The following is a 136,674-nucleotide window of genomic DNA, read 5'->3' as shown; positions in this document are numbered from 1 at the left end:
TGGAAGTATTAGTTTTGGAGCTTCTGCAATCACTCGTTGATTTGACCTCTCCCTATTTTCAGGCACCAGCCAGAGTTCCCAGTCTGTCCAGTCAGGATTGGTACGTCACTCTCCTGCCCGAGCTTCCGTCGTCAGCCAGTCCTCGTCGTACCGCTACAGCAGCAGCCGCCACTCCTCCCTGCGGACCTCCACCACAGGCCTGGAGCCCTGCCGACGCTCCTCCACCAGCCAGCTGTCTCTGCGTACGCTCCCCACCTCCCTGCAGCTCCGGCTGGGCTCCACCTCCGACCCAGCTGGCCCCTCTTCTTCCCTCTCCAGCCACAGCATCCCTCCGTGTAAACGACACACGCTGGTGGGCCTCCTGGGCAACGACGGCCTGTGCAGCACCGTGACTGATCCCCTCAGCCAGCATCATCATCCTCACCACCATCCACAGCAGCACAACCCCACCCACGCCACCGTGCGCAGGGATGACATTTCCTATAGAGTGCAGGTCTGTGGGAAGGACACTGTCGGTTAACTTACATCATCAGAGGGGAAGCTTCTTGTTTTGCCTCCGTGAGCAAATTCATGAATTCAAATTCATGAAAGATGGCTGCAGCGGTACGTCTGTTCGCTCTGCCAAGAATCTTATTTCCACGGGTGTTCTGCTCCTCAGATCGTGGACGTCGGTCAGGTGCTGGAGAACATCAATTTGTCGAAGCGGAAGGAGCTGCAGTGGCCCGACGATGCGATGAGACACAAAGCAGGACGGACCTGCTGGAGGGACTGGAGCCCTCTAGAGGGCATGGAAGGACACGTAAGTCTAAAAACAGCTTTATCTCATCCAGCCAATCTATGCTTATCTTCATTTGGAGCTTGTCTCCCACACTCTGACCTCCTTTTCAGTTAATATGATGCGTCTGTGATTGACTTATCCTGAACTTTGGCCTCATAACTCTTCCTGTGATGTATTTCCCTCTCTGTCGCCATCTACAGGTGATTCACCGGTGGGTGCCTTGTAGCCGTGACCCAGGCAGTCGCTCCCATATCGACAAGACCATCCTGCTGGTACAGGTGGAAGACAAGATAGTGCCCATTATAGAGACTGGGGTCATTGAGTTGGGTGCAGAGGTCTGAGACAAGCTCGCACACACACACATCTACACACGCTCATGTGAAGACCAAGAAGCCAGATGTCCCTGGCCTTTGGCAGGACACGGAAGCCTGAAGACATACAGGAAGTGGGAGCTCTCCCCCCTCCCCTGTTCTTTATCAATGAAGGGGGAAAGGAAGCCAGGGAAAAGTGCAAGCAGAGGCAGAGAATGCGCTCATCTGACGCCTTTCAGTGGGTCAACAGACATCTGCAGTATCTGCCTTGCTTTAAGTCTCAGTAATGCTGCACGACATTCGAACCCTCCTGACCTTTACTTCTTGCTACTGCTGATTCATTTCTATGCATTTCATTGGCTGTTTTGTTAACGTGACAGAATTGAGTGTAAAGGAGTGTGTGGGTTTTTACTGTGCGCGTGACTGTTTTTGATTGTCTTGAAATCATTTTTGCCAAAATGAGCCTGGTTTGGAAATATCTGCCATGGTTTCACACATGTCAAAGTTTCTTTTTTGCTTAAAGTTTGCTGCCATTACCGAAGAGAAGGTAGAGAGGTCAGACACTCGACGGTGCTTCGCTACAACAAAGTCCTCTGTTCAATTGTCATCATTCCGTTTGGTTTACTTTAATTTCTTTGCATATAGACGGAAAACTTTGCACTAAAATTTGTGTTTATATTAATTTACAGTGATGCACTACATTCTTTATTAACGCTTTTATTTATTACAGACTCTGAATGGCCATGGTTACAGATGCCTTGGGAAAGAATAATGCAATTGCAGTTTCTCTTTTATGTTAATTTCATTTCAGCATTATCTGTTTGATAAACTTGAAACAAATTTTTACTGTATATGAGTATATCCGTATATATATATTTACATATATATAAAATGTCAATGTACAGTATAAAAGATTCTGCTTTCAATATTTATTTACAGTGATTATTGTATCTACAATTTGTTACATCCTCTTTTTCATTTGGGACAAGGAGTCGATGTATTAAGGACCATCAGTTTAAAAAAAAAAAAAGATGCCGAATTTTTTGACAGACTGTTTCACTATTTAACTTAACTCTTTTTCTATATGGAGGAATAAAAGTTCGATTTATTTCTGACATCGTGAGACTGCCTTTATTGTTGTAATTCACTGTTCAAGTGTTTTTATATTGTCAGTATAAATGAGCGTGCACGGCTAAAAGTATGAAGAATGCATCTGGGGAAATCCAGGTTATCAGGTGTGATCAGCAGGTGGTTTGGGTTTTTACAGTTCACATGATGCTTTAGGAGACAAAAACATCTGACATGGTTTATTCTACTGTCACAAGTTACATGATTACATAAAACAACCTGATAAACTAATGTGTCACATTAGGCTTGAAGTGAAGTGAAAGATTACTGATTTAATTAGTTAAATTAAGCGTTAAAACAAACTTTGCGAAGAACAAAATTGTTTTGTCAACAGTCGATATTGATACCGTGTTGGTACACCTATAACTCAATAATAGTTTAATCTTTAGAAAGCCGACGTGATTGTTTGAGGTCAAAGTAAGTAGCTCTCACTTACAGAGTCAATATGTTTCTAAAAAAACAGTCCAAAAACCAGGAAAGAAAATTATTCTGGCTAAAAAAAAAAAAAAAAACAGACGATAAATACAATAAAAAAAAGCACACCAGAAAAATCGAAAAAAAAAATTAAACAAGCATAAAAAGCAATTACTCTGGAACACACACAAAAAAGAATTAAGCTAAAAAAAACAAACCAAAAAATAGGTTACTGAAAAAAACCGGATTTAAAAAAAATAAATATCAATACACTTCTGTCCTGATCCACCTTAGACCTCGTTAAATCCAGTTTTCACTTTTCAGCACAAAAACGAGGTCGTGCGCGTGGTGTCCGCTGTCCAATCACAGCGCTGTTTATTTCAAGATTCCGCCCCTGCTGCCCTGTGATTGGTCGCTCACAGACCTACTCCAGTCACTTTTTTCAAAGTCGCAGTATAAACTTTGACTCCTGCTAGATATTAATGTGGCCTTTTCACCGCTGTTTGTCTTAGACACTGCGCAAAAAAGAAGGTAAATACGTATTTAATTTGTTGTTGAAAGGGTTTTGGTTATACTTCGAAAATCCTGTGATATTCTTTTTCGTCGTAAGCTACCAATTCCTGACAACGTCCATTATCATGTGACGAGCCAGGTGGTCATGTGGTCTATTTTTGTTTAGCAGTCGTTTGCGTACTTTTCAACAGTGAAAATAACCAGAAGTGTCGGACGGAGATATGTGTAAGTCAGCGTTGTTGGTCCTGCTCGGGGTGAGTCTCGGGCTGGTAAAGTCGTTTCCCTCCCAGGAGCCGGACGGTGGAAAACACTGGGTGGTGATCGTAGCCGGGTCCAATAGCTGGTATAACTACAGGCACCAGGTGAGGAGAAGCGTCACTAAAGTGTTCATCCAGACTGTTAAAATGCACCACTGACCCCAGTTTTTGTCTTTTTCTTTAAGGCTGATGCATGTCATGCGTACCAGATTGTCCACAAGAATGGGATCCCAGATGAACAGATTGTGGTTATGATGTACGATGACTTGGCACAGAATGATATGTAAGTTGGTATATTTTATTTTGCTTGTGTGCATCATATCTTTAATTCTCCCTCAACCATCCACCATCGGTCTTTTTCAAGTTCATAAAAGATGCAAGCACGTCTGTCTGCGAGCGTTGTAGGTGAAAATGAGACGGGTGTCATCAGCAGATCTGAGAAGACTGTAGGGTTTCATACACACACACACACACACACAGATGCTTGTATGTGTGGAATGTGCACTGGCAGCGGGTGCTATTACATTAAGAGCACATTAGGGAAACCTGCAGAGAGGAGTCACGAGGAACTGGTTGTAGTGTGTGTCTATAACGTTTCCCTCAGTTTAGAAAGTTGCCTTCAAGTTCATAGAGCAAAGCGGGAGTTGCTGTTCTTTCATTGTTATAGTTCTCCTAATTAATGAGAACTCAGCTGCTAATCGGTAATCAATAATGACAGTGGGATTCTTACAACGTCCATCGGTAATTCAATGATAATTAAATGTGCATTTGTTATAACGCAATAAGAAGTACCGGTAAGTGATGTGTCCACATTTTTCTTTGCTGACACGGTCAAAAGTGGTGCTTTCAGTAATGTGTGTTTTGGATCCGTTTAACCGCTTTTGCTCAGTATCTCCACGAGATCTTGTTGCTGCAGTGATTCATCTGCTTTATTGTTTTGTCAGCCATCTTCATTTCCTTCTTTATTATTTTTTCTAGGAACCCCACCCCTGGGATACTGATAAACAGGCCAAACGGCTCTGATGTGTATAGAGGTGTTCCCAAAGACTACACTGGAGATGTGGGTTTTGTTTTTTTGTTTTTATTAAAAACCATTCAAACAGATGGTTTAAAGCAGAGTTTGTGACTTCTGATTGGGGGTTTCCTGCAGAATGTGACCCCGCAAAAGTTCCTGGCAGTGCTGAAGGGTGATAAAGCGAAAGCCAAAGGAAAAGTGATCAACAGGTGAGCTGATTGCCATAATTGTCCTGCTGGATACATTGAGGGGTCTGTTTGCACCTTTGCTCTCTTTGTCTTGGCAGCGGCCCCAACGATCACGTGTTTGTGTACTTCACTGACCACGGTGCACCTGGTATTCTGGCATTTCCCAATGATGATGTGAGCACTTTTTTGCTTCCTGGTAGTGATTATGTGTCTCTTAAACTATTTGGAACTGCTTTTAATAGATAAGAATCTATGAAACAAGTCATGTATTTTCATTGTCACTTCCTGTTCTAAGATGTGCATTTACGGTAATGTCATGTGAACACTCCGTCACGGTGGGACATTTTGAAAGTTCTGTAAACTATTTAAACAATGAAATAATGAAACAAAGCTAAAAAATATCAATGAGACTATGGAAAGAGATTGTTTCTATTATTCAACACTCTGTGCTCACCATTTATAAACTTTCAGTTATAATTATGAAGTTTCAATTAATTTAAATAAAAACTGGCACGTTCCCTGTTGATTCAGGTGCTCCTTATCAGTATTAATAATTAACCATTAAAAGTGTAAACACGTCTATTTTGTTAGCATGTTAAATTCATAGGCCAGGGAGCTTGTGAAATACTTAGATGTCAAATAAAATATATTAAATTATGTAGAATTCAGAAGAGTTTCACATTTCAGCAGGATGCATTTGCTTGATTTCAATTGGTTCAACTTTCTTCCATATTTTCATGCAGCTTGCAGTTAAAGACCTCCAAGACACCATTCAGTACATGCACAAGAATAAAAAATATAAAAGGGTGAGTAGCTGCTAGACTGTATCAGGTGACTATATCACCGGAATCTATCAGGTGATATAGTCACTGTGCATAATAACATAAAGCCTGTGACTGCCTATTGACTGCGACCTTCCACAGATGGTGTTCTACATTGAGGCCTGTGAATCCGGGTCAATGATGGAAAACTTGCCCAGTGACATCGATGGTGAGTTACTTGAAACAAATCAAGAAAAATAAAAGGTAACAAAGCTGTAAGTGTAATTGGTTTCCTAGTCCAGAACAACCCAACGTGGACTGCACCTTCTATTTCTGGAACACATTCCCTCTGGGCTGGCTGTACCTTTGAAAGATACCCATCACAGGTGTAACATGTGTTTTTCAGTGTACGCCACCACCGCAGCCAACTCCCACGAGTCGTCTTATGCCTGTTATTACGACGAAAAGAGAGACACATACCTGGGAGACTGGTACAGCGTCAACTGGATGGAGGACTCTGATGTGGTGAGCGGCTTATTTTATGCAAAGTTCTTAAATCCTATTATCAATTACTAAAATGTTTTTTAGACAAAATACCAAGGAAGCAGTTTAGTTGTTGGACTGATTGTGTCTCTCCTGTTTGTAGGAGGATCTAAATAAAGAGACTCTGCTGAAGCAGTTTAAGATCGTGAAGTCGCGCACAAATACAAGTCACGTCATGCAGTACGGAAACAAGGTGAGAGGGTGCGGAAAGTTGGAAACTGACTCATGCTCGTTCATCAAATTAGTCAGGGTAGATGTTATCAGATACAGTGGAACCATTCCAGACACCATCCCAACGTTAATCAGTATTAAAGACAAGTAGTTTTACCACTTTATCTGCAGGGGTCAGAGCAGGTTTACAGTTTGAAACAGGAGAAATGGCTGCTCATAGATTACTCACACCAGAGTTTTACTAAACCTGTGCTGAACTCTTGTTTTTCACCTGTGGATCAGAGGTGTGAGGGGGATCCCTGCTGGATTAACTTTGTTTCTTTTTGCAGACAATGGCTCACATGAAGGTCATGGAGTTCCAGGGTAACCCCAAGGCAAACACGCCACCCTCTCCTCCAATGAGCCTGCCACCAGTCACCAACCTGGACCTGACGCCCGGCCCTGACGTTCCTCTGGCCATCCTCAAGAGGAAGATGATGGCCACCAATGACCTCAAGGTTTCGCGAGAATTACTGGAGGAGATCAACAGACACCTTAAGGTAGGATCTAAAAGAATGTTCTACAACTGTGGGCAGCAGCTCCACGATTCTGGGTCTCAGCATATGGGACTATTTGTTCTCAGGTCAGGCAGGTACTGGCCGACAACATGTACAGAGTGGTCCAGAAGGTGACCGGTGACACGCTGAAGACGGTACAAGTTCTGAATGAACAAGCCGACCTGACCCAACACGAGTGTTACCAGGCTGCAGTCAACCATTACAAGCACAACTGCTTCAACTGGCACAAACAGGAGGTAGATCTGAGATATAGGCGATAGACTCGTGGCGGGAAGTTTGATGACGGGAAGCAACATGCACACCACAAGTCTGGTTCTGCTTTAGAAGAGTTAAAGCAAACATTCACATTCCATCCTGTTGTCTTCTTTATGTTGAATGTCGCAGCGTCACACCAAGACAAATTCCTAGCTTGTGTAATACTGTGTATTACATGAACAATGGCAATAAATCTGATTCAATTCAATCAACCACTGATTAATGGTAGAACCGGGACATCACATTTTGCCTTTGTTTTTTTTCTACATGCGATTATGTACTTAATATTATAAAATAAATTCTGTGGCAACAATTCTAACATATGATCTTTGATTTCAGTATGAATATGCACTGAGACATCTTTACGCTCTGCTCAACCTGTGTGAAAGAGGATATCCTGCTGGCAGGTATGGTCTGCTTTCTCATTTGTGTGTTATGTTTTTTTATAGCACCACTGGCTGTATGTCCATCCGCGTTATATATAGAATAACTGTTGTTTTCTGTTCAGTTTACCTGAAACCAGAAGCTTATTGCCCTTTGTTTTTTTTTCCCTCTGTAGCATCCAAGTTGCGATGGATTCTGTGTGTCCTTACAATTTCTGAGAAGATCTGTCTGCATCCAGACCTGTATGGCTGCCTAAGAAGGTGGAGCTGCTCTATGTTCTGCTTAACAATCACTTGTGAAGTGGATGTCACTACTATCAAGACAATGACACTGTTAGACTTTCTGATTTTACTGAGAATTATCCCAACTTTTTCCTTTTAATGAATTGCACTGTTGCTGTGGAGTTCACATTGATATTCTTCTACAATGATGGGGTTTTATTTTTTTTTAAAAGATGAAAGATGTCCCCAGGTAAAAAACAATTATTAATCTTCACTCTGGGTTGGATTTATGTGTGAAAGTTCTGGCCTCAGTGAATGTTTGACATATAAAGAATATAGCATTAATTATTGACTGTTTTTATTTTGAAATAAATTTTTTAAAGTGAAAAAAGACTCCTGTTGGTTTTGCAGTGTGTTCATTTATAGGTTCAGATTTCAGAAGTATCAATCTGAAGTTATTTTATGTTCAATTGCTACACCTAGTGGTATCACCCTGGTTAAACTTGTTGCCTTGGTTTCGGTGGGTTGGTCAGGTTGATAATTGGCGCCTGCGGTCAATTCAAAAGGAATTAAGGTACACAAAATTTTAAAAGTTAATTAATATTAGTTATTAGTTGTTGGGTGATAATCCTGTCAGCTGTTTTAGGTACTTTTAAAGTGGTAATCCTAGCCAGAAGACCGTACCAATATCAAAACTGGAAGGAAGTAAAGTGGAAGCACTTTGATTAATATTTAATTGGGGAAATGTAGATCACTAAACACAAATAATGTGCTCACTGGAATTAAGATTTATTTACTTAAATTGAGTAGTCTAGGGTAGATTTACGGTTCCTCGATTTCTAAACAGGCAAAATGTTCCGTCACCCAACAGCACGGAGGGGGAGGGGCGTGTAAACGGTACCGCCCCTTCTCAAAACGGGAAGACAACACGAACGATCTGGTCGAGCTAAATCTCCCAGCAAATTGATCTTTGCGGCCACTACATCGACCAGACGAACGAAACTCTTTAATCCCAGTCACCTGTATTTGCGCTGTTATTTCCTAGTGCATCCTAGATTTGAAAAATCACCATAACCAAGATAGTTTTTGGTCGCCACACTAGCCTGTGGGCTAACTGAAACATTGGGGCGGGTAAAGAGTTTCTCCCAGCTGGTTTGGTTGCGCAAAACAGGTAGAAATCTGCTCGTTTTCAACACACCTCAACATTTCACCATGGGATCCAGAGCCTCGACGTTACTGCGAGAAGAGGAAATCGAAGAAATTAAGAAGGAGACTGGTTGTAAGTCGACTTTCACCTTAATTATACGACGAAGACGTATTTGCGTTATTTACACAGACTGTTGCAGAAAGTGTTGTTCGCAGGAGGTTGTGCTTACACGTTTTGCGTTTGTGTTGCACCGTTTGGGTAGCGTTTTTGACTGGTGGTTGCATAATAAAGTCCATTACGTTCAAATCTAATTTTGACATTGAACCTGTTATCTGGTAATCTGATGAAATCTTTGGTGTCTTCCCTATAGTCTCCCACAGCCAGATAACTCGTCTGTACAGTCGCTTCACCAGCCTCGATAAAGGTGAAAATGGAACTCTCAGGTAAACGATGGCACAGCTTTTAGTTTGATCACCAGCACATGGAAACGCGAACAGAAATAATGATTTTCTACTTGTGCGTTTTCCTCTCTGATTTTAGATAATGCTACTTATACTTTACTTACTGCTATGCTATCTGACTGAGAACATGACTTCTGATAACTGGGGGAGGCTTTTCTGTGGTTTGTGATTAACTGACACATCCAACCACATTCTGCAAAGAACAAACAATAAGTGAAGACATAAGTAATCTTTAACAGTTGCCAGAACTTCATTTGGACGCTTGGTGTAACAACAAAGGATTTGTCCACTAGTTTTTGAGAAGTGGATTAAAAAACATTCCTCTTCTGATTTTGATGTTTGGAGTGTGTTTACACACAACAAGCTCTCGGGTCTACATGTTCTTGCTCCAGTGCCTTTAGTCACAGCTCAGACGGACAGGGACATTCTGGTTACCTCAAGGTGACTCTACTGTTTGTTAGTGGCCACAACACAGTTTTCAACTTGTATTTTCAGATTTACAAATAAGTGATTGCCATGCACTTTTCTATTCACCTGCTTCTGATGTCACAAGTGTTTCTAAGGAATGTTGTCACATGAGCTATGTTTGGTGTCATGTCTTTGTAAAAATTGGTCATAGTCTTGAGATCTGCGGTAATTTGTCAAAATAGTTTCACATTTGCTTTAATTTAATTTGGCTTCTCTTTTTTTGGTCCTGCAGTCGGGAAGATTTTCAGAGGATCCCAGAGTTGGCCATAAATCCGCTGGGAGACAGAATTATCAATGCTTTCTTTCCTGAGGGGTGAGCTACACTTGTTACTTCTGATCTTTTAAATCCATATTTGTGTGAATCACCAGAAACACACAAGCTCCTGAGAACTTTCCTGTATTCAGATGTTTTATCCAGATGCATCACTTGCTTTATTAAATTTGAGAACACACTCAAAAAGCTTAAAATTTGGTGAAATTAGATTAAGTTACAATGAGTGTCGGTGTAATCTGAGCAGCCAGCAAATGATCATCCCTTGTTTTTCAGCTTTGATCAGGTCTTTGAGGTGTATTCAGGTTACACTGTTTTTATTGTAGTGAGGACCAGGTGAACTTCAGGGGCTTCATGCGGACCTTGGCTCACTTCAGGCCGATTGAGGACAACGAGAAGAACAAGAATGCTGCCACTAGCGAGCCGCTCAACAGCAGGACAAACAAGCTGCTGTGTGAGTGTGAAACCAGTCTCCTTCATATTCATAGGACTTCATCTTGAGTGTTAATTTAACTTAACTTTAATTTATTTTCCAGTCGCATTCCGCCTGTATGACCTGGACAGGGATGACAAAATCTCTCGGGATGAACTGCTGCAGGTGAGTGGACTCGTGAAATCTACGATTAGACGTCACTTAACAGTTGAATCAACCGATGATGACAAATAATTTAATTACCTCTTATTGGGTTTGTGGTAATTATTCAGAGATCAGATTTATTGACGAGAAACCTTGGTAGCGAATTGACTTCTGCTTCAGTATTTCTCCTCAGGCTGATCTGCTAATTTTTGTCCTCTGTTATTTGTGGTTAGTCCTTGAACCACAGTTTTGCCAGCATCATGTGCCCTGTAACTGCTATAAGCTCAGGCTTAACGGCTCATGTTTATCGGAAAACACAGTTTGTAAAGCCAGGGCATTTTCCAGCAACTGTTTCCTGTTGGTAATTAGTAACTTGGTATCCGTTTATTCCAGGTTTTGCGCATGATGGTTGGTGTAAACATTTCGGATGACCAGCTGGGAAGCATTGCCGACAGGACCATACAGGAAGCCGACACAAACGGAGATAATTCCATTTCCTTCACTGAATTTGTTAAGGCAGGTTTCCTGGCATTCCCTCTTTAGATAAGATAAGACTACAAATGGAGAGTTCCCAGATGTGAAGGACAATCAAATCTGTAATGTGTTCAAGGAAGTTATAATTCATTGAGTAATATTAAGTATAATACTCATCCTATTTTTACCTCTATCGTACAGGGAAATATAATTTGATGTATAAAAGGTCTGATATTGCTGCAGGGAGCTTGTGTAGAAAAAAACCTCTCATACACTTTTTTAGTTTCCAAGGAAACACGATAAGTGACAACTGAACACAAATACACACACACTAGTTTATCAGTGTAATGCAATAAAAACATCAATGTTTTATTTCTTTAAACTAGCTGTGTTTTGTTTCAGGTGTTGGAGAAAGTGGACGTGGAACAGAAAATGAGCATCCGATTTCTTCACTGAGCTTCTTTTTACACTCATCCAACACAACCTCATTCAGTTTGTCAGCCAGCTGCTGTGGGCCACACTACCGAACACACTGCTCTGTAAACAAAGGGAAAAGTCACGTGCCTTGAGTTGTATGCAGTGTAGTTGTCTACGTCTACGTAGTTTATCAGTGAGATGGTATTTATTAGAAACGGGTCAAGTTGGTACCGCTGTTCCAATTAAACATTAAAGGTAGTTGATAGAGGTACAACCGTTTTGTCACTACAACAACAGGAATTTTAAGCATACTTGTGCAGTTCAATGTGTCCATATAGATCTGCAGTGGGTCAAGCTTCAGAACAGTGTGTGTCCTGCTTGCAGAAACTTAGAACTTGATTTTAAAGGTGAGGCTGAACACGTCAGAGCGGCCAAACGGTCCCATTGGCCCTCAATGCAAAGCGTGCCATGTTCCAAAGCTTTTGCCACAGCCTTAATTCTCATTGGTTATTCTGTGACCTGTAAACAGGATCTGTAGGCGTGTTTGTGTATATTTTCCTCAGATGGGTAACTAAGTGCTGCCGATGGTTGTGGTTGTTCGACTTAAACCAAAGTATCTTTGACTGTGTTTCAACGCTAACAACCACGGATCAGCAGCTGGATCACAGAAATCACTGATTGTTCATTCATTTTATGCAAAAATGCTTCCACTGTTGCTCTCTGCTCTAAAGGTTTCTGACTGAGGACAGTGAGAGAGCAGTTGGAGTCTCAATAAAAACACTGTTCTATTAGCACCCCTCCTCTGTAGGTGACAGAAATATGTTTGTAGATTTCTATGCTGCTTCATGTGTGTTCTTCATGTTCTTTTCCTGGAGCTCTAGATGCTAAAGAGAATCAGTTGTGTTTTAAAATGTATTTTCTCTACAAACTCATGCACACAAACTGAATATCTTTTCATCTCAATGTGAGTTTGTTAAATTATTTTAAAAGGACACCTTCAAGCAGAGCAATCTTTTCATGAATGATCATTTATCATCAGTCAGATGTGATTGTGTTACTTGGATGTTTCATGAATTTTATTTGAATAAATCTCAGTGCCATGCTTCAATTTTTGGCATTTGTTCTTTGTTAACCTTGGAATTAGATCCATTAGATAATCAGCATGAAATAACTAGTTATGTTTTCTTACATGATATGTGACACAAGTGAGTCCTTTCCACGCATATATTTGAACTGTTAGACGAGTGAATGTTTTATGTAACGATATAAAAGCTCTTTTACCAAAAGCAGTCGTACTTAAACATTTTTAAAACATTTTTACTGGACGGTGAGGTTGTGCACTTTTAAGGCGGCGGTTTTACACCAACTACGCAGCGACGTTAAAGGCAACAAACAGCTGATTGATTAACAAAGATTAGAACTTCTTCCGGGGCGGGCCCTGCTTTTGATTGACAGATATCCGGCCCAATCGCTGCCGCTGGCTCGCGGCGCTTGTAGCAGAGCGAAAATGGCGTAGAGCGAAGGGAGTGCGGAGAGGAGGACGAGGAGACTTTCTCCTCTCCGAGGTGGAGGGAACGGGGCCAGGGGCTTTGGGGGTGCCTTCTTGTAATTCTCTCTCGCCGACTCCGATCCCCACCTGTCAACAGCCCGGTAATATGTCGACTTTGACTCACATAATAGCTCCACCGTAAGAGGAAACCCACCTGGCTTTTGTTTACGAGCGGCTGCGGCTCTGATCGGAGCGGAGATGCCTCCGCATGTTTTCGGATCAACGCCAAGGTCAGTGGATCTATCTCACCTGTACGCATTTTGGTGACATATTTCACTCCCGTGATTACACGATATAATGGAATCGCGATAGCGCAATCAAGTAATTTTAAAAAAATGGGGAAAACTAGTTTGCGCACTTGAGACGGTGTGTGTTACATTCAGAAGCAGTTTTGTTCCCAAGTGTTCTGTAGCTTCTCCTTGATTCTACTCTGTGTAATCATTTCCATTCCAGGACGGGGTTTCCTGTCTTTATACCGAGGCTGCACCAAAAACCAGATCACTTCCACAGCTTTCCACCCTGGAGTCTGTGGAGGTGGAGAACCAAGAGCACAGATGACCTCTCTGGGGGTTCTGGGATGCAGGGGCCCTCCCTGCTGTCGTTGCTGGGACACTGGCCCCCTTTGCTCCGGCATCCCTCGCCAATGTCCTGGCCCGTCTCTGCAGCGGGACATCTGTTTTGAAGCACCGGGGTGATTCTACCACGCTCGCTCTCGCTGTTGTTCTGCAGCGAGCTGGCGTTGCCCCAGAGCATCCATCATTTGGGACTCTCAGCCAAACACCGTCGACCTGTTCAGAGGCTAAATGTGAACAAAGCCAGTGAAAATTCTGCACACGTTCAGTAATTCGAACAAACCGCTTCGATTTCAAAACAAAGACACAAGATACTGTAGCAACGATTATTGCCTGTGATTGAGTTCAAATCATCCTTTTTCCTTTTATTAATCTTTTTTTTTCTGCACTACCTCAACATACGTTGAACACAAGTGACAGAGCGATCAGTACAAGTGAGTAGTCGTGAGTAGTCGTTCTGTGTATATCTTGTCTCTAAGGTTTGGTTTTTGAGGCTATTTCCAACATTTTGAGGAAATTCAAAGTGTGGTCCCTCTATGCATCTGTTCTGAAAGCAGGACATAAGATGGGTCAGAAATGACGGGCACAGACTGACTTCCTGCACACCACCATCCTCCATGTTTTGTCTTGCTTAGGCTAAACGTAGACGTCCCTTACATCCTTCTGTTAAGTTGACGCTCCTCCTGCCGAGATGGCAGTTTTTAAGCCTCCCCTCCTTCCTCCTGAGCTGACGGTGACACAGATCTTACCCGAAGGAAACCCTGGTCTCGCTTTTCCAACTTTATTTAGGGTAATGTCCCCACGATCCTTATGAAAACAACATTTACCGGGATTTGTGCAATAATTGATCCTAACTGTCATGTTGTTGACCAAACTGTACATTGTATAAACAAGTGACAAGTTGTTTGAAAGCAACAAAATCACCAATGTCTTCCATTAAGATATGTATAGACTCATGTGCATTAGCTTGTTTAGCAGGACTGTGGTGCCAACATTATAGTAGCCATGCATGACCAGTAGTGACGCTTGCTTCATCAAGTGTAATGAAACGGTTTTCTAGACTTTCTTCAGCGCCCAAGAATTCCATCCAGATTGGAGGTGATAACACTTTTATACATACAATTAGGCAAATGTCGCCCTTAAAATGTTAAATCTTGTCTCGTTTCACCAGTTTGGGCGCAGAACCAGTTGCATGATGATTAAAAAACAAGCATGGTGTAATCCTTTATTTGTATGGCTGTGTGTGCAGAGACGAGCGCTTCGTTAGAGAACTGCTCCTTAAACGGGCGCATTAAACCCCCCCCCCCCCCCCCCCCCCAAAAAAAAAAAAATCCCTAAAACAAATCTAAGCTGCGACAATGTCAGAAAACGTATCGCTGAGATCACGGGATTCCATTTTCACTGATAATTCTGATCTTATCACGACTTTGTGTTTGTACATAATACCTCATAGTCCTGGGAATCAGAGCGTTATATCTATATACATATATAAATATAGACGTATTCTAATCCATAAAATTGTATTTGATTAGAGTTTTAGAAGCAATAACCTACAATAATGCATGAGTTTAGTGCCAGGGTATAGGTGTTAAGAGTCTGTAATATTGTGAAAAGGACTTCCCTCTTCTCTTCTTTGCCTACTGTAGCTCTCTGTTAGTCACTTTTTTGGTGGGGAGTCGTATATATTTGGGGTTTGAATATAGTTTGCTTCCCACAAAACCCGTAGCAACGTAGCAGCACACATCAACACTTTGACTTCCCCCGGTAGAAACACCAAAATGAGGATCTAAACCAATCGATTGGTACATGGGAGATGCTTTAGAGTTCACTTCCTGTAGCGTTCTTTTGTGCTTATTTTTGTTCCGCAACAGCCGAACTTCCTTTACAAACATGCACCGTGTAATTCTGTGGCTGCAGAGACCAGAACTGGACGGACTCGATACTTGTTTGGAAGCACTTTCTGTGTACTGACTTGCACCGTCGTCATCTCCATCTCGTCCGGAACCCTGTGTTCTTAGAAATAAAACACCCTGTAATGCTTTCTGTGGGGACTGATCACCTTTTACAAGTACACGTCTCGCGACTTGAATATATGGGTTCAAAAAATATGCATGACCTAGAATAACGAATGATTTGTATTGCATGCAATAATCCAACTTTGTAATGTGAATGAGTGTAATTAGGCTAATCAAACGTCCACGTCAGGTGTCGTGTTGGGGATGGATTTTTGAGCAACAAGCATGTTGAAGTAGCTTTGATCATCAGCTGTGGTTTTTACCGAGTAAACTGCACCAAAAATAACCTTTTAGAGGGAGACTTTTCAATATTTTGTGCTCTTGCTCTCTAATGTGACCGTGCTAACACAGTGCAGCTCACACACAACTCAATCTTTGTTCTCATGAGAAGAAACTAAATCTTAAGTAAGCTGATTAATGACATTGTTGATCAACTTTTCCATTGAGGTGATGGACTGTGTAGAAACTATGCACTCCAGAGGGAGGAAACTGGCATGCTTATTATGTGTAAGCCTCTTGTCTGGTTTTGTATTAACTGAAAAAAAAAGAATCTGTATCAGAAATTCAGCAATAAAAATGCAGCATGGTGCCAATTAAACAGCTGTGTGTTTGTGATCTGGATCTGGATGGATGAGGGGTTGTGAATAGTACCTTTGAATGTTTGAACCAAGATGCTTTCAGCTTTTAATTATTTAGGGAAACGTGTAAATGTGCCTTGATTCCGAGTTTGCTGAGACATCTGTGCACAAGCCTGGAAATAATTCCTCTAGCTTAGCATAAACTCCAGAATCAGGACTGAAAACCTACCAAATACAACTGCATATGCTTTAATTCTCTCAGAGGAAGAAAGCTCTTGCAACATTGGCTGTAATAGAGAAGAGTTTTACGAGACAGATGAATCTTTTACTCCAAAAAAAAAATCCTGTTGCGGTCAAGTAAAATATAATAAAATTAAATGGAATCCATCTTCTGCAAAAAGGAATATAGAATATTAAAGTATAGTAGTATATTAAAGTGTGGCATTTACAGCGTTAAGGTAAGTGGACAGGAGTCTACTGTACCAAATTATTATGATTCCAGGATTTCGGAATATTTTGTGGTCTAAAAATGATGCAAAGTTACATTATTTGCTATTTTTTTCCCTTTTATTGTTAAAAAAGGAGCACCCACATATACTTAAACTGTATTAAATGTAGCTTTATTAAGGAAAGTTAAATACAGTTGTGTGGCAAGTATAATTTTGAGGTCTCTTTCAAGGAAATGATTTGAAACAGCAAATCTAAGTGAATCCCAGGCTGCCGCCTGTGTCAGTGCCAACAGTCGTGCTATTGAGCACTGTTTAGCCCTGACAACTGAAGGCTCTTGTGAGCGTTTCTGAGAGTTAACAGAAAAATCAGTTAAACCTCAAGAGTTAAAAATGGAGTTGAGGCTCTGAGATGTGAGCTTCTCGTTGAGACAGAGTTCATTCGAGCGTGCGCCGCCCTGTTCATGAGGCGTCTGTAGCAACTGACGCAGGTTCACAGATGTAGGAATGAAATGAAACATGATTCCTAAATATGGAACAAACTCACAGAAATGACTAACTGGGGAAGACCTGGTCCCTGACCATGGAGCCCGTTGGTGCATACGTCACTTTTTGTTTTTGCGGGTTTTGATCCTGCTGACAAGTCTGCTCTCACTGAACGCCAACTGATCCAAGAATTCCCTAAACTCCTGTTTCACCTGCAGCAAAAGGAAAAGAAACAGACTTCTCAGCCAAACAAGAGAAGGAAACAGCAACCAGAAGGAATAAAGATTTTCTGTGACTTTAAAAATGCCAAACAGGGACAGCTGCATGACAGCAGAGTGGGTTGTCATGGATGTTTCATTAGCCAGACGATGAAAAATAACATATTCAGTGACACTTCAAGAGATTATTATTAATCGCACAATGAAACACTGGAGTCATACAAATAATTATGGCCCTTGAAGGTGTGAATTAGATTTGGCTGTCTCACCTCTTCCATGTCCTTTGTCACAGCCTTCAGACTAAACTGCAACGCAGACGCCATCACCATTGAGCTGCTCTTGAGGACGTAACTGCAAAACCAGGAAAAATGATCTGAATCACCAAATGAAACACGAATGTAAATATCCACAAAACTAAATTATGTAAGATCTACTGTAAAAATAAAAAAAAACAGGAGAAAATGGCTGTAGCTGCACCATTAGACAACAATAACACAGCTACTGTTTATGTCGGCCTCTCCAGGCGGCTGCAGAGGCCATTAAGTCAGTGTTCTTGCTGAATACGTTGGGAGACGCAGCGGAACTTACCAACTAATGTTTGCTTTTTTGAGGAGGAAGAGAGAGCGTAGCGTGCTCAGACAGGGTGGAGCGGAGTGAATCACCTTCCCCACAGACGAGCAGCAGCAACCACATTTTAGAGGACTGTAGATGCTGAAAGGGGCACATTCAGAACACATTTAACACTTTTGCTCCTGAGGGCATCAGATTCCCATCCCAGTTTGCCAACATTGAGGATCTTCACATAGCACATAGATTAATAATAATGCAAGACTAAAGTTACCAGTTTCTGTTCTGACCCAATAAGAAGACAAAGCTGTTAATTTTAACCCACCAATTTGCCATTTCCCCCTCTTCCTGTGGCTGCGTCACTGGATCACAGACAACTACATCACCGGTTACCTCTGCAGGGGACAAACAGTGGGTCAGTGTTGGGTTATAAACTAGGAATAGAAGCTTCATAACTCTCAGATTCCAAGAACCTAGCAAAATACACAAAATAGAACACAAAAATGAGATTTCACAAACATTGTACAGTTAGAGGTGCTGCCCATCACAACAAAAATAATCATGTCACAACCCCTTGATACGACCATTAACTTAACTTACTTAGACAGATTATTGAGTCCAAATATTTGGTCTCCCCACAAATGTCGACAGAGTCTCCCAACACGGTGTGACAGTGTTGACAGTGCAGAGTCAGCAGACGCTGGGTCACTTCTCTCGCTTTCATATTGCTGGCACTTTTAATTAAGATACTTCTATTAAATTCCATGTTCATGAGTCGGTGTTGCTGAGGCTAAATTTGGAAATTACTTGTCCCGCCAGGGAGTTTGAATGACGAACAGTCTACTAGCGAGATAGTTCTTCTTCTGTTTATTGGAGCTGATTAAAATGAGCAGACGCGACGCGCTACCGCCACCATGTGGCCAAGTGACTGAGGCGCTGACATAGTATACATGAGCAAGCTTCAAAATAGAAACGAAGTTTGCATCGAGCAATCGCATCAACTCCACAATCAGTCGATGCCAATATCAAAATATTAAACCGGTAGTGTAGTTTTGACCGAATTATTGTGTTTTGAGCAACATGGCGAAGAGATGGCCGCTATACCTATCCATACCATACATTTTCCATAGGTGATGTCTGGGGGTTCTCGCAAATATTCGCGAAGAACCACCCAAATCTATTAAATATTCTTCTAGGAATAAATATCGCACGGAGGAACTGTTTAACCCATCTTCGACCCGATTGGCTGAGGGACACATCCGGTTCCGCAGCAGCCAATCAAAACGCTCCACTAACTCTGTTTTGAATCAGGAGAATTTCAACCGTCCGGCGGCTTTTGTCACACGGTGGGACTACGAGCTTATCCGCTGACTTAAATGAAATCAGTCCAGCAAGCGTCAAATATGGATTTTGACTCCATGAAATACGCAGAGTTACGAAGTCTTGCTAAGGAACTCGGACTTAAAGCCAACAAGAAGGTAATATAATCACAATTTATTCGAAAGGACAATAGAAATGTGACAACGTGACGTTCAATGAAGTAAAGTGTGCTTGATATAACCCTCACAAACCTGGGTTTCTTGTTTGAAAACAGGCCAATGAGCTCCTTGAAGCGATCAAGCAGCATTATCAGCAGGAGGCAGAGGAAAGTCAGGTAAAATGAGCCTGGTCGGTGATGCTCGTCGAGCATTCATCCTGTATTTACTAACGTGTGGTGATTTCCAGCTGCAAGAAAAGGAAGCCGCTGATGTCCTAGAAGACGAAAACGCGAGCAGTGCTCAGAAAAGCACAGAAACCTCTAGCAAGGAAGAGATTTTCAACCCTCCCGTGTTTGTGAACACACGTCGGGGTAAAGCAAACGGTACCAAGAGGAAGATCTCTGATACTTCGATGGCGAACGAGTGCAATGTTCACGGTCCTCCTGCTTCTGCAGAGGTATTGGACGCGTCTCTGCGTAAATTCGGCTTCACCCAACCCTTCAAGGAATGAAGACATGATTTTTCTCTTAGGTTGGCACTGAGGAGGCCGTGTCTGCTGCGTCCTGTGGTGCCAGACGTGGGAAAAAAAGAAGGGTGTCCTCAGCCAAGGACCCAGAAACTGTGTCCACTGGCAGCCACCACCAGCCTGAAATCGGGGATGAATTGGCTGTCATTGCTGATACTGGTCAGTTTATGGCTTTCACAAACATATACCAACAGAATCTGATCGTTGTAAGGTTGCTGTATTACTTGCATGTGTTTAAATATCTGTGCCGTCTTAATCTTTTAATCTAGCTCCAGAAAAAGAATCAAAAATTGCTAAAGCTGGCAAAATTCCTCGTCTCCAAAAGAAAATGGGCACTCCCAGTACGTATCCCTCATTACTTACCAACGCCCCAGTCTTGCTGAAACTTTCAGGCTGTTTTCCCGTTAATGTTACGGAGATTATAATGTAAATATTTCTCTTTTATAGACTTCAAGAAACTCCACGAAGCACATTTTAACAAGATGGAATCCATTGACTCGTACTTCCAACGGAAGACCAAAAATCTGGAGACTTACAGAGGTTCTGCGAAAGATTCAAAAGTAAAGCTTAATTAACATCTTTCAGGAAGAATGAGTCGTCATAAATAAATCTACTCTGAAGCTGATTTTCCTGTTTTTCTTCTCAGAAACCCTCAGAGAAGACCAAACCCCAGCAGCCTAAATGTCAAGAGGCAAGTACCAAAAAATGATGAAACGAATAGTAGCAGAGATCATTTTGAACCGTTTAGAGACAGCAATGCAATGGTTTCCTCCCTTTCATTTAAAAATAAAACGACAGCATGTTAAGATAAAACACAGCATCCTCTAATTCAGGAATGATGTAAAAGTGATGACCTGTTTGTATTTTTCTCTGCAGAGAGCGACTCGTGCCTCCCTGATCAGCCCAGCCCCCAACAGGAGAGCAGCTGAGGAGAAACGCAGAAACACGATGCTGTCGGCCACTAAAGCCCCCCCGAAGCCTGCAGGGAAGGAAGACGCAGCATTCAGGCCTTCCGTCCTTTCCATCCGCAGAATCAACGTGCGGTGAGTCGACCTTTTCTTTTCTGCAGGGCTTCTTGTGTGACATTACCCATATAACACATGATTTTGTTGGTTTGCAGCTTCACTGAAGCTACGCATGATAACGGGAGCAAAAGGTCCATGGTGAAGACGCCAGCACGCATGTCCTCCTGTGTGGCCTCCAGCACCCCCGCTGATAAAGGAAAGGCTAACAGTGTCAAAACTGCAGTTCTTTCTGCCACAAAAACTCCAGGTGCCTTTTTTACTTTTCTTCAGACATTGATAGAAAGACACGCATGAAATATTAAGATGGTCTTCTTCCACTGAATACAAAGGGCCGTTTGTTTTCACTGGAAACACCAGCAACATCACCACCCCCGGGGCACAGAAGCCCAAGTTCGATCTGAAGGCCAGTCTGTCTCGTCCTCTCACTTACAAACCTCATGCAGGTACAAATACAGATATTAATCTTCCTGCCAAGGTGAAATGGCCAATATTGCGACCAAAGAATCTCTAAAATTGTGCCTTTTTTCTTTTAAGGTAAACTGAAACCATTTGGAGACGTTAAAGAGAACACAACAGCAAATAAGTCACTGGTTTCAGTCAGCTCGCATCAGAAAAACTACAAACAGCATCAAACCAAAACAAGGTTTGTCCAAAACTTGGAAAAAGTCGACGCTGAATCCCCCCTGAAACTGTTGGTCTGTCATGGTTGTTTGTGTTTGTTTAGGGAGGACCGCAGAGCTAAACAGATGCAGGACAGGAAGCAGAAGAAGGAGAGTGCGCTCGGAGCGCGGCGAGGCCTGGCCATGATGTAACAATGTGGAGATGTTTGTACAGCCTGTTTGTCCAGTGTAAATATTTTGACTGTTTTCCATTTCTTAGTTGTAGTAGATGCTCTCAAGCTTTTATAATTGTGCTTGAGTTTAAAAACTTTATAGCCATGATGCTTCTAATGTTATCGTGCAGGAAATCAGTGTCTTGTTAATGGAACATTTGTCTTTGCGATATCTGTTTAAAAGTTGTACTTTAAAGTTTGATATGTTTTTCAAGTATGTTTTTATTTTTAACTTTTCAAGCAGCTGATAAAGAGATCGATGGAAAGTATTTCTGTTTGGGGCTCCATTTTTAATGACTCACGTGGTATTTAGTCCATTTCAACTGGTGTGAAAAGTCTTTCTCCTACAGAAATCAAGCCTGCACATCTTGATTTAAAGTAATTCTGACGGTCACCGCAGGACGCTGAGAGCTTTGTTCTACATCATCCTGTAAAGCCTCATGGAAATGCATCTTTACACCTCAGGGTTTCTCTTGTAAGATTCATAAGCGCACTGCTCCGTGTGTGCGTAATCCCTGCAGACTCCGATGAAATCGATCTCCAGTTGGAAAGGGCCGTCGGCTTTATCCCCCAGGGTAAATCCAACAGTGTTGACCTGGAAAATAGGAAAGGTTTACGAGGTTAACCAAACCTGTGGCATTGAATGTCAGTGTGACGCGTCTTTACTCCACCTTGTCCAGCCAGAGCGGATGCTGACTATCTTGCACCCTCCCGCAACTTGAGAGGAAGAACTTGGAGAATGGTATCTGTAAAACAGGCAGGTAACGGCTGAGGAGCGACAGTTGGTGCATGTTGGTTTTTCTCAGATGTGTTGAGCTAACCTTGATCTCCTGCCAGTAGGGCCCGCCTCTGGTGTACATGAAATAACAATAGATGTCGTTTTTCTGGTGAGAGAAGTAGGTTTCCGTCCCAATGTTGATCATCCATGGGCGGCCATCGCCACGCACGCGCAAATGCAGTGTGTTGAATGAGGACCAGTCGTAGTGCTTTTTTCTATTGAAAAAACTCTGAGAGACAAAGGATTTGTGTTCAATTTTGGACCATAGACAAGCATCTGAATTTTAACAGGTGAACAAAAAGCCTGTTAAAAGTGAGGAGGCGACTCTGCAGACTAACCTGCGGTTGCTTCGAGCGCATGGTGCAGTAGCCGCTGTAGCGGGTTTCTCCGTCTCTCGGAGGAGTGGAGTCCAGGTTTCCGGACAGAAAACAGGACTGCCCATTTTTACCCATCCTCAGATTAATCTCGCTTTTGCCTCCGATCTCAAGATCCGAGGACAGGATCCACTGCTCCAGGCTCTCCGGACCCTTGAATTCCCATATGACTCGGTTCTGTTCCAACATGTGTTCAAGGATAGGTTTCCCCTCTGGACCCACCCAGGGGTCAGAAAGCTCCTTTTTTATCAGCATGATGTTATTTTTTAATCCTTCCAAACCCCTGGAGAAGTCAAAGTCGATTTTCTGCCATGGAAACCTATTGTCTATCGGTTCTCCTGGTCGTCTGTATTCTCTAGTCATAGCTCTTCGGGGAACGGTGAGAGAGGGGATGGAGGGGAGGACAGCCTGCTGGTGGCGCTGGATGGAGTTCAGAAGCCTCCCAGAAGGGAGACGTGTGAGTTTTGTCAGGGACATTTCAGCAATGATGTGGAGGTTTCAGTCCTGTAATAAAGGAATAAAAAACATTCTCTAAATAAATGTAATAAATAATAATAATAAATTCTCTGAATTGTTCAGTGCAATTATTAATGGCTCTGGTGGTACAACGAAATCACGCACAAAACGAGTTGAGATTACAAGCCGCACTCGGAATGCAGATAATGTCATAGATAAACTTAAATAACGTTTCAAGTAGGGTAATCTGCATGTACTTACTCTGCTCATGTTGAACCAAATAGATGGCTGATTCATGTCAATGACTTAAATTCTTGTTTTGGATGATTTGAACTGAATCGTGAAAGAGGACATTTCAACGGTGTTAACGCACTCATTCACAGATCCAAGGTTGTCCGGAAACACGAGAGAGGCACGTCGGAAGTAGTGCTGCATTCATGCTCATCCAGGAAATCTAAGTTTACCTATTAAAGAACAGTAGTATGTAGCGGAAATATAAAAATAACTGTGGACCATGAACGCACCTTGAGTGCACCAAAGATTTCTGTCCTGACTGACGCACTAAGAATTGGTGTTTAGTCCTGAAGCTTTGGTGTCTTTGATTGTGATTTAATTTTTTGGTCAAACACTGTGACTACCATAGGTTAAATACAAACAAAAAGTGCGTCTTATTTGTGAGTGTAAAGGCATAATAAGCACGGCTGTAAATAACGTAACACAAGCGCGCATGCGCAGTCTGCTATTGTGTGGTTGACTGCAGAGGAAAGAGAGCTAGCTAGCAGCAACAGTTAGCCGCAAACATTTAGACGACACAGAGGTAGCTGTTAGGTTAGCTGCGCGGCTAATTATGGTGAATGTAAAGAAACGAAAAGGTCGAGTCGTGATTGACTCTGATTCCGAAGACAGTGCAAGCGATGATAATCTAGATCAGGTAGGAGCAGATTTTTACATTGCAGTGTTCTAATTGACCAACCTTTAAATTGTAAACAGTTGAAGATTAAGCTAGCGAATGCTAAGCCCACTGCGTTCGCCTCGCTTGAACAAGCTTAGAGTGGGCCTGTCTTATTTACACTACCTGCTACTTTTCACCTCACCTACACATCATTGTCAAAGTAAAATTATTTTGCCACTTTAATAAAATCTTTCCCAATGATATCCCATTTTGAAAGTCGAATCTGCAAAGCATTGCTTTAGCATGAGCTCCCTAGATGTGCTAACGTAAGGTTACATATGCAGAGTAGGAGAACTCAACGTTTACGCTACGAAAATCCCTCGACAGAGGCCTTTCGTGGGTTCGCAAGCACAAAGAACGGGACATCGGATGTGCATTATGCAGCAATTTCTTGCTAGATGTTTTTGCACCCAGACCTAGCGGGGCAACACTTGATTTAGCTTGAATATTACCCCCTGAATGACGTCATGGGCGCGGAGCTGAAGCTCTATTTCGGTGTTGTCAAACAAGCACTGGCAAGTTTACTGAAGTGCTTTCCTCCCTGACAAGAGAGAAAGTGGTTTAAACGTCCTGCTGCAGTGAATGGTTTCACCGTTAGCCTTTAGTAATTATTAAAAAAAATCTAGTTGAATCAAGACAACAATCAGTAAAACGAGCAGACACCCGTGTGCATTCTTCTCACAGTTTTGATATTTACCTAGTACGCTACATTTAATTTATACCTCACATTCATGCAGGTGGTAGACTCATTGAACTGTTTGGAAGCATGATCTTTTGTTTATGCATACATTTACGCCTTCCTCCAGATTACAAATGTATTTACAGCTCATGTAATCATTCTGGGCATGTAACCTGGTTATATTTTATATTCCTGTCGCATGACTAGGTGCTCTTTCTTCCTATTTCTTGATTTTAGGAGCTCTTGTCTCTGGCAAAGAGGAAAAGGGTTGATGCAGGAGAGCAGGATGAACCTGTCAGCAAACCTGCAGCTTCTACAGACTCCGAGACATCCGACAGTGATGATGAGGTATAACTCAGGTCTTTGAGAAATCACAAAATCATAATCACTATGCATTACTATTTCAGTTTCTTCATTATTTTTATTTAATGAGCTATACTGAGTGTTCCTCTTTCCTGTCTAGTGGACTGTTGGTGGTACCAAAGGTAAAAAGAAGGTCAAGCCGGGGAAAGGGTCTGAGAAGAAGAACGCAACAAAGAAGAAAGTGAACAAAGCAACAGCGTCTGGCAGCTCAGATGGGGACAGCTCAGCAGAGAGCTCAGCACCAGAGGAGGGTATGTATTCAGCTTCTGAGCATCTGGGTCTGAGCAGTTGGCCTTAAAGAATCAGCCCACTTTAATTTGGAAATTATTTTGATGGCTGAGAATATTCACTGCGCTATTTTATGGATGAGAATTTTATGTTGCGGGGACTCGCCATCTTTTATCCTAGTAGGGCTCTGTAGCAGATAATGTGCCATCTGCCATAGTGAGATCACCTTCAGCTCGTCCTTTCTAATGTGTCATTTCAGTATTTTAATGGAATGTGAGTATTTTCACATCCGTCCAATTCATCAGTGTGTGCCATTAAATTGCTCTTCATCTTCAGGTGAGGTGTCGGATTCTGAGAGCAACAGCTCCTCGTCCAGCTCCGACTCGGACTCCTCCGAGGACGAGGTCTTTAAGGACGGTTACGACGACGATCTGATGGGAGACGCAGAGGACAGAGCTCGGCTGGAGCAGATGACAGAGAAGGAAAGAGAGCAAGAACTTTTCAACAGAATTGAGAAGAGAGAGGTTCTCAAAAGACGGTGAATGTTGATGATTAGAGGGGAGATCTCATTTAACTCTTCCTGTGTGTGTAGAATTATAGAACCTCCGCTGTTGTTTGAATAGAAGGTTGTTTGTTTTGGCAGATTCGAGATTAAGAAGAAGCTGAAGACGGCAAAGAAGAAGGAAAAAGAGGAGAAGAAAAGGAAGCAAGAGGAAGAACAAGAAAAAAGGAAACTCTCTCAGGTTCAAGACACGCAAGTGGTGAGTGTGAGGATATTTTAAACATGGAGGGACGAACGAGGATGTTGCAGCCTTCAACATTTCATTACACACTCTCTCTTTCTGTTTACAGGTCATGTCGCACAACAAGGAACGACGGTCCAAGCGTGATGAGAAACTCGACAAGAAATCCCAGGCCATGGAGGAGCTAAAGGCTGAGCGCGAGAAAAAGAAAAACAAAACAGGTCGGTGTGTTTTCCACCCATTTTTGATGGGCTCCGCGCACAAAAGCTGATGCCTCCTCTCTTCGGCGAGCAGCAGAACTTCTGGCCAAACGTCAGCCGCTGAAAACCAGTGAGGTTTACTCCGACGATGAAGAGGAAGAGGAGGAAGATGACGACAAGTCCTCCGTCAAAAGCGACCGGAGCTCCCGTTCGTCCTCGTTTGATGATGATGAGTACGTTTCGTGCCACTTTCATGACGTCACACGTCGCCGTGAGTTATCGATTAAGCCGTGCTGGTGTTCTTCCTACAGGAAAGAAGAGACGGCGCCGAAGTCACAGCCCGTCTCGTTACCGGAAGAGCTCAATAGAATTCGTCTGTCCAGACACAAGCTGGAACGCTGGTGCCACATGCCCTTCTTTGCTAAGACTGTGACTGGCTGCTTCGTGAGGATAGGGATTGGGAACAGCAGCAGTAAACCAGTTTATAGGGTAAGTCTTCGCTCAGCGTGAACCTTTATTCTATTACAGAATCCAAAGTCCACTCTGTGCTCCCTGTCACTGAGATTTGACATGATAAAGTTGCACAGTGGTGATGACGGTGAAGTGACCCATCTTACTTTTTTCACGTCATCAGGTTGCTGAAATTGTCGATGTGGTGGAGACGGCGAAGGTTTACCAGCTGGGGTCGACGCGGACAAACAAGGGATTACAGTTAAGGTGGGTGTTAGAAATCCCATCATTAAAGAACTTTTTCCTCACTTTCCTGTGTCTTATGGCGAATGCGCGCGCGTTTTTCCTCAGGCACGGCGGCGACACACGGGTGTTCCGGCTCGAGTTTGTATCTAATCAAGAATTCGCAGAGAGCGAGTTCATTAAGTGGAAAGAGGCGGTAAGTGTGTTTTAGTGATGTATAATACGAGAAGTGTCATAGAAATGTGCATTAAAGATCAGGTCTGTTATCTTTAGATGATGGTTGCCAGCATGCAAGTTCCCACTCTTGACGAAATCACCAAAAAGGAGCAGACCATTAAAGAGGCTCTCAACTATAAATTTAATGACAAAGACATTGAGGACGTGAGTCTGTTTACCAGGATGTTGTTGGATCACTTTTTGGTTGTTGATGAGGAGAAAACATTTATTTTGTGACTTCATCAACTGCAGATCGTAAAAGAAAAAGACAGATTCAGGAAAGCGCCACCAAATTACGCTATGAAGAAAACACAGTTGCTGAAGGATAAGGTAACGTGGGATGCCTCCGGGTGTCTGCAGCAGCTCTTCACGTGGTCTCTGTCGGTTTTATCGACCATTTTCTTTTGTTGGGGTGAAGGCTATGGCAGAAGAGAGCGGTGACGGTGATCGAGTGAAGGTGATCCAGGATGAGCTGAACGAGCTGGAGGAGAGGGCAGAAGCCCTCGACAGACAGAGGACCAAGAACATCTCTGCCATCAGGTACCAAAGCTGCACTCACACATGTTATTAAAGGCTCTCTGAGCTTGTCTCCTGACTTCAGCTGCTGTAAATAAAAGCATCACAGCCCAGAAAACACCTATGACCATAAATCACGATGAAACTCTTTCTAATTGTTTGGTTTTTTCTTCATGCAGCTACATCAATCAGAGGAACAGAAGCTGGAACATTGTTGAATCTGAGAAAGCTCTTGTAGTGAGTGTGAAATATCCCCTTTCTAAGATATGTTTAATGCACCTCAGTAGCTGGATCATAAGAGTTGTTTGCTTTTTCCACAGGCTGAAGGCCAGAATGCCAAAAACCAACAAATGGACCCTTTTACACGAAGACAGTGCAAACCCACCATGGTGTCTAATGTAAGATTTGTAAAATGGCTTATAACCCTTTCAAAAATCATAAATACAATCACAAATACTGCAGAAATTAACCAAATATCTCATGTTGGTGTTCAGGCCAGAGATCCGTCAGTCCACGCAGCTATTCTCGCTCACTTGAACCAGAAATACGGATCTGGGTCAGGAGCAGATCCGTCAAGTCCAGAGAACAACAAAGTGGTGAGGAGAACAAGCACTAAGAGATACAAAGTTTCCACCTGTATATTTGTATATTTGATCTTTGTTGTGTTTATTTCCACCCAGACAAACGCTAAAGAAAAGGATGTCCCTAAGCCAACCACTGACCTCTCCGAGGACTTATTTAAAGTCCACGACTTTGACGTAAAGATCGACCTACAGGTTCCCAGTGCAGGTGACGATTCTCCCAGTTTGTTTAGAACGTTCTATAAGACGAAGCTGATGGTGAACGTGAACAGTGACACGTCCTTCTGTTTGTGCAGAGGCCAAGTCTCTGTCTGTCAGTTCAAACGCCCTGCCGGTGAAAGACGGCGCCCCTCGACGGTCCCTCAACTTGGAAGACTACAAGAAAAGGAGGGGCCTGATCTGATGCATCTACGCTCTCTTCCAGAATCCACACCACATGTGCGACTGAGAGAGTGAAAGAGAGCGCGTGTGTGTGTGTGTGCGCGCGCGTGTGTGTGTGTGTGTGCGTGTGTGTGTGTGTGTGTGTGAGAGCGAGAGGCCAACTCCCAGAGGAGTGTGAATGTCAATAAAACGGACTGTTGATCTGCACACAGAGGAAATACTTATTGAGCAGCAAATCATTATTCTCCCAGGATTTTTCTCAGTAGAACGTGTCCAGATGGAATTGTTATTTTTTTGTTATTTTTGTGTATTCATACACAAACTCACACTGAGTTGTGTTTTTTTTATGCAGTTATCTCCCTCCCAATTTGGATCCCATTTTTTTGATTTCTGAGAGGATCCGTATGGAACCTTACCTTGAAGGACGCTCTTTTAGAACATACAGTTCGCTGAGACATATTTGTGTCTGGACTGGAAATTTATGGAGCTGACCAGCTTTTCTTCAGCAATTTCCTACTGTAAATCCACCACAAATTTGTGATCCTTTGTTCTTGCTGTCCATCCTTTTTTTTAAGATCTTTCTCTGATTATAGGCGATCACCATATCTGACTCTAACATGTCGCTGGCTTTCTGTGACAAATGTATAAGTCTCTTTTTGAGACGTTGGAACAAAGCAGTCTAAGAGGAATCATTTTCTATGGCAACCCTGGTTCTAAAAGTGATGCTTTGTTTCTGTTATATATTGGTTTATTATTAATGGGATAGATCTCTACTTGAATCCCTGAGTGGATTTTATGTGTTATTGTGTCCATAGTCAGTTCCTGTATTGATGTGGCATGCCATGTAAATATGCATTTTGGAGTGAGTGCAGGGAAAAATAAAGAGGCACTGTTTCATAACATGTCTGGCTGGTTATGTTTATACAGGAAATTCAGATAAGCACAAGATCCGGAAGTTCAGTTGCTGCCACAGCCTCGTGGCAAAAAGGTCTTGAATCCAAACTTTGGGCCTTAATTTGTGGAGGTTGCGGTTACACCACTTGTTGTCTCCCCATTTTTACCTACTAGGTTGTTCAGTCTGGTTCTCAGATACAAAAATATCAGAGGATCTGGTGTGTTTGTAAATGTGACCAATATTAAATGCCAAGCTATGTAGGTCTTTGATATTATATTTAATGACCAAATGCTCTTGCTATTAAAATTTTAAATGTTTTGTTTTCTACATGGTTTTATTATTGGAAACATAGTTTTCTTAATCTCACAATGTACAGTTAAAATGGCCATTGACATTATATATGGGATACCTTATTGGCTCTAAGAGGTATATTTATAATGGAGAGTTTAATTTGTAGGATTTTGTTTGGTAAATGGATGTACACATTGCAAACACGCTACACATTTGTATTGTAGCACTACAGTTTTATGAAGAAAATAAATGTCTGTTTAGATCCTGCTTATATTGACACAAGGAGGCGTTTGTCCATTGAAGGACTGGTTCGTTTTTGGATCAGGCTTCTCTGAAGTCGCTCTGTTTGGGGTCCTCGCGTGCAGCGCTTCCTATTCCACGTATGGAAAAGAGCACCAACATCCTTGTTGACAGATAATGACAGAAAATCTTGTTAAATCAAACGAAATATCCTTTTCGTGTCCGCTACTTGAACTCCGCCGATTGTCCGGCAACTTGAGATATTTTGACATTTGGACGTCTTTTTAAAGGGTGTGTTTAAATAGTCACCTTTTCTAGGCAGCTAACCTATTAGCTTTAGCAGTGTTGAAGTTTATGTTGGTTTATGTTTTCGATATAGGTCAAACCCGATCTTTTATTTATAGTATTCGCGCTAGCTCCGACGCTGCAGCCTTAAAACGCAAACAGTTTAGATTTCGTATTGTCTTTGTGAGCTGTTGGATAGCTTTACGAAATCGCTATGTACTTCGCTATGCTGTAAGCTGTTATTTTTCCAAATTGTATGACTATAATTAACCACACTTGGAAGAAGATTGCATAGCGTTTAATCAGTGATTTTTATATCCTGTATATATTAGACCAAACTGGACCAAACGGCAGAAATTACGCCTTACTTTCTTTGCTTGAGTCATCGTGTTTAGGTACAAAACATTTATCATTCAGACAGTTTATTGTTGTGTTTATGCCCGTAGGATCCACAATGTCTTGGTTTGCTGACTTGGCTGGGAAAGCAGAAGACTTCTTAAATAAAGTGGACCAGGGAGCTGCTACTGCCCTCGCTAAAAATGAAGAAGGATCACCCTATGAAGAAACTGTGAATTCTAAATACAGTATAGAAGGATACACTACAGAGGAAGCTGTGACACAACATGCCCACGGATCCTCTGAAACTGCGCTGAGCTACATCTCTGCAGCAGCTGGCAACATCAAGAAATCCAATGTAACTGTGCTGGCTGGCACTGCCAACATTACCAGCAGACAAGAGGGGATCTCTGATTCTGGCAGTAGTCCCACAAGCTCAGCCAAGGTTTTGTCTGGTTTTGTGCGGCCAAAAAAAGAAAAGGATCTGGATGATGATTTGCTCTTTGACTTTCTAAACAGCTCTGATCCACTTGTCGGCAACAGAGGGGACTCAAAAAGAGAGGGCATAAAAGTGGCAGTTACAAGTACACAAAGTCAAAATGTCACACCCCCTCCGTCGAGCACTCCCCAAGTCATCGCCTCCGTCCCGTCAACACCACCCTCAACTCACGGAATATCTAGAACCTCAAGCATGAGCTCATTGTCTGCTCACAGCATCAAAACAGAGAGCTCTGCTAAAGAGCTGAGTCATGGTACAACACCCTACGTAAACCGTATGTGATCATCTGTCTATACACGTGTAATTGCTTTGAAACCTTATATTGCTGTTGTTTCTTGTTTTTACACAGCTACCACAGACACACCTGAGAGCTCAGATTCTGGCCTGGTTGTCCCTCAGGATAGCGTCAAACAGGAGTCCTCTCCTCCTCCTCTTGCCTCTACAGAGGAGCCACAGAGTCAGATCTTGTCCAGTCTGCGTCTGGAAAATCAGCTGCTGCGCAGTGAAGTTGGCTCTCTCAATGGGGAGATGGCTTCAGTCATCCAAAGAGCAAAGGACTTGCAGGATGGTAAAACTTTAGGCAGCGATAGCCATGCATTTCTGTCTGTCAATTTTCTGTCTCTAGAAATAAATGGGGGTTTGTCTCCTTCAGAATTGAACCAGATGCGTTTGCGTGCGGACAAATGGAATTCTGAGCAGTATCAAACTGACAGGATGTTAAGAGAACTTCGATCACAGGTTGATGACCTGACAGAAGCCCTCTCTGCCAAAGATGGTCAACTTGCAGTGCTGAAAATCAGGCTTGATGAAGCTGATCAGCTGCTTAAGTCACGCAATGCTGCATTAGAAGAGGTGCAGAAAGAGAAGTTGAGGTAAACACCCATGACAACCATTTGAAGGGAAAAGCACTTCAGAATTCTTCCCAAGTCAATTTCCATATTTTTTCCTTATTGGGTTTGTAGAATTATGCAAGATCACACACAGGGGTCCAGCATGCAGTCCCAGGCCCTGGAAACAATACAGGATAGGCTACGAGAGGCTGATTTAGCTCTCAAGAGAGAACAGGACAGCTACCACCAGATGCAGGTGCTCGTAATGTCATACTTCACAGACGAGTCTAGACTGAAGATATAAAAATGATCTGCCTTATTTATCTTGAGTTCTTTTGCAGGGTGAATATAATGTCCGACTCTCCAAAATTGAGTCGGAGAGGCAGACCCTTGCAGAGACGCTGGCTGCAGCTGAGCGGCGAGGCGGGGAGGAGAAAGCGAGGGCCGACGACCTTCAGCTGCAGCTGAAAAGTGCTAAAGCGGTGGCTGAGTCTTCCAAACAGGAATTACAAGACTACAAGAACAAAGCTTCACGCATCCTTCAAGTAACTTGTTTTGTAATGCAGTACAGATTGAAGTTGATAACAATTTTTAAGTTACAAAATTAAAGAAGAGAAACAAATTGCACAATTAACAAATTGGTTGGAAAAGGATTCTGGCATTACTAACATGTAATTTGTCCTTCAGTCCAAAGAGAAATTAATCAACAGTTTGAAAGAGGGATCAGGTCTGGATTCACTGGAGGGCTGCGGCGCCATGACGGTAGAGCTGGAGGATTTGCGTCATGAGAAGGAACTGCAGAAGGAAGAGATCCAAAAGCTTCAGGGGCAGTTGCATACACTTCAAATAGAAATACAGGTAAAATTTTAAGACAAGAAATAAAGAGCGTAGTGACTGAATAATATTTAAAGATGCAGTCTGCTGCTCAAATCTGACTCCTATATTTTTGCTGAAATGCGATGTGTGTCCTGCCCAGGATTTGGAGAATCAGGCCATGACAGAGGTGGAATCGTGGCGGGAACAGCAGCTGCAGTTTGAGGAGCAACTTGCCTCACAGACCAGAGCTAAACAGGAAGCAGAAGTTGAGGTTGAGCGCTGCAAGCAGGTAATGGATAATGAGTGATGGCAGTTGTGCTAAATACATGCATCTGATTTTCTGAAATGCCAAGTGATGCTGACTTGTTCGCTTTATTTTAATCTACAGGAGATACAGTACCTGGAGGAAGATCACCACCGAGCCAAAACTACTCTGCAGAGCAGAGTCAAGGACAGAGAAGATGAAATCCAAAAGCTCAGGAATCAGGTCAGTTGCTTTTTTTTTAAGGTGTAAACATTATATCCTATGGAAAATACTTGAAGATTTACCACTCTGTTGTGGCTTCCAGCTGACAAACAAGACAATTAGCAATAGCCAAACAGAGCTGGAAAACCGTCTCCACCAGCTGACAGAGACGCTGATTCAGAAGCAGACGATGCTGGAGGCGCTGGGAACAGAAAAGAGCTCCCTGGTGTTCCAGCTGGAGCGTCTGGAGCAGCAGCTGAAGAGCGCTCAGGGAGGTCAGAGCGGAGGGTCGGCTATCAACATGACCAACCTGGAAGGACCAGGTAGGTGATGATTAGGAGTCCCTGAACATGAATGTACATGCAGGTGGTAGGCAGAAAGCCTCAGAAATATAGCAAAACACTTAATTATAATTAAGATAAATGAATATTTATGCTGTATGAGTATAAATAAATGACATTTGACATTAAAGTTTAACCTGTGGTGATGATGAGCCACATTTTGTTTTTCAGGAGCACGACAAAGAAACACACCAGTACTGTTCAGTGATCTAGACAGTCCAGGGGTTTATGGCAGAGTACGCAAAGCAGCCAGCACCATCGACCGTTTCAGGTAATATGTTGTGTTTTTTCACCTCCCCTTGTAATGTACATTAATTGATCTTTAATATGCAGCGTGACCAGTGATAAATGGTGGATGTTGTCTTTTTAGCATCCGCTTGGGCATCTTCCTCAGACGGTATCCAATGGCGAGGGTTTTTGTCATTCTGTATATGGTAAATATGACTCATTGACCCTGTTAACCTTTTAAAAGCAATTTATGAGGGGAATAAATGCATTTTAACTTTCTTCTGCAGGCAGTACTCCACTTATGGGTCATGATTGTTCTTCTTACTTACACCCCTGAAATGCATAACACGAATCCTGCTGGAAGATAGAAGGCTTATATTACACAGAGGGATGACATAAGGTCTTTGTTCTACAGCTTCCAATGTAAGAATAAGCTGCTATGTGATGGGATTTGGGTCCTAACCCCAGTTTGCACAGAAATGCTATGAAAAAAAACAAAAAAAAACCTCTTAGCATTGATCTTTATTTTATTTTTTCAACTGGCAACAAATGGCTTCTTTAGAACTTAACATGATTAGATTGATTATTATCATTGGTGTGATGACATTAAATCATACATTCACCTCTGTTGACTGGATGATCATCCTGCCAAAACTCTAAACAGATTGTATAACTATATGTTAAAAAAATCTTTTAATAAACCAAATACAAGGGAAAACACAGTCTGGACGTTTCCTCTATTATCTGCGATGGTGTTAAATGTATTGGTTTTACAGGAAGAAAACTATTGTAGCAGTGTATGAAGACAATACGACAGATCGCTTCCTCTGAACACTGCAGATCAGGCTGGAGCTCAATGTGGGCTGGGTCAAATGTTTGGCCCCGCCCACTAGACAGGCCCGCAAGGAGAAATACGGTAATTAGAAAAGAAGGTAAAGTAGAAGAAGAAAGTTGTTTATGTTTAGAAATATGTGGGTAAGCAAGTCCTTTATATAGTTTTGTGCTATTTTTGTCATTGATAACGGGATATTATAACTGGTAATTCTCTGTATGTGTGATTGGTTGACACACTGTCTTTGGCATTAGTGACTGTAAATATAGTCTGATTTAATGCTTCTTCGTTGAATGTGCAAGCATTTACCATTTGCTTGTTAATTGTGCATAAATACATTTTCTACACCCCACTGTCTTAAAAAGGGTGCTTAAACAACTGTGACATGTTTCTTTTGATGGTGAGGCTTCCGCTAGTCACTGTGCTTTATAGTATTTGGGCATGTATTTGCATGATTTATGCCTATATTTCCTTCTACCTGCCCCCCCTTCCCCCTCTGTCCAGCTGGCCATCATAGGGAGGGTCCCCCCATATGAGCCCGGTCCTGCTCAAGGTTTCTTCCTGTTATAAGGGCCTTTCCTTGTCACTGTTGCTTGTTGGGTGTGTCAGGACCTGGGATTCTGTAAAGCACCTAGAGACAATTTTGATTGTAACAGATGCTATTTAAATAAAGATTATTTGATTTGATTTAGTATTCCTATGATCAGTTAAATTAATAGCTTTATTTACTTGCTACATTTAAAATACACCATTTGTGTTGCAATTTAAAAAGTAGTTTACATTCAGTTTTGCTTGAGTTTTTTTTGTTTTTAGAATAGATTATTTATAACTCGGTACAATTGCTCAGAATGTGAAAGTGCTCTTCTGAAAATGTATTCCAGGATAATATGAATATTATATTAAGCGGTAGTTCTTGACTTCCAGTATGCTCACTACATTGTCCTGGGGCCAAGTGGGATTTTGGTAAGGTATGTGTAAATGGTAACTCTTTAATATTTTTGTATACATATTGACCAGTCCTGCATTTCTTTCTGTAAAGGAAACTACTCAGCAATTAAAATTGCAGGGCAGATAAAGGCATTGAGAATATGACTCACACAATAGCAGGTACATTTGGTTAGGATAGGTGAACTTTATTATTTGCAAGAAGCAATTAGTGTCACATTCAGCAGTACTTACAAATACATAATAGCACGGTGAGTGAAGACATGTCACGTGATGATTACAGCAGTAGCAGGTCAAGCTAATTTTTCTGTCATCTACCTTGAGGGAGCAAATCTGGTATGGTCCTTATTAAAACAGCCACTTTGTCCGTATTACCGTATTGGCCCGAATATAAGACGGCCCTGATTATAAGACGACCCCCTCTTTTTCAGTCTTATTTCAATGCAAAAAACACCGTCTTATATTCGGGCCAATACGGTATTAATAATGACATTTAGTTAAAGTTAAATTGAGCAAATTGGCTATTTCAGAAGTGTGTATCAAACTGGTAGACCTTTACATTATTCAGTGCCCAGGAAGTAGCTCTCGGTTTCAAAAAGGTTGGTGACCCCTGCACTAGACTATATGCAGTCATTTTAAAAATTTTCAATGAACATTCGATCAGTCTGGCCCTCGGCTTGGAGCTACATTTTTTATTTGTCCCTCCGTCCATTTGACTTTCACACCCCTGATTTAAATGAATCAATATGTTTCCATCAGTGGTTAAAAATCCAATGAATGTGATCATCAAAATGCACAAATTCTGTCTTAAATCAGTATCAGCTGTCTTTGTTCATTTAAATATATCGAGCAGTGATCCAGGATTAAATGTTGCTGTTGTCCAAGATGACTGACTGATCCATGATGTGTAACAGATTTCCATTATATCAACGTGAATGTTTGCATTGAAATTTGACAGAAATCTGCAGAATGTAAACTGTATAAAGGTTAACTTTCACAGAAACAGTTGCAGTCTCATTATGGGCTGTAACTGTAGGAGCTGCAGCTTATGTCATTAGAATCTACATGATTCAGTTTATTCATGCTTTTAGTGCTCTTTTGACTGAATTTTACCAGATAAAAATGTACCTTTTCTGCCCCCAATACAAGAGTTCCTCTGTGTTCTAAGAGTTTAAAGAAATGCATTTAAAAAACTTTAAACGAGGCCAGATTTCCTACAAAAGCCTGGTTTGACCAGCAAGTCTGGCTCATCTGAGCTCTTTTTCTGTGATATCTGTCATTTAAGTGCTAAAAAGCTGTTTAAGGTTCGTTTTCCTTCCACTTCTCAATCACCGACGTGTCCAACTTCACAGGACCTGCCCAAAGGTTCCCGTTTCTGTCATCCTCGCAAAAACGGACTAAAAGGACGCTTCTCCGGGTCATCCAGCTCACCTTGTCCAGGCAGCTCACTTTCTCTGTCGGGTAGACGATCTTCCCACAGCGGGCGCACTGAGGGTTCATCCTCGGAACCTCCTCCGCGGTCTCCTCCGCTTCTTTAAAATATAGATATAGTTGCCGTCGCCGGCAGCCGAGCGCCAGAAGTTCCAGCAAACGTTTGACAGCTACTGTCTCAATGTCTCCAGCCCATAGTGTGGATTCTCTATGAGATCAGACAGCAGCTTCACTCCTGAACCCTGCAGCTGGTTCTGACCCAGGTCCAGTTCTCTGAGATGGGAGGGATTGGACCTGAGCGCCGAGGCCAGAGAGTCACAGCTGATCTCTGATAAGCTGCAGCCCCTTAATCTAAATAAAGAAGGGAAACTTTTATAAGGTTATAAGTGAAACCAGTATTAATCTGAAAGGTTAATCAAAGGCATGATCTGTAAATATTTAATTTAGTTACAGGTTAAAAAATGATAGTAATATGTAATTACCACAATTCCAACCTCTCAGGTTTGCACTGTTCCAGAGGAGAATATATATTGTTCTGGCCCTCACTCTTCCCAGGTTCTCCCACCTCTTTCCCTCCCATCTCATCATGGAGATCCATCTCACCTGTGGCTCATCTTTAAAGGCACGACCTGTCTTAGATGACTTCCTGTCTCCCTCACCATCTCCCTCCTCGTTGGCTGGTGTCTACCAGGCACCCTCACCTAGTTTTGTCTAATTTTGGTGACCATCTGTCGGCTTTTTCATTGTCCTTAAATCAATTTATCATGAATAAGTGGTCCCCGTGTGGCCCTCCCTCCTGAAGGAACTGGGCACAACACACACACTCAGAAAGTGTGAGGACCCTCGGATGGAATAATGGACATTTTTGAGAATGGTGTTTACCTCAGAGTTTCCAGTCGGCAGTTTGGAAAGTGGAGAAAACCACAGAGCAGCTTCACTCCTGAATCCTGCAGCTGGTTCCCACTCAGGTCCAGTTCTCTGAGATGGGAGGGATTGGACCTCAGCGCCGAGGCCAGAGAGTCACAGCTGATCTCTGATAAGCTGCAGTAGTTTAATCTGAAAAATGCAGGATAAAGTTATACGGTGCAGGTCTGCATGTTATCTGCGTCAGTACTAAACCTATGTTAGTTCTTAGTTGGGTCGTACCTGAATTCACGATATTACAAGGAATTTTAATGTGGTGCATCACAGCAGTGTTGAGAACAGCCTCACTTCACCATCTTAGCAGTTATATAGGTAGAAAAAGGAAGACTGACCTGAGCGTCTCCAGTTTACAGTTTGGACTCTCCAGTCCAGAACAGAGCCGCTTCACTCCTGAATCCTGCAACGTGTTGAAGCTCAGGTCCAGAACCCTCAGATGGGAGAGGTTGGACTTCAGAGCCGAGGCCACAGAATCACAGCTGGTCTCTGATAAACTGCAGTCCCTTAGGCTAAAATAACAATAATTTTGAGAGAAGACAAATAAAAATCAACATGTACCAGAGCAAAACACAGCTTACAAGCAACAAACCTCTCGTCCTGCACCGGCTTATCTGCCCTATGTTCGTATTTTGGGTTCTGTCAGGTCGGTTGGACAAGATCTACACAGTATGTAAAGTGTGTGTAGGTCAAAATACCTTCCAAGTTTGTGAGACCACATTTCTCAATAGCACTCAACTCTTGTCAGGAGCTGGGACAAAGCGACCCACTCCTGACAGCTTGTGGGCGATGCTGCAGCGACCCTGCAATCCCTACACTCTCTGGTGAAACCAAATCAAAGGTTTTAGACACTGCTGGATGCTGGAAGGGTGGCTATAGTCTGGACGCATCGTTCCCCTGACTGCACATTTCTCCAACAATGATTGGCAGCTGGTGTCACTTGTTCTCCAGATGAGAGAAGGAAAGAGAGCCCCCCCCCACAGTGTGTTTGATTGCCCCACTGCAAGCTCAATGCTGCCAGAAAACATTGCAGGAGCATCAATTCCCCTCAGGGCATCAACAAGGAGCTCAGGAAAAGGTGCAGCTGCCACCTACTAGAGACAAGCACACTGAGCTGAGATTCAAAGCCCTCTCCTCCCAAGAGAAGAGCTTGTTTGTTGGAGGCTCTTCTGGGCGATACCTGGTGCCACAGCTCCAGCTCAGCCCGTCTCTGGAGCTGAGGTGGAGCTTAGCAAGTTTCATGGTTCTCCACCACTTCCTCTCGCTGAGGACCTTCTCAGCTGGTGGTTTCTGCTCCACCTTCCAAGTTGAGCAGGTGATACTTCTGCATTCCTGCCACCAGGGTCTCTGCAGAAAGAGTCTTCTCTACTGTTTTATATTATATTATATAAAATTAGGATTTTTGGCTGATTTTGTTGACTAAGAGCAGCTTTTTCTTTAATAACATAGAAAGATTCGATGAGAAGAGCAAATGTATTATTTTATGAACTACTTCCACTACTACACATACTTCCATATTGTCTTAGATTGCAAGCTGCATTTATTGCATCGTTCATAGAAAGTCATATTTGTGAGGAGAAAAACTCAAATAAGGTCATTTACTTTAGATCATTACAAAAGAAGGAGGCGATGAATAAACAGATTTATATAAAAAATTGTGAAAACGTATGCATGGAAACCTTTTTAAAATGGTTCCATTGTGTAGAATCGGTGTAGAATCAACTTGTTGACTTCTGATTTGGACTCCAATGGAAGTGAGGTGCAACAATTGTGGATGCTGAAAGCTTCAGATCTTCATGAAGGTTTCTGTGGTTGGACTGACCTGCTGCCCCTTTAAGAGGGAGGCAGGTTTGGGCTTCTGGCTGGAATGAAGCCACCTAAGATGAGAATGACTGCAGGCTTTCGGTACCAAGGTTTAACAGGGTGCTCACTTCACACTTGGGCTTTTCTCTTTTTTGGGATGGCTTTTCTCAGTAGAGAAGGGGCATGGCACACTGCAGCAGCTTTCTTTTTGGGTTTGCTAGTTTTCCTTCTGATCTTTAAAAGACAGGTAGAACCATTTTTGATTGGTTTGAATGTTTGGGCGGTTTTGTGGCCAGCCTAAAATAAAACAAGACAAATCTACAACTAATACTTCCTTTCTAGTCATTGATGACCATCCTCACATGGGACAGATTTCCACAACCAATTTAATACTGCAAATCCGTCCTGTGTGGTCTTTTTTCCGAGAACTGTAACACTACGTTTATAACAAAGATCAAACATGGAAACATTTATTGTCTAACTAGTTACACCTGGGAAAGTACTGGATCATCTCTGACTGACCTGAGCGTCTCCAGCTTACAGAGAGGATCCTGGAGAAAACCACAGAGCAGCTTCACTGCTGGATCCTGCAGCTGGTTCTCACTCAGGTCCAGTTCTCTCAGATGGGAGGGATTGGACCTCAGCGCCGAGGCCAGAGAGTCACAGCTGATCTCTGATAAACTGCAGCACCACAACCTGGAAAAGGAATAAATGGGGCAAATAAAAACACATTTCTAAATCTGAAAATGAAGAGAAAAGCAGAAAATGTAAAGAAATTTAGAAAAGACCAACAGAGGCCTCCTGACCTGAGCGTCTCCAGCTTACAGAGAGGATCCTGGAGAAAACCACAGAGCTGCTTCACTGCTGGATCCTGCAGCTGGTTCTGACTCAGCTCCAGAACCCTCAGATGGGAGGGATTGGACCTCAGCACCGAGGCCAGAGAGTCACAGCTGATCTTTGATAAACTGCAGTACCACAGCCTGGAAAAGGAATAAATGGGGCAAATAAAAACACATTTCTAAATATGAAAATGAAGAGAAAAGCAGAAAATGTAAAGAAATTTAGAAAAGACCAACAGAGGCCTCCTGACCTGAGCCTCTCCAGTCTGCAGTTTGGATGCATCATTCCAGAAGACAGTAACTTTACTCCGGCATCTGTCAGGCTTTCGTTCCAGCTTAAGCTCAGCTCCCGTAGATGAGAAGGGTTTGACGTCATTGCTGAGGCCACAACTTCCCAATGACTCTTTGAAAGAACACTATCAGACAGTCTGTTGTGTATGAAACAAAAACAGTGAGTCAAACTTTGGGATTTCTAATCAACTTATCTGAGAATCTACCTAAACAGAAATGTAGCTCATTTCCTGGAAAAGCTAAATTCAACACCGTAGAGCAACAGTTTGAACGAGATCAGGGCATGATCTGAAATGCAACTGAATTATTCTTAACATTTGTCTTATTTTAGAACAGCTCATAATTACTCAATATTTAAAATGATTGTAGCAAATGGTTTAAAGAAACGTGCATCTTTATATCTGTCTATCGGCTCTTTTGACATTTTGCATTTCATCCAATTTGTACGATGGTGCGTCAAGTCTTAATTCAGCGATCCGATCGATGACATCAGAGTCTCTGGTTGCATCGATTGCCCTCAGCTTCTGTTATATCTGCCTGTTTCCCTTCAAATCATTTTCACTGCACCTTTTGTTGCTAGTGATGAAGTTGCCACCTAACGGGTGTGGAAAGGGTCAAACAACTTTGTGGGTCACATAAAGGCTCCAAACGGAACCGCCACAAAGACCTAAAACACCCATTTAAACCAACGAGGCCGGCTGTTTTTACGTTGAACAAATGAAGCAAAATAGTCACGTGTCATTAGTTAAAATGTGTTTTTCTGTCATTTGAATACGATGTATACAAACAAACAAAAGTTATTTAATTACATGACAGTAATTTCATGACAGTAAGTTAACTTGTGGCTCCTATTATTCCTGCCTTATGTTGGTTTGTCTGGATTGAACTTTGAACTTATATCCAGCCAGTGTTGAACATTTCTGGATGAATTGTTGTTTTTTTTAATTTATGGATGCTGCAATGGAGATAAAGAATTGAAGGAATGACCACTGGAGGGGGTATTGCTACCTGACATGATCCACTCGGTTGATTTAAACGCCGATGTCCGGCCCCAGAAATCTTTACTTACTTGGCCTTCCTGCAGTTCCTCACAGCTGGAATCAGGCGACGTCGTCCCTCCTCTGAGGTGTAGTACTGCTGCAGGTCCAGCTCATCCAGAACCTCCTCTGACATCTGCAGCAGGTAGGCCAGAGCTGAACAGTGGATCTCTGACAGTCCCCTCTCTGATTTCTTCAGGACTTCAGGAACTCTTGGATCTCCTGATGGACTGACTGATCCTTCATCTCCATCAGACAGTGGAAGATGTTGATGCTTCTGTCTGGGGAGATTTTATCACTGTTCTCCTCCTTCAGGTTGTTGAGGACCTTCTGGATGGTTTCTGGATGGTTCTCCATCTGATCCAACAGTCCACCCAAGATCCTCTGATTGGACTCCAGAGAGAGACCATGAAGGAAGCGAACAAACAAGTCCAGGTGGCCATTTTTACTTTTGAGAGATTTCATTAGTGCTCTCCTGAGGAAGTCATCAAGAGATGTGACTGGTTCAGAATATTTTAGGAACTTATTTATAACTGCTGTGTTTTTCCTGGTGTAACGGTGGAACATGTAGACGGCAGCCAGAAACTCCTGAATGCTCAGATGAACAAAGCAGTATACTGATTTCTGGAAGATCACACTCTCTCTTCTGAAGATCTCTGTACAAACTCCTGAGTACACCGACACCTCGGAGACGTCCAGTCCACATCGCTTCAGGTCTTCTGAGTAGAACATGATGTTTCCTTTCTCCAGATGTTCAAACGCCAGCCGACCCAACTTCAGAAGGAGTTCTTTATCAGCCTCAGTCAGTTCCTCTGGTCTCTGCTTTCCTCCATACTTCTGCTTCTTCCTCTTTATCTGAACCCTCAGGAAGTGTGAGTAGAGGTCAGTCAAAGTTTTGGGCAGCTCTCCTCTCTGGTCTCTGGTCATCATGTCCTCCAGAACTATAGCAGTGATCCAGCAGAAAATTGGGATCAGACACATGATGTGGAGGCTCCTGGAGGCCTTGATGTGTGAGATGATTCTCTTGGACAGATCTTCATCACTGAACCTCCTCCTGAAGTACTCCTCCTTCTGGGAGTCAGTGAAGCCTCGTACTTCTGTGATCCTGTCAACACACGAGGGAGGAATCTGATAGGCTGCTGCAGGTCTGGAGGTGATCCAGATGAGAGCTGAGGGAAGCAGGTTCCCCTGGATGAGGTTCACCAGGAGCACGTCAACTGACGATACTTGTGTGACATCAGAGATGACCTGATGCTTGTTGAAATCCAGTGAAAATCTGCTTTCATCCAGGCCATCAAAGATGAACAGAAGTTTCCAGACAGTCAGATCCTCTGCTCTGATCTTCTGTAATGTTGGATGGAAAACATGAAGCAGTGAGAGAAGACTGTGCTGCTCATCTCTGATCAAGTTCAGCTCCCTCCATGAGAGCGGAAGCACCAGACTGATGTCTTGGTTCTCCAAACCTTCTGCCCAGTCCAGACTGAACTTCTGCACTGAGAAGGTTTTTCCAACGCCGGCGACACCGTTGGTCAGAACCACTCTGATGTGTCTCTGTTGCTCAGATAAGACTTTGAAGATGTCCTGGCACTTGATTGGAGTGTCCTGAATGTTCTTCTTGGAGGTTCTCTCAAGCTGTCTCACCTCATGTTGTGTGTCCACCTCCTCACTTTGTCCCTCAGTGATGTAGAGCTCAGTGTAGATCTTGTTCATCAGGGTTCCACTTCCTGCTTCATGAGTTCCTTCAGTCACATGTTCACATCTTCTCTTCAGACTGATCTTATGTCCTTCTATCACCTCCTGCAGATCACCTCCTGAAAATAAGTAAACCAATGATTTCCATCTATAATAAATCATCAACACAACTACAAATTCATGACATCACAAGTTCAATTTTATATTGAACACTTTTACTTTGTTTGGGCTTCATTTCAGCATCTCTAGATCTGCTTCCAGATTGTGAACAAGAGGACTCTCCTGGTGGAGCTGACTGGTCCCAGTTTGATAGGATGTGCTCCTCCCTCTCACTATGAAACACATCTCTATTAGTCCTTTGATTTATAGGATGAAAGAACCTGATCAAGACTCAATATTGTTCCAGCATTTATGTCTGAATTCATCGATTATTGTTTCTAATCAACAATATTCACATTAAGTATGTAACTATATGACTGTATGAGGTTTAAGTGTTAAACATCTCCAATAATAAACTCACAACCTGCTGCTGTTAATGTGACTAACAGCTGGCACACAAACACATCATCACGCTTTAGTTTTCTTACATTTGGTCTGAACTTCTGAAGTTTATCACTCCATCTTTGGACATGTCACTCTTCAGGGACACACAGCTGGGCACTGTGGACTCTGCTCTGTCCTCGTCCATCCTGAGGAAACATCAGAAATAGTGATGAGACTGTGATGAAGGTAAATAATCTGTAGAGGTTGGAGTTAAATAATCCCAATTCACTGCATTTTTATCAAACAGGAACATTTCTAATCCATTCTGGATAACAACTGAATCAATAAATCAATTATGTATATGTATCATTTTCATGTTTTCAGAGTTTAAGATGCTTTTTTTAACTGGTCCCTGCAGTGAGAAAAGAACTGGCACCTTTTCCAGCCCCTCATCCTGTAGCACTGAATGTGCTCTAAAGTTCTTTCCAGAGCAAACGTCTCTGCACTTGCAGCAACATGTTGTAGTCATGATCCGTGAGGAGAACCGGATACAGGAAACGCCCCGACTTTGATCCCAAAAAACCAACGGTGGTCCGGCAACGACGGGGACGCTGGTCCATCGGGCCCGACAACACTGGTTTTCCACAGGCCAACATGGTGAAAGGACTGTCTTCAGCTCAGCCAATAAATTATTTGGTGCTACATAAACATACTAGTAAGGACTGTATCGTTATTTAACAACCTAACAGACTGGAAAAAGGGGTTTGGTTTCGAAAATTTTCGGAAAGACTCCATAATCCTTTTATTCTTGATGGTGTAACAGTGGAACATGTAGACGGCAGCCAGAAACTCCTGAATGCTCAGATGAACAAAGCAGTAGACTGATTTCTGGAAGATCACACTCTTTATTAGGGTTTATTAGAACCAGGAGCCTTAAAAATAGACTTTTTAATGAATTTTCATGACATGTGGTGGAACAGTGTGACAGAACAAGCTGCACAGACCTGCCATGTCTTACCCATCCGTATCTAAATGGAGAGCAGTAGCACTCTGCAATGATGGATATTGTTGGGAAACTTTAAAATATATGCCTATGAATTTTTGTGAGATGATGTTAACCCATGTAGGAGAAATTTTCAGTTTTAAAAGATTTACCACACTAAAATTAACATGGGAGTTAATGGGAGCGAACACCTGACATGTTGGTGCATCGTTTCATTTTAAAGAGCTGATGAATTTCATTTTTCACGATAGTAGAGGCTAATACCTACAAAATGATGTTTTGTATGGTTGTGAAATGTTCTAAGGCAGAGTTATGTGGTTCAGAAAACCTTACTTTAAAGGTGAGCCTTGAGGTCCAATACCGAAGTTTATAGGTTCGTCTTTGGACATGTCGCTCTTCATGGACACACAGCTGGACACTACGGACTTTTCGCTCTCTTCCTCTTCCATCACACATTCGCTCATTTTGAGTCTAAATGGTTAAGCAGGAACAGTCTGCTGACACAGAAAATAAGATTAAAGAACATGATTTTCAGGCTAGGTGTGTTGGCAGCATTGGACCCAGCCTCAGGAAAAAAGTGTGTCAATATCTCAGAAGTGATGCATCAAGTTGACACAACCCAACAGAAGTCAAGCAACCCAACATGCTTCTCTGGCATGGAATTGCTGACAAAGCCACTCATCACAGACCAATTTTCCACATTACACCTGCGCCTGGTGCCATCATTTTGGAGGCATTTTGATATTTTTCTTGACCTCTCCAAGATCCACGCGGAAATCTGACACTACATTGTTGAGCTTCGTCTTGGCTCATTTGCACACTAACAGTGACTGGAGGTTGTCAGGAGCATCAACCTGTGAATAGATTACACACAGCAAAGGGCAAAAAAACACCCAATTCTGCTCAGACTAATCTTATCTGACCACATGTACAGGACCAAAACTATGAAAACACGATGGGTTTAGGTTTCGTTTCGTTTTCTTGACTGCTTTATTCAAAACAGAACAAATTTCATAAATCCATAACAACAAATTCATATTCCACAAAGAACCAGTTGTTAAAACAATAAAATGGAGTGCCTTGATCTCTCCCTCTTTACATACTCTCCTTTTTTAAATAAAGCAGGCATGTCCAAACCCAGTCCTCGAGGGCCATAATCCAGACGGGTTTTCTATCCCACTGAATGCATTTTCAGCCTGGTAGGACAGAAAACCCGGATGGATTGTGGCCCTCGAGGACTGGGTTTGGACATGCCTGAAATAAAGGATTGTCCCCCTGGTGGAGGGGCAAAGAAAGGAGGCTAAAACTTTCGCGTTCGTGTCCCTCTTTCGGTGGATTTTTCCACTAACTGCAAATAATATTGTCGACTTATTGTGAGTATTAAAATGTGCTTCCTCAACCTCTAAAATGTTGGCTCAGGGTTAGCGGAAAACGCAGTTAGAGGAAACACGCTGCAAAGTTTGATCATGCGTCACAACATTCCCGTCGACCAGCCGCAATGTGCGTCCGAAATACGCGCACGCTCATTGCGAACACGCAGGTTATTAAGCCGCATCTCGCAGCGGAACATTGATTCGAGACGACAGCAGTGAAAGAACCAAATGCTACCTGAATATTAGAGGTAGTGATGGGACGAGCGACACTGGGGCGTCCGCACTGTGCCGAGAGCTCAAGAGTGAAACCCCGTATCGGTGCGTGTATTGCTTTAAGAAAGAATCACGTGACCCAGTGTGGAATAATTTTGATCTTGTGACTCCAAACAAGGGAAATTTTTCTGATTTTTCTCCTTTGAGCATTGTTTACTGTTATATTCAATTTTTAACGGTGGCGCATTGCACTCACTTTATCAAGTGAATGACCTGTGATACATATGATAGTCAGTGTGACGGCCCGCCCATGTGTTTTGTTTTGTTTACCCAAAGACTGGGTGGTAAGGATGGGCGGATCGATCCCGTGGTATCGATATATCGATACTCACAAGCTACTCCTTCGGTATCGATTTTCTTTTATAAATATCAATACTAACTAAAAAAAAAAAAGTGGGGGTGTATGCATCACTTTCCGCCGTTTTAGATTAGTTACTTAAATTAATATGTGCCGGGACACCCCTATATCTGGCGGCAAAAATGGCCCATGTCACGTGACAGGAGACAGCGAATGAGCATCAACGTGCAACATCGCCCGCCGAGCCGACAGTCAGCAAATGGCAGAGCCGCAATCGTCTTAAAGCAGAAAATGTGAATATGATACTTTTTCTGAACAGCAATCTGAGACTTCACTAAAGTGTGATAACATACCTCAAGTGCACTAAAGGTGTGATGGTGTCAGACATTGTTCTAGTTAATTTTCTCATGGAACAACTGTCTTATGCAGGTTTAAAGGATAAGAAAATCCTAGTAGTCAATTGACCATAATAAATTGTATATAAATGGTCTGTGTTTGTCTTGTGATTTGTCTTAAATGTAATAATATTTTGACTGACAAAAATGGCCAGTAAGAAATGAACGGTATCGGTATCGATATCGATGAAAATACAAGAAAAGGTATCGGTATTGTATCGAATCCCAAAAGTGTGGTATCGCCCACCCTTACTGGGTGGGTCGTCAGTGAGACTGGTTTCACCTGCGAGCTGGGAGGAGCCAGAGGGCATAAAAGGGGCGGTTCGCCTTTGTCTCTCTCTGGCTGGGCTGCTGCCACCATACCTCATGGCCGTCTCATCATTTTGGTTTGGGTTTCTTAATAAGCATATCCAGATAAGTTGATCTTTCTGTGTGCTGATTCCCACCTTTTGTTACAACTTTGAGCCAAGTCGTAACAGTCAGTTAAAAAGCCTTACAGTTGCTTTATTCATTTTATCTCATAACGAGATCCTGGTAAAAAAAATTGTAACTCTGAATTGTAACTCAAATTTGCTATATTTTACATACCAACTCAATTTAGCAAACAAGGAATTCCTTTACCTGCAATCATTTTATAACTACTGCAGGGGTCACTATCGGGTGACCAACACAGTATCAATACAGTGCCGACACAGTTTGTGTAGTGTGTCAATACACTCCTTGAGGTATCATCGTCCCATCACTAATTAGAGGTTTTCCATCAGGGCTCGGTCAGTCAAGATGGAGCCCGAAGTTGAGAACTTTCACTTTCGCTTCTTCTTCCTCTACACGTCACGTGTTTGTGGTTGGATCGCGTCATATTCAGCACAAGCGCCTCTCTTCAGAACAATTTGGTCCACGTTTTAACTGAAATACTGGGAAACAATTGGAGTTCGTCTGACAGATGTTCGTTTTTGGGTGCGGAATCAAACTGTGTCAACTTTTTGATCTATAGGATCCCCTCTGGTTCAAAGTGTCCCCTATAGGATATTGACAGTACTGACCTTTTGGGGGCTGCACACACCTCTTAATGGTGACGGCACCAACGGAGCTGATCCAGTTGTCATCAGCTGGCCAGTCTGACTACAGCTCATTAGGGGAAATTTGCTTCTCTGGAGGAGAAGCTTTCAAAACTTGGCGGGCTGGGGGGAAAATGACTGTAATTTTGAAATCAGCGTGCCAATTTTATTTTTAATCCGAAGAATTAAATAAAAAAACCTCAAAAGGATATTTTCAAATTGTTCCCCAGTGTAACTTCGCCTGAAATTGTGGATTCCAGAATATCACCATTAAATCCATTTAATCACTTAATAGCTGTGGAATTTGAGCCATGAGAAAAATATCTCTCCATCATGATTTCCAGAATTTTTCATCAATATCTGAGATTCTTCGAAAGCTTCGCTGGTGTTGGATTTTTATTGCTTCTGCTTCATTTTCAGGCGCAGTTCTTTTATTTTCAGATCAAATCAAATCATCTTTATTTGTAATGTCTGTTTAGTCAAACTTGCTGCTATGCAGAATCCCAGGGCCTGATCCCTAACAATCAACAGGAAAATCTCCCCTTTAACAGGAAGAAACCTTGAGCAGGACCAGGCTCATATGGGGGGTGGGCTCCTGTTGATGGGGGGAACTTTCTTTTATAGCTATGGATAGAACACCATCTTGTGTTTTAAGAAATTCATTTATACTGTAAACAAATTAAAGTGCAGAGATGTGTGCAGCACAAATTTAGTTTTGACCAACAGTAAAAATTTCTGTTATTTTTCAAACAAATTCTGGTGCTTCAATAAATTTTAATAAAGTTTGCCTATTAAAGCACCAGCGAGAAAGCACCTGCCAGCCTGCGTGCGCCCCCTTGAGGTGAGGCAGAGTACTGTGCTGTGAAATATCGCGAATTGCATTTTATGTTATTGCTATTTTAATAAAAGTAGAGTAGTTTCGTAGGTAATACGAGAAGGATTAAAATGTGGGAAAGTGGAGTGTGGGAACGGATCTGTATGTGAGCGTGTTAGTAAGAAGGAGGACCAAACAATAATGTGATATCTGCTTACTTACTATTTATGTATACTGTATACTGTATATATGTCTTATTTTATTTTATTTATCTTATTCTAGTGTTGTCTTCTTTATGTCGCAGCGTCACACCAAGACAAATTCCTAGCTCGTGTAATACTGTGCATTACATGAACAATGGCAATAAATCTGATTCTGATTCTGCTTAGGTTAGGGTCCTCAGGCCTGTGCACCTGTGCGTAGGCTGAGAACCACTCCAATATGGTCAAAACATGAGCAATGTGACTCGGCGAGCATAAACGTCCTCCTGCCTGTGTGAGAAATGTAGCTGATGCAGTCTGTGTAACTCAGATACGCCTCCTGCTGTGTAATCATGCCTGTTTTAATAAAAGAGACATCGCTGGGGAGGAGGAGGAGAGTCTCCGGGACGACGCGGCAGAGTTCGTGTCTGATTTCGACGGCAACTGCCTGCCTCACCTGCTGACTTTTCTCTGCACTTTATTGGGCGGTCAGCAGGAATAGTTCTCTCACACGTGCATAAAAGACATTACACAGACTGCAGAAAGTCATGGTGAGAGAGTTGCTCTAATCAGAATAATTGGGAATTCACGCAATCTGATTGGCTTTTAGCGGAGGTACCGTAATTTCACGACCACATGGCGCACTTAAGTCTTAAATTTTCTCCAACCTGGACGGGGCGCCTTATACTGCGGTGCGCATTCAGAACTGAAGAAACCTTCTGGACAGAAGGCGAAACGTCTTCAAAAGAGAATAAAAAACCGTCCAGTTGACACAGAAAACTACCTTGGATAACTATGGCCTGGATGATTGAGAATCTACACAGACAAAATCTGTAAATGCTTTTCGACTTGCCTGTTTTCACAAAATTGCTAAATTGCTACATACATTGCTAAATACACGCTAGCATGCATGTTGTAAGCTATCGTACCGGTATGTTTTACCATGCCCGCGCCCTATAATCCGGTGCGCCTGATGTATGTGTTAAATACAGAAATAGCACCCGTAACTGAGGCTGCACCTTTTAATACGGTGCGCCCTATGGTCGCGAAAATACGGTATACAGTATAGAACATAGGGCACATTTGTGCATGATATCACTCCGCGTCTGCGCAACGACAACAACCTCCTATCTTTAATATTGCTGCGCCAACTGGTGGTCTTTTGGGTTGAGGATAACGGTGATCTATATGTACCTATATGTCGCTATAGCGTCATTGGCCTCCACTCCAGCCACTCCTGGTAGTTCCTCAAAAACACTGAGTTTTTAGTGGATGCACAATCTGTTCAAAGTTCTTGCAACAAAAATATAGTCCCTAATTAGGTTGTTTTGTTATCACACGACCCCGTCCCCATTATCTTAAGAGAATATAAAAGAATGAGTGGAGACAGAAGAGATAATGAGACGTTTTTGGCATGTGTCGCTCTTGATTTTGTGTTTATTTTTGCAGTAAACTTAAAGGAGGCCTTTTCATTTTATTGATTCCATTTAAGCTGATATTCCATTCTTGACATCTTAAAATTTACAGTATTCATGGGAGTTTTATTTGGTCATTTTGCTTCTTTTCATTTACTATTTCCCACATTTATTAGTTGTTTTTATTAGATTGCAATAAATCATTTAACATTTAACAGACTGACTAAAGTCAAATGACCTGCGGTTCCCACCGATAGCAGTCATTCTGATGGGTTTTTGCTGGTTGCAGCTGAAATATTCCAATGCTCCATGTCACAGATACAGTAAATACTAAACCCTAAAGATTCTGAAGGCATTATGTAAAATAGTAACGTATACGGTAAGTCTGATTTAGTGGGCTGGCTTAAACGTTTGACCCAGCCTACATTTAGCCACGCCCCGATCCGCACGCTGCAGTCAGGGCTATTTTGATTTGTTGGTCCTCCAGTATCCCACAATGCACCACTGCGGTCCTCCGTGTCCACGTCAAACCTGACAGCCATCGCCGCCGCCGAGCAGCTGATATCATGGCTGCAGTTGAGGTGGCACTTTCTGGACTCTGTGTCGTTTAGCTCGGTTACCTTTGCTGGGAGAAAACCCAACGTTTACTGAAGAGGACGCCGTGAAAAAAAGACCGCTTCGACCTATCGAGTGTGTGTTTCGGATACAAGGTCCGTCGGCTCACTTGACTTAATGAGAATTCCACCGTCGTTAGCAGATTTCGGGAGAACATGAGCTCGTCAGACTGAAAAAACAACTTTTCCCCCGAAGCTCCGAGCGTATTTTAAAATAAGGCAGGTGTCCGATGCGCTTACTGACCGAGGTGAGTCTGTGGGGCCAAAGCTAGGCTAACCTGCTCGCATCAGTCCGGCCCCGCTTTGTTTTGGTGGCGCCCTCCGTAAACATGTCATCGTGGCTCGGTGGACTCGGCTCCGGCCTCGGCCAGTCTCTGGGACAGGTCGGTGGGAGTCTGTCCTCTTTCACAGGACAAATCTCCACCTTTACCAAAGATATGCTACTGGAGGGTGTAGAAGAAGTGGGAGGTAAGTTTGTCCTTATTAAGTTTCTCTCACGGTCACTTTAGTGACAGATGTCTTCATGTTCTTGATGATAAAAGATGTATTTTCCCTGGTTATACTTAATGTAAATATGCTTGGTTTTTGTAAACTTGTAAAAGTCAAAGACGTTAATATTGTAGGAACATAATTCGGTTTATTTAGGAATCCTAACGATAGATGTGTATAGAAACTGATGACTGACGCAGCAAATAACTGAACTGTCTCACTTTATGTGCCAATAATTTTAATCAGATTCAAGCAAATAAAGTAAATAAGTTCCTTTAACGGTGTGTTTATTCCACATAATAAATATAAACAAAAATGAAGATAATTTGGTTGTAAACCTGAATTTTAAATTGGATTTCTACCACAGACCTACTGTCTATTTAGTAAAAGACTTTAGAAACCTAAAGTAAACATGCTGTAAATTTCAGACGTTAAAGGAGCGATAGGCAAGTTTGTGGCCAAAGTGGTATCTCCCCACCAGATTACAGGTTGTCAGGTTGCTGGATCGAGCAGGAACATGTACGTTTGACCGATGTACCGTCTCAGTTCTGGTTCACGTTGCCATCATGGCCGTGCAAATGTTGGAAGGTTTTCCACAGTGTCTCAGCATTACGCCAGCGACCCATCTCGGCTCACGTATTTCTAATGTTCCAATGGCAAATCTCTGTTTTTATTCCTAATAAAATGTATTTCCTGGTCAATCTGATGACCCTCCTGCATACGTGCTAGTGTATTATGAACAGACATCAGTGGCACAAGAGAGCATAGCAAAAAAGTAAACCTCATTTGTTAGTGATATTAGTATTTGAATTTGAAATTAGCATCATTTCATAATGTCTGGTGACATATCAGGACCATTAAAGACTTCTTTAATAGATCTCTTAAATAGATCTCCTTCAATTCCAGTGTTGTAACGTGGGATGGAAGCTGTGGGCTTGGGTGACTAAATCTCTATACCACTAGTCTGTAGCAACTACACAATAAGTGCTAAAACATTGACTCAATGTGAACTTTAGCCTTAGGTCTCCAACTCACAAGTAAAGTTAAAATGCAAAAGTCTGAATTGGGGCACAGTCAGAGGAGAAGCTGCCTGAATATCTGGCCTCCATTACTCCCATATTACTGACATTCCTGGGGATAAGAAAGTGACTTTAAAAGATATTGGCCAGAGGGATTATATTAGGCCTGAATGGATTTGTGAGCTGAGTCCAGCTCTGAGAATCTCTAAAAGCTGCTGAACAATCCATTTGAATGTCACATGAGCAAAGATAAACTGGTCTGAATGAGGATGTATGACTAAGACACAGAATGAGAAAAGTCAACAACTTTAAATGCTGCTGGATTTTATTCTAATGTAGTCTTTACTGTAGAAACACAAATTTAATATCATTTAATTATTCTTGAGCTTTATTACGTGCCCATTCCTGCTAAATTGGAAATCATCATTACCCTTTCGTCCATAAATGCAGATGCTGCTACAGAGCTGCAGGTGTCTAATTCCAGGCTGGCCCAAGTTGAAGCTGCATTTGCTGCTCAGAAATCAGAGGTGAGACACGTCGCACTCAAAGACAGGCACTGAATTGCTGTGAATTATTTGCCTTTTAGCAGGAGAGCATCATACAGTCTCCATAATCCTTTTACCATTAAACCACCACCCTGTTATTTTTCTTAAGAAAACCTCCATCATCTGGCCTAATCCTGCTACATAGTTTTTAAAGCCATTTGGAAATCAAGCCTAATACATAGGATAAAACCAAAGTCATTTTTCAAACATTAGGATGTGTTTCATGTGTTTCTTTATCGTTTTCCGTTGCAGTATGAAAGATTAAAAAAGATCCACGCAGAGCTGGAGGAGAAACTGGAGGCATCAGAGATCCAAATTAAGAGTCAGTCCTCTGAGTACAGAGCCCTCCTGCAACAGAAAGATGTGTGTTATATGTTTATTTATTAGGAATATATATGCAAATCACATCCCAGTTGTAAAAATGAATCTCATTTGCAAAATCTTGCAGGTGGAGATCAGTCACCTGAAGGCTCGACAGGGTGGACTACAGGAGGAAATCCACAAGCTGCAGCATTCGGCTCAGTCAGCTTCCGTCAGTCCCAGTTTGCTGCCTGTCAGTACGACTTCCTCGACCACGTCCTCCTCCTCCACCTTCCTGTCGAGGCCCATAGGGTCCCATCAGGACTTCCACAGGGATGAAATGGACCTCAGCGATGTTCTCTGGTCCCAGCAGCAGATCAACCGGCTGTCGACAGAGGTCACACGTCTGGAGGCAGAGGCGGCTCACTGGAGGAGGATGTCGCAGGTATTTAGGTTTAGGATTAGGAAAAAAAAAAGTTCTGGGAGTTAAAGCCAGAACTTTGTCTGTCCTGGTGGTTGAATTAGCTTAACACAAAGGTAGACACAAAATAACTAGATATGTTGTCCATAAGATAATGTGTCTTAATATTATAAGCCCTAATTTATAACCTGATTGTATCGTATGTATCAAGAGACACGTAATGAGAGAAGGTTTGCAACTTAAGTATCTTAATTATTAAGATTTCTTTAATATCATATTCAGAAAACAAGTCTTTTAAGCTAATTTCTTTTATTTTGACTTGTTTTAGACATCAAGTGCAGGAGCTGGCAACTGTGACCAGGGTGAGATTCTCAAACTTCAAAGAACAATAAAGGTGATTTTTGGTTTTACATCCGTGTGGAAGCTACTGTGATTAGTCCTGCTTAGACACAAAGCTTGACGATATCGCGCTTTTGGCAACAGGAGCTGCGAGAAGACATGGGTCGCGAGGTGGATGAACATCAGCACGAACTGGCTGCTCTGCAGGACGCCCAGCGGCAGAAGATGGCCGACATTTCACGACGTCACAGAGAAGAGTTAGCAGAGTATGAGGAGAGGATTGAAGAGCTGGAGGAGCAGATTCGAAGCGGTTAGTTGAACTATTTAAAAAAACTGAAGCAATCTTTGCTTTAATGGAAATAGTTTTTTTTCTCTAAAACTCAGCTTCATGTGTTTTGTCTCCAGCTGGCGGTCCAGTCACTCCTCCCCCAGATGCCTCAGAGGTTGCTGAACTTCAGAAAACACTAATCTCACTACGGAACACCGCAGATGAGCGGGAGAAGCAGCTGGCTGAGCTTTCAGCCAGTCTGGAGGAGGCAAAGCAGAAAGAGTTGTCACTGCTCCTGGAGAAAGATGAGGTCCAGGAACAGAATGGCGTGCTGCTGGAGAATTACACCCGACTGCAGGCCTCTGTGACAGAGCTTCAGACACGGGTGCAAGAACAGGAAGAGAAATCTCTGCAAAAAGCCCAACTAGACCACGAGATCCAGGAGCTACGGAAATGCCTCGAAGGTATCATTATTGGTTTTGACTGAAATTGAATTCATGTTTTACCGCATGTTTGATTTTCATTTCTATAGAACTCAAATCTCTGTTTTCTAGATTTAGAAAAAGAAAACGCAAGACTGACCAGCCTTTCTTCAGTAAGTGTGAACCCAGTTCTAAATCATTATTATCATCTACAGTTTATGTGTTTGCTGTGTTTTAATGCCTTTAATGACTTTAACAATTGGTGATTAGGCCGAGCCAAAGGAAGAGGTTGAGCATGCGGACATCTTAGAACTGAACACCATTATTGGGAAACTGAGACAAGAAAAAGAAGCCCTGGAACAGGAAAAGGTTTGCAAATGTCTGTGTAATGGAACGTCAAGAGTTTGGTTGATAGCTCTTAATTTATTGTCCTCCTTTTACAGCTAAACCTCCAACAAGAGCTGCAGGTGGCTCAGGAACAGATGGTAAGCAATGATGACGCTGTGCATGATCAGTCAGAGGCCATTGATGACCTGAAAGAAGAGCTGGAGCAGAGACGGAAAGTTCTGAGAAATATTGAAGAGGAACGAGACACACTGATGTCAGAGCTGGAGGAGCTTGATCGACAAAACCAGGAAGCAACACAGGTCTGATTGATCTTCATAAATATTAGCAAATATTCTTTTTATCAGAACATAACTTTAAGCCAAATGCATTTAACTTACTTTTTCTTGCATTTAGCACATGGTTTCTGTAAAAGAGCAGCTCTCTGGTCAGCTAAAAAAGGCAGAGGCAGAAGTACTGAGTCTGACTTCAGACCTTAACACCACTAAAGAAAAGAACGAAGAACTGAGTCAGGAACTGGAGACCCAAAGAGAAAAGGTGAGCCAGAGCGCTTTCACCCTTAACGACCTGCATATGAACAAAAAGCAGTTGGAAGACGCAGCGAAGGAGCTCAAAGATAAACTGAGACAAGCGGCGGAGCAGAACCGGGAGGCACGGCGAGAAATCTCTGAGCTGAAGAAGAATTTGGAGAAGAGGGAGGATGAGCTGTCTCTTGCCAGAGCGCAGCTAGTTCACCAAGTTGAAAAAGGAACTGAAACACAGGAAATTGAAGAGAAATTGGCAGAGAAGGAACGAGAGTTAACAAACCTCAGGAAAGAATTGGATGAGGTGAGGAGTTCTCTTGAGAAGATCGTGTCTGAGGACTATGAGTTAAAGATGGAGAACAGAAATCTGAAGGCAAAGTGTGAGCAGGCCTCGGGTAAAGATGAAGATGTAACCAAGATGAAGGAGAGTCAGGTAGCCCTGAACAGGACACTTCGGGAGAGGGACACCCGAATCGATGCTTTGAGACTGGAGAAGAACCAGCTGGAGGATGAATTGAGGCATACAGAGAGCGCCCTTACAAAACAGGCAAAACAGTACCAGCAGACCATCGAGGACTTGACACGAGCTCGCTCCTTGGATGCTTCTGCTTTACAGACAGAGCACGAGCGGGCCATCCGACTCATCCAGGAGAAGGACCTGGAAATAGGTCAGCTGAAGAGAGACGTGGAGCAACTGGCATCCGACCACAGAGACACTAATGAAATGCTTTCAATCACGGTGGCAGGGCAGAAGCAGCTGACTGATCTTCTACAGGAGAAAGACGCCTTCATGGACACTTTAAAACAAAACGCTTCAGACGTGCAGACGGAGATGGAGAACACAATCGCAGCGAGGACGAAAGAAGTGGAGGCCTTCAGGCAGGTGTTGGATGAGAAGGATAAACAGCTGGGGGTAATGAAAGAGGAGAACAGTCATCTAAAAGAAGAGATCGACCGGGTCAGGGATCAGCAGAGCAAACCTCAAACTCTGGCCGAGCCCAGGACGTTAGACATCATCACGGAGCTGGAGACGGAGATTACCCAGCTCAAGTCTTCCAGGAGCACCATGGACGAGGAGGTCCGGACTCTGCGGAGAAGTGTGGAGGAGCTGCAGGCCTCCCTCCTCCTGTCGCAACAGTCTGTCCAGCTTCAACAAAGTGAGCTTGAACAGGCTAATGCTCGCCATCAGCAGACGACACTCAACTACGACAGGCTGATCCACGTCAAAGATGAGGAGATGTCCCACCTCCAGCAGATGCTGGAGCAGCTCGGTGTGAGTCGAGCCCTCGCAGACTCCTCCCCGCTGCAGGGAGAGGTGATTCTGCAGGAGAAAACCCAGACTCTCAGTCAGGAGATGGGTAATGAAAAATACGACCTGTCTAAAGTAGAAATAGAAAAACTGTTGCGAGGCATTCAGGAGAAAGAGACTGAGATCAGCCAGCTGAACGAGAAGAACCTCTCACTAACCAAACAGCTGGATCAGCTGGTGGTGTCACGTGATGAGGTCGGTAAACTGTCCCAGATGATCATGCAAAAGGATATAGAAATCCAGGCGCTACATGCAAGAGTGTCCATGGGGGAACACAGCCAGGACGTGCTGATCCTGCAGCAGCACCTGCAGGCTTACGCTGTGGAGAGAGAACAAGTTCTTGCTGTGCTGAACGAGAAGACCAGAGAAAACAGCCAGCTTCGCTCCGACCATCACCGGCTCATGGACATGATGGCAGGAAAGGAGGCGTCCCTGCTGAAACTTCAGCAGGAGAACCAGCGCCTCTCCAGCATGAGCGATCCCTCAGGAAGCCAAGAGATGTTCAAGGAGACCATTCAGAACTTGTCCCGCATCATCAGAGAGAAGGACATAGAGATCGATGCATTGACCCAGAAGTGCCAAACCCTCGTGACCGTCCTGCAGAGTTCTGGAGGAGAGTCAACCGCCGGCTCTGGAGGAGTCAGCAGCAACCAGTTTGAGGAGCTGCTACAGGAGAGGGACACTTTGAAGCAGCAGGTGAAGAAGATGGAGGAGTGGAAGCAGCAGGTAATCACCACAGTCAAGAACATGCAGCACGAGTCTGCCCAGCTGCAGGAGGAGCTGATCAACCTGCAGGGTCAGATGTCTGCTGACAGTGACTGTAGCTCCAAGCTGATGGTGGACTACACTCGGCTGATCCAGAGCTACGAGCAGAAGGAAAGGAGACTCGGAAGTCTGAGTCAGGAATTGGCGCAGGTCCAACAGACCATCACTCAGCTTAGGAGCACCAAAGAAGTCCTGTTGGGAAAACTAGACAATGTAGGACAGACGCCCGAATCCATACCATCCCAGTCTGGCGGACCTTCTCTGATGGCCGATCCTGTAGACCAACAGGCCCCACCAACGGGGAACAATGAGGCGCTGCAGGAAGTGATCATGCAGTTGCGGAATCAGTTGGCTGAGAAGGAGAACACAATCAGGACTATTCAGGAGAACAACCACAGGCTCTCCAACTCTGCGTCTGCCTCAGAGTGTGAGCACAGAACTCAGGCTGAGGAGACGTGCAAGGTCAAGGAGAGGTTGGATGCCCTCCAGAAGACTGCAAGGGAGAAAGACCTGCTCATCAAGACAAAGAGCGACCAGCTAAGTCAGATCAGCGAAGCCCTGCGTAACCGTGACAACGACAATGAGGTGCTCAAGCAGGCCGTGACAAACCTGAAAGAGCGTGCTCTTATTCTGGAAATGGACGGGAGGAAGCTGAAGGAGGAGAATGACCTGATCGTCGCACGCTCTCGAGAGAAAGAGTCTGAGTTTAGAGCGCTGCAGGAAACCAACATGCAGGTTTCCCTCCTCCTGAGAGAGAAGGAGTTCGAGCTGAGCGCAATCAGCGAGAAGGCTGCAACTGTCGAGAAGATGCTGAAGGATAGAGAACAGGTCAGCTGACATTAGCTTCTCTTTCCAAATGAAAAATGACTCTAGCATAAAACTGCATATCTTCAGTACAATATCAATGATATATGGTGTGATGCAGGGTAAGTCCGGTGAGCTGAATCAACTCCTGAATGAAATGAAGTCCATGCAGGAGAAAGCTGTGTTGTTCCAGCAGGAGAGAGATCAGGTGATGATGGCTCTCAAGCAGAAACAAATGGAGACCACAGCACTACAAACAGAGGTGAGAGGACACAATGAGTGCGTATCCTCGCATATAGATCCTGACTTTGCTGTTTTCTGACACTATTGGATGTTTACTCCCTTACTGTGCCACTGTCGGTGAGGCTCATGGGTGTTTTTCTTCCCAGCTTCAGCATATGAGGGATAAGGAGCAGCGGCTGAACCTGGAGCTAGAGCGGTTGCGTAACCATCTCTTGGAGATAGAAGATTCATACACGAGAGAAGCCCTCGCTGCCGAGGACAGGGAGACCGAGTTACGCAGGAGGGTGGCGCTGCTGGACAACAAACTGGCAACCTCTTCCAATGCTGTTGAAAATGCCAGGTTAGTCCTGCTTCAATAAATCGTCTTCTAACCTCCATTAAGTGGATTTAAAAACAAAGCGATCTTCATTCATGTAGTGATTAAAGGTTATCTAAGAAATTAAATGAATTTTTCCTGTTTGGGCTTGTAGCCAACAGGCCAGCATGCAGGTGGAGTCTCTGCAGGAGCAGCTGATGGGAGTGATGAAGCAGCGGGACGATGCACTGGCTCATCTCAGAACGTCTCAGGAGCAGGTCAACCAGTACGCAGTGTCACTCTCCAACCTGCAAATGGTGCTAGAGCAGTTCCAACAAGGCGAGTATTGCCGCTTCAGATGATTATTGTAGCAGAGTGCCAGTAAAGTCACTTTTATTCTGTAATGATTTTGGTCTGTTATCAGAGGAGAAAGTCATGTACACCGCAGAACTGGAGAGGCACAAGAAGGAGAAGGAGGAGTGGAAAAGAAAAGCTCAGCGGTTGGAGGACCAAGCTTCAGCCCTTCAGGTGGCTGACCAGAGAACCATTCGGACTCTCATCCACTGAGCAACAGGAGTCGTGGTGATAAACTCTCTCCTCTCTGGCAGATCAACCTTGACGAAGCTAACGCTGCTCTCGATTCGGCTTCTCGCCTCACCGATCAGCTCGACCTAAAGGACGAGCAAATCGAAGTGCTGAAGAATCAAGGTGAGTAGCAGAGCCAGGTTCCTTTGCCTTCCACTGTTTCTCTATTTGCTCCAATGATCAAGGTGTTTTCTTTCCTCTACCGCCCACACACTTTGTTATTCTATCTGTAGGTTTTCCACTGAGTCTATTATTAGTCTGTTCTCTGTGAGCGTGATGCTGGCTTTTATTTAATGATAATACAAACAGGACGGTAACTTTCTGACTGTTTCAGTGGATATGAGACAGGAGATGTTGGAGGAGGCACAGAGGAAGCTCATGAATCTTCTGAACAGCACAGAAGGGAAAATAGACAAGTAAGTGTGTTCCTGCCCCGTTTGCATTATGCTAAAGTGTTTCTTTAAGACTTCATGTTAAAGGGAATTGGGGTCTTTTAAAATGATTAATGGTTGATGCATATTGTCCTTTTTCCAGAGTCTTGATGCGAAACCTGTTTTTGGGATACTTCCATACTCCTAAAAACAAACGTGGCGATGTGTTGAAGCTCATGGGAGGTGTTCTGGGACTGAACAGGGAAGACATTGATAAGGTGAGTTGTATTTCATCCCTGGTGACAGAAGTTTCCCCTTTAGGACTTTTGAGATATTTGTTTAATCCAATTTATTTTGAAGGTGTCGTTGAGAGAGCTAATATCAATGAAGTTTAATCCTCCTTTTTCTTGTGAATTTAAAACAACAGATTTTATCTTTCCTTAAAGTAATAATTCAGCATCTTGCCTTTTTATAGACAGATCTCTTGGTAGAACAGTTACCACTTGCAGCAGTTCATGTTTATTTCTGTTAAGAGAGGAGTGAATCTGAGCAGCATCCTTTAGAAACGAGACTATCTACTGCCAGATGACTGATTATAATGTCTGTTTTCTGCATTAATGCCTTTAATACAACTGTTTTTAATGTGAACATGAATGAGACCTAGAAAGCTTGGGAATAAGCCTAATCAAACCTCATAAAGCATAATTAACTCAGGCCTTGTAGACCTCAATCCAATAATTCCAAAGACTATTACCCAACACTCCTGAAGGCAAACGGATATGGGGGGACGAGCATGACTGAGGTTCCACAACGTAATTTATGTCATTCCATTCATGTCAACGGTGGACAAGTGTCCCAAGAAACCTGCCAACTCTCAGTGGAGACGCTCGGTCCTTCTGCTGCTGCATTCGGTGTTTCCTGCCTGAACTCTAATCCATCCACTAGAGATATGGGAGCCTCACCGCTGACTCCTGATTAAGGAGTGTGAGCGATAGTGAAGGACGAAGCCACTGGTTTGTTTGGGGCTGTCGACAGCCCAGAATTTAGACCAGCGAGGAACACCGAGTATGTTTAGAACCTGCTGGTATCTATGGAGCTTTCAGTCACCGTCTGTTGGCAGATGTTGGAGGAGGACGGACGGCACGGCGTGACTGGATGGGTGTCGAGCTGGCTGGGAGGCAGAGGAGCTCAGAGTGTCCCCAACACTCCCCAGAGACCCACCAGTGGCCAAGCACTCAACTCTGTAAGCACCACAGGGTTTTTCAATTAAAATTTCATGTACTGTTTCATATGAAAAAAGGTCATAGGTCATTTTGTTAACACGCGTGTTGAGCTACAAAGACTGATGCATGGAGATAAATAGAGTTTTTACCAGGATGCAGCTCCAAAGTGTCAGGAAATACAGTAGAATTCCCCGCTCAGACCTGTAGCCTTTGTTGTTGTTACAGTCCTTCTCGGAGATGTTTGTGAAGTTCCTGGAAATCGAGTCGAACCCGACCCTTCCTGCCCCCAAGCTTTTGGTCCATGACATCAAGTCTCTGAGCGCTCCACCTTCCAGAAGAACAGGCAGTGGTGTTTCCAGCTCTGCTGCAGGTCAACAAGCATCAGCGGTTCTTTGCATCGTTATGGGACGTGTCATTTCTTTGATACAAACACATTGCTTTAACTTCTGTCCTCACAGGAGTTGCAGCAGTTGGAAAGAGACCCAGCGAGTCCAATCCTTTCCTGGCCCCGCGCTCCGACGCAGTGCCCCTGGTGGCTCCTCCCACCTCAGGTGGCCACCTGCTGATGAAGCCCATCTCCGACTCCCTGCCCACATTCACGCCCGTGCCGGTGTCGGCCGAGGCCAGCGCCGGAGCCGTGCTCAAAGACTTGTTAAATCAGTGACCGGTGGCCTGAATGAGACGAGCCCAGACAGAAATGAACCACCATTTTATTTCACATCCTCTGCTTTGCAAGAGGATTTACTCTCCCACTCCTTTCCTATGCAACAATCTCCCTTTACACAGGCGTGTGTTACCCACCTCGCCACAGTCAGTAAAACAGACCAGAGTAGTGGAAACATTTCCATTTTCCATGCTGAGCTTAACCTACTCGGAGCTCTGCCCTCTGCTCAGTTTGTATCCATCAGACCAGAACACAAGTGACCTTGCAGACTTGGTGCGTGTGAGCGGAGTCGACCATAGCCTCTCTGTCCATTGCTTTGATCCTTTTCTACTTTGATTTCTTCGTCTCGTGTGTCTTTTCATCCTCCGGTCAGTGGTTGCTGATCTGGGACATGTGGTCCCGTACGTCTGTTAAGTCTACAAAGTCCATTACTTTTGCTAAATCTTGTCTTTTTTTAGACACCCAGGCTGGGATATGCAACAAACCTTGTAATTAAGGTTGGATTTTGGGACTAGTACTAAGTGATAGGGTTGTAAACTTGGGTGTTTTTTACTATTTATCGGCACAAAAAAGTGTTGTAGCGCAAGTGCCTGCATTTGGATGCATATTATGTATAATCAGGATGTAAATGGTTAATATAATCTTATATTTACAGACAGTAAAAACCTGTCTAGCTGTAACTGATCACTTGTAAAGTCAGCCAGCACAGAAGGAATGTTACAGGATCTCTTCAGGTGTACTGAAAAAAAAAATGTACAAACTGTAAATTCTTATTGTATAAGTTTTTTTTGTAGATGTCAAAAATTTGGGGTGGGAAGGAATATGAATATCTGGAATTTGGATGAGGTGTATCCATTGTTAATATGTGCATTTCCAAATCAAATAAAGGTATTGAGGAGCACTTTGTGAATTGTCCTTCTTCTGGGGCACCAGATGTGTCTGCCACTGTGAGGCCATGCTCTCTGCTTTAGAACCTCAGCAGAAGAGCCCTTTTGGGTGCACTGTGCCTTTTTTCCCTTCTGGAGAGCAACAGTTTGACAGGAGGAGCACTCAGGCTGGAGAAAGCCAGAACCAGCAAACTGACAGAAACCTGCAGATGGATCATATTTCTGTACCTTATGGCTTTGGCTTATGGCAGTGACGATAAAATGCCAGCAAAAATTAGACAACCCTGTTTGCAATATGAGAAATAGTGTGACTAGAATAATGACTGCAACTACAGTACTGACTATAATCTTTCTCAAAGAGGGAAGTTGTAAGTGTAATCTTAAAGGACTCGAGAGAGATGAATGGACAGACAAAACACTCACGTGCATTTTATTTTTATTTACCGGTATTTACCTTTATCTTTTGTGTATTTACCCACTGAGGGATCACAGTACTTATTAAAGTTATAATGATATTAGAGCTTCAGGTCATGGACTGGTTTCTATACTGGTTCTACTGGACATCAGTACTGATACAGTTGATCACTGCATCTTGTCTCATTGTGAGGAATCTTGGAGTAACTTTTGATCACAATCTGTCCTTCAACTCACACATCAAAATTGTCTCTAGAAATGCCTTTTTTCACCTGAGAAACATCACAAAGATCAGGAAGCTACTGACGCGGCATGATGCTGAAAAGTTAATTCATGCATTTGTTACTTCCAGGCTGGACTACTGTAATTCTTTATTATCAGGGTGTCCAAACAACTCTTTAAGAAGCCTCCAGCTGATCCAAAATGCTGCAGCCAGAGTTCTGACAGGTATTGACAAAAGAGATCACATTACTCCTGTAATGGCGTCGCTTCATTGGCTGCCCGTTAAATTTAGAATAATTTTTAAAACCCTTCATTTGACCTACAAGGTCCTCAGAGGCCTAGCTCCATCCTACCTGGAGGAGCTAGTGACACCTTACCAGCCCAATAGACCGCTCCGCTCTCAGAATGCTGGTCTACTTGTGGTTCCCAGAGTTTCTAGGAGTAGAATGGGGGCTGAGGATTTAGCTACCAGGCCCCCCTGCTGTGGAACCAGCTCCCCGTCCAGGTATGGGAGGCTGACTCCACCTCTACTTTTAAGATCAAACTTAAAACCTCCCTCTTTGAAAAAGCTTATTGTTACTAATTCAGTAGTTCCAGTTACTATCATAGACAGACAAACTATCATACTTAGGGGGTCGTCTAATCATTAGGTTAACATCTTAGTTATGCTGCTATAGGCCGAGGCTGCCGGGGTCCGGAAACATGATCACCTGACAGGCCTCTGTCACCCCACTGGGTCATGGTCTACACTGACCTGCTGACCTCTGACCCCTGACCCTGCTGACCTCCTCAACTCCAACAGCTTGTTATAATCAATGTACTTGCTTTATCTATGCCTATTCCTATCTTCTACCTGTCCTCTGCTCCCCTCCCCTCCTCTCTGCTGACCTCTGACCCCCCCACTCAGCTATTGCAGCTAGAGAGCTCAGTTTGATTAATGTTATTCTATGATGGCAGGTAAGTAGGGAGGAATGTCCCCCAAAAGTGCACCGTGCGGACCTAGCAGGCCCAAATGCTTAGTGAGGGTCTGTTGGGAACGCTTGGTGGAGGAACCCGTCAAGCTGGTCTTCAAATCCCACCTCCTACAGAGCTTTGATCGTGTTCCGAGGGTGGTAGGGGACATTGAGTCTGAAGGGGCCATGTTCAGCTCCGCCATTGTCGAGGCAGCTGTCGCGAGCTGTGGCTGCAAGGCCGCTGGTGCTGGTCGTGGCAGTAATCCCCGTACCCGATGGTGGACACCAGAGGTGAGGGGAACCCTCTCGCTGAAGAAAGAGGCCTACAGGTCAGGGCTGGTCTGTGGGTCTCCGGAAGCAGCTGACCGGTACAGGTTGGCTAAGCGGGTTGCGGCCGCGACAGTCGTGGAGGCAAAAACTCGGGCATGGGAGGAGTTCAGTGAGGCTATGGAGGAAGAATTTCGGTTGGCTCCGAGAAGATTCTGGCAAACTGTCCGGCGCCTTAAGGGCGGCAGGCGGCAACTCGCCCACACCGTGTTAGGTGTGCGTGGGGAGCTAGGTGTGCTGATGTCTCCTGGGGCAATTATCCAGCGGTGGAAGGAATACTTCCAGGAGCTCCTCAATCCTACCAACACATATCCTCAAGGAGGAACAGAGTCGGAAGACGAGGAGGTGGACCATCCAATTTCCGGAGCGGAAGTTGCCGAGATAGTGAAACAGCTGCCCGGCGGTGGAGCTCCGGGAGCGGATGAGATCCGCCCGGGGTATCTTAAGGCTCTGGATGTTGTAGGGCTGTCCTGGTTGACATGCCTCTGCAACATTGCGTGGACACTGGGGGCAGTGCCCTTGGACTGGCAGACTGGGGTGGTGGTCCCTACTTTTAAGAGGGGGGACCAGAGGGTGTGTTCCAACTATAGGGGAATCACACTCCTCAGCCTCCCTGGGAAAGTCTATGCCAGGGTGCTGAAAAACAGGATTAGACTGATAGTTGAACCTCTGATCGAGGAGGAACAATGCCGGTTTCGCCCCGGTCGTGGAACCACAGATCAGCTCTTTACCCTTGCTGGGGTGCTTGAGGGGAGTTGGGAGTTTGCCCAACCAGTCCACATTTGCTTTGTGGACTTGGAAAATGCTTATGACCGGGTCCCCAGGGGCATCCTGTGGGGGGTGCTCCGGGAGTATGGGGTGGACGGTCCCTTGATAAGGGTCGCCCAGTCCCTGTACCAAAGGAGCAGGAGGTTGGTCCGGATAGCCGGTTGTAAGTCGGACTCGTTCCCAGTGAGGGTTGGACTCCGCCAGGGCTGCTCTTTGTCACCAGTTCTGTTCATAACTTTTATGGACAGAATTTCTAGGCGCAGCCGAGGAGGGAAGGGTCTCGAGTTCGGTGGCTGGAAGATCTCGTCACTGCTTTTTGCAGATGACGTAGTTCTTCTGGCGCCATCGAACAGGGACCTCCATCAAATGCTGGGATGGTTCGCGACCGAGTGTGAAGCGGAAGGGAAGCGGATCAGCACCTCCAAGTCAGAGTCCTCGCTCGAAAAAAGGTAGAGTGCCTTCTCCGGCTTGGGGAGGAGGTCCTGCCCCAGGTGGAGGAGTTCAAGTATCTCGGGATCTTGTTCATGAGTGAGGGTAGGATGTAACGTGAGATTGACAGGCGGATCAGAGCGGCGTCAGCAGTGATGCAGGCGCTTAACCTATCAGTCACAGTGAAGAAGGAGCTGAGCCGGAAGGCAAAGCTCTCGATTTACCGGTCGATCTACGTCCCAATCCTCACCTATGGCCATCATCGTTGGGTGATGACCGAAAGAACGAGATCACGGATACAAGCGGCTGAAATGAGTTTCCTCCGCAGGGTGGCCGGGCTCAGCCTTAGAGATAGGGTGAGAAGCTCAGACATCCGGGAGGAGCTTGGAGTAGAATCGGTGCTTCTCCACATCGAGGAGTCAGTTGGGGTGGCTCGGGCATCTGGCTAGGATGCCTTCTTGAACGCCTCCCTTTAGAGGTGTTCCAGACATGTCCCACCGGGAGGAGGCCTCGTGGCCAGCCCAGGACTAGGTGGAGAGATTACATCTCTCGCCTGGCTTGGGAGCGGCTGGGGGTCCCCCTGGAGGAGCTGATGGAAGTGGAGGGGAGCGGGCCGTCTGGGCATCCCTCCTGAAGCTGCTGCCCCCGCGACCCGGATCCGGATAAGCGGGAGAAAACAAACGAATGAACGAACAAACAGTCTGGGCCAGTTGTAAAGTCACCAAAGGCACCAAACTATACTATTCCATGGGAAATAGTACGTCATGACTTTTTAGCCAATTTTATAGCCAACTATGGAGTCCATTTGATTGCAAACTTCTGCTAATTGTGGGCCCATTGGAATGAAAAGAAAGGACTTTAGATTGGATTTCTATGACTTCCTCAATCACTCACCTGGGATAGGTTTCTTAATTCCAATGGATGGTTACAGCAAAGCGGCAACCAGAGGGTGCTTGACCCATGCAAGAGCAAGACATACAGGTTGAAGGGCTATGGTAATGCACTGAGAAAGACGCTAGTTTAATTGTTTTGCACAGTCTTTGTGCTTCATGTACACAACCTCACCGTGGATAACACAGGAAGGAATGCTTATGGTGCAGCTTTTAAGTTAAAGGCGATCAATAGCTGGTAATCTCGATATTTTTTACCTGACGCGTTGCTGTAATGTCATTTATTCCTGTGTTACTGCCGTGTTTAGCAATTAAACATTTGAAATAATCTTTCTCTGTCGCATAAAGATCTTTTTACAAAGTGGCCACCTGTCTCTTATAGTCAGGTGCCGCTTATGTTTGTATTTTTACTTAAATTTTAGGAAATTTTGGTGGTGCAACTGTGTAGTGCGGAATTCACAGTAAAATCTTCATATGACTATAGAATGTTTTGATGAATAAATGTCAACACCTTTGTTGTCAAGACTTCTGTTCATCCATTATAGTAAGATACAAAAACACACATTGAATGATGACAATGATGAGCTTTATGTAGAAACAAAACAAGAATACATTCTTTTAATACTCTTCTCCCTCTTCTCCCTCGTCTCCTACACTATCGGTTCCCACCTCCTCATAATCCTTCTCTAGAGCAGCCATGTCTTCTCTGGCCTCAGAGAATTCTCCCTCCTCCATACCCTCACCCACATACCAGTGAACAAAGGCTCGTTTGGCGTACATCAGGTCAAACTTGTGATCCAGACGAGCCCAGGCCTCAGCGATGGCGGTGGTGTTGCTCAGCATGCACACAGCCCTCTGGACCTTGGCCAGATCTCCACCAGGAACAACAGTGGGGGGCTGGTAGTTGATGCCAACCTTGAAACCGGTGGGGCACCAGTCCACAAACTGGATGCTGCGTCTGCTCTTGATGGTGGCAATAGCAGCGTTCACGTCTTTGGGCACCACGTCACCACGAAACAGAAGGCAACAGGCCATGTACTTGCCGTGACGAGGGTCACACTTCACCAGCTGATTGGCTGGCTCAAAGCAAGCGGTGGTGATCTCAGCCACGGTCATCTGCTCATGGTAAGCTTTCTCAGCAGAGATGACGGGGGCATATGTGGCCAGTGGGAAATGGATACGGGGATAAGGCACCAAGTTGGTCTGGAACTCTGTCAGATCAACATTAAGGGCACCATCAAAACGCAGAGAAGCGGTGATGGAGGACACGATCTGACTGATCAGCCTGTTCAGGTTGCTGTAAGTGGGACGCTCGATATCCAGGTTCCTGCGGCAGATGTCGTAGATGGCCTCGTTGTCCACCATGAAGGCACAGTCAGAGTGCTCCAGGGTGCTGTGGGTGGTCAGGATGGAGTTGTAGGGCTCCACCACAGCAGTGGACACCTGGGGAGCCGGGTAGACTGAGAACTCAAGCTTGGACTTCTTGCCGTAGTCGACAGACAGTCGCTCCATCAGCAGGGAGGTAAAACCAGAACCAGTGCCACCTCCAAAGCTGTGGAACACCAGAAAGCCCTGAAGGCCGGTGCACTGGTCAGTCTGTTTGGGAAGAGGGAGACAGAAAGATCTCAGATATAAACGTTCAATTATGAACTTAAAGAAAATCAGCAACTCACCAGTTTGCGGGTTCTGTCCAGCACGACATCAATGAGCTCTTTTCCGACGGTGTAGTGTCCACGGGCGTAGTTGTTGGCAGCATCCTCCTTACCAGTGATCAGCTGCTCAGGGTGAAAGAGCTGGCGGTAGGTACCAGTACGCACCTCATCTAAGGGTAAATACCAAAGGTTATAGGAAGAGCTGCCTGACTGGGGTGGCTACATATATAAACACACACAAACACAAATAAATCACCTATCACAGTTGGTTCCAGGTCCACAAAAACAGCTCTGGGGACGTGTTTTCCTGCTCCTGTCTCACTAAAGAAGGTGTTGAAAGAATCGTCGCCTCCTCCAACGGTCTTGTCACTGGGCATCAGCCCGTCTGGCTGGATCCCGTGCTCCAGGCAGTAAAGCTCCCAACAAGCATTGCCGATCTGGACACCGGCCTGACCAATGTGTATGGAGATGCACTCACGCTGTGGGGGAACAAATGTGTTGATGAAGGTAATACAGGCTCTGGATCATAGGCTGAGAATATTTACACAGGATTGAAGATGAAAGGGAGAGAAGAGTATCCTATTGGAGATATCCTGATACCAGCTCACTCTCCACACATTTTATGTACATGTACATTATATGTTATGTATTATGAGGATTTAAAATGCATGTTATTTGAAACTTTAAACCCAGCTGTGCTTTGAAACAGCCATTTGCTTGCTGGTTCAGGCACAATATCCTTTGTTATTCTTAAATGAGCCAGTTCAGATACTTAAGATTTCACCTTTACATTCTTTCCAGAAACTGGGAGGTCACAAGTTTCATGTTACACCTAAGGATTAGTTGCCTAATCCATGAGCCACTCATTTACTTTAAATCTAAAATAAAAATGAGAAATGACAGTAGCTTTTGACTTACCATTTTGAATAAAGATGGATCTCTGTACGATAAAAAGAATAGTCCGGAAAAGTGATTTCTTGTGCAAAATTGCTGTGATTTTCTAAAAGATGGATATAGAGAGGAATGTCAAAATGAAGGACAAAATGACAATGAGCAAACAATACTTTTCTGTTGATTGTGTTTTTTGCCATCGAAATAGTTACCGACAAATGTTTTATCTCAATCCACATGCATCAGTACTGTGTTTAGCCAAACAGTACAGAACCCCCCACACATGATTTTGATTTTTTTTAGCATCTGTACATCCTACTACCCACAGTAGGACATACCATGAATGAGTAACATGCAGAGGTGCACAAAATATTCAATATTTTTCCCCAATATCTTACCACGCTGATTGTTGAATTATAATAGCTTCAATGGGAACTAAATTTATTCAATATCTGTATAGAGGGTCAGCTGCTTTACAATAGCACTTTTAATTTAGTATGTTGCTTTGAATCAAAGCTCCTTTGTCATCGCATTCATCTCTACGTGTCCAAAATTTACAAGTTACACTATTTTGCATGAATGTATACAAATCACTCCTGGTGTTTTAGTGCCTGTACGACAAACAGTGCAGCCTTAGAAAAGTTCTGAAATTTCAAAGGAATGATTGGTTAAACCAGTCCACAGAACACCAGACTGTGCCTCTGCACAGCCTGCTCAGAAACTGTCCTCTCCAGACAGAACCTTATGGCACAGCAGTAATTAACATATTTCATGACTCAGTTTGCCCTACGTGCTCCTTCCATTCATGCAGATGCACAGAATTGTGTCTTGTCTTCGACAACTTACCTTACAGTTGCTGACTGACGCAAAGGTTAATCGATACCAATAGTATAGAGGACTGCGACAACATTAAGTTGTATTGTAATATGCCGCTTTGAATGAAAGCTTTTTTGACCTCTGATCATTTAAAGATCAAACATCAAAGCTTTTTGTTTCTTTTGAATAATTTGAACTCCTATTTACATTAGATTAGGGGGAATGGTGGAAGCCCTCGCAATTCATTCCAATGGGCTTAAAATTAGCAGAAATTTGAAATCAAATTGACTCTATTGTTACATTTGGCTAAAAAGTCATAACGCGCTATGTGTGATATGATTCAAGAACACAGTACCATCAGTATAATCAATGTGAACAGTACAATCCACAAGCTAGTAGATGCAGTTAGGTAGAACACAGCGGAACGAAAACCTTGCTGATGAAAATAAATCTCATGAAACTTTATTTTTGCCTGGACAATGGACTGTTTCACCCTGCGTAATTTCACTCCTTATGTGCCTTCGTGTCCATTTTGATTATTGATACGGAAGACAAATAGCCACTACAAAGTCCCTTTGGCATGTATTGGCATCCCAGGGTGACCAAAACACGATAAGTTAAAGATTCTTAAGTTCCCCAGGAACCTTCCACTAACATCTCCTAACCCGGTATCCTCCTCTTAGCCGGCCACTGCATTTGTCTCAGCTTCAGGGGGGAATCGGTTCCCCAGATGCCGGCACCATCGGCTTGTCTGTGTTTCCCTTGTCTGTTTCCAGGCTGGGCGGGGCTGCTTCCTGGTTCACGTCCATCGTCCTGTGTGCGTCTACTTTTTGGGGTTCAGTTTGTGTCTGCCACCCCTAACACATTTTCCATCCCGAGGGTGCTGAAGCAACACTTCAGTTACAATATTAGCTACAAGCTAGTGCTTGTTCTGAAAGCGCTGGTATTGACAGCGGTCCTCCAGGGCCATGGCCATTGGGAATCAACTCTAGATACAGCAGCAGTTTAATTAAAAACCACACTGACAACCACTTTGATAAAATAAGCCTTTCTTCAAGCGGCACAGCATAAAAATCAGCCAACTCGACATGTATTTAACAAATAATTCTCAATTCCACCTTGTACTTAATTCAACTCTATCCTACAGTGTAATGTGAAACTACAGACAGTGGTGCAAATGGTTGGAAATTCCCAATTTATTGTGTTGATTTAAGTAAAGACAAACTACCCTTAACCCTGTAATAACTGTCCCCAGAAATAATGGACAGAAAATTCTGATTTCTTGGATCTGGAACCTTTATTTGGCCCTGTTATAAAACATTTGCATATAGGTTTTTCCATTTGTAACATAAATGATACGTTGGGCATTACATGGAGTTCTGGTGATCCAGCAAAAACATCAGCCTCTTTGGGCCTCTTCTTTTTGCTTTTATTATGAACAGTAGTAAGCATAAAAACAGCAGTTAAGGCTGTAAAGAACATTTGCCTCTTAATTTTTCAAACTGTTATCTTCGCCAGTAACGTTCTTTTCTTGTGTCATGAACAGTAGTAATCATGAAAACAGAAGTTAAGGTGATAACAAGAACATCAGCGTCTTCATTTTTGTGTCTTGGGCAGTGCCTGCACCTTTGTGGCTTTTCCCAGAGTGGGAAGTGATTGACCATATCCCTCCTCACAATTAGAGGCACACTGGTCAATCGCCAGCTCCTCTGTGGCGGTGGTGTTGATGATCGTGCATGTGGGTAGGGTGGTAGAGTGTTCATATTAAAATATTAAATAATATAATACCTTGATCCGGTGAGATCCAGAGCTATCGGAAGGTAGCCATCTTGTGTCGTCCCATGTGCAGTTTGAATTGTTGTAGTGATAAAGGTATCCACCAGGGGTGCAAGACTGGGTACAAGAGAGTTTTCAGTGATTTACCATCAGGTGATGCAATAGTTCTCAAAAATGCATGTATCAAATTTACTATATTTGGCATTATAGGTTAAATTAAAATCATCTGGTATCAGGATATCTCCAACAGGATACTCTTCTCTCCCTTTTTTCTTCAATCCTGTGTAAATATTCTCAGCCTATGATCCAGTCAGGCAGCTCTTCCTATAACCTTTGGTATTTACCCTTAGATGAGGTGCGTACTGGTACCTACCGCCAGCTGTTTCACCCTGAGCAGCTGATCACTGGTAAGGAGGATGCTGCCAACAACTACGCCCGTGGACACTACACCGTCGGAAAAGAGCTCATCGATGTCGTGCTGGACAGAACCCGCAAACTGGTGAGTTGCTGATTTTCTTTAAGTTCATAATTGAACGTTTATATCTGAGATCTTTGTCTCCCTCTTCCCAAACAGACTGACCAGTGCACCGGCCTTCAGGGCTTTCTGGTGTTCCACAGCTTTGGAGGTGGCACTGGTTCTGGTTTTACCTCCCTGCTGATGGAGCGACTGTCCGTCGACTACGGCAAGAAGTCCAAGCTTGAGTTCTCAGTCTACCCAGCTCCCCAGGTGTCCACTGCTGTGGTGGAGCCCTACAACTCCATCCTGACCACCCACAGCACCCTGGAGCACTCTGACTGTGCCTTCATGGTGGACAACGAGGCCATCTACGACATCTGCCGCAGGAACCTGGATATCGAGCGTCCCACTTACAGCAACCTGAACAGGCTGATCAGTCAGATCGTGTCCTCCATCACCGCTTCTCTGCGTTTTGATGGTGCCCTTAATGTTGATCTGACAGAGTTCCAGACCAACTTGGTGCCTTATCCCCGTATCCATTTCCCACTGGCCACATATGCCCCCGTCATCTCTGCTGAGAAAGCTTACCATGAGCAGATGACCGTGGCTGAGATCACCACCGCTTGCTTTGAGCCAGCCAATCAGCTGGTGAAGTGTGACCCTCGTCACGGCAAGTACATGGCCTGTTGCCTTCTGTTTCGTGGTGACGTGGTGCCCAAAGACGTGAACGCTGCTATTGCCACCATCAAGAGCAGACGCAGCATCCAGTTTGTGGACTGGTGCCCCACCGGTTTCAAGGTTGGCATCAACTACCAGCTATCTTAAGACATTGTGAAAAGTGACTCATAAATGACTTATGAATGGTTCCATTTATATAATGACTATATGTATGTATTTATTTATTTATTTAGACATTTTAGGCTTGTCAATGTGGAAAAAAAGAGGAGATTTCGGGGACTGAACATGGCTGGTTGATGGTGCCAGGATAATGAACCATGTCACAAAGCTCAGATCATCTCAAACTGGTTTCTGGAACATGACAATGAGCTGACTGTTGTCAGTTTACACCTGCTACTTTGGAAATTCACACAAATGAATGAGTCACTCACAGCATGGATTATAATATCTTTATTATATTTATAGTTCATCTGTTGTGGAGTTACACGTTACATATACACAAAGTAATGGTTAACACTCCCCAGAACAAAGTGCATCTTAAATATCCAACTTTTTCCTCCTTTGTAGATACAGATCAAGTTGAGATCTGTCCACAAGGTGGCAGCAGAGAGTAGCGCCAGAACAGAAATAAGCTCTGTTTCCAACTAATAAATTTAACAATAGAAAAAAAAGGCTTGAATAAAATAAATGAAGAGAACATTACAACCATAATATTAAAGAAATATGTAAAAAATAAAGAAAAATGGGAAATGAAAAGTGATTTTTCTTTGTAAATGATGCTGTTTTTAGGTTATATTGAAGATGGCAAACGCTGATTGGCCATTAAAATCAATGACTTCATGTATAAAATATTAAATATTATGAATTTTATCTTTCTTCCTTTATCTCTAAATGTTTATCCCAATACACTGCTTTTACAAACTCATTCTCTACATTCTTGTTTCCCTTCTATCCGTTTCAGAAAACCAGCAACACTGGTTGCACTTGAACAAACATTAATGACAGCGGTCAACAGAAACAGAATACCTCGGACCCACCCACAGCTGCTTCCTCTCTGTTTTTAAGCATTAAACTCGAAATGTAATCTTATTTCTCAGCTCTTGCTTCACTCTTCCTCTCTTCTTTGGCTATCAGAGTGCAACTACCAGGTTCTAGACGCACCAAAAGCTGCTCCACCAAGCTAATGAACAGTCACAGCCTCCTCTCTGTCCATTCCATCTACCTTCTGTTTTCCAACTTCATTAACTTTCACCTCACCTTGTTTGTAAAACTGCATTTCGATCTTCACAGTACTGAAAGCACTGGGCCACATTGGGCCTTGTCAAGGTCCAGCTGGGCTTTGATATTATCTTTACTATTGAAACAGGAATAAAACAAGTAAAATGGAATTCAAAGATAAGATCTTTCGGGCAAATGCTAATCATTTCTAATACCAAGCTCGTGCTTTGATGTTGTCCCTGGAAGACTTTTCTTCTTAGCAGCTTCTTTCATGCAACGGAGACCTCGTCAATTTATCACGAATGTTGCTTAAAACGAGACGCAGGCAGCAACTGAGTGAAAAGAATTTGCTTTTACACTAAAGCACCTGTGGGCTTCCAACGGGAACATAAAAAAGTTACACACTCCGCTTTTGCTTGCTTCGGCCTCGCGATGACGTCCACGCGTCGCTCTTCCTTTCTCAGCCGGAGCTGCGGCCCACGCGCTGCTCCTCTCTGCACCATCTGCAAGCGTGCATGTGACTCCTGGGCTGGGCTTCAAGCCAGGGAGCGCTGTCTGGGTTTAATCCGCGGATACAGCTGGAGAGGGAGGGAGGGAGGGTGCAGAGTCACCACATCATGTTAACATTGTCCTGGAGGTGTCTGAGCAGCATGAAGACAGGCCACAAGATTGTTTAAGAATAAATCTGCCACTGAAGTGGCGCTTAATTCAATAATGAACCAGCACAATTCATCACCGAGGGCTCCGCAGTATTCCCAAACACCATCGGCTTATTTTGCTGAGTTACATTGAGGTGTAATTTATAGATGGACTTTATTATATTATACTTATATCATCAACGTAAACAACACGACACAGTGTGTGTAGCATTCTGAGCCATAACTTTTGTGCTTGCTTACCCCCAGGAGGTTTCTGGGTACGTATCCCTCGCGGTCGTTAAACCGTGCCCACCACCACTCGGTCTCTACGTCGTCGCTGCGGCGCAGCACTGCGAGGGCGTCGCCCTCGCTGAAGGACAGCTCATCGGGGTGTTGGGCCGTGTAGTCCCAGAGCGCGTAAACCAAACCTTTGTTCATCACACCCAACTTCTCTTGCACACCTAGCGGAGGTGAAGACTGAACGTTAACGACTGTCTCAAGAACTGACCCCGCGAGGATCGCTTCTCCTCTGGGTGGAGGGAACTTGTTTTGGTTCTTTAGCCGACCACGAGCTGGCTGCATGTGCCCACCGTAGAGGAACTGAGAACACTGTGTGTAGCCCTCCTCCATCTCTTCACACTTGTCTGCTGCTGTCTCCACGTCACTGATGGTAGTAGCGAAGATGGCGGCGCCTGACTCCACCAGCATCTTACAGAGATGGACGCTGTTGCAGGAAGCAGCACAGTGCAGCGGAGTCCTGCGGGGACAATCGGACAACATTCCCCTGATCACCACAGTTCCTAGACGCACTCCTGTGCAGACAGGAACGGGAGCTGAATCTGAGTACATTTATCTCTGTCATGACATGAACGGTACTGACCATCCGTCACTGTCAGCTGCGTTTACATTAACGGCAAAGTCCAGCAGGAACTTCACGATATGGTGATGTCCGGCACAGACGGCGTTGTGAAGAGGAGTGATGCCTTCATCGTTGGGCATGCTGGGATTTTCCACCTTCAATCGAAAAATCACGAGGGAATCACAGATTGTTTATGCTTCGTGCTATAAAAAAAGCATCTGTGTTAGTGTCAGCTTTCAGTCTTTTAACCTCCAAGTTAAAGTCAGAGAAAAAGTGCTGAAGTCAGGAGAGTTAAACAGTTTCTGCTCTGTCTCAGAGCTGCTGAGTCGCTCAGTTTTACATCCTCGGGGTGAAACACCGTCAGCCTGCTTTCGTGCTGGACGTGAATGATTCCTTGAAGTGCTCCCGATACTGTCTGGACAGCAGCGCCATCCTGCTTCTGGGTGAAACATTGGGAGCTTTGTGATGCTGCTCAGGGTCTGTGATTAAGGCTGGAAATGCTCCGCAGCCCACACATTACGACAGCGAGCAGCTCTGTCCTGGTAGAGCGGCTGAACATCAAAGACGTCCGTCCTCGCACAGATAGTGAAAATCTTTGATATCCTGCAGTCAGCAGCAGATCTGTTGAAGCAATCGGTGTAGGTGGATGTGTGTGTGTGTGTGTGTGTGTGTGTGTGCAGGCATTTCTGGTAGGTGAGGCAAATACTTAGTTACAAATGGGGGAAAATTCTAATAAGTTTAACCAAAGTGTAGAGATCCTGTTCTGGTAGCAGGGTCCTCTTATCTTCCCCAACAACTCGTTCAAACTGGCTCCTTTTGACCCTCTGACGGTAATATTAAAATAAACACGGCTTGATTTGATTTTAAATCCAATGGCGACTAAAAGGCATTCCACATTTGTGATCCGGACATGTTTTCTAATACTGATCCAGCAACAACATCATAATCTGATGTTACCTCATATATAATCCTCTGCACCAGGTCAAACTCCCCCTCTAAGGATGCATCCAGCAGCAGCGCTAACGGGTTAAACTTGACTCGCAGGCCGTGACCCGTCCGCTCCGACGACGGCTTCTTCAGGTTAGTCCGCTTCACTTGCTGCACACATGGAGAGAACAACAGATGTTTGGAAAGAGATTCCTGTGTCTGTGAGAGGCAGGAGTCTCTGTTTTGTGTTATAAACACCTTGGTTGGTGGAGTCTGGGTGGAAGGAGAAGGAGAAGGGGATGTGTGGCCTCCAGAGCTGTGGGAGGGACTAGATCTTCTCTGGCTGTTGTTGTTCTGGTCCTCCAGCCTCTCAGGCACTGGGGATGGACTGAGCTGCACTGGCGGCAGTAGATTATTGACAGATTCCGCTTTTAGTGTCGTTGCTTTAGGTGTTTCCAAGACAACCAAAGGAGGGGATAAGTGGAGCGAGACTGCGTTCAGGTTTTGACCTTCGCCCTCTGAGGCTGCCACAGTGAGGAGTTTGTCAGCAGGGTCCACATTCCCATTCGCTGAATGGATGTTGTCCATGTCGCCCAAAATGGAGTCCGGCTGGTAGAAGGTATTTACTAGAATGCGGAGTGAAACAGTTGATCAAAGTTTATAAGAGAACATCATGTAGCTTATTCACATCCCATATTTGGTCCAGAGGTGAACTCGTGGGGCATTAACGTCTTACCTGAACATCCGTCCATACTTCCTGCCAGAGTGTTGAACCTGTCAACAATCACAGAACCCAGCTGAGTTTTAGATTTGATCACACGTTAAACGTCACACCAAGTGTCACCAACCTCTGGTAAAGCAGTTTCTGGATGTTTGGCCCCTGTGGGCCCTCGGGCTCAGTGATGGAGCTGCGTTTTTTCAGGGGTCGCGGCGCGTTACTGAGGCGCCTGCGGAGGATGTCCAGGTCAGCGTCGCTCTGGTAACGCATCTGAGAGTGGGCTGTGGAGAGAGGAAAGAGCTATTTCCTCCTACTTTATCAGCTGGGCCATGAAAGAGGATCACCTCCACCTACCGACTGGGGTGAGTTTGGTGGGACTGAGGGGACGAGGGATGTTGTCGACATTGGGTGGAGGCAGAATCCGTCCATCGCTGCTCTCCCCTCCTTTTCCCCCATCCGTCACATCCTGTTCACCTGTCTTTATGGCTCCTCCTCCATGCAGAAAAGGGACGGGAGACGGAGACGCGGAGGAGCTGGGGAGGATCGGTTTACCGTAGACTACAGAGAAGGACGTGGATTTTTCATTATAGTCCCTGTCACAACATTAAACACAGATCTACTGGAGGCTTGGGTTACCTGCTTTGACAGATGTCCTGTTGCTAAGTGATCCGTAGTTTTTCGCCTGAGGCTGCTGGAGGTACATGCTGTAGATGGAGCTGCTGTTCATGGTGGCAGGACCCTTCCTGGGAGACTGGGGCCTGGAGGGGTGGTCGGGAATGTAGGGACGAACGGCCACCGCCGGTGGAAGGTCGCTTCTCTCGGTTTGTGGAGACAAAGGAGAAGGCTGGGATGGAGCAGGACCTATGGAGGAGCACAAGGATCACGGGAGGATTTGCCGTGAAAGGAATCAGTGTTTTGCAGCCGTCAGGTGCAGGTAGAGGGAACTATTGATAGACAATGAACGGAATGATCAAGTATTCATTTAGAAGTGTCTATGATACAAACTATGACACAGTAAAAGAGGCCAGAGTGGTGATTTACAATCACCATCTGAAATACTGCGTAATGATGAACCTCAATTAACATTTACCAGCTCATGTATTTATTATTTTATTAAAGTAACTCATTACACTTTCCTCGGTTTGTCAGTCTGGATGTCATTTAAGCTGAACAGGTGACAGGATATAAAAGGAGAGATTGCAACTATGCGAGCAAACACAACACAAACTACTTTTTTAGGAGGATTTTTGGGGAAGTAACAAAATAAGTACACACATACAACAGAAGTAGAGTTGAAGATTGCAGGTGATATTTATTCCGATGCTGGTTGACCTGTTTCCATAGATTAACAGCTCTGTGTTTTCAGTGTGTTTCTCATACAAATATACTAGTGTTCTATAGTGTAGTATACAATAAGTGGGGTGGATTTAAGTATAAATATATGTGGCGCGTATTTAAACTGTAAAAACAGAATGAATGAGAAGCATTGTACTGCTTTTAATTACCTTGGGTTGAATTAGGGGAGATTGATATCCGCTGTAAAGAAGAGGATGATGAAGAGGAAGAGGAGGTGGCATTTGCAGTACTGGACCGGGGCCAGCCCAGCGTACTGGGGGCTGAGCGAGGCAGGGAGCTGGTCGTGCATTGATGACCCCCCGTCTGGTGGGTGGCACTGGGGTAGGTACCATAACCAGAAGGACGCTGGGGAAAAGAAGGAGAAGCATTAACTATAACAATAAGGATAACTCATTTTTTTGGAAACCTCTCGCTCCAAGAATAATTTTTCGAGATGAATTTTTTCCACTTAATATAATATGAACGTAAGTCTGGTGCAGAGCGGGCTCTACCTGTTCCGGACTGACTGCTCTCCAGTCTGATGCGCTCTTAGTGATGCTCGGCCATGACGCTTCATTAGCTAAAGAAGGGAAGAAAACCAAGAGGACAAACATTAACTCCTACTTAGATCCTGTTTTCAGAACAGCTGCACGACATAGTGCATTGTTTTTCCACGCAATAATTATGGAATATTCCTGTCTATTAATAGACTAAAAGTCAGTGAGTTATTTTTGACTATGCGTTGTGCCCTGAAGGAGTAAACACTCACCAAATACTACAGCATAACAAGACAACACTAAATTGCTTAACAACCTCTCTGTGTTTAAACGAGTGATTACAGTTATTTCTGCTACAAACATGTTTTCAGCTCCTTCAGCTCTACAACAAAAACTGCGATGTGCTGCGTCAGGGGGTCCGTTCCAAAATGACTGGCCAGCATTATGCTGTCAGTGTTGTCTGCATCTGACAGTAAAAACAATGATAATTCGACTTGTTTTTTTGGGTATAACATCTAAAGAATTGAATGTCTTTCAAAACACACCCATCACAAAGCCCCCGTCTCAGCACTTTAACTTCACTTCCTCCCCCTCAGACTACTGAAAAATGAGGAAATAATACTGATAAAAGCCGACTTACACAATTTCAATCAACTGCTAATGCACATTTCAGGACGGTAACATGAGGGGAAAGACAAACGTAACCCACATTTGTTAGCGTATCATGTTAATGTTCAATACCGCCTACTGTTGCCTGTTAGCCCAAAAAATAAATCCCAGGAATGTTCCTGGGTGCCTGACATTCAGCCATCATTTAAGCTGTTACCTAACCATTTGGCCTCACCTTCAGTGGAACAACTACATCACAGGTTCTGGCCCATGAGGAATACTGATTAACTATTGACCCTGCGGTGTATAAGCTGTGCTGTGCAGCCAGTGAACCCTGCTGTAACCTGCTGACCTCTGAAAACTGTCACGGCAGGAAGTGGACAGTCAATTCTGCACAAGGCGGAAACTTGGCAGCCAGCCTGTCTGAGAGTTTAGATTAGAGTCCTTTAGGGTTAGGCAGCAGGGACAGAGTCAAATCAACACTGCAAGAAAGGGAACTTAAGCAGCTAATGGAATATCAGTTAATAAACAACAAACATTTTATGGTGATGATTAATAAGCAGAGATGAATATTTTGGGAACATATGAAGTATCTGAATGCTTTGGTAGGCACACACTGGTATGAAACTCCCAAAATGCACTGTGACAGCTGGCACACCAACCCAGTCAAAGAAGAAAAAACACAGACAGCAGGCAGCATGCCTAATGGCAATAAATCTGTTTACCTTGTTTGAGAAGCTAATTTAGAAGAGTTTAAGCCTGTTTTTACACTTTCTGTCATTTACCTCTTTGAAAACGGCCATAGGATTTAAATAAACTCAATCTAAATACATTTTTCAACTCTCTGGATACAAGTGTGTATTTCTGTGTGAAGATGTTGTCTCGATACCTCTGATACAAACGATGAAACCCAGACCGGATGAGTGTGTACTGTTCTTTACTGTTCCCGACCCTGCTGCAGTCAATCATTTACACCGGCAGACAGATATTCTCTGTAAACTTGTGCTTGAAAGCTTTAATCTCCCTGATGAGGACAACAGCAGCTGCTGTGACCACCACCAAAAACACGGGTGGGCGCGCACACACACACACACACACACGCGCACACACACACACACACAGACACTGCGCTGTATATAGGAACCAGTTAGTATAGCTCTTTTTTCCCTTTAGACGCTAATGCCTGCTGGCACTGTAGGTCCCTGACATTATTTACACCCCCAACTTTTCCACATTACATAAGAGGGAATAATAAAAGGAGCTGAATTTGCTTTGACATTCAAAATAACAATGGGATTTATTTCAGCCCAACCCACTTTGCTTACTTGGTTCATGAGACATAAGGCTAAGAATGGTTATGAGGCCAATGTCAACTTGACTAACACAGCAGGCTGATTTTTGGCCTTTACAATCCAAACTGGAGCTGAAAAGTACGTCTTTGTTTTAATGTGTTTTTCCTGGAGCGGGGATATAAAGACATGAGTGGATAATCTGTCCGGACTGCAATATGCCTTTAGTTTATTTTCTCATGCTGGTCTCCCTGACCATAGGCAGCTGTTGGCTATCAGATGTCACGTCTGCGTCTGTAAAGGCACAACCCTAATTTAAGGTCATTTTCCGTAGCTAATTCAATTATGTTCCCCGGACCATCTGTTAGTCAGGGTTACATGTAAGCACGCCAGGAGTTGTGCACAAACTTAAAGAAATGAAGGAACTGAGTCATGATGTAAACATGTAAGGTGCAGAGTGAGCGGGTTAAGCTTTCACCAGTGCAGCGTGCGTGTGGTCAGAACGCCTCTCTGACACCACTCAGGAACTCACTCTCTTTACTGTCACGCTCCAGAAGGGGCGAACGACCATCCCATGTCTCAATGGGCTCTGACAGGATGATGTCTAAATCTGACACCTTCCATTGGCTGGGGGGCTTCCTGGTACCACTCCTGTCTTCCTCTGTGTGGCCACGCCCACCGCGTAGACAGCGACAGCACACCGACCACAACAGTGACGATCGCCAACACATCATAGTGATGTGTCAAAAACAGCAATAGGGAGATCACAAGGGGAAGCACCACCACCACCACCACCACCACCACAACAACGACGACAAACAACGGTAGTCACAAAGTCACCAAAAACACCAACGGTTAACAACGTGGGAGGGGTGAGGAAAAAGGGAGCGGACGGACAGGGAAAGGAAAGAACAGACATAGTTAGTGATAGTGTAGATAGAAACTCTGACAGAAAACGATCTGAAATAATCCAGAGCGCCTTTAACAACAGATGAATCGACCAACCTGAGAGGGAGCGGATGTGGCTCAGAGGGGTATGTTTCGGGGGTGGGTCAGCCAGCAGGGGGTAACCTGCATCCTTTCTTCCCTCCACTGGAACCTGGATGTAGGGGCACACAGCTGCCACTCGACTGGACACCCCCCCACCTGGATGTGCAGAGGTCTGTGGAGGAGCCGGGCCGCCTCCGTTCATACGACTCAGCTGGAAACGTGCGGAACACAGAATTACACTTGAGCAAAGCCCTCGATGAGGCCAGTCAACAATCAGACTGAAGCTGTTTACTTCTGCTCTCTTCTTATGCAGTCGTTCTCTCAGGTCTTCAATGCGTTGGTCCATCACAGTCACCTGGGCGTTCCTCTTGTTAAGCAGCTCTTTGTTCTGGGCCAATTTGTTGCTCTGCTCCAGGTTTTGACGGTTACGAGCCTGAGATCACCAGTTACCAAACCAATAAAGAATCTGGGTGCAAAAACACCTTAAACCGAAAGGGAAGATGAGAATGTTTGATTTACCTGCAGCTCCTGGTACAGCTTCCTCAGCTCCAGGGCAGCAGGACCAGACGGGGTTGATCCCTTCTGGCCAGCAGATCCAGTTGTCCCCTGACCGGTATGAAGCTGAAGACGTCCCCTCTTTAAATCCTCCAACTGCTGCGTTAACTGGTGAAAAGAGTTCGATGAACCTCGACGACCGCTTAAATCTAAACCCAATTTCATTTGTCCAGATTACCTGATCCACTCGAAGCACGGCCGACTGCAGCTCCGCCTGCTTCTCCTGGAACAGGTTGCTCACGTGTTCAATCTCTGCAGCTAAGAGAGAGCAGTGCAGTTGTCAGCTTTGGGTCTTTTCAGTTTTAAAAACCATCTCTGCACCATGCTTGGGCTTACACAGATTCCCATTGATCAGTTTACTGTAGTCCACTTGTCCTCTCATGGCTCGGATCTTCTTCAACCGGGCCTCTTGAGTTTCCACGCGCTCCTTCAGCCGCTGTAGCTTCTCAGCCTCAGACTAAACAGGAGACACGTGTGAACTGTATTTACACAGCTTCTGTCAGCCACTTGAACATTTATACACAATATTAACAATAGCGTAAAATAGAATCTTTCATAAGTCTCGAGTTCGTCAGTAAAGCACATGTTGGGGATGATGAACTCTATAATGTACAGACATGCGCTCCAGACTGGCACGTGGAGCCCACCTGTGACTGCGCTTGGTTAGATCTGCCTCCCTGGTGAAGATATCTCAGCCTCTGCTCCTAAAGAGACAATAATTAGACATGTTATACATATATTGGAATTTGGTGACAATGTGAATTCAGTGAGTTTTTGCTATTTTTTTGTTGCTCATCATAATATTAATCTCCTCCTAATTCAAATGGATAGATGGACAGAGAAAACATATCATTCCCCAATTATTCACTTTGTTTCCACTTTCTTGTGACACACACACTTTAAAAAGGAGGGGGTGAATGATGCCACGTGAGTTCCCAGCCTGTCCTTACACTCTGACAACAAACACATGTCCTGTTGCCAAGGATGATGTATGAGCTCTGACTGTTAAACACATGCACATTCTTCTGAGGCCATAGCTGCCGGTGCCTCAAAGTTGACCTTTTTTCAGACAGAATCTAATATAGACAACCTTACACTCACTGACAGTCAATCCATCCAGCAGAGGGTCCGTGGGTGAGTTACCTTGGCGATCAACATCTGTTGTTGAGCTTCAATTTGTTGCTGTTGTCTTGAGGCCATTTCCTGGAGCTCAGAGAGGGTCAGTTCCACTCGCGGAAGCTAGATAAAGGCAAAACGGGCACATATTAATGTGGCACATCTACTCAGTGTGGACCTAATGGGTTGGTGCTCCTTATTCTTGACAGGACATAAAGCAGCAGTTGACACTTCACTCTTTCAGCAACACACTCCATTTGTCTGCTGTAGGAATGTTGCCTGGAGAACATCTACTGGATATTATATAAGGGTGTTACACACATCGCTTGGAGAGCATAAAATAACCCTCAAAATTAGTGCTGCTTGTTAGATTTGGTTTTAATGGCAAACTAGCAACAGCATTAAATGCTGCTATGCACGTGCAAGTATGGCACAAGCAATTCTTTGGCTTTAGGACTTTTGTTTGTGTGGAGGGAGAATGTGTTAGGGTAGATCCTTTTAGCAGACAACAACGGAAGGCCCCTGCCCTTCCATATCCTGCTATTGTGTAGTGACACACATATCCTGGGTCTTTTACACACCACACAAAAAGGTCCTCAGTATTACGGGGCAGAGCAGCACAGTCGGTCTACTTTTCCAGACCTGTAACCTTCAAGGTAATATTCATGCTACAATACTTTAGTTGAAATTTACATCAAGGGTTAGGCAGTAAGGCAGATCTGGCCACATTTATCAGTAATTTAGCACAACATGACATTATGAGCACAGATTATTGCATGACTGATCGTTTTCCGCCATCCCAGCGTGGGATTTGATAATGAACACAAACGGCATCTAACAGGATTTCTCTTCTCAATGAAATGCTACACATGTGAACTGAGTGCGACCTCACACGTGGCCATGATACGCCACATCATTATAAAACTGCTGACATATTTAATTCTGCAGCTCCCTTTTCATGAATAGCTTGCGGAGACAAACTGACAGGCAGAGATAAGGCAGAGACAAGGCGAGCTGAGCTTCAGAAGCAGTGATGTAAGAGTTGAGCAGACACTTTTGTGATCATGAAGCTCTTTTCTTGCAACGGTGTGGAAATTAAACTGATCGCATGTTGATAGATTCACAGATTGTTCAGAGCAACAAGATGGTATTTTAAACTTTCTCACCCGTCATTCCTTAGATACTTGTTCCCACACCCCTTTACAAGAGGTTTACAAAAAGAGAGAATGATTAAAAAGTGGACGCATCTAAAAAGCCATCCATCTGTTATCGCTCAGTGCTGATCCTAACCAGATTCTCAGGGGGAGGGGGGAGAGAATGTTGAATGAAGTTGAGAGGGAGGCAATCCATGCCGACCAGAGGACATCGTACATGACAAAGTTAACAGTTTCACTGACATGTGACAGACTTGTATCAAATGTCAATAAAGCACTCGGTCCCGCTGTGCCCTTCTCCCCATGTATGACATGTTCCTACAGAGAAGTTGCCAGCTGACGTGAAGGATGTCACAGATTTAATGATCTGTACGCAGCGCTGTGGAGTGCTTCAGCAGCTGGTGTGAACATGCACCTCCATCAGCCCCTACTGTGCTGTAATTACCTGCAGGCTGTCCCATGTGATCCTGCAGGAGCGGACTTTAATTTTGCTGCATTGTCCTTCAACAGTGAATTCCTGCACCAAATCCAGCTCATTCCACTCCATGGCTGCAGCCCCGCAGAGAAACAGGCAATCTTTCGGTTTTCGGCTGCAGAAAATGTTGCCAGAGACTTGAAAGAGAGACGCTTAGCAGGGTGGAAGGAAACTGGAACGATCCTTATCACAACTTTCCTTCTCGTCTGCCTGGTGATGCGCTGTGATTTACGACACTCGCTCGGTCGACCCACACTGGCTGCACGCCCCCCCCTCCCACCTCTCACATAAAAACTCTCTCTGCATTGGTTTCCTGTCATGTGACGTGCAGAAGCCCTGTGTTCGGTTACATTAGTAAACAAACATGCGAACCTGTCCTCAATGAGACATCATCCATTTTTTAATTAAGAAGTCACTTCCTCCTTTCCTCCCTCTGTCAGTCAGTTTATTGACTGTCTCAGTATCTGTCTACTCATCTTCAATCTTCAACCAATTTCATTTTAATCCTCAGGTCTTCCTCCTTTGATCTGGCTTTCCCTCAACCCTTGTCATCCCTCTGCAGCTGTGTTTTTGCTGCAGCGACATCCCCCTCTCTCTCCCGCCTCACGCCTCCCTCTTTCTTTTTTGCTTCCACTTTCTCTCTAAAGGGAAATCACTGCGCCATAGTCTGACAGGCCACTAGCTGCTCTCAATCAAGCTCCGTCTCTGACTCCAGATGTTAGTCACTAGGAAAACCGCGCAAAGATGACGCTGGCAGATTAAAGACGGAGACAGCGCGTGTATGCGCAACGCATGCACGTTTTGGCCAGATGTGCCCAGTGGCAGAAACACAAACCTGCATGACATCACCTAGTAGAATCTCCCACTGCATCACACACACACACACACACCTAGAAGGCAGGGTTGCTCATACTGAAATACTTTTAAATGGTCTAATATTTATGTATTGTTGTTAGTAGGGATGCACCAACAGGAACATCCTATTGAGTGTGAGATCCAGTTTATAGGACCGCCATATAAACAAGTAGTCGATTTCATCTTTGAACTAAGCTAAATAGAAATATCACTTTTTTTTTAATGATTACATTTGAAAACACAGCAACTACAGCCTGTAAAAATTCGGATTGCAACCTTTGCTCAAATACAGACCGACCACACTATAAGTCTCTTTCGGGGGAAATACAGTTGGCACTATTTTATTGAACATTTCCAATGAACCAGCATCCCTGCTTCAGCCCCCAGACTGTAGTCAAGGAGCCCTGGAGAATTACTGACCACCAGTGTGGAAGCAGCATCTCAACATCAGTCAAAACTCCCTTTATGTCAACACAGAGACACTATCTGGTGACACTCTTGGCTCCCATCGGTTTGTGGTCTTTACTACTCAAAAAGCACAATGACCCTTTTATTAACCTTGTCTCTGTCTCTCTTACACGCTCGTGAACACAAGCTGCGTTGCACAGACTGGAACACTGCCCCACTGTTCCAAACAAGCTCACCTTGATTGCACACTCGCTCACTTTACACACTGACCACCACCATTTTCACAGAGATATATCACTCTTATTTCTATAGTTTATGGTATAAAACACCTAACATTGCTAGCCTTTTACCATTAATTGACCACGGTGAGGGAGGGGACATAGATGATTGGTAAATGATGATCCACAATGATCCACCTTCATTCATGAAAAGAAACCGATGGTACTTCAATTCCAATACATGGGGCAGGATCTCACCCCCGAATTGAGAACCACGGCCTGAGTATTGAAGGTGTCAAGTCTCATCCCAGCCCAGTTGAAGATCATGGCCCGATGAAGCCAGCAGAACCACTTTTTGAACCACCCATCCCCCTCGATAACCAGCCTGTGCATAGAAAACTTGTCGGTTATGTCAAGGTTCAGTGTCAATGGGCAGACACGAGCCCTCACTGAAAATGAATCAACTCACTATCGACAATGTGGACTGAGATGCCACTAAAAGTTAAAAGCATGCAACTAGACACCAGTAATCTTCAACCAGTGACTGGACAAATAGAGATACATGCGCTGTTTCACGTGCACCCAGTGACTAATTTGACTATCTGCATTAGTTCCATATAACAACCACAGTTTTCACTTATTAGTTAAATCCTTGTGTGCATATAATATTTCTCTCTTAGCTGTAAGCACAAATTACTGGACCCCGTCCCTCCATCGGTGAGTCGTCGGGCCACAGGAAGACACAGCCGTGTCTTAATAGGGCCTCGTGAACCTCATGGGAAGATTCTTCCAAGCCTGGCTCCAGGGTGTGGTCCAGGAAATGGCCCTCCGTGCCATTATTTGGTTCTTTACTGAGCTCTTCATGAACCGCACTTTATAAGGCTGTTATATATATATTCAAGCAGAGCTGTATAAGAAAGCTGCAGGAGTGATAATTACAATGTGGCGTTCGTGGCAGATTTCATATTTCTGCTACTCACTGGTCTTTTTGGTGGTATCACATGTGGTACTTACAATCTGAGGCACATGAGGATATTTGACCTTCTAAGTGTGAGAGTATTACATTTCCCAAGCATGTGTACACTCTCAGACTTATGTAGACATATATGTGTGTGTGTGTGTGTGTGCACGTTCACAGATGCACAGAGAGAGGGAGGCGCAAGCACACATGGACTCAGACATGTTGTTCTGATTATAAGTCCCCTCAGTAAAGAAACCCATCCCTTTCCCATCTGCTTTCTGCCTCCAATGAAAATATTCTTTTTATTCCAGAACAACAGAACGCAGACATTCCTGCAGACCAAGTCAAGGTTGAAAGAGAAAGTCTTTGTTTATACGAAGACTGGAAGATTCAGACAGCAGGGTGGCATGTTGGGCTCCGAGGCTGTGCTGTAGTTCAAAGGTCACAGTTCATTGACCCCCCACAACACAGCTCGTCTCAACAATAATGCCCCAGCATAAACAGAGGGTTAGACTAAACATTCCCATCAAGGTTTTGTGACACACTCCTGTGACTGTGATTATTTTAGACCATAAATAAGATATAAAGCAACAATTCTTGGCATTTTTCACTATTAAGTATTATTCAGTGTTAATAGTTATGAGGACACCGGGAATAATAATGACAGCCAACAACTGGTCCCAGGATTCACTATTTGCTCCAGTAGTGGAAGCAGAACTCAAACATTCTGGTGTATAAAGTATTTACATGGAGAGGACGCATGTCAACATAAAATATCATTCATCAATAAAGTTCTGATTGGCAAACACCAGCAGATTAATACCATTAAATAAATAGAAGCCAGATCTTACCGTTGACATACAACAGCTGTGAAATCTTTGTGGAAGTTAAGTGTCATCTCCCTGAATCTGCTACAGTTCTACTGATAATATTAAGGATAATAATTACACCGGACATCTTGACATATCCCTCAGCAGTGCCCGTGCAAACAGCTGAAAGGCCTGGGTGGCGCAGTGACATCAGCAGACTCAATTATGTGTGTGTTGACTGTGGCGGTGCTGCGGTGCGTCCTAGGAAAGAATGAGGTCTTTATTGGGCGATGTCTTGGAGCAGGGACCGAAGGGAATGAGACAACTCGCAAACGCGGCTCCATTTTACTGCATTACCTCACTGACAGGCAGTATTTGACCGAATCAAATGAGAGGAAGGCTTTTAAAATTAAACATCGCCAGATCATATACGATCGGAGCTGTTCAGGGAGACCAAAAAGTAATCAGACACAGAAATAATTCCATATAAAAACAAATATACAGCATTACAAATAGTGCCTATCCCATCCCCACTGATTAGTACCATTTTGATACTTATTAGAAGCATATCCTGTAATCAATATAATGATTGATCAAAAATATTTTAATCATATAATATTTCGGTGCAAAAAAACCCTCATCTGAAGTCAGCTAACAGTTAATTACTGTTAATTCTTCACAAATTCACAGAGATCTTCCCATAATATCATGACAAGTCAGCTTGATTCCGAAATGACTGATTTTGTCACTGATTTCCTGTTTAAATAAGTAAATAAGTCAGTTTATCCTGTCTTCAAAATTGTAATTACATGCAATGTATAATTACATGAAATACACTACTTGAAAACAAATGTTGAAGTACACAGTGTTAATGTCATTCTATTGGTTTATTTATAGTTCCAAATTTTGTCAACGAATGTTGGATATTTTTTCTGATACTTAATATCAGAATGTTTGCTTTAATTTTGTCTCTTTAAACTCCTCATATAGTTAGTTATAGTTGGTTTGGTTCTGCCAGTCAGGGTGATCGCTCACCCATCATCAGCAGATGGTTGTAAATTGTAGTCGTGACACACAAAATAGCTGCTTGTGTTCCTTCATCCAGATGATAAATGCTGCTGTTTAAGTTTGTTTAAGATCTAAATCTGGCCAAATAGCATCATCTGACTGAATGGCTCATGTTAAGATCTTATTTAAGATGGTTCGAGGCGTTCTGCTGTGGCCTGCGTGGGTTCCTCCAGACACTGGTTTCAGCCGCGGCTTTACCAGTCTGCACAACAAGTAATTAATAAAGTTTCTCAATTTATGTCATTTTATAGTTCACTGTTACACCTAATTGAGCTCACATTTAAAACATACTCAGAAACTCCAAACCTCCCCTTTCCACAAACACAAATGTCAGCTCTGGACAAACGCACAAACGCTACATCATCTTGTCTGTGTCTGTGTGTCAAAGTGAGAGAGTTTAGCTCTAATTATAGACTTGGACCCCACAAGTGTGTGCAACACGCCTGTACACACAGACAAAATATCACTCCGACGATGCACACAGCGCCTACTTTGGACTGATGTCAACCACAATGACCAAAACACGCGTTTCAGTACGCATTACACACGAGGACATTAAATAAATTTCAACTTCTGTTTGGCACAAATAGCTGATAGAATTAATGTAATGAAATCAAAGTGCATTAAAGCGTAAAATAAATGTGACATAAACGCCCGAGGCTCCACACAGCCTGAGCAAACGTGCAATCTCACACAAACAAAACAATCATACTTCACCCTAATTCACCTTGAGATAAAAAATTCCACAACTCACCCCAAGTATCCTGCCTTGGAGTCGATTTTCAAAAATTTAAAAGGTAGTTGACGGAACCTGATACCTGAAGGAGACTGGGAAGGAGTTGTGAGGTGAGAGGAAAAGAAGGAGGAGGAGGAGTTGTTGGCTCGCTAGCAATCCTCTTAGCTCCGTTATGTCATGGGACCAAGCTAATCCTAACTTCACTGACTGACCAACGCGTACACACGCACACACGCACACTGACCGGCCACCAACATTTACAAGAGGTGAACAAACTGATATGGAACAACAAAAATAGGATGAAAATTACTGTTAGTCAAAAAGTATGAGCTAATACATGAGCTCATCTGCTTTCTCCACATCACATGTTATTTTTAGGTAGAATAGCAATAAGAAAAAACAGACCTAACATGGTGGGCTCAAAAGTCACAACTGTGCATCCTTTTAACTCAAAACATACATTAAAATAGACAGAACTGTAACATGGACTTTACTGGGCTGTATTTAGTGGCTGCATGTCAGTTTGTCATAACATTTCTTTAAACCTTCAACACTAATGCTGGCTGATTTCTACGCACACTCTGTATGTATGTGTGTGTGTTTGGGGGTGAGGGGGTTATTGCTCTAGGGTTATACAATATATTTGTATTGTGTAAAACATGAAAACAGGAGCTTTGGTTTAGTCAGAAGTGCAAAATGCCTAAAGGTGTATGTATCTTGTTTATATTAACCAGGCAAACAACAAAAATATCACTGTACTTCCTGTCATCCGATCAGATTACATTATATGTATAATATATATTATCTTATTTGATATGATGCAAAAGATAATACTGGACTCTGAATCATTTACGATGCATACAGAAAGGTTGGAGTGTGTGTGGGTGCATGTAGCTACCTTATCATTAGCACTCTCTGCTATTTCTGTGGTCCAGCCGTGCTCCAAAGGCTGCTGATTTCCTAGAAATAAAACATGACATAAAGAAGGGGAGTGAGTTAGCACTAAACACACGTTGGGCCTTAGCTCATGATTGAAAAAAAACAAACCCCAAAAATTTACTCTCCCGTGTCTTCATCTGCAGGTTTGCATGGAAACCGGGTGCATCCCTCTTAAGCATAATTTAATTCAGAAGATGATTTATATGTTGCATTTTAGATTTATTTACATTTTAAAAAACTGAAAGTGGATCATTTCTTTAAATTTGATCCATAGATTTCTCTTTTCCCTCTGTGTATAAACTATAAATAGCATCGGGGGTTGTAAATCTACTAAGACGAGACAGGCTCAATCTGGGCTAATCCCAGGCAGCTTTAAGTTTCACCTTGAGTCAACAAAGCAGTAAATTCTGTTCTTCCGGCTGAGCAGATAAATTTCCGTATTACAACACAGATATTCAGCATTATTCATATTTTAATCACTGAACTGAGCAAATGTAGATTTAGAAATGCTGTCATGTGATGAAGAATCCTGAATGGACACTGAGTGATGAGGCTGCTTTCACTAAGTTACACTAAACCATGGGTGCCCCTTTTCATCCCAGGTCTGATTGTTTTGTGATTTAGGGAGGCAGTAAAAAAGGAGGACAATGCGTGAGTGTTCCAGCAGCAAACTCTGCATGGTCAGAGAGAGACAGAGAGAGAAAGAGAGTGTGTTAGTGTGGCCCAGGAGGAGGTGATGCATTACACTAAAGTGTTGCACTGATCCTCGGCAAGCGGCTCCTGCAGGAGGCTGTTCAATGAGAACGTGTGAGCAGCCAAAAACAAGTTGGCAGAAAATCGACCAGGCACTTCCTCCTAAGCATTTATGATGTTTGGAGCTGTGTAGTTAATTATGCTAACAGCTACACGCAGGAAATAATCCCATTTAAAATCCTATTTGCTCCCATGAAACAAACAAAACAAGACATTGCAAGCAACCAAACAAACTATCGGCCATATTTAATTGCAAAGATAAGGATAACACTAAGATGAATCATGATCTAATGATCCAAAAGCTGTTATAATATTGGAATTAACAAGGCAATAACATGCTAAGCTATCAGGGCTTCCTATTAAAAAGACACAGTTCAGCCATGGTCAAATTCACACAAACACTGGTACATTTTTATTACTTTTCTGACTTCTACATTGTAATCTTTTTGTTCTAACCGATATTTTCTTCCCTCTTTGGCATGTGGATTCTATTAAATATGTTTTGTACTTGGGCACATAATATATTTACGTCTAACACAGACATCAGTCAAAGATATACGTCACACACATTTCTCCCTGTATTTATTATTGCGATATTTTTCATTCCTATATCGTATTATCCATCACTGTATTTTAAATCTTGCTGTACAGTTTATATTATAGCTGTCCAAACACTTCTTGGAGTTGTTCCGCTGATTAATTCCTGTTACTTTTAAGGAAACGATGATGATGAGGCCAGAGACAACGTCACAGTTGGAGTGTTGAGCATCCACAGTGGAGGCAGTTCTGAGCAGCCCATTTTCACAGACATCGTCCTCGTAGGACGTATTTCCATGGTCAAAATAAGGCACCTGCTGCATCCAGTTTAGCGTTCTGACTCAGATACACCTTCGCATTCATTCAACAAAGCTCTCTCTCAAAACTGCTAATGGAGAGAAACCTTTAGTTCCCACGAGGAGTCAGATATGAGGTATTACTTACACTTCTCTTATGATGGTTAACAGCATTTTGTATTAGTTCCAGATGCTAAATAAGTTAATTTAAGTATGGCGCAATCTGAATCAATAAAACACATTTAACACTAAAAATCTAAAGTCTAAAAGTCAAAAAATGAAATTTCACTGTTTCTCTGTCAGACCCTAGGCAACTACAACTATAACAGACTTATATGAACTATTATGATGATTTTTAGAATGTCATTTTATTTACTTGGGGCTACTATCTGCTACGTTTATTATTGTTGTTGTTGTTGGAGGAAGGTGATATTGTGTCAGGGCAGCAGTGGTGAGGTTATCGTGTTCCAACAGGCACACGCCTACACACACAAGGATGCTACAACACAGTATTACATCAAACCCCTGCTGGCGTGCACAAATATTCCACTATCAGCTGCTCAGTGTTAAAGGAAAAATGGGGAGATTTTGCTGAGCAAAAGTACAGACAAACTATTTTCTGTCCTTCTGTCCCTTTCATGGTTACATTGCGGTTGTTATGTAACCCTAATCATCTTATCTGGCTAATTACTGACCAAGTCTATGACCTTGCCTAAACTTCATGACCACTACTGTCCCTTGGTCTGCTCTGTGTGGGAGTGAATGCTCATGGAACGGAAAGGTCTGCATAAGTCCGCTTGATTCTCTCCATCAGCACATTGAACAGTGAAAGGTACTGATACATGCAGGTGTGTTTGGTTTTATTACCACGTATCCAGGCAGGGCAGTGTCTCAAGTAGAAGCTGACCTCCGGCCTCCTGGGTCCCCACTGCTGCAGAAGATCCAACAGCAACAATTCCTGTGGGAGAACACGTTCTGAGGAGAGAGAGTGGCTTCATTGACATATTCATAGCAGAACCAAGCCAAGATGCTCACACAGAGAAACACCCACGTGTATACACATACCGTTTATTGGAGCTATGATGTCCAGAAATTCTAAAACAATATTCTGCTAGAGACTAATCACTAATGTGTGATGAATGCATACGTACGAGGGCTGAGCCACCACACTCACAGTAGTGGTGAGGTCAGTTCCAGCCTCGGGGCACACAGTTGTCACACAGCAACACTCTGACACAACACCATTTATTATGTGTCACTCCACAGTGACACAGTACAGTATAAAGCCATTTATAGCCCGCCTGACCGCCCAGTCACACCATAACGCTACACAAATGCACTCTGCTGCTATGTGGATCACGCCTTTAGTTATATTTGAATGGATTGAGACGATGCTTCAGGGCACTAGTGGCTCTTTGTGTCTCCATTCAATGGATTATTCAAGTTTACAAGCACGTACATTAAACTGCAGGCACTTCTCTCCCTGAGTCCATGTGCTGTAGTGACCATGCACAGTAACTCTGACTGGGTTTACAACATGATTCAACCATGTGATGTTAGCTAGCTCATCCTAACGCCGCACCAGTCATTTTTTTGTTTTAGAATGTAGGCTTTAACCCATCATTGTGTTAGCACCGCAACAAGCAGATTCCCGTTGCCGCGGCGACATGTACTCACCGCGTCCGTTCCATACTTCAGCCAGGTGGCACTCCCCCTCACCGGCTTCTTTGCAGTATTCAACCACGTCAATCACTCTGGTTGCTGGGGTAACTGGGACCTCCGTTAACATCTGCTGGGTGTCACTGAGGTAGACTGTCAGGATTACCTGTAACCATAAAACTGGGTTAAATTCTGCACAATATCTGCATTATCACTTTCGATATATCTGTATATACAATAGATGTGTGAGCGTAATGACTGAGAGGTTTTATCTCTGGACTACTGTGTGTTTAATGAAACTGTACAGATTCAAGGAAACATGGCATTAAAGTCCCATGATGTCCCTTTATGACGCTGATGGAATTCTGCATCTAAAAAGATTAAATAGCAATCGAAAAAGGACGTCCTGTGTTATCAGCGGTGATGTCAGAGGCACTGATGATGTCAGACAGTCAGCCAGCAGCTGAAAAAATAAATTTAGGGTAATCTGGGATAGGAAAACACGGGCCAAATAAGGCACACACAGATACAGTTACACTTTTAATCTCTCTCTTACACACACACACACAGACACACACACATACAAATGATTGTCCATTATTCAGGAATACAATCTCAAACTATATACTGTACACAGTACAGTTTATACACCTGCCCCACATCATGTAGCATAATCTGTGGTTGCCCGCAGGAGGCCTGAGCAGAGCAGCACCAAATCTTGGATTAGGCGCACAAACGCACAAATAAACACACTGACAAAGATGCAAACATGGGCGGGTTTCCAACAGACACCACTTAAAGCAAGCCAATCGTGGTTCTAGCGTTCCTGTTTCCTAGAAAAACTCTGAAGAAAAGACTGGTGGAGAATTACGGAGCTCAACTGCACAGACTGAGGAGCAAAAGACTTCACAGAAGCACGGTGGCGCATTCTGTACCCTGGATATGTTTTAATATTGTATAGTACCTTGGTATATAATATATATATATATATATCATGGGATAACTACCCCATTGTTCTAGTCAAACATTTTTTGAACCCCTGTTTTAGGGAATGAGCCATTCTGACTTTAGATCAACAAATATTGAGAACCTAACTCTCATTTGTCATTTTCAGTGATGCTTTAATTGTAAACCAGCCTCAATAATAATGTGCAGATTAAATATGGCAGCTCAAGTGTGGCATCGGTTGGCCCAGTCGTGAAATCCTCTATTGCAGTCGAACGACTTCCTCATCATTCTTCTTCTACAGCCTTTCTGCCTGCGTACTGCATATCAACATTTCAGCTTGACCACTTCATCGGAAGGATCACTTCCAACAGTGCCAGAGCCATTTAGAGTGGCTCCTAAACGTCCTCTGGTGCTCAATAGAGACGGACTATTCTGGGCATTAGAGATAGCGAGGTTAGAGTGACAGTTATGGCTACTGTACACATCACTGGGGGGGGGGGGGGGGCAGACTGGTTGTAAGTGGGGATGTTTTGAGGCTTTTTGACTGACAACAAACACTAAACTCACCCAAAATCAGTGTCATGTTACCACGTTCTTTCAATCTAAGCACATTTAGAAAGCCTCAAGCGCCTCTTAAATGATAATACTGGATTATTTTGGGATTTCCTATGGCCAGCACCAGGCCATAGTAACGCTTCACTGGGGAAGCACTGACAGAACACAAAACGCTGCATATTTGATGCTGCAGTAAGACAGAGTGTGCTGGAAGTGTGTGAATGCTAGTGTGTGTCCGAGAGTGCGTGTGTAAAGCCAGGAAATACAAAAGTAGGAGTGTGTATCAGTGAGGAGCTCAGTATGAGAGGGGGAGACAGACGGAAGGAGCTGACTTTGAGTAACATGAGGAGGGAGAGTGATGATAAGGAGCTAATGAAGATGATCTGAACACTGAGGCCACAGGTGTTGAACTGATGACCTTTATGAGATGCATTTGTGGATTAATTGTGTTTGTGCTGTCGTAAAATCATTCACAAAAACCTCTGGACCTGCTCCGTTGCTGTGGTCATGCTCACATCTTCACGTTGTTGTTTGCAGCCAGTCTCAAGTCTGGTGGGATTTAAATAATGATTGTATCTCCAGATAAATGGTTCATTACTACACCACACTGAGGGATGTAATTAGTAGAATCCTCGTCCATCCATAATTTATGTGGTCGTACAAACTATTTACACTAAGTATTTGGATGGTTTGAGCAAGCATGGCATAGCTGACATTCTGATGCCAGAACTACCGTAGTTTTTTCTTTAAATTCTGCAGAGTTGCAGGATCCTGGAGTCAGCACAGATGCTACACAATCTATAGTGGTACTGTCACATAAACCCATGGTAAATGATCTAAATGCATTTGCTACTGTCCCAGGTAGTAATGAGAACGAGAGTCTGTAATTTTATGATCAAGCCGTTAATGTCAACACATTTATCCTAAATGTAAGTGTGGTGTTGAGTGAAGCTGTCCAGAACCAGCAATAGTAACGCTGGAGGGCCGATAGATTACAGAGGCCAGGCTGATTTACTGCAAGCATGACCGCGCACACACACACACACACACTCACACCCGGAGGCACGCAAGGTCACATGTTTGGCTCATGTGCTCTTACCGAACAGGAAATCAATTTGAATGAACAGAAAATCAGTAAACATCACGGACAAAATAAGAGACAGGAAAGAGTGTTGTCAGGGCATTGTCATGACTTTCATTACTTTGGTAACCATGTGCATCCTCACAGACCCTTAAACTTCCTCTTCCCTGCTGTCTTCTTCCCCTACTTCTGACCTTTTTGTCACACTTGCTTACTTAACCATAAATCTGACATATCAAGCGTATATTGCCCGTTAGAGTCCATCTGAGAGATAAACTACCACAAACTCCTAAAAACAGATATTTTAAGATGTCACAGTGTGCCTGTTTTATTGATGGCAATGTATTGCTACATGAAGCGCATTATAAGACCCGTGCGCTGACTTCTGTAAAGGAAATCAAATGTTCGGCATCCTAATGGACAGTGTGTGCACGCACCCGTCTGTGGGCGCAAACAAAATGTTCTTCCAGGATTTTTAGATAGGACAGTCCTGCACTTCCACCCACTAAGAACAATACAGTCAAACAAAGCACCCAAGATAGTCAGCACACACACACACACACACGCACACACACACACACACACACACACACACACACACACACACACACACACACACACACAGAAATCTAGTTGTAAAATGGGATCAGTAAGAAGATAAAGCTATCATATCCAATAGTAAATAACATATACTAGCTCTTCATTATCCTTCATTTCTCAGAACTAATCCTTCCAGAAATGGTGCCATCCAGATGCAGGGAGAGCATTCAAGGTCATATTTGTGGCTTCATGGTCAAATTTTAAATGAGCCATGCTGCTAATGTTGTTGCTGTGACTTGTAGTGTTTTAGTAGATCTTTCTGGATTCTGTTCAAGCTGCTCAAGCTTCTGATGTGTGAGTTGTTTTTTTTAAATGGCAGCCTGCTGGGATTTGGGGGTGTATTAATATGCTGCCACACACACCCACACACACAAACCCACATGCATAGGCAGTCCTCAGTAAGCGAAATGATTCCATCTGTCACCGTGTTGTCAGGTTTGCTCAGTTAATGTTCCAAATCTCTACCATTGTCCCTCCGCATGTTATTCTAATTTAATTAGGGTGACGTTTCAAATGACACTATACTGTAGTTAAGGACTCTGGTCTTTGGTTTTCTCTTTTCAATGCCACACAAGAAGACATCCTTTCTGAAGTCAGCACAGCAACCATAATGGGGAAAGTATTACACGGTGGGGAGAAAATAGCTCTGGTATACTTTAAATGCAGACGCTTCAAATAACAGCTGCTAATAAAGTTGTGAGATTTACAAGCTTAAATCTAAAGCTGTGTTCACTAAAGATGGATTTATGACACCCCTGTATCTGGGGTACATGATGATTACACTCTAAGACTGTCGCTTTAATCCAAAGAATAGTAAATGAACAGGGGAATGCCTTTTTATCACTGTCCAAAACAATAATCAAACCAAAATCAGCAGCATTTAAATAAGCACATGTTACATCTCAGCCCTGAAAAGTTTACAATAAAAACCTTCTCAAATCAAAGACAACAGCTGAAGGAAAATAGAAAGAATAGAATAGAATAGAAAGAAAGAACTTCCAGTAACACCAACTGTGTATGTGTGTGAGTGTGTGTATAAGTGTGTAGCACGCCGACAGCTGAAAGTAATTTGTGTTTGGCACACCATAGCTTCCAATGCCTACACCCAAAAACACAGCCACACACATCAGTCAGCAAAATCACTACAGAAGCAACACGAGCTTCCAGGTTAGAAAAACAGAATAATCACTTCTAAAATGAACTGTTTGTGTGTGTGTTTGTGGATCATTTACTTGAAGCTTTTGCACTGTTAAGATTCTAAAATCAATCACGCAAAAAAGAATACCAGTTAATTATGGTCATATTCAGAATAAGTGAAAAACGGCTAAACTACCTTTGCTTTGTCTTTAAACTTCAAATTCTTGATGTCTCCCCGGAGAATATACAGTATATCATGAAACTTTCATCAAAACTCCTCATAGAACTTTGCAACAAATTCACATCTTACAATATTCTGAGCCATACACATAAATATTAATAGTGACCTATTTTTCACTTTTTGGATAAACAATCTTAAGTGATTCTGTTTGAATGACTGAAAATGGGCCCTATAAGAATAGCAAGAATACACTGAGAATTTGTGGAAATGATGTAGTTTAACAGTCATACAGACAAAAAGAATCCTCACATTGATATGCTTTGTCATAACATGATAAATTATGTAGATCAGAAAACTAAGAAAGGAGGTTTACAGATGGAAACCATCTTTATTTGCCAAGCATTTTATACTTGATATTTTAGAGTAAGTTGCCAGGTTAAATGAGCTGACTGCTCTTCACAGAAGTGAGAGTTGAGCGGCAATAAGAGCTGCATGCAAAGTAAACGTGCAGGTCAGATTATCAGGAGATGGAACAACAGCTTGAGCAAAGCAGGTTGAAGCAAAATCTTGCAAAAATTGAGTGATGACTGAAGGCTGTGACCATTGTTTAACAGACACCGTGAAATGTGCAGAGGGGAAACAGGAAGAAGTGGCCTCAACAAATGTTCTCTGTGGAGCTTTCTCACTCTGGTAAACACATCTTTATATCTTCAGTGTATTGTCTCAAGGTGACAGCAGTCCATCCCATACAAAGAGTGTGTGTGTGTGTGTGTGTGTCAGAGAGAGAGAGAGAGAAAGATAGAGAGACAGACAGAGAGAGACAAAGAAGAAGAATGTAGAAAAAGTGAATACAGAAAGGTGGTTTTAATTTTTGACTTTATTCAGGGCTTGAATCACAGCATTTAAGCTACAAGCAGCAGGTTAGAGATGTATGTGTAATAAAATATTTATTGTATTGCCGCATTTCCCGAATTGCATTGATTTTGATTATACTTTAATGAAGAAAACCTATTGCTAAACTATCTCAAACAAACTAAAGCAAGTATTTCATTATTCAGACAGTCGACGTCCGAGACAAAAAGGCGACTTCCGATCTGCGGACTTTTCAAATTAAAAGCACAACTAGAACGAGAATGGGTCATTACAGTCGTAACCCACAAAAAGGAAAGAATATGTAAAGATTTGTATACCTAATATGCGCATGTCTTTATAAAAAAAATAAGCAATAAATAAGACATTTGTCCCGCAAATTGACGTTTCCTTGAGCCTTTATAAGGATGACGAAAGACGTTAGGTTAGGTAGATAAGGACCACATTACCTAAATATGCAACATCTACGTTGCAATACAGCATTAATATTTCTTTAGACACTTATGCCAATTTTACAGCTCAAGCCAACTCATTTGTATAAATTAGTCTTAAAAAGAGAAAGCTTTAAAAAGCAAAACTCACTAAAAACGAATAACTTCCGGTTTGCTCATAAAAATAAACTGTGCTATATAATCTTTTTTACTTAAGAGTTTTTTCTTTAGCGGTTTTATAGTGTCGTTGAGTGGTAAAGGCTTGTATATAAATTGATTTCCAGGTGCTATTTTAAAGAAAATAAATTATGAAAAGCATTTAAATTATGTCAGAAATGACAATACAAAACGGAGAGCGCACCAATTGCAAGCATTTTAGCCTCGTTTACTGTAAAAAAAAGAAAAAGAAAAAAGAAGACATTAAATGATTTAATGAGCCCATTAATGAGCACCGACTCACCGGCAACATTTCTGCTGCTGTCCTCCTGTCCCGTTAAAAAACTTTCAGTCCTCCGCGCTCCGTCTTCTTCGTCGCTTTAATTGTTGTTCTTCTTCTGCTGATTCTTTGGATTCGATTTATTTGCCCACAACTCCGAAAGAGCTTTGAGCGCTGCCGCTGATATCCAGATGCTGAGAAAACTCAAACTCCAGCTCGTATCCACTTTCCTCTTGCAATCCCTCCCTCTTCCTTCCTCTGTGCCCCCCCCTCTCTCCCCACAGATACACACTCACGCAGGCAAATTTAGAGTCGCATTTTGAAGGGATAATTTGAAAACGCCGGCTTTGTTTTAATTGATGACAAATTCTGATTTCTGCAGCAAATCCCCGCTTCGGTCCGCGGTGTGAACTGGGTCACCATTTACATCTGCCTTGTTCTCATTCCTTCCTCCCCCTCCTCGACCTCTCTCGATAATTGTCCCTCGGTTCAATGTAGCATGTGCCATTTTTTGTTAAAGTGAACTCCCGTAGAAAAATGTGTTTTCCAGGACTATTGAATAATGTTGGACCAGGGCGCCCCCTGTAGACGGTGCGGCTTATAGCAGCGTTTCAATGAAAGAGCATCTTGACCTGAAGTTTTTGACCACATTTAATTTCCTGAGCTAACCTACGACCAGAAATAATGTCTGCTGATGCTGCCAAATGTGCTTTAAGCACTGGGGAAAAGTACTACTAAATTCTCAGGTTTAAAAAAATTGTTCATAAAGTTGTGTTTTGCTCATACTGAGTCGATTATCTGACGACGCCGGTGTCCATGTGAACCGACTGGCCACATCAGTGTTGTACAAAAAATAATTGATGTCCTTTTTCCAACTTTATGAACTCTATGGTCATGAAATATCACACAAAGATAATTCACTTTTCATATTCACATTTGATTTTCAAGTCTCTAACCTGTCCATCACTATTGGGCCGGACAGTCAAAGTTATTTTGCGCATGTTTGTTGTATTCGCCCACCGTGGCGCTCTCTTTCAAGGTTAATTCATGTGCTGTGTGACGTCAGGTCAGTCGATAGAGCCGGTCGCCCTTGAACTATCTACAGGCTGCATGAGACCATCACTCCCCGCTGACAGCCGCATTCGCACACCATCACCACAGCCAAAGGCAATCTCTCACTGTCTCACGCATGCACACACACATCCTTGCACTTCTATCTTTGTGAGGACTCTCATGGGCATGATACAGCACCCAGCTCCTAACCCTAGGTATCCCAACTAACCCCCTACTTCTAAAATCAAAATGAGGGTGCAAACAAAAGTCACTTTTGGCAAAATGTTCAACTTCAAATGAGTAAAATTGAGGAAATATCACAGGATAGAGTGAAGCCACTAAAGTAGATTTATGGCTGTTGTGTTTTCCCAAAAAATAAAAGAAAGAGTAATAGAGACACCACAGAAAGGTAGAGTAATAACCACTTTAATTACCTAAACTAACCAACAGTGAAGCAGCTGGAAAGGCTCCGGCAGCACCGCGACCCCGCAAGGGAAACGGCGGCGGCGAAGACGGCAGATGGCGACGCGACCAACACTTTTCTTCTTCGTTTCAAGCAGACAAACATTTCACAAATTTGTGGCTTCATTAAATAAAGGACAAGTATAAATAAATAAAGGGTATAAGAAGTGAAAAATGAGAGGGACTGCAACACCACAGAGACCACTGGCATCATAGCGAGACAGCAGCTGACCAGACGGAGGTACAGACAACCACGCACACATGCTGCAAGTTATTTATTCAGCATTTTGGGTGGTGAAAGCAATTTTAACCTAACAGGAGAGAATCAAGAGTCAAAAGGACCTTCCTACTGATTTAAGAGCTGCTATAATATTTGACCTGACACATCTTTAACATCGACAATACCTACAGCTGCACCTTAAAAGGATCTGTGTGAACAACTATGATGGCTGGATTTGTCTTTTTCACAGTGTTGTTGTGGCCAAATTAAACTTTTAACTTAAACTGTTACTAAATCTTATTTAAAGACCAATAATGGACAACCTTTAACTCTTTTTTTATGCCTCTGTTTCAAATTGGGATAATTGAATGGAGGCTCGAGGATATTTTAAAACCATCAGAACAAATGTTAATCTCTTTTACTCCTCTAAATAAACTGAATAAACTCAGGAAAGGGCGCAGCAATGCTGAGCGGGATGGCGGCGTCCTACTGTATACAGCAGAGCTGTCCGTTTGCATCTTTGGAGCGAAGACAGAGTTTAGGTTTGTAGTTTTCCAGGTAAAGCAGCTGCTTAGAGTTGAAGGCTCCACGACGTTTCCTGATAAGCAGAAGCTGCATGTAGTACGCAGAAACTGCAACGCTTCCACGCAGATTTGCTGCATATTTTAAGAGTGTGACACTAAGCTTTATACTCACTGTCTTATGAAGTGTACCGCATCCTCATATTCCATCCCACACTCGATTAGAGCCAGAGCCACCAACACAGGAGCTCTAGGGAACAACGATGATTGGCGTACTTAAGTCAACAGTCATCTGCCCGTCAATAGATTCAGAACCTTCCAGAAATATCAGCCATTACGCTTCACCACACATTAGCAGACGAGGCAACAGTTTGAAGATGAAGGGACATGTAGTAACAGCGGGGGGGGTACCGACCGTCCGAGTCCAGCAACACAGTGCACGGCCACGCAGCTGCCGGGCTCATCTCGAAACTTCATCTGCAGCAGGTTCAGCCAGTCATCAACCACCTGGTCCGGTGGAGCGGAGCCATCGTCGAAGGGCCAGTCCTGGGAGGAGGAAGAGATCAGTCTGTGATGCACACTGCATATGGTTATACGGACACACACTGGATAATCGGTCTAAAAGAGTTTGGACTTAATATTGTACAAAAAAAAAGATCAAGGATTCACTCAACCAGCAATTATGTTCAATTCTGATGGAAGTGGGCAAAATTGGCTCTTTAAACTTGAAGCCTTTTGCACTAATAAAAACATGCGATATCTTGCAGAGGATTCCTGCTAAACTGCCCAGTAAATGAAGTCCACATGTCTCACCAGGACTTGTATTCCTTCTTGTTCCACTGGCGTCTTGTCATAGGTAGCAGCGCACACCCTGACCAACGTGTTCACTCCATAGGCCTTAAGATCCTACGCATCAAAACATGCTTTATAACTGTTCCATCATTTAGAAAAGAGGAGCAGGGATTTGTGGCAATTGTATACCTCTATAAACTTCCCCAGCTGTACATTTGTGGGATTATGTGTGATGAGGAATCTCAAACAGTCGTATGTAATCTCCACTGGCGCTGGTCGGTTCATCTTTGCACCCAAAAAGATTTGTTCATTCATTAAAAGAAAAACTTGATAAAAAAAATTTGTATCATACAACTAAAAAAAAGCCAACTTGCAACTAAAAGGCTTCAGCTCTTGTGTTTACTGCAAATCTGTGGAGAAAAAAACACTTTTTACTGCCTTATGATTCCTGTAATTTGGCAAATATCAACTAAACTATAATATAAACTTGCAATGGAAAAAAGAAAAGTGTCCGAAGTTTTTTTCTGGTTGGAAAAAAGACCAGAGGAAGGCTAATATTCAGCCCTGGAGAATGAAAAGAAGACCTGTACTTATTTACTATGAAATGTTTTAGCCCATTCAGGAAAGACAACGCAGGGGAGGGGAGCTGTGAGGAAACGTCCAGGACTAGAATGACGCTCCCTTACTCCGAAGAGCAGATGCAAGTCTGACGGTTGGCTCGTCTTCATATGGGTCAACAAATGGCAGTAAGAACCTATGAGGAGGAGGAAGAGGAAGAGGAAGAGGAGGAGAGAGAGATCCAAAAACAGTTTTGTCTCGCTTTCACAGATTGCCAAGTGTTTGTTTGGTGTTATAAACTTTGTAAATGGGGGGTGGGGGCAGAATGTGTGTTTTCTCCCCCTCCACAAAGATAATCAACCAATTATTCTTAATTTACCACTACGCATGCTCACTCTGGTAAATGGACAAAAAAAGTCATCACACTGACCTACAGCCCCCGCACACAGCATGCAGAAGATAACAGACATTGACAATAAAGTTTACACTGTAAACAGAATCTGAAATAGGCTACAAATATTTCACCCTAATTAGCTTGAGCTCGATACAAGAAAGTCACATGAGGACTAACTGTGCATCACTGGATGGAAACCTTCTGTGACATCTGTGCTGTGAATGTACACTTTTAATGCAGACCCCAGTGGCTACAGACCTGTGCACAGACCTGTGCGTGTGAGCGGCAGGACCCAGAAGGCCTTCTCTTCTCACTTGTCCACGATGAGCAGCAGGTGCTGGGCTTGGCAGAACTCCCCTCCGAGCCTCGCAAACGCCATACAGGTGCAGCCTGAGGTGGGGACAGGGACCGAGGTTCAGGTGGGACTGATCGCTTGCTCCGGAAGCTGCTGGGGACACACTCACTGCGATGGAGACAGCTCATTGAGCGGACACAGGAGAATGTGACAGCTCCGGGAAGTAGACACACCATTGATGAGGATGCTGCTGCGTCCCTGCGTCCTGGCTGACAAAGGCCCGCTAGCTCACTGCTAACCTGCTGCGCAGAGGAAAAACAGGTAAAGTCAATTGTCCCCGGATCGGAGCAAACACCGTTTACAAAAAAAAAGTCGGAGCAGATCCAATTAAAAAACGCTTCAACTGGTGTGTTTACAGAGGCCAGCGGTCGCCCAGGCAGCCTGTTCCTCACAGCATCACCCGAAGGTTCCTGGCGTGTTTAATACCGGAGGTTCGTCATATGGGCCGACAATACATCTGTCGGGTCAAACGGAACTTCGCGAAAAATTGACGACCAATGTCTCTACGCCATCTCGGTTAGTCAGCTACGGATTCGGGCTCTTTAAACGCGTCCTTTGGCTGATTCAGGACGACCCCAAAAGTAGCCGTAGCTTCGCACGAGTGACGACGCCGCCAACAGTCGGAGAAGAACCAGCCGCGCCAGAACCTGCGACACGAACTACGTCGTTTAAAAACGGGTCGACAACAATGTATCCAGAATGAAGAGCGAGCCGACGCTTCCCGGCCGGCGCATCCGCCGGGTCTCAGTAACGGCAGCGAAAACGGGGTCTTTGTTAACGGGGACGCGGTCAAAGGGACAGCGACAGAATCCGTGTCGAGGACAAACATACGCGGACTGTCTGAGCTACTTACTAAACACACCGGCTTCACGAAAAATCCAGACGCTTCTAGAGGCTGGCGTGAGTCTGCGAAGACATGATGAAAAGAAAGGTCGCGTTGGCAACAATCAACCACCCGACTTCCGGCAAGGGGTTTCAAAATAAAACACACGACTCATTTATGTGATATAGACTTCCTCTTGAAGATAATGATTCAGCTTGATTACTGCTGCCTTTCTGCCTCAAACATAGATTTTATCACATTTCACCAACACAAGAAACAGGCGATCATGCAGACAGCTCCTACAGAGCCCCGTTCACACCTAACGCAGGGTTGGAAGACGGGTAAATCTGTCGCGACCCTGTTCTTGAATACAATAGTTGCGTGCTCATTGCTGCCATCTACCGTTGGCATAGAGCAACTTCAACTCATCTGTCATGTTTAGACGTGGAAAATCGAATTAATTGAAATACAGTTGCTTTTTGGCATTTAAATCTGTGTTTTTTGTTTTTTGGTTCCACGCCGAAAATACTAAAATATGTTTAATATTCAATGTGTACTCAGATATACTGTTTCCCTGATAATATTTATGTGAACATAACATTTTGACATCTACTCAAGTATGAGTTTTAGTAATAATCATAATCATATGTAGTTTTTAAATACATTTGTAGAGCACAGTAAGCTTCCTGGTGGTGGGGAGTCACCTCTGGGAATCACCTGTAGGAATCCCCACAGGGGATCACTGTTACTGTAACATCCAGGATTCTCTCCAACTGTTCCGTTAGTTTCTGGTTTCTCCTGTTCCTTCTTTGCTATGCTGCCACCAACCTTATTAATCACTACAGTCCTCCATCACCAGTCTTTCTGTGGTTGCAGATCCATTCTCCACCCCAATTGGAGGTGCGTCCTGCGGCCTGAAGGCCCCCAGTTCAAACTCGGTACCGATGTCTGAACCGATGGACCACGGCCACTTCGCTATGGTGTTCCATATGTGCTTTACGTGCTAGCAAATCTTTATCCTGGGCCTCAGAAGTTCAGGTTGCAAGTGCTATAGATTAGGAAAAAATTATAAACTTTTACTACCGTAGTTCTTTGAAAAATGAATAAAGATTTCAATTATGAATTAATAAATAATATTGAATTAATTATGTTGAATGAACTATATTGAATTAATGGAAAAACCTACCTTAACTTACCTTTCTGGGATACTCTTGACTGACTCTGATAGTTCTGGGGTGTAAAAATAAAACCTCTGAAAAATGAATAATTCATTTCTGTCAGGTCTTGAGTACATTCGAGAAATGGAGGATTGATGGTTCTTCCAGTGTCTTCTAACAGAAATGGCAACTCAATACATCCTAAAACAAAACAGCATCATTTTTTCCACCATGAGGAATAAAAAAAAAGTACATTTATGATCCTCTCGACGGTTGTAAAGGAGGGTCTGGCTTCATTGTTTACAGAGTAGATCTAAGTAGGTGCTGGAGAACACGAATATTTACACAAGCAGAAAATTACAAAACTCAAACTTATTTACCTCACTGGTCATTTATGATGTTAGCAGCAAAGGAACTGACATAAATAAACTCATTTCCCCAACACTATCTCTACCTTGACAATACTGTAGTTGCTTTTCTAGGTTTTTAAAAAAAAATCTGTTATTTTACTTCCCTCACCACATTTTTGCATAACAACAAAATAAGCAAAGATGTTTAGATGTAGATTAAAGTGACCATTTGAGTCAGACGGTCGCTGAGTCAGCGGCAGAAAATGTTTTAAATAGTGGTCGAGCTAATTGGAGCCATCTGAGCCTCTTGATGTAAACCACTGTTAACATGAGGAAAGTTCCACAGATGTCCGCCAACAGTACCAGCGCACCAATATGGCAGCTTGAACTCTCCCACTCACCCAGTTGCCATGGCAGCGCAAGTAAACATTCATATTATTGAAAGGTTTTAGCCTTATGTACTTTCCTCATAGGTAATCAAACAGCCAACAATGCAGCTTTGTTGTTTATTTTACTATATTTCTTTGCTGTTATTTTTTCATCAGTGGTTTCCATGTGAACAAATTCACTATAATTACACATTTCCCTATCTCCTCACAAAGGGTGTGGCATCACCCATTCCACACACACGCGGGTGTGCACGCGGGTGTGTTCACACGCACAGGGCTGGATGTTCTCCCCCTTTAACAGAGTTGTGCATTTCTTTACCTATTCATAAGGTGTTGGGTTTCATGGGAGGTTGGAGGGAGGGGAGTCTTCCTGTTTCCTGCAAAATGACAAGACAGGGCACGTAAAGTTAGTGTGTGTGTATGTGTTTGCGTGTGTGTGTGTTTGTGGGATGACGTCGAAGCTGCTGAATCTGGTCTGGCAGGATTTCTGAGGGAAGGGCGACAGAAAGCAGCAGCAGCAGCAGCAGCAGCAGAGACAGAGAGAAAAAGAAGTCAAAACCCCAAAACTGGATCTTCCTCAGCGTGTTTGACTGCTCCGTTGTGTAACAATCTATGTCTCCTGGTCTCCGACACTTTGGGCTTCTCTGGGTTTCAGCTCAAGGTAAGTCCTGATTGAGTTTCATGAACTTGCCACATGCTTACGGACAAACGTCTGGCTCAGACATCTCACTTCATTTTATTTTCCTTATTTACTCGAAAAACAGATAGAAGTCGCTTAGATTCAGGAAAAGTGGTAAAAAAACTCCATCATTCCACCTAAAAAAAAGGACACAACTCGAGTAACTTTTTCCTTCTGCTATGACTAAGAGGGAAATAAAGACATTGAGCAACCAGTCAGGAAATGTGTGGTGATTCAACAGAGGGACAAAACCACCGTGGAATGTTTAGGAGTGAAATATTCAGATATGCTTTACGTTTTCCCCCCAAATGAACACGGACGGGAGTTAATACAGGGTCTGAAAAAGTCTTATTTATTTACTGAAAGTGTCAGACACTGAGTGTTGAGCGCTTGATGCCCGGCTACTCCTGTTGTCCCACATCTAAATATTTTACACTTTTCCAAACAGTGTGTGGTCCTGCACTTCTCTGCCATACAGATGGTGTTTCCATATAAGATTTATGACCAGCGTAGGGAGCCTAAACTGAAAGTGGGTCTTTAACTTTGATGGTTAGAATAAAAACAGACATTTTTCTCACACTTTAGAGTCATGGTGTTCTGCCTCAATCCAGGTGTAGCCCTCAACACAGGAAACGGGCCTGGTCATGTGACTAAATAGCTACACTTTTAAAGGACTGTTTGTTATTGTTTTACATACTTTATAACTCTACTGTGGCAGTTAATTTATCTATGGCAGCTGGTCGAACAGGAACACAAGTATATATATATATATATTTTTTTAATATAAACTGTAAAACTCCAAACATTAGCCGGTAGCTGATTTAACAACAGCATGAAAACAGCATGAAAATGTGGAGTGAAGGGCGCTCTCCAGACAGGAGGTATGCAAATTTTGAATTGATGTTTATTTAGAACTACAGAGGCTCCAGAGAGATGGTGCAGTAACAGGTTGGCCAGGTGAACAGAATGCTTAGGGAGTGGTGATGAATGCTTTTGTGGGGTGTAAGCAGCAGGCCTGAGTGTCAACGCTCAGCTTCGCCACTTTCCTTTTCCTCCAGCGCCCACACCCAAACATAACAATCATCGTCTTGAGTTCCTTTGCTCAACCTGATTGTGTGACATTTGCATCTCATCTGAACAAATCTAACTTATACAAAACAAGTTGTGGGTATCTGTGTCCCAGGGACACTAAAGGACTCTCTGAATCAACTTCAATTCACTGACCAAAAGACCCAAAAGTTCACCGATAGACACAGATTTGAACATCGTCATTTCCTGACAATCGGCAATATTAAATAATATATAATTGGGTTCTGGAGGCCGGCCCAGCAGCCACTGGGTGAGAGGCTGCTGTCCAGCCCTCAGCAGTCAGTCACACCCTCACACTGAGGGACAGTTGAGCATTTCCAATACATCAAAATAGGCCTGTTTGGACTTTGGGAAGAAAGCACAGTTATAGAAACAGTCCACAGGTTAAAATGTTGAAAGACATTTTATTTTCCTCTTTCTGTTGGAAGCTGTGCCCATTTCCCCACTGTAGACATTTGTCTGACGTCTAGGGCCGATGTAGAGTTTGTGTATTTCCTAAAGTAAATAGTTTTAGCTTGAATAAGAGCTGCATTAGAAATGAGCCTTTAAGGTAACTTGTTCATCTCAGAACTGGGCAGGCTCAGTTGTTGACGGTTTCCAGTCTTGCTTAGAATCCCAGCAGGACGATTCATCCATGAGCCTATAAAACCACATACTCGACACACATTAATGAGCGGTCTGGTAATATTAATAATCCTACATTTCATTTATGAATACACCTGCCATAGTGATCAGTGCATGTGCACACCAGCTAGCGGAGACCTTCATTGTCACCCTCAGAAACACCCCAGGCCACTGCTGTTTGGACAACACGGTTCAAATCAGGAACCAACTTCCTGTGTCCCTAATCAGTTACCATCCTGCTGCAATCACTTCAAACATGGTGAATTGCTCTGAGAGGACGGTGGTGACGCACATCTAGCTACCTCCGCTAGCATTACATTACACAGTTGTAACATCACAGCATGTGTGAGCATGCCGACAGTAGATTTCAGCCCTGCAGAGGTCGTTCACATACAGCAACAATACAGCAAGCAGATACAGCCGGGAACAGTGTGGTGCAGAGTCAACAACAGTCCCCAGACAGCAAGATGGAAGGAAAGAGTGGCTGAGTTCAATGCAGTCTGAAAAGTTTCAGTGCCCACCTGGAAGGGAGCCTCGCCTAGTCCCCCTGTCAAGGATCAGTCACCAAACAAAGCCCGGCAGCATTTCTTATCCCTGCAGGAGCTGAGTGGAACCTCTCTCTCTCTCTCTGTCTGCCCACGATGAAAGCTTCGTGTCTGAACCTCAGAACCACCAGAAAGCTCTCTCTATCCGGCGGGAGCTACAAATTCAAAGACGCTGTCCTACTAAATCACCATTTGTGGTGTCACTTGACAAAATAACGAGCCGCTCTCTCGGAGTTTTTAAAGACCTAACTTTCCTTTCTCTCTTCCTGTACGTTACAGGGTAAACTTGCTTTCCTCCCTCGGGCCAGGGCAGCAGCAGCAGGGATGAACTGGTCGGGGCTGGAGAGCCTTCTCAGTGGAGTCAACAAATACTCCACGGCCTTTGGGAGAATCTGGCTGTCCATGGTGTTTGTGTTCCGTGTGCTGGTGTTTGTGGTGGCAGCACAGAGGGTCTGGGGTGACGAGAGCAAGGATTTCGTGTGCAACACTCGACAGGTAACATAAGGAAAAAAACACATGTTTGTTGGAAAGTAGTTTATAGCAAGATGCTACACTAGCGTACTAGATTTAGATTGATTCCAGATTAATATTATTAGAAATGCCCTCTAATCTTCTCATCTCTGGTCCAAATGCCGCCCCGTCAAATGTTTTTTGCCTTCCAGCCGGGTTGTACCAACATCTGCTACGACCACATCTTCCCCATCTCCCACATCCGTCTCTGGGCTCTGCAGCTGATCTTCGTCACCTGCCCGTCCTTGATAGTGATGGCTCACGTCAAATTCCGTGAAGGGAAGGATGCCAAATACGTGGAGCAGCACCACGGCTCTCACCTATACAGCAACCCCGGCAAGAAGAGAGGGGGGCTGTGGTGGACCTATCTGCTGAGTCTGATCCTCAAAGCTGGATTTGACGCCTCGTTTCTTTATATTCTGTACAAGATATATGATGGTTATGACTTGCCCAGGTAACATTTAAATGTGGTGTGAAGAATGATTCCATGCAACTACCTGCAGTAGTGAATTCATACTTCTCTTTTTTTATCTGGGCAGGTTGTCGAAATGTTCGCTGGATCCGTGTCCCAACACGGTCGACTGCTTCATCAGTCGCCCGACAGAGAAAAAGATCTTCATGTTGTTCATGGTCGTGTCCAGTGCGCTTTGCATTTTCATGTGCCTCTGCGAAATGCTCTATCTTGTTGGGAAGCGCATCGCCAAACTGGTAAAGATCCGCCACCAGAACGAACAGATCCTATTTGCTGAGCAGCACGAACTCACCGACATGGTCCCACCCAGATCCCAGTATCACAAGACTGACCCAACCCTGACGGACAGTCAGCTCAGTTTAAACAGAAAGGAGAAGGTCAGAGAAGGTACTGTGACGACCACACTGTAAAACTCACAGGCTTGTGTGACCCGGGAGGTAATGCAATAGGACAGAGTTAGCTTCATTTCTCAGTTTATCCGTAGCTGCTTGTCAGGGTCTGGGTTGAAGAGGCAGCCGTTCGAAGCTCTGAACCACTTCACCTCTTTTCACAAGAGGTAGGACGTCTAGAGGACATCACCATGTCCCTGGTCGAGGCCAATCAGGAAACAGTGTTATGGCCTAAAACTATGGAAATGGCCTCTCTGGGGTTAAGTGTTCCTTGATATTTGTGCTTAAATGGTGTCATATTCCATCCTGGACTGGTTTGGATCAGCTCAACACTTCCATGACCATGGATGGATGGACGGATGGATGGGTGGACGGATGGATGGATTGATGGATGGAATCCATCTTGTAGGACCCAGGTCAAATCCAACTCTGTGTGTGAGAGCAGCTGATTATGATTCAACATCACTGTATATAGAATTTGATGTAAAAATTGTAAGAAACGAAATGTACTCAGTACATTAAATATATTTAAACTTTAATAATTGTGTGACGGACAAAGTGATGCTGTTCTGTTTGTATTTCTTCTAATAAAAGGGAAAAAGACTTCTAATATCTACCAACATGCAACTACTGAGACCCAAAGCCACCTACATGCCTAATACTGTCATGGTGACTAAAGAGTGGGTCCCGGATGCTGCAGTTTGCTGGACAGGCTGGATTTAATCCTCAGACACAGAGCAGACTACCTCTGTTTGACTACAGGCCTGCAGGAATGTCACAAAGTGGACCAAAACTTGTTTTTTCTTTTTTTTTTTGAAGACTTGAAAGAAAAGCTCTGTTAAAGCTGACTGGGCTCAACATTGTCAGGCTGGTACAGCGTAGTGTTAGTACAACCGGGAGGGCACAAGAAGAATCCGAGCAGATTTGAATTTGCAACAGCTGTAAATGAAGACATTCAGTCAATCTTCGTTTTTGAGTCCACTATAAAGGGAGGCGCTCATGATAAACTTTAGGTATCTACGGCGCCACTAGGTGGCAGCATTATGCATTAAATAAACATGATTCTTGGGAAGGGTTCATCGACCTGAAATATTATCTAATTCAACTGAATATCCAGCTCGGTCTAAATTACCCCGAAATACTTTTGGTGTTATTATTCCTCGGCCACTCAAGCGGGAAAAGTTTTTTTTTAAAATTTAATTGGCATTATTGCAAATGGTTCAAAATAACCCAGGTCAGCTTGAGTTTGAATGCAATGTAGCTGCAGAACAAGAATCCAACCATAACCGATTCTGAAGTGGACCATGTAAGCAGTTAAACACCAATGTGTACCATATCCATGGTTACCGGTATGCAGTATATAATTAATCTGATCATTACTACACCAAATCAAGCACAAGTTTGGATACAACTTATCTGAGCACAACTAATTTGACCCGTCTGTCCCATAGGAAGAGAAATGGAACAATGAGCTGAGCAGAAGCTAGTTTCTACCCACTGAAGGGAAGGAGAGGCAAACATTCACTCTTGGTGTCATAAGAAAAGGTTTATTATGTGCTAAAAGAAGCACCTACCTGTGCCAGCACCAGAAATGTAAGTTTAATAAGTGTTCTAATAGTGCATTAATCACAAAGCAAAACACAGGAAGAGGGGATTGAACATTTATTTACCCTTATTAAAAGTTACAATAAAACCATTAACATCTTAGAACGATAGCAAAATAAAGAGAACCAAAAATGTTGGCCAAAACATATTTACAGAGACAGATTGCAGATAAAAGCTCACATTTTAGACACAATCCCAACCCCTGCATTGGAAACTCTGAAATGTGAATACTCAAGAAGCTCGACATGTGGTTATAGCCAGGAAAAGGATTTAAAACGCACAAAGAAAGACACAGCTCTCCCCCCATCTCTCCTGCTCCATTTTCTGTTCTAAAAATGACAAAATACTTGTAATTTTGGGGTTTACTTGTGGGATTGTAGAATTCTAAAAAAAAAGATCTTTTGAAGGGTCTATGTCCATGTAACAGTCATTTCCAGTGGGGGAGATGGTTGGTCCCACTCAATTTTTCAGATCCCGAAAAAAGATGGAAAAAAAAAAAGTTATAGGGCTGCCACGCCGATTAAAAAGGATGCTTCGCCATGATTTAGGAAAGAAAGTCAGTACTCCCGATTCATTCCAAATCCAACCCATTACCTTCGTCACACGCCAGTCTCTATACCGTGGGCGGCGACATGAGCACGTTCAGTATGAGAGGGCCCGGTGAGGTTCCGTCTGTCGAACTAATAAAAGGCAGTGAACTGGTGGTTGAATCAGCAAGTGTGATATATCCGTCGTCTTCTTTTTGTAGTCGTTTATAACTTTTAAGAACGTGGCACGAGTCTCTCATATATATATTTATATACTTTAATCTTGGAAAATCAGTTCAGGTGCTGCGGCGGAGGGAAGTCACTCTGCCTTGACCTCGGCCTCGGCCTCAGAGGCTGCGGGTGTCGTTTCCTCGGCGGGGGCCGGGGCGGCGGCGGCAGTGGGCTCCTCGGTGGGGGCGGCCTCTGCAGCCGGGGCCTCCTCTGGTGTCTCGGTTTCGGCCTCGGGTGCGGCGCTGGGGGCCTCACCTTCTTTGGCCTCGGTCGCTGGCGTCTCATCTTTGGTTTCCTTGGCTGCGTGGCCGTTCTCCTCCGGCTTGTCCTCCGCTGTAGGCGAGGCGGCCTCCTCCTTTCCTTCCTCGCTGCTCTTCTTGCTCTTCTTCAGCGAGATCCCCTTGAACTTAAAGGAGTTCTTCAGGGAGAACTTCTTCTTCTTTTTGCCATCCTTGGCGGCGTCGCCCTCGGTCTTGGCGGCCTCGCCCTCAGCTGCGGGAGCAGGTTCAATTGCATCCCCGGCATTGGCCTCCCCCTCTTTGGCGGGCTCGGCAGTTCCGTTCCCATCAGCCGCCGCCGCTTCTCCGTCGGGCTTGGCAGACACGTCGCCGTTGGTTTTGACGTGGCCGTTCTCCTGTAGAGTGAGGGGATGATAAGTTGTGGATTAAATGCCACCAAACTGGGTCAAAATAGAAATGGTGCCTCTGCTCATCTCATATATAGATGGATGGATCAAACATAGATGAAATGGGGTCTAATATCCCAAATAAATCTAGGAGATCTGACATATGACAGATTAGCATTAGCCCATTTATTCAACAGTTAATCCGTGTTATACTTCAGGTTAGCAGTTTGTGTGTGTGTGTGTGTGTGGGGGGGGGGGTGTTGTTCAACAGCTGTTTGCAATTGCAACACTGGCCGTGGGGTGGCAGTAGAGACGCATCTGAAAGTTGAGTTCGGGGAACAAAAGAATCCCCTGAAACCTGTTTTTTTGCTCTCATCCGCCACAGATCTACCGAGTGTTGCCAGCCCATAAAACCCACGTTATACATCTACATGTTGCACCCAACTCAAGCTGCCTAAATGGAACATTTATCAGCATCGCCTCCCAGATTGGCAGCACGATTAAAGACCAATCGGCTGCGCTATCACGAAGAAGCCAAAAGCTGGATCTACCTGCACTATTTCATTTTCATTTCAAGATCGTCTGGGGTACCGGGGGATTTGAAACGACCCTTATTTGCGGTCCCGCAACACGCGCCTTCTTCCGAGCGCATTTGCATCCTTTGCGCCAGTTTCGCCTCATCTTTTGTTCGACGCACGGAACCAGAATCCCCCACCCCCGCGAACTGGAAACGCGTGACTGAAAACACGACCCCAACGTGCATTTGGCCAAGAATGTGTCATAATTTGAGCAAATGTGTGGACGTATTAACCCCCGCGAGCAGCGGCCCGAATTAACAAAAGGCACGTCTGGTGCGCGCTCCGCGGGGACGAGCGTGTCCAATCAGCTCTACTGTAGGTCACCTGGCATTATTTTGTCAAAATCTTTAGAGTAATGTACGTGAACCCGTCCCAGGCTACAACTGTGCGTGCTCAGCACAGCCTCTCACCCGGGTCCCTTGTCACCCGTGCTACCAGGGGGCGTTTGGGGCCATGTGGCTCCCCGTCCCGTTCCCTTGTCTGAATTGATGCACTCACCTGTCCGTTGGCTTTGCCATTAGCGGGCTCAGTGGCGGCCTTTCCCTCCACAGCTACTCCACTCTTGGTCACGGTGCCTCCCATTTTTCCTTTATCTGATATGAACGAAAAAAGAAAATCAAAAAAATAAAGTTTCTGGGATTTTAAAAATCCAGCTCGGGTACGGGCAAAACCTTGGTGAGAGATTGAGGGGGGGAAAAAAATCCAACGGGGTCTTCTCCCTTGTAGGACTAGTGATGAGAAGATCCCCTCTGCAGAGACTGCAAACCCCACGGCGGCTGAGCTCAAATTAAGGGATGGCGGAGTTACGGCTGTTGAATACTTCAACCGCGCCTCAAAAATCGACCACAGACCCCACCCCGGGGCGGGGCTTTGCGCAGGCGTCCAATGGTGTGCGGGGGGGGGGCGTGGTCTGCCACCAACCCTGCCCTCCATGCAACAGTCTGCTTCTGCAGCTGCATGAGAAGCGAGTCTTCAACCACAGTTTTGGACATTTTTGAAACTTTTCTACAGAAATTTTCGACAGAAATATTACCAGAAAGTACTTAAAATACGACTTTAAAAAAAAAAGATATTTGAAACAAGGATAGAGACTAGATAGATAAATAGATAGATAGATAGACCACTGAAAAGACCATTTAAGTAAGTCATTAGAACTGATCAATAGCCACGCAACCAGGTCTGCCGGAGGCATTGGGACTGCATTGTCACAGTCAGACAGAGACAGTGAATCAGCCAGTAATGAGGTTTCTCTGCCCAGTGATTGACTCCCATGATTGCAATGACTCCCTATTTTTAATTTTCATTTTTCAATCTTGGTTTATTCTGTGATCCCTGGAGCACTGGAACAATGCTTCCATACTCTGGCCAATCATGACAAATGAATCAAACCTTGCTTCCCAACAACATGCCGAACCTACAGATGGACTTGTGATAAGAGAACGGTGCTTTATCTCACTCATCAATTCCAGGAATTCATTTAGAGGCATTTATGATAGTATTCTTCTGAGGCATCCCTTTAGAGCTATCACACTTACGTTGGCTTTCTGTGAACGCACTGACCAATCCGATTGCAACAGCGCGACCCGCACCGAGCACGCACACACTCACACAAACATGTCACGGCCATGGTATGTGAGGCATGCATCCACCACACCAGAGAATGATCTGCATCCTTTCAGTGGGCTGAGCTTCCCACAGTGGTGCTCACCCTCAGGGCTTCAAAATTTGTAAAACGGCAACCCACCCACTACTCGAAAACTAGCCAGCGCAGCCCTGTGCATTCTCAGCAACTGAGTCAACGGAAGCAACACGTTTAGATGATGCTGTTGATGAAGTCCAGCCACCGTTCCAAATCTTGAGATTAACAGAGGCTCCAGAATTCCTTCCTACTCTCTGATGTGGGGCCTGATTCAGGTGGTCTTTATTATGAGGTTTAAATGATAATGTTATCACATTTCAAAGGGAAGATCCTGGTTGTATCCACAGAAGAAAGAGAGGCTTTCTCAGCGGGGGATCCTCATCTCTGCAGATGCACTCTTGCCCTGATTTACTGCCCCTGTCCATCATTTACATTAGGACAAAGTGAGGCCGCCTCCAACAATTTAACAACATTTCAGTGGCAAATTTGCTTTTGATTTCTCTTAGTTATTAACAGTTGCTTATGTTGTACTGTACTCTGGACAACCAAAGTTCTGGTGCCTCTGACTGATCTAAACAATTGTCCGCTGGCTTGGTGTAAAAAGACATTTTGCCACATCTCAACTACAGTCACTAAAATTCTATACTTTACTCAATGAGCATCTTTGGATGTTTGACTAAAACAAATAATTACCTTTTGTAAACCAAGCTTTTTTTTGTTTCACACCATTTTTAAATGGTGTCATCAGAATTCTTGGTCACTAATCAACTTTGTAATTATGGCGTCAGCAATATTGAGCAAGGTCTCCCTGCAGACCAGACCACAAAATCACACAACATTTGGTGTCTTCTCAGCTGAATGTTAGCCAACAATTAAAATTTAAAACCCTTCTGGGAGACCTGTGATACACCGTTTGGTTAATTTAGACTTTGCTAGACCATAGTTAACTGAGTTTCACATGCCTCCGAATCTCAGTTAAAGCCTCTATCCGCCAACTACATTGACATTTTTGCTGCACATGTATTTCATCATTAAACTAGAATGATCAACTTCCTTCCTATCATCTGTTCTAAAAATAAGCGTGTATAATTCTTGGCCATGCTAACTATTCATGCACTCACTGCGCAAATGTTGGAAAAACGTCTGATTGTAATCAGAAAATGCAAACTGTGCTTCTCCCTCCCTCATTACATGGTTTTTCCTCCTTCTGTCAGGATGGGCAATGTCATGTTTGTGTAGATGTCCTTTTTTAGAGGGGGGGTGAACTCCCAAATCCTGCTCAAAGCCTCCTTTGTCTTTCACTCTGTGAAACCGAGGGGCATCGCAAGTAGAAAGAAATGCAAAAAAAGAGGAGAGAGATAAAACAAGAGGATGGAAGAGTGGAAGAGGAATCAAAGGCTTGCCCATGGGCTTCCTCTTTCCTTCAGGGAGAAGAAGTTGTCTGAATGGCAGTCACTTTGAATGCATTGTGTTCAGTCTGGTGAATGCAGTGTTTCATCATCTAGGTTGCAGGCTGTTTAATGTGTATTCTGGGGTTGAGGTTATTTACAGTACTGCACAGAAAATAAAGTGTGTGTGTGTGTGTAATGACTCATGCAGGAAATAGTTTGAATTAGATCCAACAAATTTGCAGGAAGTTCATAAATGTTCAAATTAGCTTCATAGTTGGGAAATAGCATTACAGATTTTGAAACTTGAATATTGCTCATGGAATTCAAAATCTGATGGAAAAGGCTCTCTGCAATACTGATCTAAATCATTTAGTCTGAGCAACAAGAAAATTCTGTCTGTCTAATTCTGAGTGGTGCCTAGGTTAAGATGCAAATTTGACATATCTGGCATTAAAAGAACATTTGCATTGCCAAACAGCTAATTATAAGGAGAATCAGGTGAACGGCCCTCTTCACTTTGATAAAAGGGGGTGCTTTGACTTAAAAGAAAGCCCTTTGTAATGCTAAGTAATTCAATCAACTGGCTTATTGACTGCAAAAAGGCCCGGACCAGCAGGCAACCACAGAGCCGCACATGGCAACCATCTTGACCTGGAGGGTTTGAGCAGATGTGTCTCTCTGTCGAGCTCTGGCAGGACTCTTGGTGGAGGGTGGGGACAAAGACCAAACTGATGTTCGAATTAACAATGTTGGCGGTAAAACACACTGCAAACCTTTAAAATGGAGGGCGACCAACAGTTACCATGTCGACGTGTGCAGACCCTTCTCAACCTACAGTTCACCTCTGTCTCATTTTGACAAAGGTGGCGGGCATGATGCGAGCCCCCCCGCAATTCCTGCATGTGTGCACACATGCCACATAGACGGTTACCATGGCAACTTCTACTGGGTGATGTTGCAGAAGGGGGGTCATGTAATGGTGGGAATGCAGTTAAGAGTAGAATTGAAGAGGCTGCGGCGTTGGTGTTTGTGCTTCTTTTACATTTTCTAATCCATCCAAGACAACATTACACGGGGAAACCAAGAGCGGTCTTCTTTTAACCTTTGACCCCCACATTCCCATCATCCTCTTTGTGTATTCCATCTCTAGGCTTCCACATCTGTGCATTTTCTGTTCAGGCATGTAATAAAATAGTAAAAAGGGTTGCTGGACAATAAAAATGCAGAGCCAGGCTTCACATTAGTGTGTGTGCGTGAGCGCGCATGTGCCAGACAGTGGTTTACAGTATAGGCAGCTCATCCCTGCTGGCAGCAGCGCTGCGGCGTTAGTAGGTCAGTGTGCCATCATCTAATTCGTGCTCCTCATGGCTCTCACAACTTTCCTTTATTTTGTTTTTGGGTGAAATCGCTGGGTCAGAACATTAAGAACAAACTCTGCAAATCAAATATCCTCGATGCTTCAGCTGGAACAACTGAGTAAAAGCAGCAGTTACCGACGAAAACGTGACATTCATTGTTGTTTCACCACAATGGTGCACAAGGTGACTTTATTCATGAGTGAACTGCTCTTTGTGATATTTATCTCCATTTTTTTTTAGCAAAGAGATAGCTCTGTAAAATGTTATATTTTTCAGAAATGTATGAAATTGTAATTAATTCCTGTGGAACAAGTGAGCATCTAAGTGGCGATGACCCTTTATTGCTCGTTAGAGCATCAAGCTTTCTTGTTGTGCTTTGAGCTTTCTTTATTCTAACAAGGTATTAAGCGCAGCAGCAGCATAAGCAGCTAAAATAAGGAGCTAAAGTCGAGGTGGCAGAGAGAGATAAGCACTAAATATCAAACATCGCAGAGAGACAGATGCCTCGTTACAGATGCCTCGTTACAGACAGAAGTCAATTAATGTGGAGCGGAGCTGCAAGAATTGTGACACCATCCGAGCAGAGCAAGAAAACAGGAAAAGCTCCAGTTTGTTGGTTTGCACGTTTGCTTTGTTATTCATTGACAGACCACAAGGACCCCCTTATCACACACACACACACACACACACACACACACACACACACACACACACACACACACACACACTGCCCTGCTGCTCAGAAATAGCTGATGGGTGTCATTTGTTTGTTGTACACATATGTAAAAGGACAACACCCACTCGCTTGCAACCACATGCAACCCCCCCCCCCCCCCCTCCCACTACACTGACAATCCCTCCAGACACAGTTATTAGATCGGTTCTGGGTTATCTGCTCACTGGGGCTTTTTTCTCTGGCCAGCGATGAGATCATCACTCTCCCTGGGCCCATCGCCCCACCAGTTTTTACCCCTCTCAACCTCAACCCTCTGGCTCCTCCTCCTTCTTTATCTTTATTGTGATGTAGATTCAAAGATCGGGTGGGGGTTGGGAAGAGACTCTAGCGGGGGATGGGAAGAGGTTTTTGGAGAAGCTGTAGTTGGTGTATGACCCAGGAGCCGTGTTTTGCCTCCGTGGATGGTTTGGCGTTGGCTTTGGGGGTTGGGGTGAAGGGGGCAACCCAGCTATAAACATGACTCAGACATAAGATCGCAACATATCGGCTACAGTAAACTATGGCAGACACGCCCCCGTGCATTTTCATCAAACAATAATCTCTTCCGCGAGAGAATAATGGGATGTTGTAGGACATTTTTTGCTCCGTCTAGACATAATGAGCTTAATGTCACTGAGGTCATGTTGATGTTCCTGCTGTCATAGACTAATTCCATATCAAACCCACAGGAGAATGGCTAAGGGATAACAATTTACAAATGGCAAGCTTTTAATCTGCGCACTTATCAGCACCAAAGCTATTACTGAAGCATTACTAATTTACCTTTTACTAGCATTCACGTGTACTCATGTATAGAAGCCATACATCTGAATGTTCTTTACATGTACAGTTTTATCCTGAAGTCACCACGCTCTTAACCTCACCGCTGCATCCTTCCCTTGGAAAAAGGCTCTCACAATGATCTGAAGTGGGGAGTCAATACTCTGCCATTGTGCTTTAATGAGCCATGTGTGGCTGGATTCATTGAGCTTACACGTCTTTGTGCAATTTCTATGGCTGATAAAGTAAGATATGTCTTGTGCAATTAGGTTTAACTCCATTTTTTTAAATCACTGTTAATAACATTAATGACAAAAACAATAATTTATACATTTGTCTCACAACACAGATCTTCATATTTAAAAAAAAAAAGCTTTTAAAAATCTGAAACCTGCCATTGCAGCTTTCGGGTTTCGGCTAGCCGCGTCATGGTGCTTTGCGCTTGTTTGTGAGTGACCTATTTATAACCCCACCCCCTCCATCTTTTGCCCCCACTTTTTGTTCTTGTCCTCTTCTAGTTACATAAACAGAGCTCCCTTTGAACTGACACTAGGTCCTCGCGGTGGCGTGAAAATCTTTGCGAGCTAATAAATAATTCAGACCACGAGGTGAAGTGTTGAGTCTACATTGTTTACATTCACTTTTGATCAATATTCAAAACTCAAAGTTCGCACGCTGGGGATTCCTACTTGAAAATAAACTACAGAAAGAACTATTCCTATGTCTTAAGTTCCCACCTGTTGGAACCCGTCGTAGCTGGAGGAAAGAACCAGGACAACATTCAAGCACATTTGATATTCTGGTTCATTCTGACAAAGCTAACTAGCAAGATGATTGTTTGGAGTCGTTTCAGGAGTACACATGGAGAGAGCAAGAGTGGTTGTTACGTCAACGATTGTGCCTCCTTGTTTGAAAATGCATCACAAACAAAGTAAGTAACTAAGAACCTTATTGAGCTGATCACCTGAACCACTGGGGATGACTGGTGATGATGGAATGTCCCTCCTTTCTGCAAGTTAATGACGATGAGGCAACAGCCACTCCCAGGCCACTAATGCTGACCCTCTTCCAGGCGTCTCAATTTTATTTCGCATCACTCACTCGGATCTTGCACCTACTCCCAAGCCTCCCTTGTTGCTGTTTGTTTCATTTCTCCTCCTACAATTGAAACAGACCTGGCCAGCTGTGTTTGTCGTGCTCTAGTGACCTCACCTACCACGGTCTGCTGAGACAGCTAGCATTGACCACTGCTGAATTGACTGCCTACTAACCGAGGTGTTATAGCCCATAAAAAAAACCTGGCAAATATTAATTGCTGCTGATTAATTAGCAGTTGATTATAGAAAAGAGTGATGTTTGTATCTATTAAGGATGGACCATGATTTGATTTTAATAAGCCAAATTGTCACTGAATTGTCTATATCCCTTCTTGGTCAAAATCTCAACTATGATCTAGAGAGATATATCAGATTAATATATCTCAAGCTGGGAGGCAACAGCAGACAGGAGAAAGAGCCATTTGTTAGTTCCAAAGGGAATCACTTCCTTTGTGTGTCTTTCCCTTGGGGTTGACTAACAAGGTTATCATGGGTCAGTGATGGGCTGGGACTGCAGATCAATTGGAAAGCAGTTAGAGGACTGTCCGGTATCTGCCCACAATAGAGAACTGGCCATCAAGAGTGACAGTCGGCCTACTATTGGGGCCAAGGGCATCAGATGATGAAGGTCACATCAGGTTATGCGTAGTTTGATCAGGGGCTTCTGGTGGACCTCCAACCTCAAATACTCAACATGTAAGCCGGATCAGGCCCGTTCAGGACCGTTTTGGAGATAATCTGCTTTAATGCAGGCACAATGATTTAGATATATTAGAAAGCCCTGATTTGATAACACAGTCAGGCCCTTATTGATGCCATCGGCAGATTTTCAACTTTTAGATGTGCAACATAAACACATAACCTGTGTTACAGTGAGATGACCAGACTCTACAAAATCCATTTGATCGTAGACCGTTGTTTCTGCTGTCAGACGGAGGCGAATGCCTTCTGGGTGGGTCATTATGGGGAGCAAAGACTCTTGAGCTATCAAAGCTATTTGGTGTCAAGATGTGTAACTGCAAATTATGACGGATGGTGCTGTTGCTAGTCAGGAGGCTATTTTTATTTGCCTAAGATCTGGCCAACGAGTGAGTGAAGCCTTGCATAGAGTCTACAATTTAAGGTCTGTTCTTCTTTTATTTTTGCTCTTGTTTTTCAGGAGCTAAACTCAAAAAATCTAGGCTTTTTCTAGACTCTTTAGACATAAAAACGACTATTTCTTTCAAATATTGTTCACAAATCTGTCTAAATCTGTGTCAGCAATGCTGAGATCATCCATCCAGCTCATGATTATTGCACAGGTGAGCCTCAGACTGCCCACGATAAAAGTGCCACTTCAAAATGTGCAGTATTATCCTGCAGCAAAATCACAGATGTCACAAGTTCGGAGGGAGTGAGCAGCCGGCATGCGGACTTCAGGAATGTCCACCCAAGCAGTTGCCCCTGAACTGTTCTTGTCTCTACCATAAGCCATTTCAATGGTCTTTGCAGTACATTCATCCACACCAGCCCAGGACCCCCACATTCAGGTTCACCACCAACATCTTCTGAGTTCAGCTGCTGGAGCAATCGGTTTGCATGACCAAGGAATTTCGTCCCAAACCGTCAGAAACCATCTCAGTGGAGCTTATTTACATGCTCAGGGTCCTCATCGGGGTTTCGGCCTGACTGCAGTTCATTGTCGTAACCGACTGATTCACATTCGATGGTGCCTGGCACTTTGGAGAGTTCTTCACTTCATGGATGCATCCCAGTTTCACTGCACAGGCCTGAGGGCAGACAATGTCATGTGGGTGAGCAGTTTGCCGATGACAGCCTTTTGAATGCACAGGTGAGACCCTGAGGCCCGTTGTTGTGTCATTCGTCCATGACCAGCACCTCATGCCCCTCATGTTGCAGGGATCCCTGGAAGCTAAAAACATCCTAGTTCTTGCATGGCCAGCAGACTCACCCACTAAATCAGCGTGCACGACAGCGTGTTCCAGTTCCTGCCAATTTCCAACAACTTCATTCAGCTGTTGAAGAGGAGTGGATCTACTGAAAGTCTCATACTTTTAGTTTCATGTCTGTGTAGGTCCAAACCATTTCTAACCATTTAACAAAAACTAATTAGAGTCACTACACCTGATATAAAAAAAACCTGACATTTTTTGTAAAGTAAGTAAAAAAAAATTGTAAATGTGACTAATAAATTTAAACAAAAGAAAATCCTTCTACAACTGTAGACAAACCTAAATTAGAAGTAGTCAAACTTAACATTGAGGGTAAGGAATGGGGAAGAAATAGAACAGTAAAAGTGCTGACTGTTTTTACGCTCTCTGTAAATCAGAGGATTCTTTAAAGGAGATTTATGGAGGTGTCATGGGAAAGTTCCATCGCTGAGTGCAGGCTGTCCCTCCTAATGAGCCGAGTGACCCCAGCCACAGCACGGTCAGGGTGAAATGGAGTAATTAACCACCACCTTTATCTCGGCTCCTGTGCTATCGCCAAACACCTCAGCCATTCAGACAGTCCCCAGTTGACACGACAATCTACTACACACTTGTGTGTACCTCACCTGTGTGCGCACACTCAAGGTTGTCCAAGTACTCGCTCTTTAACTTGATCGATTAGCTTGTCACATGTGTGCCTGTTCTCAAAGTGCCGTGTCACGCTATCACATAAGATTGTTTTATGCTAATAATGGGTTGGTACTGGGGAGAAATAAAACGTAATAATCTGAATGCATCATGCATTCACAAGTAAACACAGCAGCTCCCAACATATAGACTCAGCACAGTTTTGACTCACCAAATAAGAGTTTGGATCTTCAACCAAGGCTGGCAACAAGCAGCTATTGGGGTGTGATTCATGGCCGTGTTATTCCACATATAAACTCGAAAAATGGTTGATTATTGATATCAGGTAAATGTCCAGGGTGAATAATGCGGCCTCCAACTGAAGAGCTGTCCACCGAGCCTTTGGCAGGTTGCATAAATCAATAACAAGATTCAGGTATTGTTTGTGGGAATGCAGTGGTGGGGAGACACACACATTTGGTTTGGCCTCCACACAAGCAGCGACACAGGAAACAACAATGTGATAAGAGGCAATCCAGAAACTGTTCTACTTCAAACTTTAACCACTGGGGTGTGAAATTCAAATGTTGCGAAATGTTTTTCAAATAGATGAACTGGGGCTTCTTCAAGTGCACCCCCATTCATCTTGAGCAACTGCTAGCATGAATTCATTAGGATAGGTACAACTCATCATGCCGTGTTGTGTGTAAAACCTTGAAAGAAACAAACTGCAGCAACTTCAAATTAGTCAAGTCTGTGGAGATGTGACTTCCTGCAAAGTCCTTGCTGCACTTCTGTCAATTAAAAAAATAACTAGATGAATGATAGGCAAGGCAACAAAGACCGTGAGCTTTGGTGCCGCGACTTTCAGGTGCGAAAAAGCCATTAGATAGTCCTTTCAGTTCGCTGCCAGTGGTATTTGAGCCATTATCTTTTCACAGGGAGAATATCTCTTTGTCCAATTGTTCTCGTCTCTCATAAGCTCAGTTACACCTGCCCCAGTCATCAGCTTTGACATGTCCCCCCCCCCCCCTGGGCATGGTGCACATTCACTAGATTCACCTCCTTTTCTTCAGCTTGCACCGCCGTGTGTCTCAGCACTGAGACGCCAGAGTTTGGTCGCTCTGCGGAAGATTTACACGCCAATGAGACAAAAGAAGAAGCACCTGTGGTTACTGATATGGCGAGTTAAGTGGTGACAGAGGGACTCTTGACTTAACCTGCAGGGGCTGACTGCCAGTGCTAATGCAAACTCGCAACCTTTTCTCTCCACGTCGGTCCCTCTTGTGGCTGCTCGTTCCCTTCCACTGTTGTGCAAATGGAGGAATCTTGTAGCTCAAAGTCTGAAGGGAGGCCGGAACTGTGCACTGTCAGGGTGAATTAAAATATACATGTACGTGTGTGTATTGATGTGTGTGTCTGAATGATGAATGAATAAATAAAAATGACGTAGAGAAAGGATAAAGAGGGAAAAGAATGGGATTGTACATTATGAAGTTTTAGAAATAAGCCAAGGGAGGAGGGAGCAGGCGGAGGGGACGGTCGGTGTGATAGTGACAGCTAAATTATTTGTGTAAAAATGTTGTGATGGCGCTACAGGATGTGCCCTTACCTTTAAAGGTCAAGTGTGCTGCTTGCATTTTTTTGCACTCTCAGGCACACAGAGTCCAAAAATAGCCATATGCATGAATAAACCATGCACCTGCTGTGCATCCCAGTTTTTTTTCCAGCCCCTCTGCTAAAGTGAGAGGGGGGCCATCGGCGGGTCTGAGAACGAGTGAAGTCACCAGTGTTATTTCAGCCAGTCGCAGCTTTTCAACATTATCAAATCATTGTTAATAGTTCAATCACATGAGAATCGATCTCGAGAATCGATTTGCTAGACTCCACATCATGCCTGTCACCGTCCTCCTGCCCTCGTGTTGCTTCTCCTGCACTTTCCACCTCACTCTCACTTTCCCATGTTAGAACAATGACAGGGGTCTAAGTGGTTGCCAAGACAACGGTGATGGACTTCAGCGAGATCACAGGAAAAGAAATTGAACTTGAGTAACCTCGCGTCTGAATCTGGTACTTGCCTTTCAAGAATATGAAAAACAAGTAGAACCTCCTCATTAGTAGACTTATATAATGCCCATGCATGTAGATATATAAATAAAGGCACTTTCTTGCTCCCAAATCTGTGGATAAAACATTGCTATTTAGAGAAGGGCCTGCTTTTGTTTCAGCGTGTTGCGCTCTATTGCATATTAATGAGTGAATAAATATGCAAATGCTACGAGGGGTCTTTAAACCAGTCACGCATTGCAATGATCAACGCTGTTGGATGCAGTAACATCAAATATTGCAATTCAGTACTGCAACCCCAGAACATCTGAAGAGCAGTTGTTTCAAGTGATAATAATCTACCAAATCCAGCCCTAAATATTAACAATCAATGCTGAAACTGTAAACACAGCTTCATTTTAACGGGTGTCTTTCACCATATTGGGACAAAACTGTGTATGTTAGCCGCTGATGGTTTGTATGTCGTAGTCGGACGACAGCATCTCTCACCGGGTGCTTCTAGCTCATGCCTCTAAGAGCCCGCAGACGCAGAATCATGGGAGTTCACAAAAGGCGATAGCTGCAATATGAAGTTACATCCATCATGGCTGCCACAGGCCCCAGCTGCCACCAGCTGTTGTGCATTAAGTAAAGTGAGGCTGGAGGATTTAGCTGAGCCAGTTATGGGATAACTCAATAACATTACTCTGTTAGCATCTGCCTTGAGCGCTTTATTTCATAATGCATTGTTCACCGCCGGCTGCCATCTAGCTCTCAGGAGCTCACTGTGAACTTCTAAGCTGATTATAGCACCCTTTGCTAACTTCACGGGTCATTACTATTGGCCGCTCGTCGTCTTACCTCACCATCTATGTCACCTTTTTATGCAGATTGAAGCTCTGTTTTTCACTCATCAGTGGAATCAAGTTGAATGCTTGATGTTTCTCTGGCCCCTGGCTTACACTACAAACATGGTTAGGTCTTAATGCTTGCATGGAAGTAGGTTAAGTGTCCCGTGGCAGCGCACTGCACGTCTGCATTAATCTGGACCGAGACGAGTGCCGCATGAGCTCAGACAAACTCAGCTACTACAGCGAAAGGATGTCATCTGAAGCTGAAAAAGAGGGATGAAAAAATTGGAGATACCTGCATATTTTAAGGGTTACGTCCCCCCATTTTGGGCTGGGTCTATTTTTAAAATATAGCCAGTGTTGGTGTGAGATGGTGGTAAACCATAGAAAGAATAGAGGATATGCACCAAGCCCACCAGGCAAAGGCTAGAAGGATGCTCACAGGGCTGAAAGCTGATATTTTAACCCTCCCCACTCTAAGACTTTTTCCAACCGTGTCCCCACCAAAGGATTTATAGAAACTTTCCTCTCTGATCTACCTTTCATCTTAAATTGCAAAGACAGCTGATGGCGAGTGCTCTGTTGATTTGAATATGCTCATGTTACAGTGATTTTAGAGAAAAAAGCCAATAAATAAAACCCAAAGACACACAAAGGGCGAACATTTATTTACTCATGCAACATTCCAGCTCAGAAAAACGTGCAGCCCCTTGAAATACAGCAGCGATCCGACCCTCCCACATCTGTTTTACTCATATTAACATTTACTCATGCTTTCTTTCTCCCTCATAAACACACACACTGTGTGTGACATCACTCCCCTTATTGTAGGCGGAGCTACGTCCCTTTGCTTTCTGGTTATCGCCAATGTTCACCACTTCACCACTCATGATAAACACCGAACATCAATGAACAGAAAGATAAAGGTTGTTGTAGCCCAGACGTGGGTCGCCTCATATGCAAATGGGAAATCGGGTACTAAAATCAAAACATTAAAACAAAATCAATGAAAACCCATCACTTAATGCAGTCACAATCCAAGTGTTGTTTTTTAAAAAAAAGTTTTGTTTCTGTTTTAATAGTGATATAAGTACTCAGAAATAACTCCCATAAGGGTCCTGCCATCTTGGTATTAACCTAAAAGTACCTGCTGCATCTAAAGTAACACTCTCACCCTCAACATTATCATCTTGTTGCCTGTTGCAGACAGAACCATGTTGATACGACCTGCTTTATTACTCCAAAATACAAAACAATAGTATATCGACTATTTTTTGTAGACGTTTCGAAAGAAAATCATAGGAATTTGATGGACAAACTTATATTATTTGCATTGTCCAAACCTTAAACAACCTTCTTCCACTGAGTATAGTTTTATAATGACCACTTTTCCTCTTACTGCTGTCTAAACATCCATTTGCATTCTCAGATTCTACTCAGAGTCACTTTCCCTGTTTGCAGTCACCCCCCCCCCCTTCAGTCTGAGTTGGACAACAACCTTTGTTGCCTTTTCACCTTCTCCCCTGATTGCGGCCTGTCTGGTACAACCATCTGGCGTCTTCTGCCTGGTTCTGAACTAGTAGCATGCTTGTTAGTCCAACTCCTCATCTGTCCTTCAGCTCAGCTCAGTAGGAGAGTATAAATACCTTTTACAAGCTTGCCTCCAGTATCTTTCTTGACCTCATCCTGTCTTCACATCCTTCCTCAGCTTGATTCTTCTTTCGTCTGCCTTCCTTCCGTACAAGTCTGTTTTTTCGGTTTGCTGAGAAAAAATGTAGGCGGCTTGACAAAAGACGATCAACCAACTATATATAATACATGGCAGCTAACGCTCCGCAGGCTAGCATTTTTAAATGTGGTCCATCCTCTGATGAAAGAAGAAACAAGTGTGAAAGTCGTCTGTTCGCTAATGTGATGTGGAGACAGTTTGACATGATAACCCTACATGGTCCGTGGTGGCCTGCGAGGCCATGCTCATCCCTGCGGGCGGGACGGTGGGACCAGACTCTGACCGTCGCAGCAATCTGGGTCAATTAGACACTGGGAACACAGAGTAGTGGTCCACAGACTGGCTGACCTCATTGCTGTATGTATTATCATGATTTTCCCAGTCAGTCACTACACTGGAACTCTGAAGCAGGAAACACATCCGATTCCCCCATGGCACCACATACGTGCGCACACAGGGTGGAGGAAACACAGCTACGACAGCGCTGAACCAAGATGTCGAAGGTTAACATTACAAATGACTCTCGCTCGCATTCCGCCATTTAAAGCCACACTAATCACGCCTGCTCACTCGCTCGCTCTTTCTCTCTCTCTCTCTGTGTCACACCCATGCAAGTGCACACAAACACACTCGCAATGACCCCAAACCCTGCAGTGAGATATGATCATACATCTCTTGGGCTAAGATTTCATTTGCGCCTATAAGTGGGCCCCATTTTCTCACCATCCTGGCGTTTCCCCTCGAACCTCTTGCGCCCCGTGTAAGAGCAGAACAGCTTGATGAAATACCAAGATGGCTGGTGAACGTAAAAGAAATAACGAATGTTTCTTTGATTCTGTAAAAGACACTAAAACAACCTCATGTGCATTCATCGCCGCACTAGTGCTCCTTCACTTTGTTTTTGCTTCATTTCCCCCGAGGACGTCTCTCCCGGCCCAGCCCCAAAGTCCTGCCAAAGGCTGTTAGAAGAATCGGGTTTGGTTGATTACATTAACGTCCTCCAGATGTTCACAGGCAGAGATCTGACACCTCAGTCCTGCAACTGTCGTCTTGACGCACATCTCTTGAAGAGGCGCGCGTTTTGTCAGAACTGTGAGTGACTGCTGTGTCGCGCCACAACAGGCGTGGGCGCACGAGACGGGAGTTGGACCGGCTTCAAAGCAGATGAAGTGTGAACTTTAAAATGAAACATAGTTCAAGAGACAGAAGGGGAGCGAGGGAGTGGAAAATAAATGAGCCTCGTGAAAGAGAGCAACACACGGCACAAATATGCACGGGGTTAAAGATGTAAAACCAGAGAAGGTAACCTTGATCGATTGAGTGATTTCATGCAGAAGAGGAACAGATGAGCTTCACTTCTGAGACGAGGTGCTCAATTCCCTGGCCTCAGCCCTGTCCATCTGTTTGGTCTTGTCTATACGGCTTTGGTGCTTGTCGCACTGCTGCAGGAAGCTGCCAGCCCCCTGGGTCTTCAGAAGGAAATATGATCCTATAATAAGTCCTGACACGGTCTTCCATCCCAGTCGTCCCTGAGGCTGTGCTGCAAGCCTCATGCTGGCCTTTGACAAGAGCCACGCAGGGACCAGCACAGAGGGTGAACCCATCCTCCTAAACCAAGACAAGATTTTGGAAAACACAGGAGCTACAAACCATGTTGGCTGACTGGAGCCAGTAGACAGTGTGATACGCCTTTTTCTGTTGTGTTAGGAGACTGATTGGGTCTGACTGTTCCAACCATGCCTTTAGAAATCAGAAATCCTCATTGTTATTGGGATCGGTAAATCGGACCAGTTGTCATCCAAGTAATTCTTTTGGTCCTGCACTTGTTTTAGTCCAGGCAACACATTTGATAAAGAGAAATGTGACACATTCCTAAAAAATTGAATAGCCTCATCATGATTCTGAGATTGTCTGATCGCAGGGGTATATTGTTTCAGAGTTATTTCCTGTTGTTTCTCTGTTGGTTCCAACAAAATAACAAAAACAGTTGATATTAACATTTGAACTTGATGAGTTGGAAGATGACGTTGAAGCTAGCGTGTTAACGGTTGCCCTTACAGGGGGAAAGTCTTTGTTTTCAGACAGATTCCTCTTTATACACATCATTTTATCAAAATGGTCAACACAGATTTCAGAAGATGTTCAAAAAAAAGTTGCACGAGTAACAAAAATGCAGGATTTAATTAATCGGACAAATTTTTCCTCTCTCAAAGATAAAGTAGCTAATTTAAAAAAATTTTTAATCCACAATTATCTTAGCCTATGGACTGAGTTCAAGTCTAAAACTCTGACAGAGAATTACAGTCCAGGGTAATAAATAAAAAACGTTTTAATAACGATAATTTGGAGGGAGTGGGGGGCAGTTAACTCTGTTTTCTTAATTGATTTATGGGTGAAGTTATCATCTGTATACTGAATTTTGACAACAATTTAAAAAAAAAAGTTTTCACATGAAGCCTAACTGAGTTCTGGAGAAAGATATCAGATGCTGTTCAAGAAGAGGAATGTCCCAGTGCACCGCCCTTGAATACAGTTTTTGGTGTATCTTTTTTCATTTTAACTTTTTTTTTTTTTTACCAAGACATCTCATAAACTCTCACTCTAAAGTCATCTTTCGCTAAGTGCTAACAGAAATAAAGCACCGTTGTCACAGGCGTTCCTTTAGCTTAATCTTAGATGGAGGAAACAGAGAATATGTACCTACAGTCAGAGGAATTTTAACTATGCGAGCTGCGGTTTGTAGGTACTGTTGACACACAGATGCAAATTCAAACACACATGCCGCACATCGATAACAACGCTGTGCAAACACTTGGCTGCTTCTAGGATGCCTGGTGTCACAATGGGCATGTGCGAGCTTGGCCACATTCTTTTTTTCATGTTTGTCTCAGAATGAGGGTCATTTTTTGCTGCACTTCCTCACTGAAAATGGAAATCTGTAATTTGCGTGGTGAGATTTTCTTTCGCAATGGTGATGAGAGGACAGTTGTTGACTCGTGTAGTAATTACGCTGCACGGTTGCCAGGGCATTCCATCCTTGTTTTGAAAGGAACAGAAGACTGTGTTAACACTGTGAGCCTCAGGAGTCGAAGATGCTTCAATAATGCTACATGCAGGGTGTTTTACAATTTAAATATTGTTTAGTATCACGATTCTGTTGGCTTTGTTTGTTTGATTTCCCAGTAGCAGTCAGCAGTATATCAACACCCCAGTTTGCTGAATGAGAAACAAGTAAACACAGCATGTTGGAGCTGTGAAAGCAAGCAAAGCTAGTCTAGTCCCAGCTACAAGATGGGGCTCCAAAAGGCCAGGTAATTGGACTGTCCCTGTCCAAGGAAGCAACCAGAGAACCAAGTTATTGATGGCATTATGTCCAACCTGTAACAACTGTCCATCTGCTCCCCCTCAGGTCAGTTGAAGGTCTTTCCAACAGCAAACCAGTAGAAGGTCATGAGCGGAATAAAAGCTAATACCGCTAAAATATGAAATGATCAAACTCTTCCCTTTGTGGACCGTAAGAGAATCAGAAACAATGCACCAGTTGGACCAAATGTAGGCCTCCCATAACAGCTACGTGTGCAGACTTTTATCTGGAGATCAGGCAGCACTGGGACTGCTGGTGAAAACCTGCTATGGATTCTAAAGGGGCCTTTATTCCATTTGATCCACTTTCTTGGATCAGTGTTATTTATTTCATGCTGTGATAGATAAAATGAAAGACTCTCTAATTGCTTTCACACAAGCAGGTGAATGAAAACTAACTTGACAATTACTTTAATAAGTTATGTGTTAACGCTCATTCACCTCAGTGTCAGCATCTCGAGAGATCGCTTCATCAAACCACAATGAAAGCACAGAGTCGGGCGTCATCTACACCTGGGGTGCTTTGAATTCCATTCATCTTTTGGGGTCTTTTATTTCCATCCCCGGATCGCCATCTCGTCCTCCTGCTCATACAGGAGCTCTGCTGAGTCTGTGCAAGAGCATCGATATGTTTTCTCAGGAGATGTGCAGAGATGACACACATTTCAAGAAGAGATGCAGACACAGATGTGAATCATAGATTTGAGTCATCTGCGTCGGGCTGATGACTGCTTGAAGAATTTACAACGTGAGCGGAACCAGAGTGCACATTAGGAAATAGTGCCTGAGTCAGAAAATAACTGGCACTTGACTGAGAATATGCGCTGATCGCTGGCTTTCTATTCTAGCAAAGGAAATGACAATTTTAAATAAATAAGATTAATGAGTTAACAGAGAAGAGGATATGAGAAAAAAGGAAATCCTTCAACAACCTCTCCACTGTAGGGTAAGAACCACCCGACCCCGACTTTAACGGACTTCGCTGAGCTACCTGAAATAGCCAACCTTTAAAGTTTCTGAACTGACGTCCCACCAGGCCCGACACCTTGTATAAAGCAGCCATTTTCGCAGAAGCGTTAATGGGCCAGATGCACAGTCGTCCCCAGGGCTGAGCATTTATTCTCTTAGCCTGATCAAGCCCCATTAACCCACCCCCAGGAGAGATCACAGTAGCGACTTCAGTGCATGTGGCCCCATCCTGGCTGCTTCCACGAGGCAATGCTCTACCAGTTAGGATCCCATAAACAAGAAGAAGGTGTATCTTTAGAAGTATAACATGTAATTACACATGGGGAAAAGCCATAGCATGAGCTGATGTCTCCCTCTGATACTTTTTATTTTGTAACCTCACGTGCTTCTGTCATATGTCATATGACACTGACATCATATTGCATCTAGAATAACTCAAGTGTTAATGGTGCGAGTGCATCAAACCAGCACCTTACATTATGATTTACTTCTTCTTTTGTCACCAATCACATGACAGTATCATTTGGTTCAGGTCTTGCCACCCCTCCCTCAGGACAGCTCTTCTGCCTTTTCTTGCAGCACAGGAAGCAGCAGGACCTCTCTATCACCTCTTGAGGGAAACAGATGGTGGCACTAGAAATGATGAGCTAATTATTTCTAGTCAGACCAGGACTGGCTTTTTCTTGCTAGCATGGTAATTGTTCAAGTGTCCTTATGAAACTAAACAACCAGCCCAAGTAGATTGTGGGAGGGCAGCAGTTTGTTAGCAGGTGACGGTGCTGTGTGTTTGGGGGACAGAGAGTTTGGCAAAGAAATGAAAATACATGAAAGATTTTTGGTTTTTACCAGCATGAAAAACAAATCTTAGGCAGCATCATTCTGATTTTCACTGTATTAAAGAAAAAAACCAACCTTTACTCTTGTCTCGGTTCTCTCTCCTCTCGGTCTTCTGTAAATTCCTGGAATACTTATGAAGAATGACACGTGCACATAAGAATGTTTCTAAGCCTTTAAAGTGCTCTTGAGTCTCCAGCCTCTCCTCACACACCTCTAGGCATTTACCAGGGAAAAACAAGATGTGAATTCTGATGGCAGTTTATAATTACTCTTAAAAGAAACCATGTATAACAGATTGTGTAACAAAATGTATTTTTCCATATGACAAACTGGCCATGGATGGGAAATGTGGTCTTTTGACAGGAAGTCCTTTGACACGCACATGCCAGAAAGTCAGGAAGTGCTGTGAGCTTGGCCCACTGATTCACTCATTCATAAATCCTCGCCCAAACAGAACACAACCACTGAGCCACTCCGCTTACACTCAGCCAGTCACATTTCCAGCAATTTCTGACCGGATATGAAAAGGTCAGAGGTCATCCCAGAGCTAGATGGGATACGTGTGGGTGGTTTTAGGGGTTTACAAATACCAGATTAGGATTATTTGCTGACACGTCCTCTTCATCTCAACTTCCCGAAAAGCCATAGCTCACAGGTCTTTTTAAAAATGTTAGAATGCTTTCCCCGAGAACATTAACACATACATCCTTGGAATGTAGGGACATCACAAAATGCTCAAT

The 136,674-nt window shown here is 43.6% G+C and overlaps 15 protein-coding genes and 1 long non-coding RNA gene across 34 annotated transcripts in view; 9 read left to right on the top strand and 7 right to left on the bottom strand.

Annotated features, from left to right (window-relative positions):
* The window catches only part of pcnx1 (pecanex 1), a 21,607-nt gene extending 19,402 nt beyond the window's left edge, over positions 1-2,205 (top strand). The window contains exons 34-36 of the mRNA XM_029829094.1: positions 63-493; positions 659-799; positions 979-2,205. Of these exons, the coding sequence (XP_029684954.1) occupies positions 63-493; positions 659-799; positions 979-1,119 (713 nt within the window). The 3' untranslated portion in view covers positions 1,120-2,205. The remainder of the gene's footprint in view (positions 1-62; positions 494-658; positions 800-978) is intronic.
* Positions 2,206-3,026: 821 nt separating this feature from the next.
* On the top strand, positions 3,027-7,889 carry lgmn (legumain). The gene is made up of 14 exons (XM_003962346.3): positions 3,027-3,162; positions 3,336-3,506; positions 3,587-3,684; positions 4,380-4,461; positions 4,552-4,625; positions 4,703-4,778; positions 5,348-5,410; positions 5,528-5,594; positions 5,772-5,890; positions 6,012-6,101; positions 6,409-6,618; positions 6,702-6,872; positions 7,231-7,298; positions 7,451-7,889. The coding sequence occupies exons 2-14, from the start codon at positions 3,366-3,368 to the stop codon at positions 7,491-7,493; spliced, it is 1,302 nt and encodes a 433-aa protein (XP_003962395.2). The 5' UTR covers positions 3,027-3,162; positions 3,336-3,365; the 3' UTR covers positions 7,494-7,889.
* A 496-nt stretch (positions 7,890-8,385) lies between these two features.
* On the top strand, positions 8,386-12,419 carry chp1 (calcineurin-like EF-hand protein 1). The gene is made up of 7 exons (XM_003962347.3): positions 8,386-8,775; positions 9,014-9,086; positions 9,805-9,885; positions 10,170-10,297; positions 10,380-10,441; positions 10,814-10,936; positions 11,297-12,419. Exons 1-7 carry the CDS (start codon positions 8,709-8,711, stop codon positions 11,348-11,350), a joined length of 588 nt encoding a protein of 195 aa, XP_003962396.1. The 5' UTR covers positions 8,386-8,708; the 3' UTR covers positions 11,351-12,419.
* A 4,204-nt stretch (positions 12,420-16,623) lies between these two features.
* oip5 (opa interacting protein 5) lies at positions 16,624-18,633 on the bottom strand. Its single transcript, XM_011615001.2, has 5 exons — positions 18,343-18,633; positions 18,068-18,137; positions 17,764-17,886; positions 17,445-17,526; positions 16,624-17,169 (listed from the first exon to the last, which is right to left on the bottom strand). The coding sequence occupies exons 1-5, from the start codon at positions 18,512-18,514 to the stop codon at positions 17,077-17,079; spliced, it is 540 nt and encodes a 179-aa protein (XP_011613303.1). The 5' UTR covers positions 18,515-18,633; the 3' UTR covers positions 16,624-17,076.
* Positions 18,634-19,044: 411 nt separating this feature from the next.
* nusap1 (nucleolar and spindle associated protein 1) lies at positions 19,045-21,872 on the top strand. Its single transcript, XM_003962371.3, has 12 exons — positions 19,045-19,220; positions 19,337-19,396; positions 19,468-19,677; positions 19,752-19,905; positions 20,016-20,087; positions 20,194-20,306; positions 20,393-20,437; positions 20,623-20,789; positions 20,867-21,018; positions 21,101-21,214; positions 21,306-21,414; positions 21,496-21,872. The coding sequence occupies exons 1-12, from the start codon at positions 19,119-19,121 to the stop codon at positions 21,581-21,583; spliced, it is 1,386 nt and encodes a 461-aa protein (XP_003962420.3). The 5' UTR covers positions 19,045-19,118; the 3' UTR covers positions 21,584-21,872.
* Positions 21,810-23,633, bottom strand: ndufaf1 (NADH:ubiquinone oxidoreductase complex assembly factor 1). Its single transcript, XM_003962348.3, has 5 exons — positions 23,473-23,633; positions 22,720-23,259; positions 22,425-22,610; positions 22,275-22,349; positions 21,810-22,198 (listed from the first exon to the last, which is right to left on the bottom strand). The coding sequence occupies exons 2-5, from the start codon at positions 23,230-23,232 to the stop codon at positions 22,058-22,060; spliced, it is 915 nt and encodes a 304-aa protein (XP_003962397.2). The 5' UTR covers positions 23,233-23,259; positions 23,473-23,633; the 3' UTR covers positions 21,810-22,057.
* A 311-nt stretch (positions 23,634-23,944) lies between these two features.
* Positions 23,945-29,665, top strand: rtf1 (RTF1 homolog, Paf1/RNA polymerase II complex component). Its single transcript, XM_003962349.3, has 18 exons — positions 23,945-24,142; positions 25,080-25,190; positions 25,306-25,456; positions 25,770-25,971; positions 26,077-26,194; positions 26,286-26,397; positions 26,471-26,609; positions 26,688-26,865; positions 27,011-27,093; positions 27,178-27,265; positions 27,343-27,450; positions 27,538-27,615; positions 27,704-27,825; positions 27,981-28,038; positions 28,122-28,199; positions 28,296-28,397; positions 28,482-28,590; positions 28,679-29,665. The coding sequence occupies exons 1-18, from the start codon at positions 24,059-24,061 to the stop codon at positions 28,783-28,785; spliced, it is 2,028 nt and encodes a 675-aa protein (XP_003962398.1). The 5' UTR covers positions 23,945-24,058; the 3' UTR covers positions 28,786-29,665.
* Positions 29,666-30,254: 589 nt separating this feature from the next.
* On the top strand, positions 30,255-34,708 carry golga5 (golgin A5). 2 transcript variants are annotated; one of them, XM_029829559.1, is made up of 13 exons: positions 30,255-30,329; positions 30,921-31,562; positions 31,659-31,877; positions 31,962-32,181; positions 32,272-32,395; positions 32,481-32,684; positions 32,827-32,997; positions 33,116-33,244; positions 33,344-33,442; positions 33,525-33,744; positions 33,934-34,033; positions 34,133-34,196; positions 34,278-34,708. In XM_029829559.1, exons 2-13 carry the CDS (start codon positions 30,929-30,931, stop codon positions 34,356-34,358), a joined length of 2,265 nt encoding a protein of 754 aa, XP_029685419.1. In that variant the 5' UTR covers positions 30,255-30,329; positions 30,921-30,928; the 3' UTR covers positions 34,359-34,708. The 2 variants fall into 2 exon arrangements, with proteins under 2 accessions (XP_029685419.1, XP_011613330.1); XM_011615028.2 differs by having other exon boundaries at positions 30,285-30,480.
* Positions 34,709-44,407: 9,699 nt separating this feature from the next.
* On the bottom strand, positions 44,408-46,902 carry LOC115247701 (uncharacterized). The gene is made up of 3 exons (XR_003886799.1): positions 46,873-46,902; positions 45,598-45,758; positions 44,408-44,467 (listed from the first exon to the last, which is right to left on the bottom strand). It is a non-coding gene; the product is annotated as an uncharacterized lncRNA (long non-coding RNA).
* Positions 46,903-51,592: 4,690 nt separating this feature from the next.
* trip11 (thyroid hormone receptor interactor 11) lies at positions 51,593-63,536 on the top strand. The gene is made up of 21 exons (XM_029829105.1): positions 51,593-52,172; positions 53,663-53,739; positions 54,010-54,120; positions 54,206-54,502; positions 54,807-54,872; positions 54,962-55,127; positions 55,223-55,549; positions 55,640-55,680; positions 55,778-55,876; positions 55,951-56,154; positions 56,249-59,278; positions 59,376-59,516; positions 59,644-59,837; positions 59,968-60,131; positions 60,217-60,320; positions 60,401-60,500; positions 60,712-60,793; positions 60,912-61,026; positions 61,869-61,991; positions 62,197-62,341; positions 62,430-63,536. Exons 1-21 carry the CDS (start codon positions 52,034-52,036, stop codon positions 62,633-62,635), a joined length of 5,931 nt encoding a protein of 1,976 aa, XP_029684965.1. The 5' UTR covers positions 51,593-52,033; the 3' UTR covers positions 62,636-63,536.
* A 4,553-nt stretch (positions 63,537-68,089) lies between these two features.
* On the bottom strand, positions 68,090-72,713 carry LOC101072673 (tubulin alpha-1B chain-like). Of its 3 annotated transcripts, none has more exons than XM_029832216.1 (5): positions 72,673-72,713; positions 70,096-70,177; positions 69,434-69,656; positions 69,199-69,347; positions 68,090-69,121 (listed from the first exon to the last, which is right to left on the bottom strand). In XM_029832216.1, the coding sequence occupies exons 2-5, from the start codon at positions 70,096-70,098 to the stop codon at positions 68,144-68,146; spliced, it is 1,353 nt and encodes a 450-aa protein (XP_029688076.1). In that variant the 5' UTR covers positions 70,099-70,177; positions 72,673-72,713; the 3' UTR covers positions 68,090-68,143. The 3 variants fall into 3 exon arrangements, with proteins under 3 accessions (XP_029688076.1, XP_029688080.1, XP_029688082.1); XM_029832220.1 differs by lacking the exon at positions 72,673-72,713 and adding an exon at positions 70,915-70,931; XM_029832222.1 differs by lacking the exon at positions 72,673-72,713 and adding an exon at positions 70,467-70,518.
* A 248-nt stretch (positions 72,714-72,961) lies between these two features.
* LOC101072310 (tubulin alpha-1C chain-like) lies at positions 72,962-73,942 on the top strand. The gene is made up of 2 exons (XM_003962325.3): positions 72,962-73,159; positions 73,235-73,942. Exons 1-2 carry the CDS (start codon positions 72,962-72,964, stop codon positions 73,940-73,942), a joined length of 906 nt encoding a protein of 301 aa, XP_003962374.2.
* An 813-nt stretch (positions 73,943-74,755) lies between these two features.
* Positions 74,756-102,143, bottom strand: LOC101072096 (apoptosis-stimulating of p53 protein 1-like). 5 transcript variants are annotated; one of them, XM_029832779.1, is made up of 24 exons: positions 101,678-102,143; positions 95,433-95,580; positions 94,623-94,730; positions 92,129-92,190; positions 84,574-84,669; positions 84,078-84,134; positions 83,767-83,887; positions 83,609-83,688; positions 83,395-83,538; positions 83,168-83,308; positions 82,891-83,086; positions 82,418-82,546; positions 80,003-80,070; positions 79,661-79,856; positions 78,792-79,016; positions 78,510-78,713; positions 78,286-78,436; positions 78,174-78,211; positions 77,696-78,063; positions 77,468-77,608; positions 76,532-76,665; positions 76,242-76,408; positions 75,913-76,112; positions 74,756-75,591 (listed from the first exon to the last, which is right to left on the bottom strand). In XM_029832779.1, the coding sequence occupies exons 1-24, from the start codon at positions 101,684-101,686 to the stop codon at positions 75,550-75,552; spliced, it is 3,225 nt and encodes a 1,074-aa protein (XP_029688639.1). In that variant the 5' UTR covers positions 101,687-102,143; the 3' UTR covers positions 74,756-75,549. The 5 variants fall into 5 exon arrangements, with proteins under 5 accessions (XP_029688639.1, XP_011612867.2, XP_029688642.1 ...); XM_011614565.2 differs by lacking the exon at positions 82,418-82,546 and having other exon boundaries at positions 101,678-102,138; XM_029832782.1 differs by lacking the exons at positions 92,129-92,190; positions 94,623-94,730; positions 95,433-95,580; positions 101,678-102,143 and adding an exon at positions 89,469-89,626.
* A 973-nt stretch (positions 102,144-103,116) lies between these two features.
* On the bottom strand, positions 103,117-106,974 carry ptp4a2a (protein tyrosine phosphatase 4A2a). 12 transcript variants are annotated; one of them, XM_003962289.3, is made up of 10 exons: positions 106,862-106,974; positions 106,118-106,250; positions 105,912-106,043; positions 105,300-105,455; positions 105,076-105,111; positions 104,891-104,986; positions 104,723-104,815; positions 104,325-104,455; positions 104,085-104,159; positions 103,117-103,986 (listed from the first exon to the last, which is right to left on the bottom strand). In XM_003962289.3, exons 6-10 carry the CDS (start codon positions 104,984-104,986, stop codon positions 103,875-103,877), a joined length of 507 nt encoding a protein of 168 aa, XP_003962338.1. In that variant the 5' UTR covers positions 105,076-105,111; positions 105,300-105,455; positions 105,912-106,043; positions 106,118-106,250; positions 106,862-106,974; the 3' UTR covers positions 103,117-103,874. The 12 variants fall into 12 exon arrangements, with proteins under 12 accessions (XP_003962338.1, XP_011612858.1, XP_029688768.1 ...); XM_011614556.2 differs by having other exon boundaries at positions 105,388-105,455; XM_029832908.1 differs by having other exon boundaries at positions 105,388-105,455; positions 105,924-106,043.
* A 2,161-nt stretch (positions 106,975-109,135) lies between these two features.
* gjb9a (gap junction protein beta 9a) lies at positions 109,136-115,035 on the top strand. Its single transcript, XM_011614516.2, has 4 exons — positions 109,136-109,388; positions 111,944-112,159; positions 112,327-112,628; positions 112,714-115,035. The coding sequence occupies exons 2-4, from the start codon at positions 111,989-111,991 to the stop codon at positions 113,054-113,056; spliced, it is 816 nt and encodes a 271-aa protein (XP_011612818.1). The 5' UTR covers positions 109,136-109,388; positions 111,944-111,988; the 3' UTR covers positions 113,057-115,035.
* LOC101071644 (MARCKS-related protein 1-A-like) lies at positions 114,683-117,422 on the bottom strand. Its single transcript, XM_011614526.2, has 3 exons — positions 117,273-117,422; positions 117,100-117,194; positions 114,683-116,032 (listed from the first exon to the last, which is right to left on the bottom strand). The coding sequence occupies exons 2-3, from the start codon at positions 117,181-117,183 to the stop codon at positions 115,487-115,489; spliced, it is 630 nt and encodes a 209-aa protein (XP_011612828.1). The 5' UTR covers positions 117,184-117,194; positions 117,273-117,422; the 3' UTR covers positions 114,683-115,486.
* Between the last annotated feature and the right edge of the window lie 19,252 nt (positions 117,423-136,674).

Source organism: Takifugu rubripes, chromosome 2 (genome assembly GCF_901000725.2).
Source record: "Takifugu rubripes chromosome 2, fTakRub1.2, whole genome shotgun sequence".
Taxonomy (NCBI): domain Eukaryota; kingdom Metazoa; phylum Chordata; class Actinopteri; order Tetraodontiformes; family Tetraodontidae; genus Takifugu; species Takifugu rubripes.
Note: the sequence above shows the minus strand (reverse complement) of the source record. Positions and strands in the feature narration are given on the sequence as shown.

Excerpts from the sequence above, each read along its gene's own strand:
- oip5 (XM_011615001.2), bottom strand. The coding sequence starts at position 18,514 with ATGAACATGGAATTTAATAGAAGTATCTTAATTAAAAGTGCCAGCAAT. Across the intron at positions 18,138-18,342 it reads GGACTCAATAATCTGTCTAA|AGGTAACCGGTGATGTAGTT; the intron begins GTAAGTTAAGTT and ends TGTCCCCTGCAG. Across the intron at positions 17,887-18,067 it reads GAGGGGGAAATGGCAAATTG|CATCTACAGTCCTCTAAAAT; the intron begins GTGGGTTAAAAT and ends TGCCCCTTTCAG.
- rtf1 (XM_003962349.3), top strand. The coding sequence starts at position 24,059 with ATGGTGAATGTAAAGAAACGAAAAGGTCGAGTCGTGATTGACTCTGAT. Across the intron at positions 25,972-26,076 it reads AGAGAGGTTCTCAAAAGACG|ATTCGAGATTAAGAAGAAGC; the intron begins GTGAATGTTGAT and ends TTGTTTTGGCAG. Across the intron at positions 26,398-26,470 it reads GAAAAAGAAAAACAAAACAG|CAGAACTTCTGGCCAAACGT; the intron begins GTCGGTGTGTTT and ends TTCGGCGAGCAG.
- chp1 (XM_003962347.3), top strand. The coding sequence starts at position 8,709 with ATGGGATCCAGAGCCTCGACGTTACTGCGAGAAGAGGAAATCGAAGAA. Across the intron at positions 9,087-9,804 it reads GGTGAAAATGGAACTCTCAG|TCGGGAAGATTTTCAGAGGA; the intron begins GTAAACGATGGC and ends TTGGTCCTGCAG. Across the intron at positions 10,937-11,296 it reads CCTTCACTGAATTTGTTAAG|GTGTTGGAGAAAGTGGACGT; the intron begins GCAGGTTTCCTG and ends GTTTTGTTTCAG.
- nusap1 (XM_003962371.3), top strand. The coding sequence starts at position 19,119 with ATGAAATCAGTCCAGCAAGCGTCAAATATGGATTTTGACTCCATGAAA. Across the intron at positions 20,088-20,193 it reads AAAGAAAATGGGCACTCCCA|ACTTCAAGAAACTCCACGAA; the intron begins GTACGTATCCCT and ends TCTCTTTTATAG. Across the intron at positions 21,415-21,495 it reads CAGCATCAAACCAAAACAAG|GGAGGACCGCAGAGCTAAAC; the intron begins GTTTGTCCAAAA and ends GTGTTTGTTTAG.
- lgmn (XM_003962346.3), top strand. The coding sequence starts at position 3,366 with ATGTGTAAGTCAGCGTTGTTGGTCCTGCTCGGGGTGAGTCTCGGGCTG. Across the intron at positions 4,626-4,702 it reads AAAGGAAAAGTGATCAACAG|CGGCCCCAACGATCACGTGT; the intron begins GTGAGCTGATTG and ends TTGTCTTGGCAG. Across the intron at positions 6,102-6,408 it reads TCATGCAGTACGGAAACAAG|ACAATGGCTCACATGAAGGT; the intron begins GTGAGAGGGTGC and ends TTCTTTTTGCAG.
- LOC101072310 (XM_003962325.3), top strand. The coding sequence starts at position 72,962 with ATGATCCAGTCAGGCAGCTCTTCCTATAACCTTTGGTATTTACCCTTA. Across the intron at positions 73,160-73,234 it reads TGGACAGAACCCGCAAACTG|ACTGACCAGTGCACCGGCCT; the intron begins GTGAGTTGCTGA and ends CTTCCCAAACAG.
- golga5 (XM_029829559.1), top strand. The coding sequence starts at position 30,929 with ATGTCTTGGTTTGCTGACTTGGCTGGGAAAGCAGAAGACTTCTTAAAT. Across the intron at positions 33,745-33,933 it reads GACCAACCTGGAAGGACCAG|GAGCACGACAAAGAAACACA; the intron begins GTAGGTGATGAT and ends TTTGTTTTTCAG. Across the intron at positions 34,197-34,277 it reads TTTTTGTCATTCTGTATATG|GCAGTACTCCACTTATGGGT; the intron begins GTAAATATGACT and ends TTTCTTCTGCAG.
- ptp4a2a (XM_029832901.1), bottom strand. The coding sequence starts at position 105,429 with ATGAAGACGAGCCAACCGTCAGACTTGCATCTGCTCTTCGGA. Across the intron at positions 104,456-104,722 it reads AAGAAGGAATACAAGTCCTG|GACTGGCCCTTCGACGATGG; the intron begins GTGAGACATGTG and ends TCCTCCTCCCAG. Across the intron at positions 104,160-104,324 it reads TGTGTTGCTGGACTCGGACG|AGCTCCTGTGTTGGTGGCTC; the intron begins GTCGGTACCCCC and ends GTTGTTCCCTAG.
- gjb9a (XM_011614516.2), top strand. The coding sequence starts at position 111,989 with ATGAACTGGTCGGGGCTGGAGAGCCTTCTCAGTGGAGTCAACAAATAC. Across the intron at positions 112,160-112,326 it reads TCGTGTGCAACACTCGACAG|CCGGGTTGTACCAACATCTG; the intron begins GTAACATAAGGA and ends TTTGCCTTCCAG. Across the intron at positions 112,629-112,713 it reads GATGGTTATGACTTGCCCAG|GTTGTCGAAATGTTCGCTGG; the intron begins GTAACATTTAAA and ends TTATCTGGGCAG.
- ndufaf1 (XM_003962348.3), bottom strand. The coding sequence starts at position 23,232 with ATGTCCCTGACAAAACTCACACGTCTCCCTTCTGGGAGGCTTCTGAAC. Across the intron at positions 22,350-22,424 it reads CCTACTGGCAGGAGATCAAG|ATACCATTCTCCAAGTTCTT; the intron begins GTTAGCTCAACA and ends CCTGTTTTACAG. Across the intron at positions 22,199-22,274 it reads ATCCGCTCTGGCTGGACAAG|GTCAACACTGTTGGATTTAC; the intron begins GTGGAGTAAAGA and ends CCTATTTTCCAG.
- LOC101072096 (XM_029832779.1), bottom strand. Across the intron at positions 92,191-94,622 it reads CTGCCCTGCCTGGATACGTG|GAAATCAGCAGCCTTTGGAG; the intron begins GTAATAAAACCA and ends TTTTATTTCTAG. Across the intron at positions 83,539-83,608 it reads CCGTGCTTCGAGTGGATCAG|TTAACGCAGCAGTTGGAGGA; the intron begins GTAATCTGGACA and ends TCTTTTCACCAG.
- LOC101071644 (XM_011614526.2), bottom strand. The coding sequence starts at position 117,183 with ATGGGAGGCACCGTGACCAAGAGTGGAGTAGCTGTGGAGGGAAAGGCC. Across the intron at positions 116,033-117,099 it reads ATGGCAAAGCCAACGGACAG|GAGAACGGCCACGTCAAAAC; the intron begins GTGAGTGCATCA and ends CTCACTCTACAG.
- LOC101072673 (XM_029832216.1), bottom strand. Across the intron at positions 69,348-69,433 it reads CCTGGAACCAACTGTGATAG|ATGAGGTGCGTACTGGTACC; the intron begins GTGATTTATTTG and ends ATTTACCCTTAG. Across the intron at positions 69,122-69,198 it reads TGGACAGAACCCGCAAACTG|ACTGACCAGTGCACCGGCCT; the intron begins GTGAGTTGCTGA and ends CTTCCCAAACAG.
- trip11 (XM_029829105.1), top strand. The coding sequence starts at position 52,034 with ATGTCATCGTGGCTCGGTGGACTCGGCTCCGGCCTCGGCCAGTCTCTG. Across the intron at positions 59,279-59,375 it reads TGCTGAAGGATAGAGAACAG|GGTAAGTCCGGTGAGCTGAA; the intron begins GTCAGCTGACAT and ends GGTGTGATGCAG. Across the intron at positions 60,794-60,911 it reads ACAGAAGGGAAAATAGACAA|AGTCTTGATGCGAAACCTGT; the intron begins GTAAGTGTGTTC and ends TCCTTTTTCCAG.